This window comes from Dasypus novemcinctus, chromosome 2 (genome assembly GCF_030445035.2).
Source record: "Dasypus novemcinctus isolate mDasNov1 chromosome 2, mDasNov1.1.hap2, whole genome shotgun sequence".
Lineage (NCBI taxonomy): Eukaryota > Metazoa > Chordata > Mammalia > Cingulata > Dasypodidae > Dasypus > Dasypus novemcinctus.
This window is the reverse complement of record NC_080674.1, coordinates 189711916-189856094: the sequence shown is the minus strand read 5'-3', so window position 1 is coordinate 189856094 and position 144179 is coordinate 189711916. Positions and strand designations below refer to the sequence as shown.

The 144179-nt window shown below is 39.3% G+C and overlaps 2 protein-coding genes across 2 annotated transcripts; one reads left to right on the top strand and one right to left on the bottom strand.

Moving 5' to 3' along the window:
• The first annotated feature begins 29771 nt into the window (after window positions 1–29771).
• On the top strand, window positions 29772–114654 carry CNOT6 (CCR4-NOT transcription complex subunit 6). The gene is made up of 13 exons (XM_004456631.5): window positions 29772–29906; window positions 29967–30152; window positions 65758–65871; window positions 82004–82190; window positions 84034–84119; window positions 99220–99324; window positions 99406–99474; window positions 100379–100536; window positions 101717–101871; window positions 102491–102645; window positions 103505–103735; window positions 106309–106511; window positions 110554–114654. The coding sequence occupies exons 1-13, from the start codon at window positions 29810–29812 to the stop codon at window positions 110764–110766; spliced, it is 1959 nt and encodes a 652-aa protein (XP_004456688.2). The 5' UTR covers window positions 29772–29809; the 3' UTR covers window positions 110767–114654.
• A 22598-nt stretch (window positions 114655–137252) lies between these two features.
• Window positions 137253–138696, bottom strand: SCGB3A1 (secretoglobin family 3A member 1). The gene is made up of 3 exons (XM_004458305.4): window positions 138612–138696; window positions 137751–137986; window positions 137253–137384 (listed from the first exon to the last, which is right to left on the bottom strand). The coding sequence occupies exons 1-3, from the start codon at window positions 138664–138666 to the stop codon at window positions 137361–137363; spliced, it is 315 nt and encodes a 104-aa protein (XP_004458362.3). The 5' UTR covers window positions 138667–138696; the 3' UTR covers window positions 137253–137360.
• Window positions 138697–144179: the final 5483 nt, after the last annotated feature.

Here is a 144179-nt window from a genome sequence, read left to right as displayed (position 1 = left end):
GAAAATTACAGACCAATTTCTCTAATAGATATAGATATAAAAATCTTCAACTTAAATACTTGCAAACTGACTCCAAAAGCACATAAAAAGAATTTTACACCATGGTCAAGTAGGCTTTACCTCAGCTATGCAAGGGTGGTTCAACACAAGAAAATAAATTAGTGTAATGAACCACATAATAAATTGAAGAAAAAAATCACAAGATTCTCTCAATTGACAGAGAAAAAGCATTTGACAAAATCCAACATCCTTTCTTGAGAATAATACTTTTAATGATAGGAAGGAAACTTTCTCAACATGACAAAGTGAATATCTGAAAAACCCACATTGTACTCAATGGTGAAAGACTGAAAGCTCCCCTGCTGAGATCAGGAGCAAGGCAAGGATACCCACTGTCACCCCTGTTCTTCAATATTGTGCTAGAGGTTCTAGCTAGAACAATTAGGCAAGATAAAGATATGAAAGGCACCCAAATAGGAAAGGAAGAAATAAAACTTTAGGAATTTACTGATGATATGATCCTATATTTAGAAAACTTTTTAAAGTCCACAACAAAGCTATTAGAACTAAGACGAGTTCAGCAAAGTGGTGGGATACAAGATTAATAAGCAAAATTCAGTAGCATTTCTATATGCTACTGATGAGCAATCCAAGGAGGAAATCAGAAAAAAAAAATCCGTTTATAATAGCAACTAAAAGAATCAAGTATTTAGGAATAAACTTAACCAAGGACATAAAGGACCTAAATTCAGAATTACAAAACCTTGCTAAAAGAAACTGAAGATGACTTAAATAAATGGAAGGACATTCTGTGTTCATGGATTGGAAGATTATATATCATTAAGATGTCAATTCTACTCAAATTTATTTACAGATTCACTGTCATCTCAATAAAAATCCCAACAGCCTTTTTTGAAGAAATGGAAAAGCCAAGTATCAAATTTATTTGGAAGGGTAAGTTTCCCTGAATAACCAAAAACATCTTTAAAAAGTACGGAGTTGGAGGACTCTTGCTTCCTGACTTTAAAGCATATTATTTAGCTACAATGGTAAAAACAGCATGGTACTGGCATAAAGATAGATGGATTGACCAAAGGAACTTAATCGAGAACTTGGTAATAGACCTTCACGGCTATGGTCAAATGATTTTTGGCAAGGCTGTTAAGCCCACCCACCAAGGCCAGAAAGAGTGTCTTCAACAAACAGTGCTACGAGAACTGGATATCTGTATCCAAAGGAAAGAAAGAAGACCCCTACCTCATACTTTATACAAAAATTAACTCAAAATGGATCAAGGACCTAAATATAAGAACTATACCCATAAAATTCCTAGAAGAAAATGTAGGGAAACAACTTCAAGATCTTGTGGTGGGCAGTAGTTTCTTAAGCCTTACACCCAAAGCACAAGCAAGGAAAGAACAATAGATAAATAGGACCTCCTCAAAATTAAACACTTGTTCTTCAAAAGACTTCAGAGAAAATATTTGGAAACCATATACCTGACAAGGGTTATATAACATAATCCATGTTATATAAAGAGATCATACAACTCAATAATAAAAAGACAAGCAACCTAATTTTAAAAATGGGCCAAAGACTTGAATAGACATTTCTCTAGATAAGAAATAAAAATGGTGAAAAAGCACATGATAAAATGCTCAACATCGCTAGTCATTAGGGAAAAGCAGATCAAATCTACAATGAGATACCAGTTCACATCTTATAGAATAGCCATTATTTTTTAAAAAACACAAAACAGAAAACTACAAGTGCTGGAAAGAATGTGGAGAAAAAGGAACACTCCTTCACTGTTGGTGGGAATGTAGAATGAAGCGTCTCTGTGAAAGGTAGTTTGGCAGTACCTCAAGAAGCTGCACATAGAACCGCTGTATGATCTAGCAATCCAGTTACTAGAAATGTATTCAAAAGAACTGAAGACAAGGATGCAAACTATCATTTGCACATTGATGTTCATAGCAGCATTATTCACATTTGCTAAAATATGGAACCAGCCCAAGTGTCCATCAACCAATGAATAGATAAATAAAATGTGGTATATACATACAATGGAATGCTATTCAGCTTTAAGAAGAAATGGAATTGGTATGCATTCGTGAAAACACATTAACCTTGATAATATTATGTTAAGTGAAATAAGCCAGACACAAAACACACGTCAACCTTGAGGATATTATATTAAGTGAAATAAGCCAGACACAAAAGGACAAATATTGTCTGATCTCAATAACATGAACTAAATATGGTGAGTAAACTCATGGAGGTAGACTCTAGAGTATAAGTTACTAGGAAACAGAATGTAGGTTGAGAATGGAAGCTGATCTCAATGCATGTGGAATTTTTAATAAGGTTTATTGTAAAAGTGTGGAAATGACTAAAGTTGATGGTAACACATGATGGGGAATATAACTAACACTGCTGATTTATAAATGAGATTGTGGCTGAAAAGGGTAATCTGTGGACATAAATGTCAATTGAAAGGAAACTAGAGAATAATCTAAGGAATGTATAACCGTGATTTCAGTAGTGGATAAAGATTGTGGTTAATAGTATAAATATAAGAATGTTCTTTTACACAGTGTTAAGAATATGGTGATACGTGGGAAAATTATAACAAATATAAATTACAGATGATAGTTGACAGTAATATTATAAATATTTTTGCAGCAATGGCAAAGAAGATATATCTTCTAAGGGACACCAATATTGTAAGGGGTGTGGGATTTTTCCTTTTGGAGAAATGAAAACGTTCTAAAATTGACTGAGGTGATGAGGGCACAACTCTGATGAAAATGAGAGCCACTGAGTGCACATTTTGAATGGGCTGTACAGAACATGGGACTGTATAACACGGGAATCCAGTGATGGAAGATGGACTGTGGTTAACGGGACAGAAATGAAAATGTTCTCTCGTGAACTATAACATGTATAATACGAATACAAGGTGTTAATAATAATAAGGGGGCTTGGGGGAAAATACACCACATATGGGCAGCAGTTAGTCGTAACATTTGGAAGATGCTCTTTCATAGTTTGTAACAAATGCTTCTCAACAATGTAAGGTGTTAGTGGTGAGTACAGGGGAGCCCTGTATGATGCATGTTTGTTTTGTAAGTTCACAACTTTTATTATATCCTTTTTATTTATATATGTCCATATGTGAATAATATAGTTTAATACATTTTATTAAAAAACGAACAAAAAAAGTAGAAATGATTAAGCTTAGAAAAGAAGGCATGTCAAGAGGCAAGTCAGGCTGAAAGTCAAGCCTCTTGTGCCAAACAGTTAATCAAGTTGTGAATGCAAAGGAAACATTCTTGAAGGACATTATAAATGCTACTCCAGTGAACACACAAATGACAAGAAAGTGAAAGAGCCTTATTGCTGATATCGAGAGAGTTTTAGTGGTCTGGATAGAAGATCAAATAGCCACAGTATTCCCTTAAGGCAAGCCTAATCCAGATAAAATTCCTAACTCCCTTCAATTCTCTGACAGCTGAGAGAGGTAAGGAAGCTGCAGAAGAAAAGTCTGAAGCTAGCAGAGGTTGGCTCATGAGATTTAAGGAAAGAAGCTATCTCCATAACATAAAAGTGCAAGGTAAAATTGCAAGTGCTGATGTAGGAGCTGCAGGTAGTTTTCCAGATGATCTAGCTAAGATTATTGACAAAGGTGGCTATGCTAGACAATGAATTTTCAGTGTGGATGAAACAGCCTTCTATTGAAAGAAGATGCCAGCTAGGATTTTCAAAGCTAGAGAGGAGAAGTCAATGCCTGGTATGAAGTTTCAAAAGACCGGCTGACTCTCTTGTTAGGAACTAATGCAGCTGTTGACTTTAAGTTGAAGCTGATGCTCATTTACCACTCCAAAAATCCTAGGCCCTTAAGAACTATGTTAAATCTACTCTGCCTGTGCTCTATAAATGGAAAATCCAAGTTTGGATGACAGCACATCTGTTTACACCATGGTTTACTGAATATTCTAAGCCCACTGTGGAGACCTACTGCTCAAAAAAAAGATTCCTTTGAAAGTATTACTTCTCATTGACAATGTACCTGGTCACCAAAGAGCTCTGATGGAGATGTACAAGATGATGGTTGTTTTCATGCCTGCTAACACAGCATCCATTCTACAGACCATGAATCAAGGAGTCTTTTTGACTTTCAAGTCTTAAGATTTAATACATTTCTTAAGGTTATAGCTGCCATAGATTGTGATTCCTTGGATAAATCTGGGCAAAGTAAAGTGAAAACTTACTAGAAAGGAATTCACCAGTCTAGATGCCATTAAGAACATTCGAGATTCATGGGAGGAGGTCAAATATCAACGTGAACAGGATTTTGGAAGAAGTTGTTTCCAACCCTCCTGGATGACTTTGAATAATTCAAATATCACTGCACATGTGATGGAAATAGCAAGAGAACTAGAGTTAGAAGTGAAGTCTGAAAATGTGCCTGAATTGCTGCAATAAATCTTGTGATAAAACTGGAAAGGATGAGTTGTTGCTTCTTATGGATGAACAAAGAAAGTGGTTTCTTGAGATAGAATCCATGCCTGGTGAAGATGCTGTGAATATTGTTGAAATGACAAGAGGATTTAGGATATTTTATCAAATTTGCCGATAAAGCTGTAGCAGGGTTTGAGAGGATTGACTCCAATTTTGAAAGAAGTTCTTCTGTGGGTAAAACGCTGTCAAACAGCATTGCGTGCTACAGAGAAATCTTTCATGAAGGGAAGAGTCGATCCATGTGGCCAACTTCAACTGTTATCCTATTTTAAGAATTCCTTTGCTTAAATAATAATTCAATTATAGGTTATTATCATATTTGATGAGAAGCCTTAGGAGGAAAAAAAAAGTATTTTTATGTATTTTTATTTTATTCTTTTCAGATAATAGATTCAGAAATGTTTATTTAATGACCAGACTTAAAAGAATGTAGAGCTCTAGATAGATGGAAAAAGATTCTTCTTTATATTAATTAAATCTACTTGCGCTCTGTCTCTGATTATATTTGGCAGGAAGGAGCAAGGAGCTCCCAGGGATATTCAACTGTTAACTATAAAGTTTTTGTCTAACTTCCTAGAAATGTACCTTTTAATAGCAAAGTATGGGATGACTACAAATCTTATAAAAACATTCTGTGGTGCATGTTTAGATTATATTTGCTATATAAGCAACTGCATTGTAAGTGAGCTCACCTGCCTTGTGTTAGATAACTCATCTGCATTATAAGTCAACTCACAAAAAAAAAAAAAAAAAAAAAAAAAAAGAATTCCTTTGGCACTCGACCTTTGGCAACCACCGCTAGGTAGCAATCATCAATTTCAAGGCAAGACCCTCCACCAGCAAAAAGATTGCAACTTACCAAAGGCTCAGAGGATCGTTAGCATTTTTTTTTCAGCAGTAAAGTATTTTCAAGTAAGGCATATACATATTTTGTATACATAATGCTGTTACACGTTTAATAGAGTACAGTATAGTATAAACATAACTTTGCTATGCACCGGGAAACCAAAAAATTTGCATAACTCACTTTATTGTGGTATTTGCTTTATTGCAGTGGTCTGGAAACAAACCTGCAATATCTTTGAGGATACCTGTCAGGCTTAGTAGCCTGGTGACCTTGGAAAGCCACTTTTAATAAGTAACTCAAGAGAAGTAGGTTTCTCTATAGTGTTACTTATTCTGTTTAAATACACTTATCTATAAAATGGGGATAATAGTAGAACCTAACACACAAGTGTGTGATGAGGATTAAGTGAATCAATGAACGTCAACCCCAGGGGACATTTGGCAATGTCTGGAGATATTTTTGATAGTCATAACTAGGAGGGAGAGGGGAAGGGTGCTACTGCCACCTAGTGTGTGGAGACCAGGAATGCGGCTAAGCATCCCATAATGCACCGCACGGCCTCCCACAACAAATGTCAACGGTGCCAAGGTTGAGAAATACCAAAATAACGTAACATGGCGCATAATCACACTAAATAATTATCAGTTATCTTTTAAAAGCTACAATGAAAATTTGTTTTACAAGTCTCTCATGGAAACTTACTCTTTTTAGATGCTCATGGAACATTGGCCTAAATTGTTTGACTCAGGCAAAGAGAACATCTAAGTAAATGCTAAAAAGTAGAAATTAAGTGGAATTTTTTTATGGTGACGCAATAGTGAGAAATTAACTACAAAAGGAGAGACTCTTCTAGCCCCACCCCAATCCTCTCCCTGTCTATCCAGAATTCCAAAGCCATCCAGAATCATTAAAACTATGTACATAGGGGAGCTGATGTGGCTCAAGCAATGGAGTGCCTGCTTCCTTCATGGGAGGTCCTGGGTTCCATCCCTGGTGCCACCTAAAAAAAAAAATGAACACAAAACAAAGAACAAGGAAACAAAAAACTAACTCAGCGGAGCTAATGTGGCTCTGTGGTTGAGCGCCAGCTTCCCACATATCAGGTCCTGGGTTCAATCTCCAGCCCTGGTACCTTGAAACAAACAAACAAAGAAAAATCTATATGAATATCTCTCTATTTACATAAAGTGAAATACTAAAGTATTTACAAAGTATTATCAATGAGAATATTGCATATTAAAAACCATTGAAGGGAAGCAGATATGGCTCAAGTGATAGAGCTTCTGCCTATCACTGGGTTCAGTCCCTGGGGCCTCCTGGTGAAAAAGAAAAAGAGAAAGCATGCCCGCATGGCAAGCCAGTGCCCACACAAATGATGGCACATCAAAAAGAGAGACAAGGGGAGAGACAAGGTGAAGCACAGCAGAAACCAGGAATGGAGGTGGCTCAACTGACAGGGAAACTCTCTTTCCATCAGAGGTCTCCAGGATCAAATCTTGGTGAATCCTAGAGGAGAGAAAATGAGAAGAGAAGGCAACATAGACAGCAAAAACAGCAGGGCAGAAGGAGGGGAAGGGGGGATGTAAATAAATAAATAAATCTTTAAAAAAATATTGAGTATAGTCAAAGGAAAACTTGGGAAAAATCTTAATTTTATGAAATTTTATAAAATAAAGAAAACTGGAAATAAATGAGCTTAACATTTACTTGTAGAAATACAATTAATAATAAAATAAATGCCAAGAAGGTAGGAGGAAATGGAAAACAAACAAAGAAAAAAACAATATAGAGAATCAACAAACCAAAAATTGGTTCTTTGAAATAAAATTGACAAATCATTAGCTTGCCTAACAAAGAAAAAAAAAAAAAGAAAGAAAGAGGATGAAAAAAACTAAAATTAGAAAAGAGGAATATTACTACTGACTCTGCTGAAATAAAAAGTACTATAAGAGTATACTATGAACAATTGTATGCAAATAAATTAGGTAACCTGGATAAAATGGAAAAATCCTTAGAAATACACAAACTACCTACATTGACTCAAGAAGAAATAGAAGATCTCAAGAAACCAATTCATAGAAAAGAGATTGAATTAGTAATCAAAAATCTCCCAACAGGGAGGTGGCTCAAGCAATTGGGCTCCCATCTACCATATGGGAGGAACTGGGTTTGATTCCCAGGGCCTTCTGGTGAAGACAAGCTGGGCAAGCTGGCCTGCGTGACAAGCTGGTCTGAGCAGAGAGCTGACCCACATGGAGCATTGGCCACGTGGCAAGCTGTCCCAAACAGAGAGCTGGCACAGCAAGATGATGCAACAAGAAGGGACACAGAAGAGAGACAATAACAGACACAGCAGATCAGGGAGCTGAGGTGGCACAAGAGATTGAGCATGCCTCTCTCCCACTTCAGAAAGTCCCAGGATTCGTTCCTGGTGCCACCTAAAGAGAAGACAAGTAGAAACAAAAGAGCGCACAGTGACTAGACACAGAGAGCAGACATTGGGGGGGGGGGGGAGGGGATGTCTATAAATAAGTGAATAAATAAATAAATAAATAAATAAATCCTCCCAACAGAAAAGTCCAGGATCACATGACTTCACAGGGGAATTCTATCAAACATTACAAGGAGACTTAACTCCAATTCTGCTAAAACTCTTCCAAAATATTGAAGAGGAGGGAACATTCTATGAGGCCAAGATCACCCTCATAACAAAGGCAGATAAAGATACCACAAGAAAATAAAATTTCAGACCAGTATCTTTTATGACATAGATGCAAAAATCCTCAAAAAAACACTAGCAAACTTAATCCAATAGCACATCAAAAGAATTATACACCGTGATCAAGTGGAATTTATCCCTACTATGCAAGAATGTTTCAACATGAGAAAAATCAATTACAACACATTAACAGAATGAAGGAAATAAATCACGTCAATTTCATTTGATGCAGAAAAGCACATTTTCTTGATTTAAAAATACCATTTAGAACACTAGGAATGGAAGGAAACTTCTTTGATATGATAAACATGATAAAGGGCATGTATGAAAAGTGCACAGCTAACACTTAGTGAAAGATTGATCTCTTTCCCTCTAAGATCAGTAAGAAGATAAGGATGCCTACTGTCACCACTGTTATTCTGCATTGTACTAGAAATTCTAGCCAGAGCAATTAGGCAAGAAAAAGAAATAAAGGGCACCCAAATTGGAAAGGAAGAAATAAAACTTCCATTTGCAGATGATATGATCCTACATACAGAAAATCCACAATAGAGCTAATAAATGAATTCAGCAAAGTGGCAAGGTACAAGACTAACACCTCCAAATCAGTAGTATTTATTTATACAAGCAATAACCAACCAGAAGAAAAAATCAAGAAAAAAATTCCATTTATTATAGCAACTAAAAGAATGACATATTTAAGAATAAATATAAGCAAGGATATAAAGGACTATACACAGAAAACTACAAAACATCGCTAAAAGAAATAAAGAAGACCTAAATAAATGTAAGGGCATTCCATGTTCATGGATTGGAAGACTAAATATCACCAAGATGTCAATACTACACAAAGCAATTTTAAAAATTGTACCCTTTATTAAACTGTATCAATAAAATTGATTTGTTGAAAAAAAAACCCTTATTAACTGATGGAATCCCATTGAAGTCCAATGTATTAAAAAGAGTTCTTCAAGGATCTTTGGATTAGTTTTCTTTTTTTAAAATATGTTTTTACTTTAAAAAAAAATACTTAGATTACACAAAAATGCTAAACACATAAAAATAAGGGATTCCCATATGCCCCACTCCCCACATCTCCCACCCTTCCCCACATTAACAATTCTTTCATTAGTGTAATACATTCATTGCAATTAATTAACACATTTGCAGCATTGCCACTGAGCATGGATTATAGTTTACATTGTAGTTTACACTCTCTCCCACTCAATTCTGTAGGTTATGGCAGGATATATAATGGCCTGCATCTGTCATTGCAATTTCATTCAGGACAAATACAAGTCCTGAAAATTGCCCCCGTCTTACATTCTTTTTTCCCTCCCCCTCCCTTCAGCACCTCCAGAGGCCACTGTCTCCACACCAGTTATATCATTTCTTCCATTGCTAGAACCACAATAAGTCTGTAGTAGAATACCAGTAAGTCTACTTTAGTCCATATTTTATTCCCCAGTCTTGTGAATTCTGGGATGGTGATGCCCACTCCACCTCTCAATGATTCTATACAGCAGGGGGATGTGACTCTGTTGCTTGCAGTTGTAGACTGTAGTTCCTTGATATGGTGGTTGTTCATCCTCACCTCCTTGTTAATTGTCCTGGGTGAGTCCAATGAACTGGAGAGTAGATGTTGCAACTCTGCTGAGGCTCAGGGCCCAGTTGGCACATAGACAGCCCAAAGATTCAAGTCTTTTAGTCATACACCTACCAATTTCATCACCAACTATAGGTTCAAATAGAAGGGACAGAAGAGGCATGCATAGAGACGTCACAACTGAGTCCAACTCTGTAACACTCAGAGCACAAGCACCAAAGTAGGACCCAATGGCAATGCACCAAATTCTGGATTTATCTGCCATGATCATACGACCTGGGTGTCTCCAGAGCCCTCAGGAGCCCCACTATTTGGGTTAATATCTTCTTTGGCTATCTATGAGATCCTGCTGAGATGAGCATAAGCATTACCTCTGGGATGAGCTCCCAACTCACTTTGAAGTCTCTTAGCCATATAAATTCTTTTTTCTTTACATTTCCCCCCTTTCATTCAAGGTCTTTTTCCAATTGCATTGCTAGTTGGTGCTTGGTAGTAATCCCTCAGTGCCAGGGAGGTTCATCCCTGGGAGTCATGCTCCACACTGGGAGGAATGTACTGCATTTATATGCTGAGTTTGGCTTAGAGAGCAACATGGAGGCTCTCAGAGGGTAACTCTTAACACTCTACAGCACTAGGCTAAGTTGCAATTTCAAGAGCAAAGGCTCATAAGCATAGTCATCAATATTAAGGGCCCATCAATGGACCATCCTTCTTCACTGGTCATTGCCCCTGCACTTGGGGAATTGTTGCTGTTCCATTAGAGAATGTGACAGAGCCCCCAGGATGGGAATTCAATATTCTTTTGGTTATTGTGTGAATCTTCACCCACTGTGACAATGCCCTATGAACATTTGAACTCATTTATATACCTTATATGTATGCCCAGGTGAACTTCCTCCCATGTGTTCCCCATCACTGATACCCCACACCAATGATCCTCCCCTGCCACAGTTGTAATCCTTCTCTGATCCAAAATTTCTTAAAAAATGAAGCCAAGAATATAGCTAAATATAATTAATAGGAAAATGAAATAACAATGATAGGTTTAAACATAAGAAATAAAACACATAATAATTTAGAAAAACTAAAACTAAAATAAAATTTTAAAATTGGGATATTAAAAAATAAGGAAAATATTTCAATTTTTTTATGTTTTGCCTTTCATCACTGTAATATCTGTTGTCTTGCATGTACAGAGACATTTTCTTCCATTTCTTCCCCAGTATCTTACTTTTTTCATTTTGTCTTCAAGATGTTTTAGGTCACAGTAAAGTCATATACAGAGCACAGAATCGCTCATATACCTAACATCCTCCCCCTTTCCCCCTTCCCATATCAATAACCTATTTTTTAAAATTTATTGAAGGATATCCCTCATACATAAACATACACAAACAATAAGTATATAATAATAGTTATGAACTTATAAAACAACATACTAAATAAAGTGCTCTCATACCTCACCCTACTACCAATACCTTGCATTGTCATTAAGCCTTTTTAACCAACGATTAAAGAGCATCCTCAAAACACTACTACTAACTGAAGTATTTTCCCCCAACCCACCCTATTATTATTATTACTTTTATATCATTTATACATAAATATACATACACAATAAGTACATAGTAAAAGTTGTGAACTTACAAAGAAAACATGCATAACATCATACAGGGGTCACATATATCAACCCTCAACCAACATCTTGCAGTGTTGTGAGATATGTTACAAATTAAGAAAGAATATTGTCAAAATATTACTACTAATTATAGCCTTTATATTACATTTGGTATATTTCCCCCCAAAGCACCCTATTATAATTTTTAAATATATTTTTATGACAGAAGTTGTAAACTTACAAAACAATCATGCACATGTGCAGATTTTCCAAACAACACCTCTCTTATCAACACACCACATGATGGTGGAACATTTGTTACAGATTATGGGATAATATCATCTGAAATGTCCATAGCATACATTTGGCACACATTTTCCATATTCCACCATTATCAACACAGTACATCTTTGGCAGAGCTTGAGGATATTTTCCTGTATTTTCTTCTAGAAGCTTTATGGTTCTTGCTTTTATATTTAGGTTTTTTATTAATTTTGAGTTAACTTTTATATATGATGTGAGATAGGGGTCCTCTTTCCATTTGTTGAATTGACTGTTCTGCCCAAGCTGGGTGGGTTTGACAGGCTAGTCAAATATCACTTGACCAGGCGGTGGACTTGGCCCAGTGGTTAGGGCATCCGTCTACCACATGGGAGGTTCACGGTTCAAATCCCGGGCTTCCTTGACCTGTGTGGAGCTGGCCATGTGCAGTGCTGATGCATGCAAGGAGTGCCCTGCTATGCAGGGGTGTCCCCCGCATAAGGGAGCCCCACAGGCAAGGAGTGTGCCTTGTAAGGAGAGCCACCCAGTGAAAGAAAGTGCAGCCTGCCCAGGAATGGTGCCACACACAGGGAGAGCTGACACAAGATGACGCAACAAAAAGAAACACAGATTCCCGTGCCACTGACAAGAACAGAAGTGAACAAAGAAACAAGATGCAGCAAATAGACACAGAGAACAGACAACGGGGAGGGGGAGGAAATAAATAAATAATAAATAAATATTTTTTTTAAAAATCACTTGACCATACACATGAGGGTCTGTTTCTGAATCATCAATTCAGTTCCATTGGTCTATATGTCTCTCTTTATGCCAGTACCATGCTATTTTTACCATGTAGCCAGTCAATATTATTTAGAGTCCAGAAATGAGAGTCCTTCAATTTCACTTTTCTTTTTTACGATGTTTCCGGCTATTCGGTACCCCTTACCCTTTCAAATAAAGTTGATAATCATGTTTTCCATTTATTTTAGAAATGCTGGTGGAATTTTTGTCAGGATTACATTAAATCTGTACATCAATTTATGTAGAACTGACATCTTGGTAATGGTATTTAGTCTTCCACCCTATGAGCATGGAATGTTCTTCCAATTATTTAGGCCTTTTAAAAATTTCTTTTAACAATGAGTTGTAGTTTTCTGAATATAAATGCTTTACATAGTTGGTTAAATTTATTCCTCAATATTTGTGTTTTTTTCTGTCATATTTTATTTTCACCACTCTTGACACGTGTAGTTACTTTTATTGATATAATCTTCATTTCTAGACTCTCTTCGAGCCCTCACTCTCCTTTCTTTTCTTTTCAGACTGTAGCACACCCTTCAGTATTTCCTGCAAAGCCAGTCTCTTGGTTACAAACTCTCAGTTTCTGTTTATCTGTGAATATTCAAAACTCACCCTCATTTTTGAAAGATAATCTTGCCGGATATAAGATTCTTGGCTGGAAGTTTTTTCTTGCAGTATCATAAATATATCATCAATAGCCTTTTCATATGTTGATGGTACATTTGTTATACAAATATTGAAACATAGCCACTAACCATGGTCAATGGTTTACATTAGGGTCTGCACTCTAGACCATACACTTTTATAAAATTTTGATGAAATTCAACATGGCCTGTATCCATCATTGCAAGATAATGCAGAAGACTTCCATTGCCCCTAAATACCCTCTCATCCATCTACCCTATTCCTCCCTCACCTTCCCCTTGGGGCCCACAGCAACCACCAGGCTTCACTCCTTGAAGGACAAGATTCATAGATACTTGCAACAACACTGAGGGTTTGACACACTAGTCTGTCCTCCCCAATTAGGAACTGCCTATGCTCTCAAGAGACACCCACCCCTTTGTCTGAGAACATATTGGGTCTCTCCAGGACAGGAGTCCAATTCCTTCCCACTCATTATGTGGGTCTCCACTCACTGATACAACACACAATGACAAAATGATCACCCGTACATTTTCTAGAAAACTGCCCCAGGTGTGCCCTGTCCCGAATGTCCCCCTATCCAACACCCTTAACCAGTAACCTTTCCTTGTCATATTGCCAAAAGAGCTTTCCCAACATTGTAGTTTCAACCACATATCCACCAATCCCCATTGTTCACCTGCTCCCTCCCCCAACCCTCCCCCCAGGTCCATGGACTGTCCAACCCACCCTCTCCACCCTACCCCCCCCCCGTCAAACTTATACTGCCCAACCCAATAGTATCACTGCACCCCTGTCATATCTCACTGCATGACTACTCACTTTCACCTTGTTAAAGATTTGGGCTGTATGGGCATTGGCTCACAACCTTCTTCTCCCTTTCTATTTCCTGTAAACCTATCTTCCAGACTCAAGCTCTCTCAGTCTGCTTGATTTGCTTAGTTCATATCAGTGAGATCATGTAATATTTGTCCTTCAATGCCTGACTTGCTTCACTCAATATAAGGTCCTCAAGATTCATCCATGTTATCCTGTGTGTTAGTACTGTATTCCTTCTCACAGCTGAGTAATACTCCATTGTAGGTATATACCACATTTTGTTTATCCATTCATCTGTTGATGGACATTTGGGTTGATTCAAGCTTTTGGCAATAATGCATATATCTGTTCATGTCCTTGCTTTCAATTCTTCTGGTTATAGCCCAGCAGTAGAATTGCTGGATCATATGGCAGATCAACAGTTACTTTTTTGAGGAACCACCAAACTGTCCTCCACAATGGCTAGACCATTCTACATTCCCACCAGCAGTGGGTTCCTGCTCCTCCACATCCTCTCCAACACTTGTAGTCCTCTGCTTTTTTTTAATGGTCACCAGTCTAATGGGTGTAAGATGATGATATCTCATTGTAGTTTTGATTTGCATTTCACTATAGCTAGTGATGTCGAACATCTTTTCATGTGCTTTTTAGCCATTCATATTTCTTCTTTGGAGAAGTGTCTGCTCAAATCACTTGCCCATTTTTAAAATGGGTTGTTTGTCTTTTTATTTTTGAGATATAGGATTTCTTTATATATGCTAAATATTAGGCTCCTATTAGATATATGAACACCAAATATTTTCTCCCATTGGGTAGGCTGTCTTTTCACTTTCTTGACAAACCCCTTTGAGGTGCTAAAGGTTTTAATTTTGAAGAGGCCCCATTTATCTATTTTTTCTTTAGCTGCTTGTGCTTTAGGTGTGAAGTTCATGAAACCATTTCCTATTACAAGGTCCTGTAGATGCTTCCCTTCATTATCTTCCAAGATCTTTATGCTTTATGGTCTTGGCTCTTATATTTAGATCTTTGATCCATCCTGAGCTGATTTTTGTATAAGGTGTGAGATGGTGTTCCTCTCTCATTCTTTTGCATTTGGATATCCAGTTCTCCAAGCACCATTTGTTGAAGAGGCCATTCTCTTTCAGTGGAGTGGGCTTGATGGCCTTGTTGAATAGCAGATGACTGTATATGTAAGGATCTATATCAGAAATCTCAATTCAGTTCCATTGGCCAATATGTTTATCCTTGTACCAGTACCATGCAGTTTTGACCACTCTAACTTTGTAGTATGTTTTAAAGTCAGGTAGTGTGATTCCTCCAATTTCATTTTTCTTTTTCAATATGTCTTTGGCTATTCAGGGCCTCTTGCCCTCCCAAATAAATTTCATACTTTTTCCAATTTGGTATAAAATGTTGGGTTGAATTTTATTGGGATTGCCTTAAATCTGTAGATCCATTTGGGTAGGATAGACATCTTAATGATATTTAGTCTTCCTATCCATGAACAGGGAATATTCTTCCATTTATTTAAGTCATCTTTGATTTCTTTTAACAGTGTTGTGTAGTGTTCTGTGTACAAGTCATTTACATCTTTATTTAAATTTAGACCTAGGTATTTGATTCTTTTAGTTGCTATTCTAAATGGGATTTTTTTTCATGATGTCTTCCTCAAATTGCTCATTATTGGTGTACAGAAACACCACTGATTTTTGTGCATTGATACTATAACCTGTACTCTACTGACTTCATTTATAAGCTCTACCAGTTTTGTTGTAGATTTCTCAGGGCTTTCTACATATAGGATCATGTCATCTGCAAATAGTGAAATTTTGACTTCTTCCTTTCCAATTTGGATGCCTTTTATATCTTTTTCTTGCTTAAGTGCTGAAACAAATACTTCTAACACAATGTTAAATAGGAGTGGTGATAGTAGGTATCTTTGTCTTGTTCCCAATCTTAGTGGGAAAGCTTTTAGGATTTTACCATTGTATATGATGTTAGCTGTGGGTTTTTTGTATATACCTTTTATCATGTTGAGGAAATTTCCTTCTATTCCTTTGCAGTCTTTTTATCAGGAAAGGGTGTTATTTTCTCGAATGCTTTTTCTGCATCTATAGAGATGATCATGTGATTTTTTCCTTTTGAAATGTTTATGTGGTATATTACATAAATTGATTTTCTTATGTTGAACCATCCTGCATACCATGGGTGAAACCCTCTTCTTCATGGTATATAATTCATTTGATGTGTTGTTGAATATGATTCGTATTTTCTTGCGGATTTCAGCATCTAGATTCATTAGAGAGATTGGTCTGTAATTTTCCTTTCTTGTGGCATCTTTGTTTGGCTTTGGTATTAGGGTAATGCTGGCATCATATAATGAGTTAGGCAATGTTTCTTCTACCTCTATTTTTGGGAAGAGTTTAAGCAACATTGGTGTTAGTTTTTTCCAGAATGTTTGGTAGAATTCACCTGTAAAGCCATATCATCCTGGGCACTTCTTGACTGGGAGGTTTTTGATGACTAATTCAATCTTGTTACTTGTGATTGGTCTGTTGAGTTCATCGATTTATTTATTTATCATTGTTGGTTGCTTGTGTGTTTCTAGGAATTTGTTCATTTCCTCTAAATCATCCTTCTTGTTAGCATATAATTTTTCAAAGTATCCTCTTATGATACTCTTTTTTTCTGTGGGGTCAGTGGTGATATCCCCTTCTTCATTTCTTATTTTGTGTATTTGTATCTTCTCTCTTTTTTTCCTTGTTAGTCTAGCTAAGGGATTGTCAATTTTATCGATCTTCTCAAAGCACCGGCTTCTCATTTTGTTTTTTTCTAGTGCTTTTTAATTTTCTATTTCATTTAGTTCTGCTCTAATCTTTATTATTTCCTTCTTTCTACTTCCCTTGGGGTTAGTTTGCTGTTCCTTTCCTAATTTCTTTAGGTGTGCAGCTAGATCTTTGATTTTAGTTCTTTCTTCTTTTTTGATATATGCATTTATGACTATGAATTTCCCTCTCAGTACAGCTTTTGCTACATCCCATAGGTTTTGATATGTTGTGCTGTCATTTTCATTCATTTCAACGAGTTACTAATTTCTTTTGTAATTTCCTCCTTGACCCACTGTTTGCCTAAGAGTGGGCTATTTAACTTCCATATATTTGTATCTAATCTGTTTCTCTGGCCCTTACTGATTTCCAGTTTCATTCCATTGTGGTCAGAGAAATTACTTTGTATAGTTTCAATCTTTCTGAATTCATTGAGAGTTGTACTGTGGCCTAGCATGTGGTCTATTTTCAAGAATGATATGTATATGAATATTATTCAGTTATAAAAAGGAATGAAGTCCTGATACCTGCAACAACATGGATGAACCTTTAAAACATCATGTGGAGTGAAATAAGTCAGACACAAAAGGGAAGATATTATATGCTCTCACTAATTTGAAACAATTAGAATAAACAAACTCATAGAGGCAGGAGCTGGAATACAAATTACTGGGGGATAGGGTTGGGATTAGGAATGGGAAGTTAAGGCTTGAAATGTATAAGGTTCCTATCGGGAATGATGGAAATGTTTTGGCAATGGATGGTGATGATGGTAGAACAACATTGTGAACTCAGTTAACAGCACAAAAATATGTAATTGAATATGATTAAAAGGGGGAAATATTAGATTATATATATGGTAATAGAATTAAAATTTTTTTAAAAATCCATGGAACTACACTATACAAACAGCAGGCCCTTGATTGGGTGGTGGTTCCACCAAGCTACTCATGTCATAAAATTGTCTAGAGTTATACATCATGTGTGCACGCATACACCCAAATCAGTGCATGTGCAACTGATAAAATATGAACTAACTCTCTGATTTTTACCAATGTCAATTTCAATTTTCATGTTTTGATATTGTACTATTATGCAAGATGTTAATATTGTAGGAGGCTGGGTGAAGAGTTCATGGGACTTCCCTGTACATTTCTTTTCAATGTCTTGTGAATCTATAATTATTTCAAAACAAAGTTTTAAAAGGGGGTGGAGGTGTAGAAAGGGAATGCCTGATTATGCAAAACGAACAACAAAAATGAAATTTCAAAATCTCAAAAGACTCAGAAATTGGCACCAGCTTCTTTTGGAACTGAGAGTATATAGGAGGCTTAAACAAATAGGATGGGAGAAAATGGTCTGAGAAGAAATTAGACCCTCAGCCCCCCCTCCCCCCACTCTTCCTAGCCAGGTGACTGCCCCTTTCCCACTCTCAAGGGTTCATTCTCTGAAGAGGGTAAAGAGGAGGTTTTCTAGATTTTTAGTCATCTCAGTTCCAAGAACACTGGCAAGTAAAAGGAAGCTGGGAAATTTTGCCTTCATTCGAGACAGAGAGTTATCCTGCAGTCTGGTATGATGTCATCCTTGGCCTCCTAATTGTCCACTTTTACAGTTTTCTTCTCACACATGACAGCACACTCCAAGTAGCCAGCAGGTGCCAATATGGCTTCTTACAGCCCAGTAATCTGTGAACTCAAGACTATCATCTGCCTTCACACATATGATATATAATCAGCAGTAGGAGTAGGACAACCACAGTGAAGAAAGAATCAAACAAGATCTATCTCAGAAAGTGGGAGAGTGGGAGATGCATAACAGCCCTTGACAGTTTGAGATTCTTTTATGAATCCCCAAAAGAGAGATTATGGTTCATTTGTTTTTTAACTAATCCATTCCTGTGGGTGTGAGACCCTTTTGACTGGACGACATAGTGAGGCCTGACTCAGGTTGAGTCTCTGTCCCCTTGTTGTATCTGATCTAAATGGAACCACAGAGAAGGAAAAGAAGCCACCATATTGATCCTGCCATGTGAGAGAGAGGATTGCAGGAAAACAGAGAAGCCCCAAGAGGCTGAGAAAGCTCCTCGAGTCTGGAACCAGCAGAGCATGGAAAGAGGCCCCTGAGGGGTTGGGACCACGGAGCAGTCAAGACTGCGGAGCCCTGCCAAAAGTCTGAGAGCTCACAGCTGAACTCAGGAAGAAAGCAGAGCAGCTGAGACTGAGAGAGGAGGCCCCGAAGGAGACAAGCCCTCTGCCTGGTTGCCCACAGAGGAGCTCAGGGAGATGATAGATTCTGGAGGGGAAGGTAGAGATCTCAGCAGAGATCGGTGGACATCTTTCCTCGCCACATGGCAGGACCCTAAGAAGACATCTCTGCTGATGCCTTGATCTAGACATTTCATGGCCTCAGAACTCTAGGCTTTGACCCCGGATAAATGTCCTTTAAAAGCCAACCCATTTCTGGTACTTTGTATCGGCAGCACATTGTCAAACTAAGACAAATCCCTCCCCATCTGGTTTTCTGGGAATGGTGCAGTCTCCCCTCTCTAGAGGTGGAGTCCCTGTCTGGCATTCATTTGTCCCCTGTCCTTTATACTGTCCCAGCCTTCTGGAAGGTATGTTTCCTTTCATGGTGACATTAGATTTGGGAATTAAAACATCTGTATTCTGTTTGTGCAGATTTGGGAGAGTGGGCATTGCTTTAGGGGTTAAATAATTATGGAATTGTAGGTGATATTCATTGTCTCTTTGACAATATATTTCCCTCTAAAATCTAGTAGGCTTCCAGGTTATTCTCATGCTATTAATTACATGTGAAAATAAGCAGATTCAAAGATCTGTCTGGGTATCGTTTTTAAACTTTAAGACTTGGATCATTTACTTATTTGCCTTGGTGCTTTGCTCATTACCCAGTTTCACAACTTGATGACTTGGAGACCATTTCTGAAAAACATACACTTGGTTTGGAAGGCAACATCCTCAATCCACAGTCTGCTGGCATGCTCGTGGCCTTTGCACGGCAGGGCACCAATCTTATCTCCCGCCAAATCCGCAGCTTCATTCTGGAAAAATTAGCGTAGATTTGGTGTGGTGTCTCTGCTCCACAAAATGCTCAGGACTCAGGCTTCCTCCAGTGCTGTTTCTTATTCCTACATTGTGACCCTCATTCTCATGATCAGGATGGCAACTGCATGCTGTAGGCAGCAGAAGAGAAGAAGGACTAGGGGAAAGGAGGCATCAGTAGATGGGGGCCTCTCGTGGAGAAAGAGATAATAGGTTCCATTTGTTGGGAGAAGAACGCATGTGCATATTTGGTGGCCAGAGGGGTGGACTGTGGCAGAGATATTTACCTGTCCAATAAAATCAATGCTGTCCCTTCCATAGTATAGAGTTGTTGCTGGGAAGAAACACCTTAGACAGAATAGAGTTATTTCCAGTCTTGTGGAAATCTTTCCCAATCTTCTTTGCATTTGGTAGGGACATATGAGTAGTTCTTGCCAATGGCCCATAAGAGGACATGATGTGAGTTACCTCAGGCTGAGATAGTTAAGAAGCAAGTATGCTTTTTCCCTATCTTTTCCCTTTTTGCTCATTGGATACAGAGGGCTCCAAAACCCTGGGGCACGGGTTCTTGACATTTTTTTATATCTCGAATGCTTTGGTGGTTTGGAGCTGTAAGTGCCCTAGAAAAACATATTATTAAATTTAATCCATTCCTGTGGGTGTGAACCCACTATAAGTAGGACTTTTTGATGAGGTGCTTCAGTTAAGGCATGGCCCACCTCAATCAGAATGAGTCTTCATTCTATTATTGGAGCCCTTTATAAACAGAATGAAATTTGGAAGCAAGAAGCTGAAATTCAGTGGAACCCAGAAGAGAAGGGAGAGGCCAGAAGAGGCCGCCATGTGCATGGCCATGTGACTGTGGAGCCAAGGACAAAGGATCACCAGCAGCCAGCCCCAGAATGCCAGTCTTTGGGAAGAAAGCATCACCTTAATGCCACCTTGATTTGGACTTTTTCTTAGACTCAAAACTGTGAGCTAATAAATTCTCATTGTGTAAGTCAACCCATTGTATGGTATTTGCTTGAGCATGCAAGGAAACTAAACCAATCCCACTTGGAAGTCTGGTGAAGCCTGTAAGTCACTGCTCAGCTTTTAGAAATAAAATAAAATACACAGGCTGCGAAGAAAACTGGCCACGTCAAAATAAAGTTATCAAAATAAATATTGTGACAGAATTGTCTACTAAATAAAAAGATCTTGTGGTAGGTCTAATACCAACCACATTTTCAAAGTTGTGAATGAGTGAAAATGATATTCTGAGAGATCCCAATAACAGTGCTAGGATATGAAAATATCTGGGGTTTTAATTGGTGACATTCATAGGTATTGCTGCTACTTCTGAAATTTGTTACCTATATTCAAAATGGAAGGCAATCCAAAATTTCTTCTCACTGAAATTCACAGCCCCAAATGTTATCCACAGATCTCTTGGGGTACATGAGTCCCAGAATTAGAATCCCTGCCCTAGAGAATGACAGAGTTACGAGAAGAAATGGCTAGTTCCCTTAATCTCTGAATAGAAGAAAATGACCTGATAAACAGAAACACCCTCAATGGATTTTTACATAAGCAAGAAATAAATTGTTGCTATGTTAAGCCACAGAAAATTTCTTATCTGTTTACTAGAGCAGCACGCCTGAACCTGAGCCAGTGAATTTTCTTTTCTGCTTAAATTACTTTGAATCAGGTTTCTATTTCTAGAAAAATTGAGAAAGTGACCCCTGAATCACGTTACACATTGGCCTCAATTTGCCGGGCTGCTAAGACAAATACCACCCAATGGGTTGCCTTAAACAATGGGAATTTATTGGTTTACAGTCAGAGAAGTCCCTTGTCAAGTTACTGGTCAGGCTTACCTCCTCCAAGAGGCTGTAGCGTTCTGGGGCTGGCTTGCCACAGTCCTTGGCTTCTTTGGCTTCTGTCTGTCTCCTCTCACGTAGTGACCTCTTCCTCCAGCTGTGCTGACTTCTGGCTTCCGGCTCCTCTCATGTTCCCCTGACTTCTGGTTTCCGGAATCTTCTCTTTATAAGGTCTCTAGTAATATGGATTAAGGCCACCTGATAAAGATTAAGAACATGGCTTGCGGGGGTACAGAATTCCATTTACCACCGTAGTGGAGGATTGCTCCAACTTGGGACGTGCCACCCCAGCCAGCCTGGGCGGAGCCCGTGCCTCCCCCTCTCTGGGGTGCCCACACATCCTTGGCAAACTCCTTAGATTTTTGTCCTCAGCGTCTCTGGGGGCCCCGCTTGGAGTGCTGTACAAATGTCCTGCCCAGGGAGGCTGAGGAACCACCGACTGTGCCATCTGTTCCCTGCCCAGTGCCAAAATGGATGTCCTCGAGGCTCACGCCAACCCTCGGCTTATCCCCGTGGCTTCCCTGGAGACCTGGGGAGTCTGTTTTGGGAAATCTGAAAGGCCTGCCATGAACAAGGGCCAACCTTCCTTCAACTTTTTAAAAGCCCATCTCCACAATCGGCAGCTTTCACATTCCCCTCCAATTACTCCAACATCCCATGTCCCATAAATAAGTAGTAGGGAAATTCAGAATTTAAAAAAAAATTTTTTTTTTTTTTAGCTAGGGTATTATCAGTGACAGTCTCTGCTTATAAGCTTTGGCATTTTTTTGATGACTGAGTGCAGGAATTGCCTTGTTCTCATCAGGAACTCGGAAGGTCCACCCACCACCTTCGTCATCACAGGTGACGGCCGATACGTTCTCCCAGTTGTTCAGGCCAGACGGCTTCGTGCCTGCCTTGACTCTTCTCTTTCTCTCACACCAGATACCCAAACCCTCAGGAAATCCTGAAAAGAGCACAATAAATACACTACAGTCAAAAAAAAAAAAAAAATTCAGGCACACAGGGAAGAAGGTATTTATTGTACTTCTTTTTTTCCCCAGACCAATAATGGTACTTATTGGTTCAAAGGTAGAGGAATTTCATCTGAGATGGTGTCTGGTAACTGAAGCACAAAAATCTTGAGAATTTTATTTGAAATGTAACTAATATACTGTTGAAAAAGAAATTTATCCTGTTTCTACACCTTTTAGACACCTGTATTGAGCCTTGAATCAAACACCACCAAATGCCACCCTATGTCTGGACTTAGTTACGAGTCAGTAAGTGTACTCATCTTCTAAGCATGTGTGGGAGTCTTTTGTTTGTGTGATTTTTTTTTGCCCAAAGGCCAAAGACTTCTAATCAATTTGAATGTTTGCCTTTGGGGAGTGGGGCTGGGGTGAGGACGAGGCATGAGGCTTCCACTGTCTTCTCTGTACCTTTCTGCTTTTTTTAGTTTTATTTATTTTTTAAAACATGACCACAGGAAGCGGACTTGGCCCAGTGGTTAGGGTGTCCGTCTACCACATGGGAGGTCCGCAGTTCAAACCCCAGGCCTCCTTGACCTGTGTGGAGCTGGCCCATGCGCAGTGCTGATGTGTGCAATGAGTGCCCTGCCACGCGGGGTGTCCCCCACGTAGGGAGCCCCATGCACAAGGAGTGCCTCCCGTAAGGAAAGCTGCCCAGCGCAAAAGAAAGTGCAGCCTGCCCAGGAATGGCGCCGCTGACACAAGATGACGCATTCCCACCACTGACAACAACAGAAGCGGACAAAGAAGATGCAGCAAATAGACACAGAGAACATACAACGGGGATGGGGGGAGGGAGGGGAGAGAAATAAATAAATAAATCTTTTTAAAAATAAAAAAATAAAACCATGACCATGGATTATTTTTATAACAATGAAGAAAGGTGGTTTAATCTTAGAAAAAGATAACACCTATTTAAGAAAAGGAATAGATTTGCTGCCTTTCCCCCCCTTTCCTTAATTCTCTATGGCACCTCTTTGGGGAGAGCTCTGTCTCTCACCCCCTAAGGCATAAAGGCACCTTCTGCTCATTCCCAGTCCTGCAAGTGGCAGGAGGATGAGACAGGTGCCTGGAGAAGCAGCCACCAGGGTTTCTGCACATGTGCAGGTTGGACCTCTGCTCCTTTGAGTCATCTACATCCATTCCTCTTTCTTCCAGCAACGACATCCCCAATTTTTCTCCGGGATCCCCTGACTCTTCCTTTGGATGAGGCTGAAGGTGATCTGGTTCCCAGAAGGAGCCTGTGCCTTATTCCCAGCCAGGATATGACATTCCCTGGAACCTGGTGTTTGATTCAGGGATGGAAATGAGGGTTCGGCTGAGGACACTCATTCAGCTGTTGAGGGACGCTCTCTGTTTTTCTGTTGGGCTTGAACCTAGTAGGAGCTGGCAGCCACTTTTCTTCAGTCTGGTGCCTGGAGGTAAGCAGAGCTGAGAGGGGGCTTTAGCCCCCAGATCAAGCCACACCTGACACTGGTGGACTCTTTCTGACATTTTAAAGCTTTTGGAACCAACTCATTTCCTTTTTTCCCCTCCTTAAACCTGTTTGAGTTGAGTTTTCAATCCATTCCAAGCTAATATAGTAAACTCAGAGGCACAGGACAAAAAGGGGAGATATGACTGAGAACTTGAAACTTCATCTATTGTTCTGGGCCTTATCTGAAGAAAACTGTGACCTCAGGCCCAGAGAAGAGGAGACAGAGGGCCAGGGTGTGTCCATGTCCTTGGCACCAGGCAGGGCTGAGGAATTTTGACTGTTAGCCCTTGTCCCTGGACCAGCAATTCTCCTCCCCCAGAGACAAGGCACCGGACTATCAGAGTTGAAGGTCTCCACATGTTTTATGTTCCAGGTTCACCAAGCTACTTCTGAGCATCATTTAACTTCCCACACAGCTTTCCTATTGGGCCGGAATGTGTGGAGCTACCAGCTCAAACATTCTGGTCACACAGTGATTCTGTTTGCCTTGCAAATAAACCTTGGGACCTGCTACATTCAGCAATCTCCTGTGATTGTAGTCCATTCGCTCAACCCTGCCCATCTCTGGGGACTCCTGGCACCTCCAGTTCCTGGCCCATAAAGTTATGGTCTACACCCTACATTGACCCTCCGGTTTGAATTCCAGTGCTCCACGCCATGCTGATCAATAGATTCCACAGCAAAATCAAGGACCACAGCTGCCACCGGGCTGTTTCCCTTCATTATTCAGCCAGCCAGCCCTCCAGTTCTCTTATTGAGCATCAAATTAGAATCATTTTGGTAGCAGGTGACAGAAGCCCGACTCAAACTAAAGTGAAACAAAACAAAACAAAAAACAAACAAAAAAAGAACCTACTGGCTCATGCACATGAGAGAAGTTCTGGGGTAGAACACAGGCTAAAAGGGAAAACTACCAAAATCAGGGCCTTAGGACTGCGACTCAGGGTCAGCAGGACACGTTGTCTTCATCATTTTCTCATCTTTTCATGTGTTGGGGAGAGATGGTGGCTGGATGCCCTGATTCATACTGTCATAGTTTTAGCCCGAGTGGAGCAGCCAGTCTCTTCCAGTATCTACATATCATCCCAGGTTGGTCCTATTTTGGTCACAGGCCCAATTCCCGTAGAGGAAGGGCAAATTCTTTTACCAGAAGGAACTGGGAAAGTCTGCAGGTGGAAAAGACTCCCAAACAACCTCCATAGGAGGGGTGGAGGCAAAAATAAGAGACAGTGGTCCCTGGCCTTGAGCTCACAGCCTGGCAGGGGAGGTGGAGAACCAAAGGCGAACTCTACTGTCTGGTGAGTGATGTGACAAAGGGTTAAAGGGCTGATGAGCCCTCGGAAGAGACTGTGATGAACTCTGCCAGGGAAGCCTTCACAGAGGGAGAATCGGATCTTCCTTTGGAGCAGTTTGATATTGTTTATGAATTCCAAAAATAGATATTGGATTGTGTTTGTAAACTGGCCTGTTCCAGTGGGCATGTTAGATTGTATTAGATTCAGAGGTTTCACTTTTACTTGATTAAATTATGATTAAGGCTATGATTGGGTCACATCAGTAGGACCTCAAGTCCCTGCCCCCTTAGTGGGTGGGGACTCTCAGAGAAAATGACATGGCAGAGGAGAGAGTTGAGTTTTGATGCTGGAGCCCCAGGAAGTAAACACACAGAGAGGCAGATACATGTGAAAAGAGAGAAGGTTCCATTAGACACGACAGAGGAAGAGAGACAACTCCATTAGACAGAGGCCCCAGGAAGAGAGATATGTCTGATAGTCAACATCCGACTTTGTGAAGTGAGCAGAGCAGCTGAGCCTGGAAAGAAACAAGCCCCAGGAAGAGAGACAAGCCTTATACAAGCCTACAGCTGAGATCAGAAGAAGCAGGGACCATGGAGCCTTAGGAGGAAGTCAGAAGGCTGAACCCTCACAGACATCTTGCTTCCACACATGGCACCAGAGTCTGGTGAGGAAGTAACTTTGAATTGGACTCTTTAGGGCCTTGTCACTGTAAGCTTCCACCCCAAATAAATACCCTTTATAAATGCCAACATGTTTCTGGTACTTTGCATCAGCACCCCTTTGACTGACTAATACACCTTTCTTCTGGTGATCACCCCCAACTTTCCTTGAAGAAAGATCCCTTCCCCACCCTCAATACCTCTGGCTTCATGGGTGGAGGCAGGGCAGAGGCCAGGCCATGGATAGCCTGCGCTGGGTCTTTTGCTGGCACTGTGAGGAAAGCAGTCCTCTCTCTAGTCCAGTGGAGAAGCTGGTAGAATCTCAGGCTGCAAGTATTGGTGGCCATCTCTCCTGCCTGCTCAGGAGGCAAGCAGAGGCTAGTGGAGCGCAGGGTGGAGGAATGAGATCAATTCTCGTTGACGTCTTATGATGTCTGAACTTTTCAGTTAGATGACTCCTGAATAAATTACCCCTTTTTGCATAAGGCTATTTGAGTTGGGGTTCTATATCTTGAAACGGAATCTTTGATCTGGATCTGAAAAGGCTAGTAGGCATTTGGTAGGATTCGGCAGAGCCACCGTAAGTATCTGTGATGGTCTGACGTTGTATAGCCCCAGAAAAGTATGTTCTTAAAGTTAATCTATTTCTATGTCTGTGGACCTATTGTAAGTAGGACCATTGGATTAGGTTACTTCAGTTAAGGGTCTTTGGATTACTTTAGTTAAGGAATGGCCCAGCGTGGGTCTTAATCCTCTTATTGGAGTCTTTATAAGAGAATGAAATTCAGACAAAGAGAAAAAGCCATGGCGACAAGAAGTTGAAAGCAACGAAACCCAGAAAAGAAGGGAGAGACCAGAAGATGCCACCATGTGACTTGCCATGTGACAGAGGAGCTCAGGATCGCCAGGAGCCAGTCTTCAGGAAGAGGGTATTCTCTTGATGATGCCTTGCTTTGGATACATACACAGGCTTAGAACTGTTAAGCTGGTAAGCTAATAAACCCCATTGTAAAAGCCAACCCATTTCTCGTATATTTCAGCAGCCTAGCAGAGGAGAACAGTACCCTCTGTGTAAAGCTAGTCTCCTGAGATGGCCCCAAATAAGCCCGCTCTTCCCTGTGTGTGCACACAGCAACTCTGCAGCTTGCATCCTCTCTTTGAGAATCTGGATTAAGCCTGTGACTGCTGTGTTATGACCAACAGGGTAGAGAGGAAGTGGCATTCTTTATGCCTGGCAGCTTCCACATGGAGATTGGCCATGTGAGAAGTCCAGGCGAGCCTGCTGGAGAGTGAGCCCACCCAGAAAGGCTTGCAGGATGAGTCACTACACAGAGAGAGATGCTAGACAACCAGTCCCAGCCACCAACTGATGGACAGACATGAGAGACCCCCAGTGAGATCAGTAGAGGAACTGTCCATCTGAGCCTGAGAATTGTGATATGATAAAATTTTGCAGCTGGATTCCCCTTCTCCCACACCCCATTTGCAAATCACAAATAGCAGCTTCCAGAGGGCAGATGGATTACAAGAGGCACCCCTTCCCCTAGGTGGGAGTCCAGGTTGCTGGAGCACAAAACTCACAGTGGGAAGAGGCCCAGCTGGACGTCGGGCCCTGCTGGCCCCTCAGTCCGGTGATACTTCATTTAGGACATGGGCTGCAAAGTCCAGACCCCACTAGCCCTGGGGATTGGAGGTTGTAGAGGGATGCTTGCAGGTAGCTGGTCAGTCTGCACTTGTTCTTACCAATCCCTTTCTTTACCGGGCTTTTAAGATGCCTGGGGCTGTTATCCAATGTCCTCCTGTACCAGGGACCTAGGCACTCGGTGAGGGGCAGGCAATGACCATCCCAAGGCCATGCTGGGGAGAGGCAAGGACAGAACTCAAATAGCTTTTGCACATCTATCCTCTCCCTGGCCCTCCAGCCCTCTGCTGCCCAGGAAACAGCCTCCCATTCCCTCTAAGCTCAAGCTCAAGACATCTTTCAGTGGTATGTGTACTACAGTTAGTTTCTTTGCACTGTATTTTGTTGTTGGAACTCCAGTTTCACTCTCATTTCTTCAGGATTGATTTTTTCCAGGCAGGAGCCAGTGTGGTCCATCCTTAGTTTGCCATCTAGGTGGGTAGGAAGCTATTTCTTTCCCCTCATATCATGATCGTCAGCATTCCATCTCTAATGGATCATAACTACCTGTTGGGTGATTTTCTTGCTCTCAGATTATGAGCTTACTCAGGGGAGGGTGGGGTCTGATTCACCTCTGTGCCTTGGCAGGGCAGGGCCTCCCTCCACAGCTAAGTCATTCTTGATGCATCATGAATCAGTGCTCAGTCCTTTCTCTGCTCACCTTCAGTCACCGCAGCTCGTCCTGAAAAGGACATCTCCATCTTCTAGCATAGCTGTGGTCAGTGGTCCTCACGATAGGACACCACCACCAAAGCTGTCTATTAATTTACTAAACTGAATTACCACTAATGGGTTGAAATAGTCTGTTCATTTGCGTTTTCTTCATAACTAAGGCAGGAACAATTACGAGACTGTTTGCAATTGAATTTCTTTTCTTTAGGCTGATCTAGATATAGGCTAAGGTCAAAAGTCTTGAGAGCATGTATGTGTTCCCACGTGATCGACATGCTAAGGAAAAGGAAGGTAAGAAATGGAGTTTCATACCCAGTAGAATGATACAGTAGAAGCAACAACAAAACGAAACGGAAAACAAGTGTTGGCGAGAATGTGGAGAAATTGGAACTCTTGTACATTGTTGGTGGGAATGTAAAATGGCGCAGCCCCAATGGAAAAGTTTGGCAGTTTTTCAGAAAGTATAGAATTATCATATGACCTGGCAATCCCACTTGTAGGTATATTCCCAAAAGAGGTGAAAGCAAGGGTTTCAACAGCTATCTACACACAAACGTTCATAGCGGCATTATTCACAATTGCCAAAAGGTGGAGGTATCCAGAGGGCCTATCAATGGAAGAATGGATACACAAAATGTGGTATATACATGCAATGGAATATTAGTCATAAAAAAGAATGAAGTTTTGACACATGCGACATGGAAGAACGTTGAAGGCATCCTGTTGAGGGAAATAAGCCAGACACAAAAGGATACATGTATGTTCTCACCAATATGCAGTAATTAGAATATGCAAATTCACAGTCGGAAATTAGAATACAAGTTACCAGGGGCGAGGGTGGGGGAGTGGGAAACAGGGATTTAATGCATTAATTGGTACATAACTTTGTTTGGGATGATGGTAGCACAACATTGTGAATGTAATTAACACCACTGAACTGTATACTTGAAAAGTGTGGTTAAAATGAGGAGTTTTAGGTTATATATAATACCAGAACAAACATTTTAAAATACCCATTAAAAAAAAAGAGGACCTAAGGGGAAGATGACCAAAAAAGAGGGGAGAGAAGAAATAAAAGTGAGCAGTCCCAGACGAAAAAAGGGCTAGATAAAAACGGAAGAGCGTGACACTGAAGAGTAGAGTAGAAGAGACCCCACGGGAAAGCCGGGAGAGCGGGAACAGCAGAGGCAGGCGGGCCAGAACGGGCGCCGGGCCGGCCCATCGCTCCCCGGTTAGGGGGCGAAGGGGCGGGGCCTGGGAGAGCGGCGCGACTCCCCCGCCGGGCGTCGAATGGTCGCGCCCGGCGGCGGCGGCCAATGGGCAGCCGGGATGTTGGAGCTGCGGCGGCCGTCAGGGCGCTCGCCGGCTGGGGGCTGGGGGGGTGTACGGTGGCCACCGCCATGATGCTTGTTTGCTTTCAATGAAAACGAGGGGGGCGCGGAGGAGGAGGCGTCGGCGTCGGTGGCGGCGGCGTCGGCGGCGCGGAGGCGAAGGCGGCGGCGGGCGCAGCGAGGAGGGCGAGGCCGGGGGCGGAGAGGGCGGGAGGGCGTAAGTGACGGCCAGTCGGGGCGGCTGAGGCGGGCGACTGAAGCGGTGGCGCTCGGCGGGGGAACAAAGAGCGGCGGCAGCGGCTGAGGAGCGGCGGCGGCGGCGCTGCAGCAGCGGGCGGGACTGGTATGGTGGTTCCACAGATAAGACCCCGCTGCACTCACAGGGAGGAGGCGGCGGTAGCAGCGGCGGAGGAAGGCGGCGCACCCCGAGAGGTGAGCGAGACGGGCCCGAGGCCTGGCCGCGGCGCCGCTCCCCGCACCGGCAGCGCACGGACCCCCTGCTCGGTGGTAGCCCCAGGTCCCGAGGCGGAGCGCGCCGGGCTCCGTCGAAAGCAACTTTGGTTCTGTGGGTGGCGGTCCCGCCGCTTGGCTGAGCCGCCTGTTGTCGGGGGGCCCCTCTCGACGCGCCGCAGTCGGGATCCCGCCCCTCCCGGGGCCGCGCCCCCGTGCCGGGTCTGCGGGCTGGGGGCGTTGATTGACGGCGGGGGTGGCGGTCGGGCGGGCACCTCTGTACTCGGAGCCCTTGTCACCCCGGGAAGGCGAATCGGGGTGCCGGCACTCGTGGCCGGGATGGATGGCAACTTTAGAGGAGTGGCTGTGCTCATCGGGGATTGCGCGCCGCGGACTGTGAAACTTCGCCCAACGCGGTCGCCGGTACCGCAAAGCAAGAATCCAACTGTCCCTACCTCCTTTACCCCCACATGTATTAAAAATCACTTCATTCTAACGCACATTTTCATTTGAATGAGGGGCCATTTGCACGGGTAAAGCAGCACTTAGCACTATGAGGAGTCTTCTAAAATGTATGGTATTTCTTACTATCACTTGCTTGAAGCTGTTTTCTTCAGTGATCCGAGTCACCTCTCTCCTTTTTACTTGTAAACACCAATCGTTGTTTTCTTTGGAAACTTTTTTCCGCCTCCACCTCTCCCAAAGGGCTGCTGACTTCACACCTGTGACTTTATTCTCTTTTCTTGAACTGTTACTGCAAATGACAGCATTGCGAGTGGGTCATCTTGCTTGACCTCTTTGGATTGTTATCGCCTTAGCCTGACGTTTAAAACACTTGCTTGAATTTGAGTTCCATTACTTCCCAGTTTTCCAGGTGGATCGGTTCATTATTGTTAGTGCCGAATTTTCTTGCTTGTTTGTGTCTGGGAAGCAGACACAAAAGTAACTTCCCAGAGAGTGGATTATGAATAACTAAAAAAAAAAATGGTGTGTAAAAGGACTTCCTGTTTTTCACCATGCACTTGAAGAAATTACACCCTTATAAAATAGTTTTGAAGACTGTACGAACTAATACATATGGCCATTAACCAAAAGGCTTTGGTGACTCTATTTTTGTAATTGCTATCAGAGAAGTTACTATAGTCTTTTGGCTGTGGTAAATTTTAGACCGAAAATTGCTTAATTCATTTAGATCAGTGATCTCTTCCAGTAGTCTTGCTTTAAATGAAATACTTGAATACCTATTGCTGAGGCAGTTGAGGCCTGAAAAGGTTATAGAGACTTCCCTAGATACTACAGCTAAGAGGAAAAGGACCATGTTTTGTGTGAATATGAGAATGAATGAAATTGTGATGTAATTGCTGGAGGTGTATTCTTTTGGGAGGGAAGGCTTGGGGATTTTTAATGGACCGAAGTTATTTAAGGTAGTTAAGTCTGGTGAGTTGTGGGTGAATTATCTGCTTAATAAAAGATCAAAAAAGAGGACATGACAGAAGTTATAAAATGTTCCTGAGGGACCAAGCAGATCCTCTCTGAAGGTCTGTTCTTGTATAGTTTCCAAAATGTCTTGGTCATTGGTAATGTAACTGAAGGAGCTCCTTTTGAATGCTTATTCTATTTGTAGGTATTTTCAAAAATTTTAAATGCACCTTGGTGGCAGAGTAAGACTACACTTATTGGGAAATTTCAGACTTATCTTTTGTGTAGATAGGAGGTTGGGATGTAACTTGTACAAATTAAGGTGTAATCATTTGCCTACTGTCATAGGTATGAAGAGTTCATAAGTATGCATTTGGTTAATGGTTGTCCATCTTATATCCATGTAGTCCTTCTTAAATGCACTTTAAAGCATAAACCATTTCCATGTCATAACACAACAGGTAAGGAGAGTATACCTTGTATAACTGGATAAACGGTCCATGAGGGCTTGAGGGGATCCAGTGTCTTCAGCACACTTGTAACCCATTCCTGTATTCGAGGTTCACTGGTTCGGGAGCTCAGGTTTAAAGCTCTCACTCTGGAAAAGTCCAAATAGGTTTGGCCAAGAAGATGTATTTTAATGGAGAAAATACTTGGATTTGTGGATATGCAATCCTATTTGTATATTTCTTGTGATTGGAACTTAGTGTATTATCTAGAAAAGAAAGTTTTGATTTTAATTTTCATGTCTTCTAGCTTCCATTCTTTTACTGATATACTTTTCCCTTTAGCTTTATCCACTACTCAACCTTAGGAAGATAGCCATTTTTTTTTTAACAACAAAAGGTAATTAATAAAATATATGTGAAATTACGAAAAGTATAGTTAAAAAAACTATAAATATACTATTCACATAGTCTGTACGCAGTAGAATACAGTGGAATACACTGTCTTTTGTTATTCGAACAAGTAAAGAGAAGGAGGTATTTGAACCCAATATGGTGACTCATTTATGCTGTCTTAACTACCCTTCTCTGGCCTTTATCTCTTCCTCATCAGTTTATATTTTCTTGGTCACTTTAGTTACATATCCAGGAATGGTATAAGCTGGATCCAGTATTAGACACTGAGAATTCAAAGATGAATAATACTTAGTTTCTGCCTTTTAATAGTGTGTATTAGTTCTTAGCTTAATAGCTGAACAGAGCGCTGTGGGAGAAGAAAAAAAGAATGATTAAATTTGTGGAGGGCATGGGAACAGTTTACAGAAAGTAAGACTGAATAGGAGTTTGCCAAACTGGAGAGAGGGGGTAATTTCAAACAAAGGGAACAGTGGGTGTACTGTGGTATCAAGAGTTGGGTTAGGCCAATGCTTAGGTGTTACTGGAGCAGTGGGAGTGGCCTTACATGAGTCTACAAAGGTGTGTCTGGCCTAGATTTTGAAGGACCATGCTTTCCCAAGCTAAAAGTGGAGTTTATACCTTTATCCTATAGCAATGGTGGGAGCAAAAATGTTTTTAGTAGAGGAACCAGGTGATTTAGAGATCGTTTTGGCATCAGTGTGTTGGATAGAGTGGAGACTTTAAATTTAAAAATAAAAAATGACATTTGTGATGTTATGGGGTTGGTGGCTAAATTCTTTTTAACTTGGATAGTGACTGTTGTGTCTGTAGTGGGTTGGAGGGCTCTGCCAGTGTCATTTAAAATCAAAACGTTAATATATTTTGGAGGAGGTTAAAAGTACACAAAGCAATGAAACCTGTAAATGGTATACATGAAAGTTGAGGCAGTGAGAACTTGTCTTCTGAATTAGTTTTAGGCAGACTATAAAGCTTAAGCTGAAAAATTAATCCTCTTTCACCAGAAGTCATAGCCACCAAGCCTTAAGGTTATAAGTATCCTAATGGTCTATTAGGATATGGATTGTAAACATTTTGTGAAATATGGGAGGAAGGCAAAGTTTTTCCCCCAATAAATTATTGGAATTGGAATATTGACAACTTCTTGAAGCCTAAAGAACTGCTCATACAGTTGTTAGTTTATACAGTCAGTTCTGCTATAAAGTAACATGGATTCTAAAAAATTACCATGCTATGCAAAATTGCACAGTAAAAACCACAGGGCTTATGGGAAAAAAGTTGGGGCACAACCCTCAAAAGCTTTGACAGTGACATCTAAAAAATACGTAACTTAATAAAAATGGTAGCACATTTTACATATGTTAAATGGTTAGAAGCATATAAACACTACAATGAATGCAGCCCTTTACCTTGAAAAAGACTTCATTTGCTTGTGGAAGTGGGTATTTAAAGGGTTGCAACTTGTGAGTTATTTTAAAGTGGTGGGAAGAGAGTTATCTGAAATATGGAGAGTTGTAATACCAGGTAGATGTGGATGGGTGTGGATCATAACACTGTCAGCTGAGCTAGCTCGTAGGTGTTTGAGGTGTGTGTGTTCTGTGTACTTTGTGTATTTTAGCACAGCTCAATTCATCTGGGTGTAACTTTATATCTTTTCCTAGTGTTTTTCAGAGGAGAACAAATGGGAAATTCACAATTTGCTTGAATTGTTCCCTAATACCACGTTGGAACACAGTCATATTTTCAAAACAAGCCTATAGCAGAACTGACTGTACTTGGATATAACATTTAAAAGTAGAACTGAAAATCAGTTCCAGAAAAACTTATTGAACACCCATGTTATCAGGCACTGTGTGTGCATGTGATGTCCTTATGGGACTTATGAGTTGTCCTGTTGTCCCAAATGAGTTTATAGTGGTATGGAGAGAAAGACACTGGAACCAACAAAGCATTCCACTCATCGGGTTATCTAATACAAAGCACTTTAGGCTTGCTAAGGAGGGAACAGTAAATTCTGCTTGGCAAACTTGAGGGAGTCATCTCACAGTACTTTGAACTGAGTTTTGAAGCATCAGTAGGGATTTAAGGGAGAAGGAACAGCTCATGCAAAGTAAGTCATATACATAAGTGATGGAGCTTGGAATACAGGGATGTGAGGGACAGGCAGAGTAGCCAGAAACAGCTCGTGAATAGCCCTAATGCTGTTAATTAAAGGATTGGGACTTCTGTCGATTTGCTGGGGATCCATTGAGAGATCAAGTGGAAGAGGGTGCTTTTTAGGGAGGTATAGTAAAAATGTGGAGGCTGGATTAAGGGGATCAAGAAACTGGGGAGAGAGGGTGTATTTAAGTACATGTAAGGGATAATGAAGGCACCAGCAGATGGGATATAAAAGAATAGGATACATTTAAAAGCTGATGAGAATTTGGGAGAAGTAAAGTCAGGCCCCCAATGAGCTATAAAAATAGGAAGTAATTGAGTATGATTCAGAAGTTCTTTAGCTTAGGAAACCGTTGGTATGATTTAATTTAGGAAATAGAGGAAGAACAACAGGTTTGGGCAAGAAAAGTGGAAGTTTGATTTTGGTTCTGCTGACCTTGATGTTCCTGTAGGTTATATAGGTGGAGATGTCTAATGGGTATCTGGATCAGAAAGTAGTGGGTGATTCAGTAAATTTAGTCATTATAGTTGGCCTAGGAAGTTAGGAAAATGGATGAGATCACCTTGGAAGAATGTGTAGAGAAATGTTTTTCAACGTTTTTTGGTGTGGTAAGGTCCCCTTTGAGAATCACTTGAAAATTATGGACCCTGCTGAAGAGAATGCACATATAAAGTGTGAAACTTACTCATGGACCTCGGGTTAATAGGGAGACACATAGAAGAGAGGACCAGAGGAACCCTAAGGAACAGCCACCTTTCATTTCTGATAAGATTGCAGTAAAGTGGTAGAAGTGATAGTAGGAGAATCAGTAGACATAAAATGTCAAGACAGTGCTGAAAAAGAGGGAGTTTTTTTAATGGTGACAAATGGTGCCAAGGTTTAGGGTGGGATAGGGTCTGAAAGTAGTTGATGAGATTTGATAGTTAGGAGAATATAAGCAGAGCAAATTTTTATGGGACCAGGGAAGTAAACTCAGACTTTAGATTGGGCTGGGGAGCAAATGGGAGGTATGAATGAAGGTTATAGACTGTTCTTTGGAAAAGTTTAAACTAGAAGAGGAGTTAAGTTAATAGTTTGAATAGGAGACAAAATCTGGAGAAGGTAGACACCTATGTTGCCCTTCTTTAATTCTGAAATTCAGGAAATAAATTTCTAATATATGTATTTCAAGCTTTTCTGTAATATATTGGTTGAAATGACTGACTTTTTATTTGGTCACATAAAATTGTTTTCTTTAATTTTATGATTTCAAAAACTGTAAAGGAAATTCTTCATTAGAAATGGAGATTATATGATGTAAAATTATATTGTTAGAACCTACAGTCTTCAGTTGCTAGAGGACTAGAATTTGCTTTTCATTCTCACTGTGCTACGTTTATTAGTATGCCATGCTTAATAGCCCAAGGTTCACATAACTATTTTATGCATTTAAATGCAGAACAGTAGCAAGGTAGGAAGCATCAGGCTTAGTCATTTTCTTTCAGATTTATGTTACAAATATGTACCTTATAAAGTAAACATGTGAGGAATGTAGAGACTTAACAAAACAGAAATTAGGCAGTAGGTATTTGTATCCAGAAAGACTATTACTAAGGGGAGGGGATGTAGCTCAAGTGGTTTAGTGCCTGCTTCCCTATGTGCAAGGTCCAAGGCTCTATCCCCAGTACCTCCTAAAAACTAAAACAAAACAGACAGGCACACAAACAAACAAAAAAACAACTCAAGGGAGCCAGTACAGTGGTTGAGTGTCTCCTTCCCAGATATGAGGTCCTGGGTTCAGTCCCCACCCTGGTATCTCAAGAAAAAAGAAAAAAAAAAAAAAGAAGAAGAACAAAGGATTATTACTGATAATTTTTTGGTTACATTTGAGTGGTTGTATATAGATTTTTATTTCGTAGATTTTGAGTGGGAGGACGTGTTGGGAGATAGGTGAAAAAAAGAAACAAGGCATTAGGTGTCCCTGATGATTAAACACCAAACAGAAATAAAGATATGACTTCTTAAAATTAAGGCACCAATTTTATTTACATTCACCTTTTAAGGGGAAAAAGGTTTTCCTTTCATTAGGGTATGTATAGTTCAAAGCCAAGTGGTCCCATCCTGATCAAGATGGCAGAGATGAGAGGCTTCAGGACTCTGCCTCCCCACCGTCACTCCACAATATTTGAACAGCCAGCAAGAATCGGCAGAAACATCTTTCCTAAAGCTCCAGTAAACAGTTAAAGGACTGCAGTAACAGGATGAGCACTGAATCAAGAAAAAGACTACTTTAAAAGCAAAGTGGTAGGATCTCAGCATGCTCTGGCTGATCCCTCACTGGCTTGGCATAGGCCAGTGGGATCCCTGGTATCCATTGTGGGGAGAGCAGAGTAACCCTTATGCACATACTGGGAATGGGTATGCCTGGTGCAACCTGACTGGTGGTGGCTTGAGAAACTTGCCATCCCAGAACTTACCCAGTGTGTGGAAGGCAGCTCCTGCAGAAGGCAGCCTGCTGCACTCTCCTGCAGAAGACTGTTGGAGGGCAGTCAAGTGACTGCCTGGGGCAAGGGTTTTCCAGTAGTAGGATATGCATTGCAGTACCCTGGACCATTTGGAACCTAGGGAGGAGGGGACATTCATATTCCTGTAATTGGGGGAAGGGCCATATGCATATGCCCAACTCAAGAGAATGCATAGAAAGGATCAGGGAATCCCCTGTGCTTTGGCTTGGAGCTGTAAGTAAGATGTGAAAGAAAACAGCACTCTTACAGGTCAATCTGCAAAGACTAGAAAAGGTTTTTTTTTTGGCTTTTTTGTTTGTTTTGTTCCTAGCATTCAGGAAAAGCTCAGTCATAACACTAACTTGTTACAAGCCTAACAAAAACTTCAGAGTCTAACTTCCAGTGATAACACATTAAAATATAAAAATGTCCATTTCAAGAAAAGATTGGAAAACATACAAAGAAACAGGAAGTGATAGTCCAGGCAAAGAAGAAAATTAAAAAATTAGTACGATTAATGATAAGGACTAGACCTGGGGCATACCAGACAAAGACTTTTTAAAAAAAGGAGCCAAAGGAAAACATGGACCAAAAAAACTAAAGGAAATCAGGAATACAGTGGATGAATACAAAGAGAACAATATCCATAGAAAGATGGAAATTATGAAAAGAAACCAAACAAAGCTGAAAACCAGAAATTAAAAATTCCCTAGAGGAGTTCAGCAGTAGCTTGAAGCTTCTAGAAGAAAGAATCCAGTGTGATGAGCAGATGGAAAAAAGAATGAAGAAAAGTGCACAGAGCCTGAGGAATCTGTGGGACACTATCAAGCTTATCAATATATTTACTGTAGAAGTCCAGAAGGAGAAGAGAGAGAGAAAGGGGCAGAAAGAACATGTAAAGAACTAATGGCTGAAAACTTACGAAATTTAACAAAAGACATGACTATTCACATTCGAGATAGTCAACAAACTTCAAACAGGATACACCCAGATAGACTTATGCTGCAGCATATTATAATCAAACCGTCAAGTGCTGAGGATAGAGAATTCTGAAAGCTGCAAGAGGGGAGCAACATACAAGGGAGTTTCAAAAAGATTAAATGCCAATTTCTCTTTGGAAACCATGGAGGTAAAAAAGCAGTGGGATGACATATTTAAAGTGCTGAAAGCAAAAAACTGCTAATCGAGAATTCTATATCCTGCAAAAGTATCTTTCAAAAATGAGGGAGAAATGAAGATAAACAAAAGCTGTGGAGTTTGTCACCATGAAACCAGCCCTACAAGAGATGCTAAAGAAAGTACTGCAGATTGAAAAGAAAAGACAATAGACAATAGATTGAAATTACATGAAGAAATAAAGATCTCTGGTAAGGTTAATGACAGGGGTAAATACAAATGCCAGAACTATTATATCTTTGGTTTGCAATTCCGCTTTTTACTTCCCACAGAATCTAAAAGGCAAGAGCATAAAACGTAATGAGAAATCAGTGGTTTTGGACCCATGATTTATAAATATGTAATTTGATTAATAAAAGTGAGGGGAAAGGAGAGGTATGGGAACATTGCATATACTATTGAAGTTAAGGTGGTATCAAAGCGAACAAGATTGTTAGAGATTTAGGGTGTTAAACTTAAGCCCCGTGGAAACAACAAGAAAATATCAGCAAGTATGCAAGTTTATAGAGGGAGAAATTAGAGAGTTAAGGTTTGCAGGAGTGGGGGTCAGAGGAAATGGGGAGTTAATACAAAATGGGTGTAAGATTTCTATTTGGGGAGATTGGAAATTTTGGTAAAGTCAAGTGGTAAGGATACCACACCATAGTCAATGTGATTAATCCCAGTGAATGGTATGCTTTGGAGTGGTTGAGATGGGAAAGTTTGTTTGTAGCAGTTTGATATTATTTATGAATTCCAAAAACAGATATTGGATTATGTTTGTAAACTGGTCTATTCCTCTGGGCATACTAGATTGTATTAGCTTCAGAGGTTTCACTTTTACTTGATTAAATTATGATTTGGGCTTTCAGCCATGTCAGTAGGATGTCAAGTCCCCTGCCCTCTTGGTGGGTGAGAAAATGACATGGCAGAGAAGAGAGTTGGAGTTTTGATGCTGGAGACCTGGGAAGTAAACACACAGAGGAATAGAGATGGCTCCATAGACGTGGCAGAGACCCTGGGAAGAAAAAGAGCCTGATAGCCTACAGCTGACCTTGTGGAGAGACCAGTGTAGCTGAGCCTGGAGAAATCAAGCCCTGGGGAGAGAGACAAAGCCTATGCCAGCCTATAGCTGAGATAGGAAGAAGCTGGACCCACAGTCTGAAGAGGAAGAGGAAGGCTGAATCCTCACAGAGACTGGCAGCTATCTTGCTCCAACATGTGGCAACAGACTTTGGTGGGAAAACTAACTTATGCTTTATGGCCTAATGATTGTAAGTTTCTACCCCAAATAAATATCCTTTATAAAAGCCAGCAGATTTCTGGTACTTGTGCATTAGCACCCCTTTGGCTGACTAATACAATGTTGTATATATGTTCCCACAATTAATTAAAAAAAGAGCAACTAACAAGACATTGACAAATTCAATAAATCTGCTTAAAAAAAAAGACAGTAAAAATTAAAGGCAATACATGATCTTAGGATCTAACAAGGGAGGAAAGGAAGCTCAAAGGAACATTATTGGGACATAGGAAAAATCTGAAGATAGATTGTAAGCTTCTATCAGTGTTAAACTTTTTGAACTTGATAAACTGCATTTAAGATGTGTAAGTGAATATCCTTGTTTTTAGAAAATGGCAGTAGTCAGATGATTCAAGGAATGTGATGTGTACAACTTACGCTTATGTGTTCAGAAAATGAATTGATAGGTAGATGGATAGAAAGAGGGGTTGATAGATTGCTGGATAATTAGAATGATGTGACAAATGCAGCAAAATGTTAAAATTGATGGATCTGGGGGAGGGGAAGTGTATGTTGGAGTTCTCTGAATGGGGTTTGTATTATTTACGTAACTGTCATGTAAGCTTGAAAGTATTTGAAAATAAAAAGTTTGTAATTATAAAACCAAGGAAGTAAACACTGCAGTATAATAAAGCAATGTCTGATTAAGCGAATGGTGGTGTTTTATACCTATAGCTTCCTTTGTATTGTGATTAGAAATTATGGAAAAAGAAAACTCATTTATTTGGAAATTTTCTTTGCAGTCTACCAAGACTCAAAAGTTTAGGGGTTTTAGTCACAGGAAAAAAAGGTAATACATTTTAAATGCTAATAATGTGTATGGTGCTATGCTTTTCTCATTTAATCCTGTGTATGGTGCTATGCTTTTCTCATTTAATCCTCACACCCAAATTGTGAGGTAGATATTTCCTAATTTATAAATGAGGAAACTGAACCTTAAAGGTGAATGAAATAATATCATTGTGGAGCCAGGATTTCCTGTAGGTCTGTTTGACTCTCTAGTTTGTATCTTCATTGACACTGTACTTCTTTTTCCTCTTAACACATTGACATGGTACTGTGACTTGGAATGGAACTTTGATAAAGATTTGATTAAGAGAGAGACTCAATTGCTGCCCCAAATTTATAGCCACTTGTTAGTGACTTACGTAATAGCACTAACTGGCAGAATCTTAATATTAATGCTTCTTTTTTTTTTTTTTTTTTTTTGGTTATGGATCCAAAATCTCACTAGAGTTCATGTAAGAATGCTGTTCATGCTGGTCAGAATCAGTTTTAAAGCATTTCACTATTTTAGGAAAAGAAAGTAAAAAAATCCACTAGGGAAGCAGATGTGGCTCAAGTGATAGGGCTTCCACTTATCATATAGGAGGACCCAGGTTTGGTGACAAAGAAGAAGAGAGAGCATGTCTTCATGGCGAGCCAGTGCCTGCATGGTGAGCCAGTGCCCGCACAAGTGAGTCACGCAGCAAGATGATGATGCAGCAAAAGAGAGATGAAGGGGAGAGTTGAGGTAAAGCACAATAGAAACTGGGAATTGAGGTGGCGCAGCTGACAGGAAACCTCTTTCCACATCAGAGGTCCCCAGGATCAAATCCTGGTAAATCCTAGAGGAGAAAAAGTGAAAAAGAGAAGACAGACAGAAAGATAGAGAAGACCACACAGCCAGTGGACACAAACAGCAAAAACAGGGTGGGGGAGGGGGAGGGTAAGGGGGGAAAATAAATCAATCTTTTAAAAAAATACATTAGATACCTTAAGACACTAACTATTTAGAATGACAACTATCAGAGATACAGAGAGGATTCTGAAAGCAGCAAGAGAAAAAAGCAAAGCATCACATACAAGAGAAACTCAAGATTAAGTGCTGACATCTCATCAGAAACCATGAGGTGAGAAGAAAGTAGCATGATGTATTTAAGGTGCTGAAAGAGAAAAACTACCAGCAAAGAATTCTGAATCCAGCAAAGCTGTCCTTCAGAAATGAGGGTCAATTCAAGGTCTTCATAGACAAACAAAAACTGATAGAATATGTTACCTAAAGACCAGATTTGCAAGAGATACTAAAGGGAGTGCTGCAGCCTGAAAGGAATAAACAAGGGTGGGAGATTTGGTGAAGAGTTTAGAAATGAAGATTATTAGGAAAGGTAAACTAAAGGATAAAAGACAGACTATAGAATGATATCACAACAGAGAGCCTAAGGACAAAATGAATGAAGTAATTCTTTTACAGTAATAACACTGAATGTTAATGGATGGAACTCCCCAATCAAAAGACATAGACTGATAGAATGGATAAAAAAAATATGACCTGTCTATGTTGTTTACAGGAGACCCACCTCAGACTTAAAGACAACCAGGTTAAAAGCGAAAGGTGGGAGAAAAATATTCCATGCAAATAGCAACCAAAAAAGAGCTGGAGTGGACCAAATAAATATAAAATAACAAAATTATAGTATGTGAACAATAATTAGTGCAACTGGCAAGTTGTTCCTGTGATCAGTATTATACTGTAATTTTTTTTCATACAAAATAAACACTTGCTTTTAATTGAGAACCGGAGAAGAGGTGTATTTTTGGATACTTCATTTTTCTTTAATGCTTTCTTATTTATACTCTTTAAATAGTCTATCTGGATTAATAACGATTTAACATGACTATTGTTGAACAAGATTTTGAGTTCTTCTGCCTCATAAAGTTATGAGTTGGCAAATTATCTGCTGTAATTCATTCCAATAAGATGAATTAATTCATTCCAATAAGATGTGAAGAATTCCCAAATAGGAATTTGATTATCTAGAAAGAATTATGGCCTAAGTGGAATTTAAATAACTAAATCAGTGATTTATTTCATTGTTAGAGATTACTATGTCCAATAGTTAGAGCTGTAATATAAAAATTAGAAGTGTTATAATTTCTAATATATTTGAATTATTATTTACGTTTATAAATGCTTGTGACAGCCAAAAAAAAAAAAGCCATCGATTATACACTTGGGATAGATTGTATGGTATGTGAAATCTCAGTAAAACTGCTTAATAAACAAATGTGCAAGAATAACCAAAAATAGCAGCTACGTACAGCAGTAGAAACAGATTGAGAGGTGAGGACTTTTCTTTTTTTTTATTATTATTACTATTATTGAAATAATGAAAATGCTTTAGTAATAATTGAAGTGATGAATGTTCAACTGTATGATTATACTAAATACCATTGGTTGTACACTTAGGGTAAATTGTATGCTTTATTAATATATCAATAAAATTGATTCATTTTTTTTTAAAGTACATTAGAACCTCCCAAATGATTGTATATATGAATTAGCAGCTAGAATATTCAACAGTTGCCTCAAAAGGCCACAATTCCCACTAGATAGAATGAATCATTACAATCTAGCTACCACTAAGAGTGGGGAACAAATAGATTATGGAAAATCTGGCAAAAGGTAAGAAAGAGAAATGAAAAGATTTATGTTGGCAGCCAGTAATTTGGTGCTGAGTTTGTAAATTTGATAGCTGTTGTTTGTCTCATGCTAAGAGAACAGATTCAGGATTGAGGGCCTCTGTCTTTTTACCTTTTTAGTCTTGGTGAGATTTTACCACAAATCATTGTTTTGCATATAGTGGACACCCATCTTCAGTGATTTGATCTTAAACTATTTGTTTGTCTTAATGTGTTCTTTGGATTTATACTTTTATATTTGATTTAAAATTCAGAAATTACAATTTCTAAGCTAAAGTATTTTGTATACTTTTATAGTTGTATTTCGAGTTGGTTTGTTGGGTTGAACCACATCAAATTGCCATTATTTGACCATTTTTGACCTTCAAAATTGGCAGTTTCATGTGGTTCAACCTAATCGTTGGGCTCTTGCAACATGCCCTGTGCTTCTCTTTGTATTTTATTTTTGTTTATGTATTATTAGGCCCCATATACATGGTTAGAATTGCACATTTAATAGCAGTCTAGTAAAGTGTTAGGGGCTGTCCTTTATGTGCCAGGCACTGGGGATGTGTATGACAGTTTTTGCTTGTTAGAACTTAGTATTGACTACTGTGTCTGCTGTTGAATGTTATATTTTTGAGGAATATTTTACTCTGATGTAAAAATTACTGTTTTTTTAGATTTCCCATTGATTTGAAAATATCGGCTAAACCAGTTTGGACTGAAATTAATTTTTGTTCTATTAGAAAAAAGGATTTAAGAAAATTGAGAGGGTATTGACTACCGAAACTTCCAGTATCTTAAAAATAAGAGTAATATTATTTGCCTTTTGCATTCTCATTCTCATGAATGTACAGTAGAGTTTTCCAGAGGCTAACAGAATGATGTGTGATATCCTATCATATTGAACGCAGAACAGATTGGATAATTCAGCATTCTTCTAGTATAGTCAAATGTTAGAAATTTTTTTTAAAAAGTTAAAAAATTTACTCTTCTAACTAAATTTCATTTTTGAAAGTAGTTTTCATAAAAATATTTATGTAAACGTGATAGGCTTGTTATTTTTTAATGAATTAAGTAAATACTAAAAAATTTCTCAACTTTAATTTCTAATACAGATTGATATTGATAGATGTAACCACATAACCAAAAGTTCTTTGAGGTACTCATTAATTTTTAAGGGTGCAAAAGAGTCTGAAAGCAGTGGAATTTGATATCTCCTGTCTTAGAGCATTAGAGAGAGTTTGAGAGTAGAGAATACAGGTGAGGACGTTAGCCCGGCAAAGATGATACATCTGAGAAGTACACCAGAGGGATCATGTACCCAGCGTAATATTTAGAGAATGAACAAGAGGTCTTGGTTTTGTCATTGATGGGATTCTAGAGAGTTGTTGAAGCAGCCATGTAATGGAAAGCCTGCAGATTTGGTTAAATCCCAGCTTTAGTACTTAGTAAGAGCATGTGACCGTAGGCCAGTTATTTAACCCCTGGTTCTCAGTTAACTTCTCTAAAAAAGGAGGACAGCATCTATCTCATGGATTATGAGAACCAAATCGGGATAATAAAGCTAAATCATTACATAGTAGTTGAAAGCACAGGCTTCTGAGCCAGACTTGTGTTAAAATCATAATTGTGCCACTCTGTATTTCTGAGATTTGGGGTGAGTTACTCATTCTCTGGACCTCAGTTTCTTTATCTATATGAGAATAATAGCATCTACTCATATGTATATTGAGGGATAAGTGGAAGGCAAGTAAAGTGCCTGTACAGTGCCTGATAGGTAGAAAATGCTCAAAAACTGTAAGCTGTTATGTGTTGTGGGTGTGCAACACAGTTTTTTTCCCATTACCCCCATCTGTTTGAGGTTTGCTATTATTTTGTCATAGCTTTTCACTAAGATTAGGTTTATACAGTTTAACTTCTTAGTTTGCCCTCTTGCTTCTTATCTTAACTATCCTAGAACATATATTCTCAGCTCTTGTGGTCACTAAGACCCTTTATCTCTGGTTTCTCAAGATTTCGTCTTCAAGATCAGAAGCCTAGATATTGTTTTTCTTACTCCTGGTAAGATAAACACTGTTCTGCTGCTTCTTTTAGCACATTGTCACCTAATGTTGCTTTTTTACTGATGATGGCAGGCTTCTCCCTTTGAATTCATTAAAACATCCAATGAGTACTTAATATTTGCTAGTCTCTATAGAGATATAAAAATATTTAAAATACCAGCTCAGGAGTACTTATGTTATGTAGGTAAGTGAGGTATTAAAACAATGAGGTGGAATTAATCAATACAATAGAAGTATTTTCAATGTTTAGAATAGCTCAAGGCATGGAACAACAAACCCCTGTGATTGGGAGGGATAGGGAAGAAGGTTGTAAGGGCCTTTTTGAAGGTGGTGATACTTAAGTTGGAGCTTGAAGGATGATAGGGGCCCTTTAGTATCTGGGGGGCATGGGGAGATAGGGCATTTCAGACAGAAGCAACAGCATATGCTAAGGGTGGAAGTTTGTGAGAAGTAAGTGGGAATTAGGAGGAACCAAGGAGACACACAGAGGGGACAAGTCATAAAAATACCTCATATGTTTTTTAAATGAACCTGGGTATCCTCTGTTTAGTTACTTCAATAAATATTTGAGCCTCTTATATATCAGATGGCTGCTTCTCTGGAGTTGCATTAAAAGGTAGAGAGAAGTATTAGGACAAAAGTCTGGTAAAGTGGAGTTTATTGAATTCTGAACTATGGAGTTTGAATTTATTTCTTAAACAGATCTTAAAATAGGGAGGAGTACCATAGAACCATTGTCTTAAACCCAGTATGGGACCAGAATTCATTCAGTTAAAATTTTCAGTTTTTTTTTTTAAGATTTATTTATTTATTTAACTTCCCCCCCTTCCCCGGTTGTCTGTTCTCTGTGTCTATTTGCTGGGTCTTGTTTCTTTGTCCGCTTCTGTTGTCGTCAGCGGCACGGGAAGTGTGGGCGGCGCCATTCCTGGGCAGGCTGCACTTTCTTTCGCGCTGGGCGGCTCTCCTTATGGGGCGTACTCCTTGTGCGTGGGGCTCCCCTAAGAGGGGGACACCCCTGTGTGGCACGGCACTCCTTGCACGCATCAGCACTGCGCGTGGGCCAGCTCCACATGCGTCAAGGAGGCCCGGGGTTTGAACCGCGGACCTCCCATGTGGTAGATGGACGCCCTAACCACTGGGCCAAGTCCGTTTCTCAATTTTCAGTTTTATATTCAGAAATTTCAGTCTATAAAGACTGGCTCCATTTTCTGAAATTTGCAATGCAATTAGAACTCTGTGTTAGGGAGAGTAATTTGAGAATGGTATATAAGCTAGATTGTAATCCTTAAATAGTAATTGTAGGAGACCATTACAATAATTGCAGAAAAAGAAAAAATTAAGTCGTAAATTAGAGTGGTGGCAGTCAAAAGAAGAAAGTGTTATAGTGTGAGCATATGGTCATGAAATGTTTGCTCACTCAGTAGGTTAAGCTCTGAGGTTGTGAATTTCTTATTTACTCTTTTTTATTCCTAGCATCCAGCAGAATATTAGGCACATAGAGGATGCTCAGTAAATATTTGTTAAATGAATAATTCTGTGAAGAAAGTTCCCTTAAGGACTTTTCTGATAAATGTGTTGAATTACTTTTGGATTTATCATCTATGAAAACCTCATTCTGGGTGATGAAGGAAAGAATGTTTAGACCAGTTCATTAGTAGAGTGTGCTAGGCATTACACAATGCTAGGAGATGCAAACTGTTTGGGTAATGGATATTAAAAGTAATAATGTGATAGGTGCTCTTGTAAACATGCAATGTGTAGAGGATAGAGTGATGAACTTGTGCCTTTAACTTGTGACCTGAGTTGACATGAAGCTTGAGTACAGGTTTCGAGGGAAGGTAGGGGGATTAGCATATATTTATAGATTATATCTTAGACGTGGGTTTGCTCAAATTAATTTAGAACTTTATAGAGTGGCATAGGTAAAAGTGGCTGAGGATGTGTGAGAATATAGTTGGCTAAGTCCAGATTGAAAGGACTTTGAAGTTCAGACTTTAGACGAAAGGGCTATCTTAGATTTTTAATAGGAGAGTGACATGAGCAAATGTGTATCAAGAAGATAATCAGTAGCATTGTAGAGATTGGGTTTGATTGGATGCGTAGAGTCCAGAAGTTCAGTTAGAGGTTAATAGTTGAAGTTGAGAAATGAGGAAGGTGTAAATTAACTTTGGTAGCATTGACAATAGAGAAGACAGGTTGTGAGATCCTGAAGAGGTATAAATCAGTAAGATTTATTGGACTGGAAGAAGTACACTGGCAGCAGGTAGCATCACTACTTTTTCAGATATGCCCCAACTCATAGTAACTCTGAGAGGAGCTTGATCAGTAAAAAGAAAAGTTTTTTTCTGCATGAGTTTCTTTCTTCTTCCCTCTCTCACTTTGCTCTGCTCCTCTCCTTTTTCTTCTTTATGTTTGGGAAAGAAGTAAAGCACAAAGAATGAAGAAGGAGAAGATGGTGAGAGCATTTAAAAGTAGAGAGACTTCTTAGATGACCATGTTATCCCTCTTCTATTTTGCTTTTCCTTTCTGAGGAACTCAGATTTTTATCCATTCAGTGCGTTTCTATTACAATTCTTCTTCTTTTTGTTAAAATATCATCACTTTGGCCAGTGGGGATTCCTTTTAGCTGGTATTTGTATTATTTTGACATGACGGTCCCATTAGACTTAGCATTTTGGCACTCTTTCCTGGACTCATTTTATACATTTTCTGCCCCAGACTTGTAATGGGAAATTTTTACAAAGAACATTGCTTTCTTGGTATTACAGATCAAAATTGAGGATTAGGAGTGCTGTTATTCTAGAGATAACATTGCTTCTAGAACACCTAAGTTGAAAATTAGAAACATTAAAAATAGTTATATTTTTAATATAATATATATTTACATATATTACATAATGTATGGTATATAATACATATATAATATAATATATAATGTATATATAATATATATTCTCATCAATTTTAGTATTGGTAATATCAGTAGCCTACTTATTCTTTTCATATGTATGTGGGGATTTTCCACAGTATGATTGTACAGTGTGTACAGTGTACACAAATAACCATGTGTTCTTACTTATGGACATTCAGATTGTTTGCAACTTTTCTGTCACAGACAATGCTGTAATGAATAAATTTTAACAAAAAGTACATGGATTATTTATTTTCTTAATAATTGTGTAAAAATGCCCTTTTGTTTGGTCTTGCATTTAACTAAGTATAGAATTTTTTAAAATTGAGGTAAAATTGACATAAAATGAAATGACCATACATCTATACTTGATTTTTAATTTAATTTAATTTCATTTTGAAAGAAGCTTTAGATTACATAAATGTTACATCGAAAATATAGGGGGATTCCCATATAACGTACTCCCTCCACCTCCCACACTTTTCCCCCTCAACAGTGTCTTTCATGAGTGTGGTATATTTGTTAAAATTGATGAATACATTGAAGCTTTGCTACTAACCAAGATCTTTAGTTTACATTATAGTTTACCTTTGCACTGCAAAATTCCATAGGTTTTGTATAATGGCCTATATCCATCATTGCAATGTCATGTGGGACAATTCCAGTGTCCCCAAAATTCCTCTTGTTACATATATTCTTACCTTACCCTCCCCTCAGAACCCCTAGTAGCCACTGCCTTTATATCAGTGTTACAAGTTCTTCCATTGCCAGAATAATAATAAGTCTGCTTTAGTCCATAGTCCATTCCTCCACTTATTTTGTTCAGTCCTGAGTCTTGAGGATTTTGGGATGGTGATGCCCACTTTGTTTCTGATTGAGGTGGGCTCTGAGTCCATGGGGTAGATGGACCTATCCTTCTTGCAGTTGTAGACACTCTTGTTTTTTTGGGATGGGCGCCAACTATCATCATCCTTTTGTAGTTGTCCCGGGTGAGTCTGAGATTCAGGGCTTAGATGGCATATGAACAAACTGAAGATTTAAGTATCTAGGGCATGTATTTAATGAGTATAGTACTAATTATAGGTTCTAATAAAAAGGGCAAAAGAGCCATGTGTACAGAAATTATAAATATGCCTAACTCTGTTACATTGGAGAGTATTTATTTCAAAGTAAGGCCCACTGATGAGGAACCGAATTGTGAAATTGTCTGCCCTGCCTATAGTGTCTAGATGTCTCTAGGGCCCTCAGAGCCACACTGTTTCAGGCACTGTTTACTGTGGCAATCAATGAGATCCTACTGAGATGTGCGTAAGCATAACCTCTGAAATGACTTCCTGACTCACTTTGAAATCTCTTAGCCATGAAAACTCATTTGTATTTAATATTTCCTCCTTTGGGCAAGGTATTTTTCCAGATGCTTTGCTAGCTAGTATTTGGTAATAATCCCTTCGTGCCAGGGAGGCTCATCCCCAGGAGTCATGGCCCATGCTGGGTGAATAGTAGTGTGTGCATATGCTGAGTTTGGCCTAAAGAAGGGCCACATTTGAGCAACAAGGAGGGTTTCAGGAGGTAACTCTTAGGCAGTATATAATACTAGATTAAGTTTCATTTTCACATAAAAAGGTTCATAAGCACAACCATCAATATCAAAAGGCCTGTGGTAATTGTCTCTAGGCACTGCTGTGTATTGGGGGAATTCTTGCCACTCTATTAAAGAATGTAGCAGGACTTCTCAGGATGGGAATTCACTATTCTTTTGATTATTGTGTGGATCTCCATCCATCCAGATAGCACCCCATGACCATCTGAACATACTCATGTGCCATAGAGGCATGCCTCAGGTACAGCCCTCCCCATACATACCCCCATCACTGACTCCCTGTACCAGTGATCTCCCCATGCCACAGTTGTGACTCTTCTATGATCCAAAACCTCCCCAAAAACAAAGCCAAAAAAAAAATACAAAAAAAGGTTTGAAAATAACAAAATACAAGATTAAAAAGTAAAATTTTTTCATTGTGTCAGTACTATAAGATCTATTAACTTTTACGAATAGTGATAATTTCTTTTGTTATGTTTCCCTAGTGTCTTATTTTTTTTCACTTTTAGCTTCAAAGACGCTTTAGGTTATATAAAAGCCATGTTAAACATAGGAGATTCCCATATACCCAACCTCCTCCCACTCTCCCATATCACTAACATCTCACGAGTATGGTACAGTTGTTAAAATTGATGTACAAATGTTGAAGCTTGCTACTAACCATTGTATTGGTTTACATTATGGTTTGCATTTTGCACCATACACTTTAGAGGTTTTGACAAAATTTATAATAGCCAGGGTCTGTCATTGCAAGATCATGCAGAACAATTCCAATGTCCTAAAAATGCCCTATGTTCCATCTAGTCTATTCTTCCCTACCCCTGCCCTTGGAACCTATGGTAACCACTACGTTTCAGTTTTTGAAAAACAAAGTTCATAGTTACATGCATTATTATTGAGGGCTTGACATTCGGGTCTGTTTTCTTTAACAAGGCACTGCTCATGTCTCGAGAGATCTTGCCCCTCTAACTGAGAACATAGCAGGACTCTTCAGGGTGGGAGTTGAATATTTTCTTGTTTATTGTGTGGGTCTTCACCCACTTAGATGGCACACTATGACAAGATGCACACTTTCATATTCCATAAAAGCTTGCCCCAGGTATGCCCTATCCCCATCTCCCTACCCACAGTGCCCTGCACCAGTAACCCTCCCCTGCCATATTTGCCAAAAGAACATTATAGTTTCAACCACAGACCTACAACCCCCAGAGTTCACCTGTTCCTTCCTCCAGCCCTCCTCCTAGTTCCATGAATAGTCCAACGCTCCCCACCATACTCCCTCTCTTATTCCAGTTTTGTCGAATCCAGTCACATCACTGTACCACTATCACCCCATCCACTGCCCAACCACCCCTTCCACCTTATCATAGGATTTGCCCATAATGAGCATTGGCTTTCTCTACTTTCTGTCTCTTGATAACCTATCTTCCATACTCTAGCTCTGTGAGTCTGCTGAATTTGCTTAAGCCATATCAGTGAGGTCATGTAATAGTTGTCCTTCAGTGACTGGCTTACTTCAGTCAACGTAAGGTCTTCAAGATTCATCCATTTTGTTCCCTATGTTAATACTGCATTCTTTCTTACAGCTGAGTAATATTCCATTGTTTGTATATACCAAATCTGATTACACATTCATCTGTTGATGGACACTTGGGTTGCTTCTAACATTTGGGAATAGTGAATAATGCCGCTATGAATGTTGGCATGCATATATCCATTTGTGCCCCTGCTTTCAGTTCTTCTGGGTATACACCCAAATTGGGATTGTTGGATTATATGGCAGTTCTATAGTTAGCTTCCTGAAGAACCACCAAACTGTTCTCCAATGACTGCACCATTCTGCATTCCCACCAGCAGTGGATGAGGGTTCCCTTTCCTCCACATCCTCTCCAATACTTGTAGTCCTGTTTATATAAGAAATAAAACTAGAAATTAGTATACAACCCAAGACATGGGTTGCAGGCATGCTACAGGATAAGACGCTCACATGGGGCCCTAGTTTATGCCTTTTTAAGACTATACCTCCTCTCCCTCATGTAACAGCTGTTTGCTGTTAGGATTGGGTGCTCCACCTGTTAGCTTTCAGGGGGCCAGTGGTGAGGTCTGTTGTTTGGGAGTTATCTGGGGGCTTCCCCTTGACCCTGGAAAGAGTTCCAACTGGGACCTCATGGCTGGGGTCTGGTGGGGTCTTGCCGGCTTTGGTTTTAGTAGCAGGGGGTTTCCAGGCAGGGTCTCATGGCTGTGTTCTCTGCCAGGTATCAGCTGTGACTTCTCTTCCCTTTTTCTTATACTAATCTGCCTCAACTCACCCCCCCACCCCCAAGAGTTTACACCCTTATTCTTAAGGGCGAGCTGAAGGGCAATGGTCATTCTTGTGTAGCTGCTTCCTGCTATATTTAGGGGGAGTAGGTCCTACCTGACACAGTATAAAACCCTCTGTTTATTCTTTTGAGATTCAGGGAAGATGGGTCCAGTACCATGTTTGGAACTGGATGAAATCCCTGCATGACTCATATCTTGCTCTGGAAGGTGTTGATTTTGGAAAAAATAAACTTAGTTAGAATTTATGATACATGCTCCCACTAAGAGGATAAAGAAGATGGTGGTAAGCAGGCCCAGAAGGGGGGTTGTCCATGACATACTGGACCACTTATTCTCTATCCTTGTAATTGTGTTTTCTTGAGAAAATACTAAGACTATTGAAAAGGAAAGAGGGAAGAGAAGAGGAATAATAATAAAAGAGAAAAGGAACCCTAAAAGAGCCAGGAAAATAAGTAATAAGAGTGTGAAATCATAAAAATACAGAGCAATAAGAAAAAAAGGTAGAATAAAAAATAAAAAACGGTTGCGTAAAAGATCTGAAAGATGAGAGGAAGAAAGAAGCATGAAGACCAAACGAGAAGGTGGAATGATGAAAGAAAAGCAACGGAAGAGGGAAAAATGAAAGAAAGAAAAGGAATAAACTAAGGAGAAAAAATTAGTGGGAGGTGGGGGGGTGGGGAGAGGAAACAAAGAGAAAAAACAACCCAGGGAAAACAGGCTTCCCTTTTAGGCCCTTCGGAACCATCTCACACTGCTGGTGCTCATCAGCCTTCCACAGGTAAGGTATCCGGTTTTAATGAGTAAAATAAAGATAATAAGATAAAAAAAAAAACATCGAGAAACCTAAAACAAAAGAAATCTTAGTCTCTAAGTTACCTCTCATAAAGTGCTGGCCAGGTGCCCGACAACCCAGTAAATCCCTTTCCTGCATCCCTTCTCTTAGGAGGTACCAGGAATTGAACCAGGGACCTAGTATATGTGAGGCAGGCATTTTCTCCACTGAATCATATCCACTCCACAGGTTGGGTAGGCATCTGAAAGCTTATTTGGCTCTCCCTGCCCTGCTTTCTCTCAGGCAATTTGGGCTTCTAACTAGGCAGGGGCTGTCTCTTGACTTCCTTCTCTCCTAGGGCATTTGGTGCGACAGCCTGCATGATTGAATCCTCTCTCCTCCTTGGGGCTGCTTCAGTGCTGGCTGGGATCTTTTTTGAGAGTCAAAGGGGGCTCAGCTTGCCAGACTCACAGAAGGGAAACCACTCTTCTCCCTCAGTCAGACCCTCTCCTTTCCTGGGAGAACGTTGTTTTCCCCACTCAGTTGGCTGCAGTGAGACAGGGCTTTTACCTAGGCCCTTTGCCTTAGGGTGGGTATATGTTCCATTCCTAGCTACAGGGGTGAGTGATTTATGGTTTTCATTTGACCACTTTGTTTCTGTCCCTTTCCTTCCTGGATGATGTGCAGATCCCCAAAGCAGCTCCTTATGTTAGCTCTTTGCCCTTCCTTTGTTGCTTTTGTGAGAGAATTGAGCCCTGCCTACCTACTTGGACACCATCTTTCCAGAAGTCCCTTACGTTTGAATGTTAGTAAATATATATTTACCCATGTAGACACATACCCCAATCAAATTACTGAATATTTCTATTTCTCAGAAAATCCTCTTGTGTTGCTACTATGGGCAACCACAGTTGCCTATATATAAATCTGTATATATGAATTACCACAGATTCATATATATAGAATTTCCTTTGGTCTCTTTCATTCAGTGTAATGTTTCTGACTCTCATATTGTTGTATCAATATCCATTCTTTTTTATTCCTATGTAGTATTCAGTTTTATGGATATATCACAATTTGTTTAACCATTAACTTGATAGACATTTGGGTTGTTTCAATTTTTGACAATTGTGAATAAAGCTATTAATGAGCATTTATATAAATGTCTTTTTCTGGACATATGTTTTTATTCTCTTGGTTAAATTCCTAAGGGGAGATTTGCTGGGGTATGGGGTAGGTATATATTTAAGTTTATAAGCGACTGTCAGTTTTCTAAAGTGGATGGACTATTTTACCCTTCTCAGCAGTGGTGTATAAAAGTTCTTCTACCTGTTGTATATTCTCACCAACACTTGGTGTTGCCAGTCTTTTAAAAAATTTTAAACATGCTAGTGGGTTTTCAGAGTATCTCATTGTGGTTTTAATTTGCTTCTCTTTAATGGCTAATGATGTTGAATACTTTATTACAGTTTCTTTTGTCTCGTCAAGTTTTTGGTGCATTTTCAGGTTGAGTTGTCTTTATTCTAGACTTATAGGACTTTAAATATTCTGAAAAAAAGTCCTTTGTTAAAATATTTTCTACCACTCTGTGACTTAGTTTTTTCGTTTTCTTCACAATGTCTTTAACATACCCAATTTTTTTTTTTTGTAAAGTGTGAGGTCAGGGTTGAAATTCATTTTTTCCCTTGGTGCCTTTGTTGAAATATCAATTGCTATAGACGTGTGTGTGTGTGTTTGTGTGTGTATTTCTGTACTCTACATTCTGTTCTATTAATCTATTTGATTTCCCATTTAATAAAACTGTACTAAGTCTTGAAATCAAGGTCTTCTGACTTTGTCATTCCTTTACTGACCATTTCTGGCTATTTTTATATTTTTTTGATTTTCCATTTCCATTTCAGAATCAATTTAGCAATTTCTATGAAAAGTTTTTTGCGATTTTTGGTTGGGCTTGCGTTTATCAGGCAGTTTGGGAACAATTAAAATGTTAATAATATTGAGTATTCTAATCCATTAACATGGCATATTTCTCCATTTCTTTAGTTCTTTAATTTTTCTCAGTATTTGTAGTTTTAAATAGAGGTCATGCATCTTTTCTTAAGTTTATTTCTAAGTGATATATTTTAATGCTATTTAAATGAAATTAATTTAAAAATTTTCATTTTCCAATTATTTGATGCCATAACAGAAATAATCTGATTTTTGTATATTGACCTTGTATCCTGGGATAATGCTTAATTCATCTATCTAGTAGTAATGTTGTAGATCTGTTAGATTTTACTCTGTAAACATTCATGTTGTCTATGAATGCAGTTTTACTTCTTCCTCTCTAATCTGTATGCCTTTTATTTCTTTTTCTTTATTACACAGACCAGGACTTCTAATACAGTATTGAATAGAAGTGATAAGAACGGGCATGCTTGCTTTATTTCTTTTTTAAGGGGAAAGCTTTTAGCATTTCACCAGTAATTTTGCTGTATACTTGGTGTTTATAAAGTATTCCATGTTTCACTTTTAAGTTACCTGAAGATGTTTCATAGATACCTTTGATCAGATTGGTGGTCTCTCCTATTCCTCTTTTCATAAATGGGTGTTGAATTTGGTTAAGTGCTTTTTTCTATAGCTGTTGAGATGATTGTATGTTTTTTCTGTTTTTGTTTTTGTTAAGTAGGCAAATTATGTTGATTTTACAATATTAATCTAGCTTTGCATTCCTGGGATAGACCCCACACTTGGTCATGATGCATTATCTCTTTTATATATTGCTGCATTTGATATGCTAACATTTTAAGAATTTTTGTTTCTATTTTCTTGAACAATATTGGTGTGTAGTTTTTATTTTCTTATAATATCGTTATCAAGTTTTGATGTTAGGAGTTTTGCTGACCTCGTAAAACAAGGTGAAAAGTTGAATTCATTTTGTTGTTTAATATTCCTTTGTTATTTGTAAAATTTATAACGATATTTCTTCATTCATTACTAATACTGGTAGTTTACATGTTTTCTCTTTATTTCTTCATCAGTCTAGCCAGGGAGTTGGGAGTTTTATTGATCTTTTACAACAACCAACTTAGGCTTTGTTAGTTTTTTTCTATTCATCAGTTTTCTATTTAATTGATTTCTGCTCTCATCTTTCTTTTTTCTTATTTTCTACTTTGTTTCTAATTTTTCTTTTTTTAAGTTTCTTAAGTTGAAATCTAACATTTATTTTAGATCTTTTTCTAATATAAACATTTAAAGCTTTAAATTTTCTTCTGAGTACTCTGCTTTACCTGCATTCTATAAATGTTGATATATTTTCATTATTACCTAATTTGAAATAAATTCTAATTTTACTGTTTTTTTTTTTTTTTAATTTGACTCATGATTATTGATACATGTTTACATTCCAAATATTTGTGAGCTTATTTAGCTGTCTTACTTTTGGAGTTTATTTTCTTTTTTTGATTGTGGGCAGAAAACCTATGTTAGGATTTAAGTGTTTTGAAATCAACTGAGTTTTATTTTATGGTCCAACATACAGTCTAAGATTTATTTTGTGACTCAACGTACGGTCAATGTTGGATGTGCTTTTGCACTTGAAAACAATGTGGGGGAATGGATGTACCTCAAGTGGTTGAGAGTCTGCTTCCCATGTATGAGGTGTCCTGGGTTTACTCTGGTACCTCCTTTAAAAAAAGAAAGTGGGTATTCTGCAATCGTTAGGTGTAGGGTTAAGTGTGAAGTTGTTGAGGTTGATAGTGTTCAAATATTTTTGTCTTTATTGGCTTTTTTGTCTACTTCTTTTAATTACTCAGAGCTATTTAAAATGTCAAATATGATTGTTTGTGGAGTTATCTATTTTTATGTTTTGCTCTGTAAGTTTTTGCTTCATGTAATTCGAAGTACTTCTGATACGGTGAACACATTGAATATTGTGTTTCTGATGAATTTACTTTTTTTTTCATTATGCACTGTCTTTTATCTCTGCTAATACTTCTTTTTCTTCTTTTTCTGATTAATTTAGCCACCAGTTTTCTTCTGTTTGTCCTATCTGTTTTGTTATCCTTTGTTTTTCCTTTCTTCCCTTGGGTTAATCATCTAATCTGGTACCCCATTCCCTTATTGACATTTTTTAGCTATCCAAATATTTTTGTTTTCGTTGTTAGTTTTAAAGTTACAGTTACTTAACTCACCACATCTAAATAGAGCTAATATTGAATTCTTCTTTTACATTAACTATAAAATCTCCCTGTCCTCCTTGTGCTCTTGTCCTTTGTGCTGTTTCATAAACTTTAAAATATATGTTATAATTTTTGCCTTGCACAGATAGTTGTCCTATGATAGAGCTAAAAAGAAGGGAAAAATTGATATTTACATATATATATATATATATATATATATGCAATTTCAGTGTTATTTGTTCCTTCTTGTCGTCTGTTACCATCTGGTTTCATTTCTCTACCCTTAAGAATTACCTTCAGCATTTTTATGGTACAGGTCTGATGGTGATGAATTCTTCTAGCTTTTGGTTATCTAAAAATATCTTTAGACTCACTGTGCCTCTATTTTCACTGGATACAAAATTTGTAGGTACTTTATTTTTAAAAAGTACAGCACATTAAAGGTATCCTTCCAATGTCCCCTGACTTGCATTGCTTCTGTTAAGATTTCAGTGATCATTCTTTCTGTTATTTCCCTATATATATTGTCTTCCATCCCTGTGCGTTCAAGATTTTTTTTTTGTCTTTGGTTTTCAGAAGTTTGATCATTATTTGCCCTAGGTTTTTGTATTTGTCTTGCTTGAGCGTCACTGAGCTTAAGTTTATAGATTTCCTAACCACCTCCCTCCCTTCCTTTCCCCCCTTTTCCCTTACCCCCAGTTTCTTCAATTTTTCTGCCTTGGTCCTTTTTTTTTTTTTTTTTTAATCTTTTTCTGAGACTTCAATTACTGGCTTTTTCCTTAACATTTTTTTCTCATTCTTGAGATTGAATAATTTTGGCCACTTTATCTTCCATTTCTCTCATTCTTTAGTGTCCAATATGCTATTAAGCCCATCCAGGTTTTCTTTCCTTTTTTTTTTTTCCTCCGCCTCCCCTTCCCCATCCTGCTGTTTTTGCTGTGTCCATTCGCTGTGTGATCTTCTGTATCTATTTCTCTTTTTCGTCTTCTCTTCTCTTTCTCCTCTAGGATTTACCGGGATTCGATCCTGGGGACCTCTGATGTGGAGAAAAGTTCCCTTTCAGTTGCACCACCTCAGTTCCTGGTCTCTGCTGTGCTTCACCTTGACTCTCCCCTTTGTCTCTCTTTTGTTTCATCATCATCTTGCTGTGTGACTCACTTGTGCAGGCACTGGCTCACTGCACAGACACTCGGCTTGTTACAAGGCACTTGGCTCATCATGTGGGTACTGGCTTGCCACATGGGCACTGGCTAACCACGCGGACACTCGGCTCACCATGCAGGCACTCATGCAGGCACTCGGCTTATCGTGCCAGCACTGGCTCACTGTGTGGGCACGCACGTGGGCACTCAGGTGGACACTCGGCTTACCACATGGGCACTTGGCTCACAGTGTGGGCACTTGGCTCACAGTGTGGGCATGCAGCTCGCCATGCGCGTACTGACTCACTGTGCAGGCATGCTTTCTCTTCTTTTTGCCAGGAGGCCCCAGAGTTCGAACCTGGGTCCTCCCATATGGTAGGCAGAGGCCTTATCACTTGAGCCACATCCACTTCCCCAGGTTTTCCTTTGATATTGTAATTTTTGGTTCTAGAAATTCTTTTTTAAAAGTTTCTGTTTTGTACTGAGATGCCTCATCTGTTCACTCATTATAATCTTTTCATTAAACCATTCAACAAATTTTAGTAGTTGCTTTAAAATTCTTTTAACTCCAACATCTGGGTCATTTTATGGCCATTTATTGTTTCTGTGGGTCATCATTTGAATAATGGACATTGTGGATGATATTGTAGAAACTCAAGATTATGTTGTCCTCTGGAGAGTGATTTTTGTTCCAGTAGGCAGTTAAAATTACTGATAGGTTGACCTTAGTCTTGCAGCAAATCTTAGTCCCAGTGCTGATAAAGACGTAATATCCTGCCCTTTTAAGTTTCCAAAGGAAAGCCCAAAGATGTTTACCAAGCCCTCTAGCTTTGTAAACTCCATGCATTTGGGCATCAGGAGAAATCTCTGCTCAACTATTTCAGCTTTCTAACTTTTGCTTTCCACAGAACATCTTGGAGTCTCTTCCATGCATGTGCAATTAAGGGGTCATCCAAGGATTTGAGAGAACTTTCTGTGCAGAATTTAGGACATTGTCCGTCTTTCCTGGATTTCTCCTCAGTTTCCAGCTGTTCTAGCAGCACTGAGCTTCATCTTTGATACCTCAAATCAGAGAGCAACTTTCTGCTTGAATTCTAGCTGCCACATACCTCTTTGAGGATGGTCTTTGAGGGATTTGCCATATGGATGAGGATCTTACCCACTGCAGTTCCCTTCTTTCAAGGATCAAATCCTCTCTAGTTTCTTCCTCTTAAGGGAGGACCCTTCAGTCTCTTCAAATAGTTGTTTTTAAGTTTTGTTTGAATTTATAGTTGTCATTTGCAGGAGGATCAATCCAATTCAAGCACTTCTAGCATTAATGGAACTAGAACTCTGTAGAGTTTTAAAGCAATAATTCTTGTTCCCAGAATTATTCCAGCATTTGGTGTTGTAAATGAGAACTTCAATGATGTTGCTGTTTTCTTTATTAGGTACTTAGCCTGTTTTGATCTGTAGGTTCTGTTCTTCCTTTATTTTAGGAAAATTTTATCCATCATGATTTTTTATCCAAGGTGTCATTGATAGTAAAATGCATCATTATTTTATATACCAGAAAGAGGAAAATCTGCAGACTTGATGAAACACGATTGTAAGATGCATCCCTACTTCAGAGACATAAAATGTAAAAATTTGCATTTTAGAAGGAAATATAGTATGTCTTTGGGTAATGGTTTTCCATTCCTTTCCTTTACAGAGACATAGGTTTTACATAGAGTGAACCTTCATTGTCCAACCTCCATAACCCATTTTTATCACTTTTGTAATGGTTTTGTTCCTCAATTTTTAAATTTAAAATATATTTTTGCAAAATATATTACAAATACAGAAGTACACTGGTGAATAATAATAAAATGAAACACCTGTGTATTTACCATGTAGCTACAAAATTGGACACTAATATCTTTAAAATCTCTACTGCTGATAGAGGTATTCACTGGCTTGGATATCATGCTTATCATTTCTTTGCTTTTCTTTTGTTGTACCACAAAAGTGTTTCTCTAAAAATCTGTTTTGCCCGTTTTGTCTTTTGTATTAGTGGGAATCGTATATATAGTCTCTTCTAACTTGCCTTTTTGCCTCAACCTTGTTTTAGAAATTCTTACATTTCATTTTAAGAATACTCATTTTCTCCTCATTAGCTCTGCAGTCATTTTTTTTTTATTTATTTTTTTATCTCAACTTGTCCCATACTTGACTTCTTTATATGTAGGGACTTCATATTATCTGAATATCTCCACACACAAGAAGCACTTGGTTGTGATTTTTTTTCTGTTTCTGTAGTATTTTTCCCCCAAAATGCATTCTTCATGGGCTCTCTGTAGTAGTTGTTTTATATAATTATTATGCTGGGTGTGTGTTAAATTTACTCATGTTACATTGGCTCCTCTGTTAGCTTGCTCTTTTTCCACATATAATGTGGGTGGATTCTTTTGGCATCTGTTTTCTCCTGAGATTGTTTTGAAGGCTATGTGTAGATGGTTTTTCTTGTGCTTGTGGGGGTGAGGGAGAGGCAAAGTTGTGGCACACCTGTTGGCTATGGGCAATTGTGATTGGTGAATTTTAGCTCTGGTTTTTGTAATTTTGTAATTTCATATCTTTTTCCTATGGGGAGAAAGCTGTTTGTTTCCAATTTTGGTTGAGCAGGAGTTTAATTCCTGACAAGAATCAGCCAGAGGCTGTTATCCCCTTTCCTTCAAATCTTTGATGGCAGGCAACTATTTCTACTTCCCTCCTTGCCAGAGGAGGGTTAAAACAGATTTAGTTTAGCAGGGGTTCTTAACCTATTTTGTTCCACTTTGCCAGTCAGGTGAAAACCAAGGAACCCTTCTCAGAATGTAGCAGCAGATTGTTTTATGGCACTCAACTAGTGTTGGACCAGAGAAAGTAAAGATAATAAGTTGATTTTTTTTTCATTTCAAGCTCACAGAACTCCTGAAATCTTTCCACAGACCCTTTGGGGATCCGTGTGCCCCTGGTTAAGAACTACCCTGGGGGTTTTAGTAGGGAACTCTTGGATCTTTGTGAGTATCTTTGATCCAGTTTCTTTCTTTAGTTGTGCTTGTCTTATTTCTGTTCTCTTTTACTTTACATTCTGATAAGTCTCTCACCCCTGCCTTTGAGTCCTGCCCCTACCTTCTTGCCTCACCAAACATACACACACCTTGTTTCTGGAAGTGTGAGGTTGAGACTGCGTGGATTCCTGAAGGTTTCCCTGCCTCTAGATGGTAGTTTTCCGAAGTTTATGGTATGCAGTTAGGCCACCCCTAGTTTAAATGCTCCAGAATAGTCCTTTAATTCATTGTGCTATGGATTGTAATTCTGCTTTTTGTCACTAACTTTCCCAAGATGGTCATAGTTGGTTTGTTGTTAACAACCTTTAAACCATTTCCATAAAGTATTTAAATATGTAAACATTCTTTTAAATAACTATGGTTAGTAATGTCCTCTGTTTCTTCAAGTAAAATAATTATTCTAAGATGATGAAAAACCATTACTCCAAGGCTGCGTCAGGGCTGGGTTTTATGCTGCCAGTAGTGATATCTGGCACTGGATTGGTTAAGTAGGAGATTGACTAGTCAGGTGCTAAATACCTGCTGTTTTTTAAAAATAGTCTTTTGTAATTCTTCTGGAAAGTTTTCAAGTCATTTTTGGAAGCCTTTTATTTCTTTTTGATAGCAGTCTACAGTGACATGCTGTGTTTTTAAGAGATCAAGAACTGCTTGTTGATCAAAGCCTTGGAAAATGTCCTAAATTGTAGGCTATTCCTAATATCCTTTTCTCTGCCTAGTCTTCAGTGCTATGTTTTGCCAGACTCCCAGAAAAATGGATAGGGTTGCTCAGTTGGCAGATGTTCTCCTTCTGCTGCTCCTCAGGAATTTGACTGCTCAGTTTGCTACCATTTCTTTTATACTTTTGCTTTCTTCTTTTTTTAATTGCCTTACTCCCAATCTCAGGGATTTGAGAAAGAGAAAGTACCTCTTCGTTGCTTTGGAATTAAGAGTGAGTTGTCTCCTTAATTTAAAACAACCTATCTTACATTATAAAACAAGAAAGGGAGTAGTTGGCTGCCTAGGCAGAAATCCTGATTCTTTCATGGAATGACCAAGACAGGGTCCAAGGCCTGTTCAAATTCTTTAGTTTAGTAACACTTCTGTCATTTCACCCAGCTGTGATCAAACCCTAGACATTAATTCACACCAGCTTAACTCACATGATATTGGTTAGTCAGACTCCTGAGCTTTCACTGAGAAGTCACATGATAAATAGGACCAAAATACTAATTTCAGGTGGTTGGGGAAATTTCCTATTACATAGTTCTATGAAGATCAGCAGGTAGGTTCGTGAGTAGAAGCTGGTCAGAATAATGGCATTTGGGTGGTCTTACGAGATTTCTTAAGGGATATTAAAGGATATTGCCATTGTGAAGTGGACATGGCTCAACTGATAGAGTGGCCGCCTGTCAAATGGGAGGTCCAGGGTTCAAACCCAGGGTCTCCTGGCCCATGTGGTGAGCTGGCCCCCCCCACGCAGTACTGCCGTGTGCAAGGAGTGCCATGCCATGCCATGCCCCTGTATGGGGGCTCCCCACGTAGGGAGCCCCACATGCAAGGAGTGTGCCCCGCATTGAGCTGCCCCACACAAAAGAAGCACAGCCTGCCCAGGAGTGGCACCACATACAAGGAGAGCTGACACAGCAAGACGACACAACAAAGAGACAGAGTCCCGGTGCCACCAAGAATGCAAGCAGACACAGAAGAACACACAGTGAATGGACACAGAGAGCAGATAACGGGGGTGGGGCGGGTGGGGAGGGGATAAATTAAATCTTTTTTAAAAAAAGGATGTTGTCATCAAGTTCTGGTAGACTTACATGGCATTTGATATTTTTTATGCTAATGCTGATGTATTCAAGACATTCAGAAAGGCCACTTGTTTCGCCAGATTGTCTTCTAGACAGAATGAACAATTCTTTACTGTATAGCTCTCCGTATTAGGCATTTTATGTCAGTCTGAAATCTTCGCAATTGCATTTCTGTACTGAGGACTTTAACATATAAAAGTCAGTAATATTTAACAAAACTTGTTTTGGGTAGGTTCGTTCTTGTGCATATGATTAGTTTCACTGTTGATATTCTTATTTTAAGCAGCTTTAGGATGATTTTTTAGGATTATTAACTTCTGTCCTTTGACTATGATATAAATTAAATATTCAGAGCCCATTTCTATGCTTGAAATGCAGCTCTTCTTTTCATCGGTAGGGAGGCAGCATAATGTAATGAAAGTAACTTTGACTTTTAATCAAGTTTATATTCAAACCTTGACTCTGCTTCTTTCTAAGCTTCTGACACTGGGCAAATTACATAGCCTCTCAAAGCCTCAGTTTTCTATTCATAAAATGGAGCTGATTCCAGCTCTGCAGGAAGAACTAATGGAAAACTGAATCTAGAGAGACAGGAGGAAAACCAAGAGAAAGGTATCCTAGAAGCCAAGTAAAGTAAGTGTTCCTAAGAGGGAACGATCATTTACATCAGATGCTGATCATATGAATATCATTGGATATAGTGATGTGGATGTCACTGTCATTTTTCTTGACTAAGATTTTTGGTGATACATTAAATGTACTTATTCATTGGAATGGATTTAGACTGGGAGGAGAAGAATAGGTTACCGAGAGTATGTAAAACTCTTGAGGGTTTTTTCCTTTTTTCTGTAAAGAGAATGAGGAAAAAGAGCGGTAGCTAGAGGGGAAAATCAGTCAAGACCTTTTTTTTTTTTAATAGGGGAAATAATAACAGTGGATGCATTCTGAGAGTAAAGATCCAGTACGGAGGGAAAAATTGATGTAGGAGAGAAAGAGTTGCTGGAGTAATGTCTTTGAACAGGCAAGATGATGGGGTGGGATTAGGTGCATAGGTGGATTAATACCTAAGAGGGCAGGTCGTGTGTCCATAGTAAAAGAGAGCATAGCTGGATGTGTCTGGGAGTTTGTAGAAAGGCCAGTTCTGATTGTTTCCTATTGTACTGAGGAGATAGAAGTAAGGTCATCAGCTGAGAGGGAAATAAGAGAGGGAGGTGTTAGAGGTTTGTGGAGAGAGGTCATCTGGGAGAAGGGGATAAACTAGGAATTTACAATATTATTTTGGGCAGCATTGAGAGTCTATAGGTTTTTCTTCAGCTATGTTTAGCTGTGTGGGTGTACGGTCTAGGTGGAGAGTTAGATTGAACATGGATTATGGTTTATCCCAACAAATAAGGTCAGATGAAAGCAGGGCAAGGGATTTCACCTAAATATTTCAATATGCAGCTAAAATGAATAAGGACTTCTTAAAAAAAAAATCGTAAGTACAAACAAAATGAACAGCACTTTTTAGATTAATATCTAATATTTAATCCATGTTCAGACTTTCTTGATTCTCAAAAATGTCTTTTTATGATTGATTTGTTCAAATCAGGAACAAGGTCTACACATTGCATTCAATTGCTGTGCCTCTTAAGCCTATCTAATAGCAGTTCCCTTTCACTCTCCTTTTTGCCCTGTTTCATTAATTTGTTGAAGAAACTGGGTCGTTTTTCATATAGAGCTTTCCATATTCTTTACCTGGCTGGCTGTGTCTTGTGGTGTTATTTATTTATTTTAATTAGGCATCCTTTATTTGTTCATGTGAATTTGTTAATTGATGATGCATGAATACTTATAAATAAAAGATGCTTTATTAAAAGATTAGCCTGCATTATTATTTCCTTCCCTTAGAAAGTAAAGTCTTAAAGAATCTTAGTTTTTATAGTCTAGCCATTGATTTCTCCTTTTTCTTTAACTCTGTTATAGAATCTGTGCATTCTTTTGGCATTGTACTGACTGGTTTTACTTTTACTTTTTGTTAATATTTTGTCTCTCCTACCAGAGTTCTAGTCAGGATTTGGCAAACTATAACCTGGAGGTCAAATCCCACCTGCTGCCTGGTGTTTGCAATGTTATTTTTAACATGCTTCTCTATCCCCTTATTTTTTATAAACTGTACCAGATCAGAGGCCTGATTTGATTCAGGCTCAATCCTTTTTTCTTGTTTTTTTTTGGTGGGGGCACACAAGAACTTTGGTAGTATTTTGTACTTCTTGTCATGTCTCGTCGGGAGGCATGTAACATCTGATTGTTCTAGTGATGAATTGATCATTGGGTTCGGGTGTTATGTATAGCCTAATCTAGCCATTTAAAATTTTTAAATTGATTATTTTCACCTAATGGTTTTATTAATCTCTGATGATCATTGCCTAGGTCCATTATTTCATTTGGAGTTGCAAAACTCTGATTTTCTAAGTATATAATTCCTTCTACATTTATTAGCTGAAATTCTATTAAAAAACACATTTTCTCACCTAGTTTCTGCCAGAAAGACGGGTAAAAGCTTGAATCTTTCCCTTTAATTTTCAATTTTTAGGTGACCAGATTTTTATTTTTTTATTACAATTATGAATTCATGTACTTCCTAATGACTCATCTGTAGTCATTCTTATGATGTTCAAATTGTCTTCCTTTTGGCCGTTACGAGTTCTTTCAAGTTCACTCCTATGTCTGTCATAGTCACAACACTTTTATTAGCTCCCCAGACTTATTTTGTATCTTTTCTGTCCCGGACCTATAAACATCCATTTCTCCAAGGAATCCTACCTCTTTTTAGTGGGAAATGGCATTGAGAGTCCATAGTTTTGGCGTCTGCTTCTTAAGAAGTTGTTATTTGATTCCTAAGAATACTGATTGGTTTGTTTTTTTTTTTTCTTAATTCAACAGGCATGCCCAAAGAAAAATACGAGCCCCCTGACCCTCGGAGGATGTACACAATTATGTCCTCTGAGGAAGCAGCAAATGGAAAGAAATCACATTGGGCAGAGCTTGAAATAAGTGGTAAGACATGGAAGCATGAGTTTATGGTATAGAAATTAAGATATGGTAGAAAATTAAGTTTTAAAATTCCAGTTCAGAAAAGAAGTAATGATTATGTTTTACAAATGTTAAATAGGAAGGTTTATTAGAAAGAATATAGTTTGAATCAAAGTTCAAAACTCATTCTTGCTTATTCTGTTAGCATAACTGTCTTCTTTTAAAATGGTGATAATAATATCAAGAATTAAATGAAAATAGCGTGAAAAGCCTAGTGCTCAAAGATTTGTTCTGATATTTAATTCTTTGATTAAGTAGAGTTGAGCTTTTACATTATCAAATTTCCAGTAGGAGAGAAAAAGCCCTGTTCTAGTGAAGGTGTGGGGTAGATTTGTTTCTCTTTATTTTCTGAATAAAAATGCAGTCCCTATCCTTATGAAACTATGATATATTAGAGAGTGAGAAGAAGAAGGGGGTATACAGTATAAATAATAGACCAAATATGACTGCCAAATTTATATGTAAAAGTACTGTACAGGAAAAAAAAAGTACTGTATAGAAAACAGAAAACGAGTAATGATAATAGCACTCCTCCTTTGCCAGCTCACAACTTCTCCTTTGCAGCCATAGTGGAGGTATGTACCCACATGGATCTCTCCTGTTAACCTCTGCCAATTTCTAGAGTGCTGGCCTTAACTAAGAAGAGTACAGTTAAGTAAAGTAAAGTGAAATTTCTCTCTTTCTCTTTTCCTGTCATATTTTACTTTCTGTGTCAGAGGAGTCCAAAGAGATATATGCTCTCTCATTTACTAGTTACCGTCAAAGCACAGGCATTCCTCACTCTCACTTTTCCTTTTAATTTCTGCAGGATTGGTGTTCAATTGTGGTTTTCTGTCCTTTTTTTATGCCTGTATTAACATTTTTTGAATTACAAGTAGGGAAGTTTCCCCTTTCTTAAGTCCTCTGGATAAGCTAGAAGCTTAGGTCAATGAGATTATATTTCTGAAGCTAAGGGGATTCACTTCTCCTTCCCCCTTCCTCTACCTTATGTTAGAAGCTTCTTGGTACTTTTGAGTCAGTGTTCTGCTTACTTTGAACTTCAAGGAGAAATTCTGGATGCAAGATAGGGAGAAAGAGGGAAAGAGTCCTCTGAAGTTACAGTTATTAACAGTTACTGATATTTTAACCTGTTACCCTCATGGAGGACAAACTATTGGTTGAATAGTATGATATAACTGGACCCGGTTTCAATTATCAGCCACCAACAAGAATGTCACTTTATTTTCTTAATCAGTCCATGTCATATAGCTCCTACGTTTATAAATTCTCTGGGCTGAATTCATTTCATGTGAGGACACTTATTTCATGCATGTGTATATGTACATGAATCCTGTGATTTAAAAAATCATGAAAACATACTTTCAATTTGGTTCAAATTCAGACAGCCCTAGGAAACTAATACAAGTGTTTTAGTTAACTTTTCTCTAATTGTATCTGTCACTTCCTTAATGCTGTGCCCTGGTTCTCAAGGGACGTGGGATGATAGAATCAGATTGTCCCGAACTTCCTCATTTGCTTTATCCCATATTCCACACATAACAGTTTCAGAACAGCAATGCTAATAAATACCATCACCAGTATAATTACTGGGAGCAGGTACAAATTTGTTGCATACTATGCCTTTTTCCTCCCCTCCTCCTTCCCCACCCTCCTTTAAAATAGTTGTACCTGTCTACATTGTTGGTGTGTAGCCATTATGTGCCATCAGCTTTCCCATTTAACCCACATTTAGACTTAGTTTTGTAAGTAACTCTGTATTAAATGTCCACCACCAGTTTGTATGTCTGTAGTCATTTTGGTTGTCTGAAACTTGTTCTCTAGATTATTCCTCAGGAAGGGCTCATGGGAACAATATTCCCTCAGTTTTTTGCATGTTGATAACAGTTTGTGCCCTTTGTATTTGCAAGCCACTTTTGCTGCCTGTAAAATTCTTGGCTCACATTCTTTCCTTAAGAATCTTAAATATATTACTCCATTCAAAATTATGTATATACATATTGTAGGTACTTAGGTCTAGCATAAAGCTTTGCTGTAAGTCTCATGACAGTCTAGTTTTCACTCCCTTAAAGCCACTTGTTCTTTTTGCCTACGTTGCCCAAAGGATTTTTTCCCCCTTCAAATCAATAGTTTTATAAGAATGAATTTGATGTTGGTTTTCCTATAATATATAACTATTCTTAGTTACATGGTGTGTGATTTCAATTCATAGTCTGACTATATATGTATTTTTTTAATTTCAGGAAAATTTTCTTTAATTATAATTATTAGTATGTGTTCTGATCCCTTGCTTTGGTTTTATTCACCAGAGGGGTCTTCTCTTTATTACATACTTGGTACATTTCAGATCCTTTTTGAATTTTTGAGTTTAAAACTTCTCTCCTATTTTTCTGAAAGCAGTGTTTTGTGGTTATTCATGATTAAGTTCCTTATAGTTTAGCTTTTCTTTCCTGAATTTTTCTACATTTGATTTATGTTCTTTTATTGTTTCTATCATTTCTTAATATCTTTTAGCTCATTTTCAAAAAGTAGGCAATAGTTTTGATTTGTAGTCTTGTTTGTGATATGCTTTTGTTGTCTGTAGAGAGTTATTCTCATGCTCATGCTCTTTTTTTCTTTTAATAACATCTTTTTACACAATAACTTTTGTGGAATTTTACCTCATTTTTGCTCATTTTTATTTGAATTTAGTTTTTCTGAACTTTTAGAAGGGTTTGATTCAGTATAGTTTTTCAAACTCCAGACCTCCCTCTTCTGTTGTTCACAGCTACTGGAACTTTTTTTTTTTTTTAAAGATTTATTTATTTATTTATTTCTCTCCCCTTCCCTCCCCACCCCGGTTGTCTGGTCTGTGTCTATTTGCTGCGTCTTTTTTGTCCATTTCTGTTGTCAGCGGCACAGGAATCTGTTTCTTTTTGTTGCGTCATCTTGTTGTGTCTGCGGCACCATTCCTGGGCAGGCTGCACTTTCTTTCGCGCTGGGCGGCTCTCCTTATGGGGTGTACTCCTTGCGCGTGGGGCTCCACTACACAGGGGACACCCCTGCATGGTAGGGCACTCCTTGCGCGCATCAGCACTGCGCACGGGCCAGCTCCACACGGGTCAAGGATGCCCAGGGCTTGAACCGCGGACCTCCCATGTGGTAGGCGGATGCCCTAACCACTAGGCCAAGTCCACCGCCTATTGGAACTTGATTTCTGAGGCTTTCTGGTTCTTTTCTCTTTCATTTTTCATCTGGGCTTTCTCTTTCCTTCATCTGTTTTATTCCTGTCCTGCTCAGTTATAATTCCATTACTTGTTCCATGGTTTGTCTCCTGGAATCCTGGCCCATAAGTTTAGAGTTCCTGGGTCCTACAGTGTTCCACCCTTTCAGGCTTACAATGGACATTTCAAACTCACCTGGTTACTGAATTGGGAAACCTGCTCCCAGAACTAATGTTTCCATTGGAGTGGAAACCTGTTGTTGGTTTTTCCTCTTTTTAGTTCCATTAGAAACATTTACATTTAATGTAATTATTGTTATGGTTGTGTTTAAATCTACTGTCTTAAAATTTATTTTCTGTTTATTTCCTCTCTTCTTTGTTGCTTTTTCCTCTTTTCTCCCCTTCTTTTAAATTAGCTGAGTATATTTTTATTCCATTTTATCTCCTTTATTGGCTAAATAGCTATACCTTTTTGTGTAAGTAGTGGTTGCTTTAGGGTTTAGAGAATAAATTTTTAACTTTATACCACTTCCTATACAAGAATCTTATAATAGTATACTTCTATTTCTTCTTTCCTGGCCTTTGTTCTATTGTTGGCATATGTTTTACCCGTACATATGTTATAATTCTCGCAAACCTTGTTGTTTTTTCTTTTAAACAGGCAATAGGAAAAATGTTTTTGTTTACCATTCCTTTGTGTATAGGTTATTTTCCTTCTGACTATAGGACTTCTTTTAATGTTTCTTGTAATGAAGATCTGCTGGTGATAATTTTTCAGGTTATCTGGATGGGTGTTTGCCTTTTTTTTTTATGATTTATTTTATTTACTTCTCTCCCCACCCCCTGCTTGTTTGCTGTCTGCTCTCTCTGTCCATTCTTCTTTGCCTGCTTGTCTCCCTTTGTTGTGTCATCTTGCTGCGCCAGCTCTCCGTGGGTGCAGGCCGTCACCTCTCTGGCACTGGCGAGCCTGCCTTCACAAGGAGGCCCCGGGACGCGAATCTGGGCCTCCCATATGGTAGACGGGAACCCAATCGATTGAGCCACATCCATTTCCCTGCCTTCGTTTTTAAAAAATTTTCATAGGTATAGAATTCTTGATCTTCAGAACTATCTTTGTAGCTCTTTCCTCCTTGGTACTCTGTCCTATGACTTCTAGCCACCTCGGCCTCTCTGAACTCCCATCTTCTCCTTGACTTGTGAAACTACCAGGCTCTGCCAGAGTCCCCTGTCATTATGTTGCGGTCTGGAAATTGTCAAGGTAGTAAGCTGAAATAGTGGAATAGTTGTAAGGGCTCACCTTGTCTGTTTCCAGTCTATCAGTAATCACTCTCCTGTGCTGCCTTATTGTAGAGTGTCTGAAAATCGTTTTATCACATATTTTATCTCATTTCTTAGTAGTTTTTGTTGGGAAGATAGATCTAGTCCCTGATACTGTATCTTGACTCAAAGTATAAATATATCATAGTTATTTTAAAGGCTGAGTGTGATACCGTAGTATTTGAATCTCCTGGGGGTTCTTTCTTGTTCATTCTCCTTCTGGCGTTCAGTCCTTTGGTCTGGTCTTCATATTTTTATTGAATGCTGGAAATTGTATATAAAATGATAGAAATAATTTGATGGTCTAGATGGTAGTCTTTTCCTTAGGAGTGAATTTACTTCTGTGTGTCCAGTCACTTGTGATGGGACAGATGGCCTTAATCCAATTGAAGATTCATATAACTCAAACTTGTTCATTTGTTGTGAGGGCTGGCTTGAGTGCTGGTTTGCCTTTATTCCTTGTTACCATTTGTAGATTCTGACTGAAATCTTGGTGGTTTAATGTGTCTTCCTCCTTGGTGGTTCCTGAACTTCCATCTTGTCTTCCCAGTTCTGTAATACTGCTCAGAGCTCTGCGCAACTTCTCAGCCTCACAGCCTCAGCTTCTGTTCTTTGCCTCTTAGCTACTGCCTGTGATTGCATATCACATCACAGTGGCAGTTTATTCAAAAGGTGATGTGAAGTGTCCTGCTCTACCTCTCTGTGTTTCCTTTCACTCATATCTTTGCTGTTTTTATTGGTTTCCCCTCCCTATTCCACCCGGAGCTTATCTGGTTTATGCTCCCTAGCAGGATGGCTGGTCAGTAATAAACAATTCTGCTGTTACAGAAGCTGAAATCCAGGTGTGTACTAATTTTTTATTGTACCTAAAGAACCCGAAGATATCAAAGAACTCACATGCCACTTTTGTTTTTGTTCATTGTATTGGGCTAGCCTCTGGTTACTTGCTTTTGAGGTACTTCTGCAGCCCAGAGCAACTGTACTTGTTCCAGACACTTAAAATGGCAATGTAGGGCAGAGAAAAATGTACTGACCAGAGCCACAATTCAGGAGGTTTGCAGGACATAAGAGACTTGGGTCTGAATTCCTTGGTAGTAGTAAATGATTTTTGATTCAGGCCACACGTTAGCTTTGGTCTACTTTGTGATATAATTCTGAAGGCTTGAGTTTAGTGAGAAAGTTACCTCAATTCAGAGTTGCTGTTTTTCCACAAAGGGTGATAGGCCATTTCCCTCAAACCCTTTGTATGTCTTCTGGGATTTTTGTTTGTTTGTTTTTTAGAATTATATGTAGCTCCTTTTGGCAGTGGTGGTAAATGTAACTCCAGAGTGAAGTAGCTTTCATTATGTTATCAGCCTGTGTAGCTGCTTATCTCCTAAAGAATCCTGTTGTTTGGTTTATAGAAGTTCTGGGACAGGTAAACAGGTAAGGAAGGAAATCCAAGTTGAAGCAGCAGTTGCTAAATGGCATTTCTGAAATCATTGCTTATTCATTGGGAACCACTCATGTGAATAATTCTTCCATTTATTCTGAAACTTCTGATATGTTAGGTGATGGGAACATTAAAAATTTAGGGAATCTTACAGGCTGTAGGAGGAAACTTCAAACTGGAAAGTAATTATAGAACCTTGTGATAAATATAAAATGTATACTTGAACTATTATCTTTCCTTTGAGAACTCTAAGCAGCCTGCTGGGAGGGATCAGGGTAAGCATCCTAGAATAGCTACTGGTGAGTTGATGTTAATTAGCTAGGGGAAAGTGGGGTTAAAGGCATTTCAGGAAGAGTGGACACATGAGAATATAAAAGTATACGGTGAATCTTCTCATCTCCCCATTCCACCTCCCAGTGTGTACAAATACATGCATACACACAGTTATTAGTTTCTTATGCATCCTTCTGGGAGTTTTCTATGCATATAAACAAGTACAAATCTCTTATTCCACACCTTTTATTTTTAATATGAAAGATAGTGTATTACATATAGACTTATGCGCCATACCTTTTTCACTTAACATTGTATCTTGGAGAAATTTCTAAATATATATGTAGAGAACTACCTTATACTTTCAAGGCTCCACAGTATTTCTATTATGTGTCCTGTAATTTATTTATTTAGTGGCACCTATTGGTGGTCAGTCTGTGACAGAGTGCTGCAGTGAATAACCTTGTAGGTTATTTTACATGTGTTGCTAGTATACCTATAGATAAAATGGTATATACATTTGTAATTTTGACATGATACCTGGTTATTCCTTTTTTTTTTTTTAAGAAAAATAAATTTAGACTTAATTTATCTAGTTAACATCTTTATTGTGATCATATTAGTTTATAAATTAGCATGATTTATCATGTCTTTCTATTTTTTTTCATATCTTTTGTATCCTTCATTCTAATCCACTTCTTACTAGATTATTCCAGTAAGTATTTTACTTTTTGGAACTTATTATAACAAGGTCTTTTATTCCATTATTTTTCTACTTTATTATTACGTAAATGAAAACAATTGCTTTCTCTGTTAATTTTGTTCTGTTATGCTATAACCTTTTTTTATTTCTAACAGTTCTGTTGAGAATTAGAATTTACCCATTTATCACCCAGATATAAGTAACTCATTTAAAGTATGTAATTCACTGGTTTTTATTATATTCATAGTTGGGTAGTCATTGCCACAATTAATTCTGGAACAATTTTATCACCCCCAAAGCAAGACTTATTTCCATTAGCAGTCATTCTCCATTTCCCCCCATCTCCCACTTTTAAGCAACCATTAATCTACTCTTATTGATCTGCCTTTCCTGGACATTTCATTGAAATGGAATCATACAATTTGTCTTTTTTGTCTGGCTTCTTTCACTTGTGTCATATTTTCAAACTTAATCCATATTGTAGCCTGTATGAGTACTTTGGTCCTTTTTATGGCTGAATAATATTCCACCATCTGGATATATCATATTTTGTTTATCCGTTCCTCTGTTGGTGGACAAAATTTTATGGTTTAAGAGCCCAAGTCCTAGAAATGAGACAGGGTTTGATGGTTGTGACAAATTTCTGTCTAGGATTCAATCTTGTTTGTTTCTCAGTTTACTGCTTTTGTGACCATAGTAAACTTCTTCCGATATGTATGCTTTGGAGATGAGAGTGTTTTGAACCAGAATTTTTGTTCTCTCCCATCCGTAATGGGGAAGGAAAGGAGGTGAATTTCTTGCCCAGGAACCTGCTCCATAGTCTCCTATTTACCTGTTAGAGATTAAGGAAATCCCTCTTACTCCCACACCCCAGGCATGGTTCAGAGAGGATGCCAGGCCAGAAGATTATATAGAAAACCTTAGGGAAGCAGACTTGGCCCAGTGGTTAGGTCGTCCATCTACCACATGGGAGGTCCGCGGTTCAAACCCGGGGCCTCCTTGACCCGTGTGGAGCTGGCCCATGCGCAGTGCTGATGCGCACAAGGACTGCCCAGCCACACGGGTGCCCCCACGTAGGGGAGCCCCACTCACAAGGAGTGCGCCCTGTAAGGAGAGCTACCCAGCGCGAAAGAAAGTGCAGCCTGCCCAGGAATGGCACCGCATACATGGAGAGCTGACACAGCAAGATGACTCAACAGAAAGAGACACAGATTCCCGTGCCGCTGATAAGGATAGAAGCGGTCACAGAAGAACACACAGCGAATGCACACAGACAGCAACTTGGGGGGGTGGAGAGGGGAGAAATAAACAAAAAATAAATCTTTAAAAAAAAAAAACAAAAAACAAACCTCAAGGCCAGATCTATAGGAAATACTTCTTGGGTCACTTTTAGCTATAGACCTGCTTCTGTGGCAGAAGACCTCCCAGTGCTCTTTCTCTTTCCAGTCTTGTTATTTCTTCATCCCCTTATGCTTTCTCCATCTGGACATTGGCTGTCTTCCTATTACATGTGCTGTCAATGTGAGAACACTGTGCCCCCACATTTAAAAGCTAAATGCAGTGCAGTATGCTGGAAGGAAATCTGATCTGCTCAAGACCACATGGCGTAGGAAAATACTTTTCTGTCACTGGCATGCAAATGTACATTACCCCACTACCCATGCAGTTATAGAAATCCTGGTTTATTGTCTACAGAAATGTGTCAATTAAAACTTGTCAGCAATGTTGTAGATGTTGACACAGAAGGCCCAATAATATAATTACAGGCTTTAGAATTAGGTGAGAAGTAGTTTTCACCCAACTGTGGTTTACTTGAATGTTTCATATGAGTCAGTATTTACTTAATTGCAAATTAAATTTAAGATGCAAACAAATATGTTTTGATTGACAATTATTGAAGTCACTCTTAAAGAATAATCATTGTGATTCACTATGATCAAAGCACTAATACTGTGTGGATCCTATAAAAGAGGTTCATAGCACTTCTGCTTTTAAATGCTTCCAGGAGGGTTGGGAGACGGATCACACCAAGAAAGTAGCAACAGCAAAGCAGTGGGGATCCTCCAAAGACCAACTCTTCCCATTAGCTCACTTCAGAGTAGGATGCTGAACTTTAAAAAACAATACCTCACATGTCGAGAGGCTTTTGAGCAACCTCAGAAATCTCATGGTGCTAAAGTCCTTGCCTTCTCTTATGGTGACCTCTCTTGGCCCAGCGGTTTGGAGAAGTAGAGTTGTAGATCTGGAGGAATAAAGAGAAGTTATGTGATATACTCACTCACTGTTACTGATTTAATTGGTTATTGATTCAGAACCTGAACAGGCACAAAGAAGCTATGTAGAACTGCAGCAGAGGCTTTGCCTTGACCCATTGGTGCCCTAAGGGAGTTTGCAGTAGCAGGAGTTACTCCATTGGATATGGCCTGATAGATTTGAGAAAATGGCCAAAATCTTGCTGGAAAGGAGGTTTGACAGTTTTCAGGACAGAAGAAACAACACAAGCAAAAGTGCTGGGCAAGAAAGGTGTGGTAACAAAAAGACAGGGACTTGCAGAGAATGGGGCAGAAGAGAAAGGTGTCAGAGATGGTTCTTGGAACTAGATTAATGTTGATATCATTCATTAAGACATGAAAGGAACACTGAAATAAATAGGCTTGGGTAGATGATCACTGAGAATTGATGTTGGACATTTGGAGTGTGAGCCCATCTTTCAGACTTCTGAGTGGAAATGAAAAATAAGCAGCTGTATGTTCAGGTTTGGCACATTCTCTGGCTTTTGTCTCAAAAATGTACCATCCCATCTTCAAAACTGGATGATATTTTTGAGGATGCTGTTTGGGGGCCTGACTCCATCCTCCTGGTGAGGTCTTTCCCCAGGTGACTTCAGGTTGTCATGCAAGTAAACTGCTTTATCAACTCCATCAGTCCTCCAGATGAGCTTTGACGTGTGAATCTAAGGCAAGGCACACCTTATCCTAAGGTGAGACCTGCTACATGTCAAATAGAATTTCAGTTCTATATGTTTATATTGGATGACATCTCTTAATATGAGGCTTTTCATAATGTTATTATTACCCTTCTTACTATAAATGCACATGAAATCATAACCTTGAACTCACTGTTTGAACTCAAAGCAAGATTTCTGTTTAATAACTACAGTTTAGTGTATTTGCAACAACCAGAGTACTGGTATGCCACTAGTTTAGTAACAACTGCAGCCCCTTTTCTCAAGGGTGAAAACTTAAAACTAGTGTATACAGAGTAGACATGTCAAAATAATTCACTTTACATGTAATTCTTTTTCTACATATTTTCTTTATGGGATATGGGGAGAGTGAGAAGATAAGTAGAAATTAGACTATTGATATTAGTTTTATACCTGTTTTGGGGCTTAATGTCTCCCAGATGCCAGATTAATTGTTGAGCTTAGAATTTATTTTCTGTTGTTGATATCAACATAACCAAGTGCCTCCCACTAGATGTATGACCTTTGATCTTAGTCTTTTTGAGTCTTTCTTACCTTTAAAATGAGGGCTTTTGTCTACATTATTTTAGGGTCTCTTTTACCTCTACAATTCAGTGGTTTTGTGCATATCTCTCCTGGGCAGAGAGTTGGAGGCTGCTAAAATGCTGGGGTAAGTAAAAAGTACACAGGCAATTTGCTCAGTACCTGATATTTCGTTAGTTGATCAGTAAATCTCAGTTCCTTTCCCTCACCCTTCCCTTGCTTCTCTCTTTATTGTTGTTGCTATTTTGTATCTCAGGTGTCCTCAGTTGGGTTCATTGGTTTGTTTATTGCATACTAACATTGGTCTAAGTTTGATCCTTTTTCTGTTTTACTTCCATTGTCCCATTTAACTAAAAAACAAAACATAACATTTAAAACCTGCTATGTGTGAAAACTTACCTAAGGTAGAGCCAGTGAGTGATTCAGAGATATCGTGACTATTACATATATACTGGACTCACCATAGCATAGGAGTGTTGCTAAACACACTGTAATGTCTGCTTATTAGGATTTTTAAGAGAATTATTCTTTTAGGTTTCAGTATTATCTGTCTTTTTTATTATAGCCATTCTAGTGGTTGTCAAGTGGTAATTCATTGTGGTTTTGATTTGCATTTCCCTGTTGGCTAATGATCTTGAGCCTATTTCCATGTGCTTACCGACTCTTTGTATATCTTCTTTGGAAATGCTATAACCTTTTGATGATGACAAAATTTTGTTTTGAGTGGCATGGAAAAAGTGAAGAATGTTAATCTTATGTTTCATTTTATGGGTCAATGTATACATGGTTGCCTTGAAATGATAATAATGGTAATAATGAACTCATCTGATTCTGAATTTCTTTGTGGGAAGGTTTTTAAGTACAAATTCACTTTCTGTAATATATATTGATCACTTAAAGTTATCTCTTTTTGAGTGAGTTTTCTAAGAATTTGTCCATTTCATCTAGATTGTTGAATTTATTGGCATATAGTTAGTCATAATATTCCTTTATCTTTTTGTAATTTATTCATTAAGGTATTTACCTGCATTAAAAGTACCCCTTTTTAGTGTATAGTTCTACAGTTTTTTTTTTAATCTGGTTGTGTCATTGTCTTTTTGGTGCATTGCTTTGCTGTGCAGCGGCTTGAGCCTCTCCACTCATGTCTGGGCTGCCTTTTTTTTTGTTGCCAGGAGGTCCCAGGATCAAATTTGGATCTTCCATATGGTAAACGGGAGTGCAATTGCTTGAGCCACAGCTGCTTCCCAGTTCTACAAGTTTTGACAAAACATACCCTTGTGTAGCCACTGCTAAAGTAAATACATACAGTGATTCTTTTGCCCCCAAATAATCCTTGGTGACTTTAGCAAACTCCACACACACAACCTCTGATCTTTTTTCTGTGAATGTAGTTATGTCTTTGCAAGAATGTCAGTATATGAAATTATATGGTAGGCAAGCTTTTGCATTTCATACGTGTTGTTTTTGTATGAAGTTTTTTTTCTCATTCTGAGTAGCATCTACAGTGTATCCATTTCCTTGTTGAAGAACATTTATTTCTAGCAGTTAAATATGAAGCTGCTATAAATATATGTGAACTATTTTTTAATGACCCTATTAATGATCTATTTAATATCTTTAGACTGTGTAGTGATTTCATCTTTTATCCTAGATATTGATAATTTGTATCTTTTCTCTTTTTCTCCTAATCAGTCTTCGTAGATTTGTCATTTTATTCTCCTCAATAAACTAGTTTTTGCTTCCTTGATTTAATTGTTTTTTCTTTTTTCTGTTTCATTGATCTCTGCTCTAAGGTTTACCTCCTTTCTTCTGCTTACCTTGGTTTTAATTTATTCTTTTCTAGTTTAAGATAAAACCTGAGATTGATTTGAGACCTTATTTCTATGCTAGTATAGGTAATTAGTATTATGAATGTCCTTCTAATTTCTGTTTTACCTGCATCCTGCACATTTTGCTGTGTTATATTCTCGTTTTCTTTCAGTTCAATATATTTTCTAAATTTCCTGTTCTATTGCTTCTTTGACCCATGAGTTATAGAGAGGTGAGTTACTAGTTTTTAAATAATCAGGGGATTTTCCAGATATCTTTATGATTTCTAACTTAATTATAGCACAGCTTTGATATGAAAGTGTACTTTTTATTGCTTGAGTCCTTTTAACTTCATTTAAAAGTGTTGAGACTTTGTTTTATGGCCCATCATATGGCTTGTCATGCTAAGTATTTTGTGTGTATTTGAAAAGAATGTTTACTCTGTTCTTGGGTAGCGTATTCTTTAAATGTCAGGTCCAGGTTTGTTGATAGTGTTGTTCTCGTTCTTTAATATCCTTTCTGATTTTCTTTCTACATGTTCTGTCATTTGAGAGAAGGGAGTTTGGAATCTCTCACTATGATTCTGGGTTTGTCTATTTTTCCTTGCCATTCCATCACTTTCACTCAAGTATCTTGATGCTTTTGTATTAGTTACATAAACATTTCAAATTGTTTATTCCTCTTGATAAATTGACCCCTTTGTATTTATGAAATGACTTTCTTTATCCCTGGTAATTTTGATGTGAAAAATACTTTGTCCAATATTACTATAATGACTCCAGCTTTCTTTTGATTATTTTTTGCATAGTTTACATACTTTTAACCTATTTGTTTTATATATGAAGTACATAGGAAGCATGTAATTGGGTCTTGTTTATTTTTTTTAAACTGACAATCTCTGTACCATTCATAATTAACATGATTATTCCTATGGTTGGATTTAAATCCACTCTTTTGCCATTTGTTTTCTATTAATCCCATTTGCTTTTAGTTACTCCCCCCCCCCCTTTTTTTTCTGCCTTGTTTTGGATTGAGTAATTTTTCCCTCGCCTGAGGCAGTTTTTTACATACATGTTCTTATCAGTAGTCGGTTGAAAAATTGGGTGGTATAGTATGTATATCTCCAGAGTTTTATGTCCATTCATCTCTCTCCTCTCTGGTACTCTGCCTTGCAAATTCTAGCCATTTTGACTTCCCTAAACACTTTGCTCTGTCTCATGAACTCATGGGAGATCCCCCTATCTTCTCTTCCTTCTCCAAACACTGTCCAGAAGTAAACTGAACAATTGTGGAACACTACCCCTCTGCCCTGTTGCCCCCCTGCTTGTTTCTCATCTCTCAGATATCATCACTCTCTTACTTGGTGTTCAGTTACTGAAAATTGTTGATTTATATATTTTTGTATGATTTTATAGTTTCAGACAGAATGGTAAATCTAGTTCCTGTTAATTCATCTTGATTGGAAGTAGAAGTTTCAAGATTGATTTTTTTGCCAATAAGAAAATCAGTTTTTTAAGACTGGTATATTCCCATTACTTCTGCTTTTTTCTTTTGCTCTGAAACTAGGTAAAACTGGACAGTTACAAGAATTATGGGAAGCATGCTTGGAAGGACCATAGAAACCATTGGCCATCTCGCCAAACTGTGGCAGTGCTAAAATGCAGATTTAAAGTGGTGTGGAAAGATAGTATCATTTTGTTCTTAGTCTGAATCCTGGGTCTCTACTAATGTGATTACATAGCTATGACTTAATATCTACATGGTTCTGGACAAGAATTTTTACTTGTACTTACACAACACACATTTTGTTTGATTATGTGGTTCTTGATGGAATTATCACTTGGGTCCTTTTTGATTTTAGACCAAATTCTTCTTTTCTGAAGTGTGGTTATGAACAGCTATATTGGAGTTTGACTTTTCCACTTAAGTTTAAATGACTCATGTTCAGAATTTGGATTTATCACTACTGTAAATTATTTGTACTCTTTTTTTTTTTTTTTTAATTTTTTTTTATTGACTTTGTAATAATATTACATTAAAAATATATATGTGAGGTCCCATTCAACCCCACCCCCCCACCCCCCCTCTCCCCCCCCCCCAACAACACTCGTTCCCATCATCCTGACACATCCATTGGATTTGGTAAGTACATCTTTGGGCACCTCTGCACCTCATATACATTGGTTCACATCATGGCCCATACTCTCCTCTATTCCATCATGTAGGCCCTGTGAGGATTTACAATGTCCGGTGATTACCTCTGAAGCACCATCCAGGGCAGCTCCATGTCCCGAAGACGCCTCCACCTCTCATCTCTTCCTGCCTTTCCCCATACCCTTTGTCCATTATGTCCACTTTTCCCAATCCAATGCCACCTCTTCTATGTGGACACTGGTTTGGTTGTGTCCATTGCACCTTTATGTCAAGAGGAGGCTCAGATTCCACCTGGATGCTGGATGCAATCCTCCCATTTTCAGTTGTAATCACTCTAGGCTCCATGGTGTGGTGGTTGTCCTTCTTCACCTCCATCTTAGCTGAGTGTGGTAAGTCCAATAAATCAGATTGTAGGTGCTGGAGTCTGTTGAGGCTCAGGATCTGGCTATCACATTGTCAGTCCAGAGATTCAAATCCCCTAAATATATCTTAAACCCCAACATTAACTGCACCTCCAGCACATTAGCATGAAAGTCTTATGAAGGGAGATCCCATCTGAGTCCAGATTCATCACACATAAACACCATTTCCAAAGAGGGGCCATCTGCCCTGGTAGTTAACCCCATCGGCCATGACCATAACTCCCATGGGTCTCTTTAGCCCTCAAAGGAACCAATATCTGGGGGTTGTATCTGCTTTATCTGTCTCTCTGACTCTGCTCAGTTGTGCATGAGGGCAAACCTTCTGCCAGCCTCCAGACTCTTTTTTAGAAACTCGTAGCCATATAAACTCATTTCTCCTTTCCATTTCCCCCTTACTTTAGGTCAAACAGCATTTTAAAGTCATGGTATTTTATGTAGACATGGATATTCTGCTGATCCGCATTGAACCTTCCGTATAAGGTCATTTTCCAGTTGCATCATCAGTTGGTAGTTGATAGTGGTCCCTCGTTGCCAGGGAGGCTCATCCCCGGGTGTCATGTCCCACGCTGGGGGGAAGGCATTGCATTTACATGCTGAGTTTGGCTTTGAGACTGGCCACATTTGAGTAACATGAAGGCTGACAGAAGGAAATTCCCAGGCACAAAGTTGCTCTAGGCCTTGTTATTATTTTGGGTTTATCAGCTCACAAGCATAGTCATTAGTATCAGGGGCTCACTGTTGAACCCTCACTCCCTCCCGGTCCCCACCACTGTACCTGGGAGACTGTCGCTGCTCCCCTAGGGACCATGACAGAGCACCACTGGCCAGGAACCCAGTACCCCCCCTACTGTAGTTTTTAATTGTTGCCACTATGAGTATATCCAAACATTACCATGCACCCTGGACATATGTTCTGTACAGCTCCCTGTCAGTCATATATCACCTGTCATTGGTATCCCATACCATGTACTCTTTTTTTGATGCCATCTTTGAGGTCATTTTAAAGGATAAATTCTTTCCCATTGTGCTCTTAAAAATAAAAGTGCAATGTAAGCATTGACATATTGCTTTGATTTTTAAAAATCTACTATTTGGAAAGTTTGTACCTTATTTAAAGCAGTGAATTATTTAGAACAGTTAAGGATAACCTATTCTCATAGTTTCTGAGGTGATAGATTATTTCAAGTTGCTTACCAAAACATCTAAATCTTATTTAATCCAGAGACAAAATGTTGGAGAATATTATATAATTCTACCCCTGTTTTTTCTTCTCTTACAGGAAAAGTAAAAACCTTAAGCTCATCATTGTGGTCACTGACTCACTTAACAGCTTTGCATCTGAGTGACAATTCCCTGTCCCGCATTCCTTCAGACATTGCCAAACTTCATAATCTGGTATATCTGGACCTGTCTTCTAATAAAATCCGTAGTTTACCGGCAGAACTCGGAAACATGGTATCACTCAGGTATGCAAATTCAACTTAATATATAACTATATATCCCCTAAAACAAAATAAATATTAATTTTGTTATGAAACGCCATGAATTTGCTGGTATTCGAACAAAAGTAAACAGAACTATATCCTTTAAGATTTTTGGAAAGGTTTCATGTTAACGAACAAATGAAAAGTCAAATAGATTCATTGTCTGGAATTTGTTATATTGGTATGTTTTGTGTAATGTACTTTATTCTGGAACCAAAACTTTTGGACAGAGTAGGGATAAACGATATGCACACACATCTCTGACAGCTACTACTCGTCAGTTTGGTGCTTTTCCTCCATTAAATCCTAGGATTATCTTTTGATCCTTAATATATAGTCCAGTAAAAACCACTGCCAAATTGCTGAAATCTTTTGCCATCCCAGGGCTAGTATGCATAATAGTATTCAAGCCTGGACTTGAAAGAACCTCTAATTTATTGAATTAGGGAACTCTTAAGTGTATAGGACAGAGCATAAGCCTTGGAGTCACGAAGAGTTCAGGTTAGAAACCCAACTTTGCCATTTACTATTGTGTGATTGTGGGCAAGCTTCTGAACCTCCCTAAGCCTGTTTCCTCAATGATACCATACGTACCCAGCAAGGCTGAGTTTAGGGATATTTGAAATAAAGAATAAATAACTTCTGGCACTCTGCCTGACATATTTTGGTGGTTAATAAATGGTGGTTGCTTGTTTTTTATTGCCTCTTTTTTAAGGTAGATGAGATCTAGTCAAGTATAATATAAAACCAAATTCCAGCCATTATGTTAATCTTAATAGGAAATTTTGCTCCCTTTCATATCACCCACCTTTTTTCTTTTGTTCTGCTGGCTTTTTTTGCTGCCTTCTACCATTAGCCACAGTGAAAGGCTTCATGAACATTTCTCTACCACTCTTGTTTGTAGCTACCAGTTCAGTGTTTTGACATTTTTCTAGGCTGAATTATTGAGGAGGTACTACTACCATTTTTCATCCCCTGAACCAAGTTTACTTAACCTCTTTTCCCATGTGATATATTTGGAAATAACAAGGAATCGGTTATTCAGAACTTGTTTTTCTTGTTCATTTTATGGCCTCACCAACCTCTGTTTTGCTCAATAGTAACCAAAGTTCATTTAAACTTCCAAGAACCAGGGATTGTAGGGCTAATGCTCGTTCACACTTAAAGTTCATAAACAGGAAATTGTCAGTATTATAGGTTTGGGTCTTTGTCCCATCCCTGTCTCCCTCTGTCCCTGAAGATTCCTTTGAAATTTGTTCTGTGTAAAAAAATCGTTAAAAGTAATTGTTAGTAGTTAATACAGCTGCTATTCTTTCTAAAGTGAAACTTCGGTAAAGTGGGAGAAAAGCGAATTGTAAACCTAATTGTTTGTAAGAAGCTGCTTTATCATTTTCACTTTCTTAAACATGTGTAGTAGATCCCAGGTGTGCTAGACCAGTACAACTCTACATGTGGTCTGTGGACTGGTGCCAGTTTGTACACTGTGTGCTGCCAGCCTACAGAGAGAGAAGTATAGTGATTGAGAATAATTTTATACCTGTTGAATCTAATTTTTAAAAATTGGGACTTGTAAGTCATGTGTTTTGCTCATTTGATTTTTTTCTAGTAATTTCCTTTTTTCCTGTAGTTAAGAAACTCTTGGTCTGTGGCAGTTTGTTGTTGTGCGGTTGTTTTTTAACCACATATAGTTTGAGAAGTACTGTGCTAGAAAATGGAATATAATATACAATTTTGTCATTTCTTAGGCTATATGCTTAGAAATTATATTGTTGGTTTTAGCTGTTAGTTAATGTCTTCTGACTTGCTGGAATTTTTATATCAACAGGGAACTCCATTTAAATAACAACCTGTTACGAGTTCTACCTTTTGAGCTGGGAAAACTGTTTCAGTTACAGACTTTAGGCCTGAAAGGTATGACTTCCATATTTGTGCTTCTTATGGTATGTATATATGTGTTAAAAGAAACTGTGAGGGAAGTGGATGTGGCTCAGGTGATAGGGCTTCTGCCTACCGTATGGGAGGACCCAGGTTTGATCCCTGCAACCTCTTGGTGAAAAAGAAGAAGAGAAAACGTGCCTGTGTGGTGAGCCAGTGCCCCCACAAATGAGTCATGGCAGCAAGATGATGGCACAACAAAGGAGAGGTGAAGGGAGCAGTCAAGGTGAAGCACAGCAGAGACCAGGAACTGAAGTGGTGCAGCTGACAGGGCACCTCTCTCCACATCAGAGGGCCCTAGTGTCAAATCCCAGTGAATCCTAGAGGAGAAAATGTGAAAGATAAGACAAAAAGAAATAGATTCAGAAGATGACACAGTAAATGGACACAGACAGCAAAAACACCAGTGTGGGTGGGGGTGGGGAAGGAGAAAAAAAAATGAAATAAATCTTAAAAAAAAAGAAACTGTGAAAGAGAGATTGATTTTGCAAGGAGATTTGCAGGCTCACTTTTTGCCAAACTTCTTCGAGATATATCCCAGTGGTTTTCGCTCTTGTCTTTTCAGCTGTAGACTATTAGTCTTTATTCTTTTTTGTTCCTGGCCCAACCTTGCTTTTATGTTCACATTTTTTTAAAATGGAGAATCTCTCAAAGTTCAGATAACAACTACGTAGGAAATTTTTATCTGGATTTGAGCATAATTTTAAAAATTTGATTTAAGAGGACTTGATATAAAGAATTTGGGGGCATATTTGGTCCAGTAAGAACAATTGGGAAGTATTTTGCTTGTTTTTTCAGCCCGGTTATGTCTTGGTTTCCAGACAGCTTTGACAAATACCACAGAATGGGTTGGCTTAAACCATAGGAATTTATTGGCTCGTGGTTTCAGAGTCCAGAAGGCTTGCTACCTTCCAGGGTTGGTTGTGTTTTGGCTGTCTGGGAGACCTCTGGTTCCTTAGCTTTCCCATCACATGGCTGTGTCCTCTCCTTTATCTTTTCAGTTCCTTTGAATTCCAGCTTCTGACTCCTCCCTGTGGCGTTCTTTTTTTTTTTTTTTTTTTTTTTTCATATTCCCGCCCCTCTCCCCCCCCTTTTTTTAAAAAGACCTCCAGTAACAGGATTAAAACTCATCCTGATACATTTGGCCATACCTTAACTAAAAATAGCATCTTCGGAAGTCCTATTTGCAATGGGTTCACACCCACAGGAAAGGACCAAGATTAAGAACACGATTTTACTGGAGCATATAACTCAACCTCCTATAGCCAACATGATTAAAAGTCAAATTTAAACATGTCAGTGCCTATAAATTTGTATCACAAATGATTCTTCATCAGTCTTGGATAGGTGTTTTTAGCTTACTATGTAGTTAATTCCTGGAAAACAGTCACAGGATCAAGTCACCATGAATTGGACTCTTTATTTCTTTAAAATGTAATTATAAAAATGAGGTTTTATTCCTATAAATCTATTTTGAAACATAAAAATAACTATTATTTAGAAAAATAAATTATAAATGTATGTAAAATCACATTCAACGAACATTAGCTGTGTAAATGGCTCTTTGGGAAGTTTTTTTCTTTGTGGGTTGGACTGGCTGCGTTTCTTAAAATAGATGTCAATGAAATGTGAGTTGAAGATGCTTTTTGCTTTATCTCTCTCTGTGGTAGGAGTGGGTCTTTTTTTTTCTTTTCTAATTTAAAATTTAAAGAACAGAAAAATACAAATGTAGCTAAGTATATCCATATACTACCAGAATTAACAAATATTAATATTTTGTCACAGCGTCACTTTTTTAATGCAAAAGAAATAGGACATTACAGCAATTTAAGACCTTCTTTGGTTCTCTTTCAGTCCATTTTTTCATCTCAGAGGAAACTACTGTTTATGTCATTTCGGTTATCTTACAAACCTTTGTTCATATTCATGCCTCTTAAGGACCCACAAACTTTATTTGAAGTTAGGGTCGTTAGTCATAGATTTTCTTACTGAATTAATGTGCATAAAAGCCTCTGTGCAAGTAAATGCGTGGAGAAGGATAGGGAGTCTTTGTGACACCTTCATTTTCAGTGATCCCTTGCTTTTCCATTTCAGAAAGGTCCTTTATTGTTTTATATCTAGGCTTTTTTGTATCTTTCTTGGAAATACAGTTTTGCAAAGACATTTGTTAATTTCGGATACCTATTTGGCCAGCATTACACATCTGTCTGTAATAGCAGTCTTCACCGATTTCACCTTTTTTGGACAAATCCTTTGTTTTTTTCCTGAGCTTTGCTGGTTGCATGTCAACTCTGATGTTGTGTCAGCCATTCTGTCTAAAGCAATTGCATCATCCAGGTTCACTCTGAAAACTTCTGTCAGTTTGCTTTCTTGATAGTGCCTGTTAATTATTCGAAAGAGAGAAAATGTATTTAATAAAGTCATCACTTGGTTCAAAATCATTCCTGTTTGTTATATCATGTATTCACACAGAGGCAAAATGTTTCTACCTCATGAATCTGTTCCTGCCATTTTCTGTAAATGTTGATTGCATAGGGCTAGCTAGCTTAATTTTTTCCACATTTCTCCATGTCCTTTAAAATTGTGCTCATGGTATGAAAGGCAGGACTGTGTCTGAAGATGCTAGTCATTGGTTTTTTTTTTGTTTTTTTTTTTGTTTTTTTGTTTTTTTGTTTTGGTAAACTTTTTACTTTGAGATACGTGGAGAGTCATATGCAGTTGCCAGATGTAATGCAGAGCAATCCTTTGTACCATTTACTTGGCTTCCTTTAAGGATAACATCTTGCAAAACTAAAGTATGGGCTGTTAAGCCCTGTTTTTGTACATATTTGACTCAGCTTAGGTAACTTTAAAAAAAAATTTTTTTTAAGTTAGTAATGTATCACAACCATGATATTGACTTTAATGTGGTTAAGATAAAAATATTTACTAAGCAAGACACCTAAGAACAAATACTACATGGTGTCATTCGCAAGAAAGGTTACAAATAAATTCATAGAGACAGTAGATTAGAGGTTACCCAGGGAAGGGTGAGTGCATATTTGGTGGATAATGGAATTTTTATTAAAAAAAAGAAAAAGAAAATTCCATGACCAAAGATCTCCTCATATCCTTTTTTAGCTACAACTACTTTCTTCTTGCCCTTTACTTGCTCCTTAACTTCTGGTCACCACTAATCTCTTCATTTCTATAGTTTTGTCATTTCAAGTATGTTAGATAAATGGAAATCATATAGTATGTAACTTTTGAGATTGACTTTTTTCATTTAGCATAATGGTCTCATGATTTGTCCACGTTGTAGTGTGTATCAATAGTTCATTTTTTAATGTTGAGTAGTATTCCATGGAATGAATTTATCACAGTTTGTTTAACCGTTCACTGAAGGACATCTGGATTATTGTCAATTTCTGGCTATTACTAGTAAAGTGTCTTTGAACATTCATGTGCAGGTTTTGTTGAACTGAAGTCTTCATATCCCTGGGGTCTATGTCCAGGAGAGCAGTTGCTGTGTCACATGGTAGCTGCATGCTTAGTTTTCTAAGAAACTGCCAAACTGTTTTCCAGTGTGGCCATACAATACTATTTTATACTCCCATCAGCAAAGTATCAGTGATTGACTTTTTCCACATCCACAACAACATTTGGTAGTATCAGCATTTTTAATTTTAGCCATTTTGATCGATGCCTGGGGATATTGCCTTGTGGTTTGAATTTACCTTTCCCTAATGGTTTAAGATGTTGAACATCTTTTTGTGTATTTGTCATCTGAATATCTGTATGTTATCTGTGAAATATCTCATGCCTTTACCCATGTTCTACCTGGGTTCTTTGCTTTTTTACTGTTAAGTTTTGAGAGTTCTTTATATACTTTAGATATAGTCCTTTGTTAGATACATGCTTCATAAATATTTTCTCCCAGCCTGCAACTTGTCTTTTCAGTCTCTTTTGCATGGAAAATTTTTCATTTTGCTGAAGTCAAATTTGTCAGTTTTCCTTTTCAAAGTTTTCTACAGTTTCATGTTTTACCTTTAGGTCTGTGATCCATTGTGTTAATTTTTGGATAAGGTGTAAGGCTTAGGTTGAGATTTTTTGATTCTTTTTTTAACCTATAAATGCCCTAATTGTTCTAGCATCATTTGTTGAAAAAGCTATCCTTTCTCTATTGAATTGTTTTGGCACATTAATCAAAAATTAGGCAGGTATATCTGTATTGATCTGTTTTGTGTTTTTTTAAAGAAGGTACCAGAGACTGAACCCAGGACCTTTTGCATGGGAGGCAGGCACTCACCCACTGAGTTACATCGACTCCCCAGTGAGGGTTGGTTTTTTTCATTTCTTTGTTTTTAGGAGGTATTGGGGATTGAACCTGGGACCATCTTCACGGGAAGCAGTTGCTCAACCACTTGAGCTACATCTGTTTCCCTGGGTCTGTTTTAAGTTTGACTGCTCTGGTCCATTGATCTCTGTGTCTCCCCATCCACCTGTATCACAGTCTTGAGTACTGTGCTTCTTTAATAAGTCTAGAACTAGGGTTGACCTATTCCTCCTACTTTATTCCTTTTTAAGATAATTTTAACTATTCTAGTTCCTTGCCCTTTCCATATAAACTTCAGAATAATCTTGTCTGTATCTGCAAATATATTGCTCGAGTTTTATTCAAAATTATATTAAGGACATTGCAAAGACAGATACAGGGCATTATATATCCTGCCATAACGTACAGAAAAACAAAAAAAATTCAATGTAAACTATAATCCATGCTGTGTGGCAGTGCTTCAAAATGTGCTCATTAGTTGCGATGAATGTACCACACTAATGAAAGAAATTCCTAATGTGGGAAAAGTGAGAGGTGTGGGGACTGGGGCATATGGGAATCCCCTGTTTTTTTTTTTAATATAACATATTATATAATCTTTGTATCTTTTAAAAATAAATAAAAATATATTTTTAAAAAATTGTATTAAGCCTGTCATCAATTTGGGGAGAATTGACCCGTATACTATGTGGTATCTTCCGATCTATGAACACCATATGGCTCTCCATTTATTTAGATCTTCTTTGATTTCTCGTGAGTGTTTTGTAGTTCTTAGATTATGAGTCCTGTACATTGTTAGATTTACACCTGTCTTCCTGTTTTTCTTGAGCAGTTGTAAATGATATTGTATTTTTTTGTATTTACCTTATAATCATCTATGGATTTTGTATGTTTATCTAATATCCTGCAACCTTGTTGAATGAACTTGTTTTTTTTTATTTCTTTGCTTAGAAATGTAGCAGTTCATGTCATCAATAAATAAGGGCAGTTTTATTTCTTCCTTTCCGATCTATATGCCTATTATTTCCTTTTCTTACTTCCTTGTGGTAGCTAGAATTTCCACTATTATGTTGACATAAAGAATGATGAAGACAGATATCCTTGTCTTGTTCCCATTCATAGAAAACATCATTCAGTTATTCATCTTGGATATAATATTAGCAATGCATTGTTGTAGACAGTTTTATCAATTTAAGGAAGTTCCCCTCTTCCTTTTTTTCTGAGTTTTTGTCATGAATGAGCATTATTTTTTGTCAATTCCTTTTTTTTTTTTAAGATTTATTACACTTGCTATCTGTTCTTCTGTGTCCATTCGCTGCATGTTGTTCTGTGTCTGCTTGTCTTCTCGTCTTTTCTTTAGTAGATACCTGGAACCCATCCTGGGATCTTCTGACTTGGGAGAAAGGTACTCAATCACTTGAGCCACCGCACCTCCCTGGTTTGTTGTGTTTCTCATTGTCTTTTCCTCTGTGTCTCTTTTTTGTTGTGTCAGATTGCTGTGTGGGCCAGCTAGCCTTCACCAGGAGGCTCCAGGAACCGAACCTGGGACCTCCCATATGGTAGACAGGAGCCCAATTGCTTGAGCCACATCCGCTTCCCTGTCAACTGCTTTTTCTGCCTTAATTGACGTGATTGTGATTTTCCTTCTTTATCCTTTTAATGTGGTGGATTATTATGATTTTTTAAAGTGAATCAGTCTTGCATTCTTGGAATTAACCCACTTAAACCCACTTGGTCCTGGTGTATAATTCTTTTTGTAGACTGCTAGATTCCATTTGCTAATATTTTCTTAAGGATTTTTGGCTCTGTATTTGTGAGAGATATTTGTAGTTTTCTTTTTTGTACTTTCTATCTGGTTTTGGTATCAGGGTAATATATTAGCTTCTTAAAATGAATTGGGAGAAGTGGACGTGGCTCAAGTGATACAGCTTCCATCTGCTGCATGAGAGGACCTGGGTTCAATCTCTGGGGCCTCCTTGTGAGAGAGGAGAGAAAGTGTGCCTTCGTGGTGAGCCAGCTCCCGCCTGGTGAGCCGAGTGCCCATGTGGTGAACCAAGTGCCCACACAGCGAGCTGGTACCCACGTGAGTGCCCGCGTGGCGAGCTGAGTGCCTATGTAGTGAGCCAAATGCCGAATACCTGCGTGGCAAGCCGAATGCCCATGTGAGTGCCCGTGCAGTGAGCTGAGTGCCTGTGTGGTAAGCCAGTACCTGTGCAGCGAGCCGGTGCCTGTGTGGCGAGCCACGTGCCTGCGTAGCAAGCTGAGTGCCCGCACAAGTGAGTCACACAGCAAGATGATGACACAACAAAAGAGAGACAAAGGAGAGAGTCAAGGTAAAGCTCAGCAGAGACCAGGAACTGAGGTGGTGCAATTGACAGGGAACCTCTTTCCACATCAGAGGTCCCTAGAATTGAAACCTAGTGAATCCTAGAGGAGTTAGATGAGAAGAGAAGACAGAAAGAGAAATAGATACAGAAGATGACACAGTGAATGGACATAGACAGCAAAAACAGCAGAATGGGGGAGGGAGAGGGAAAAAATGAATTGGAAGGTGTTCTTCATCTTCTATTTTCTAGAAGAGATTGTGTAGTATTAATTCTTTTTTTAAAAAAAAGATTTATTTTTCTCCCCCTGACCCCTGTTGTTTGTGCTCGCTATCTGCTCTTTTTGTCTATTTGTTGTGTGCTCTCTGTGTCTACTCATTTTCTTATAGGAGGCACCAGGACCTTCCACGTGGGAGGGAGACGCCCAATCACTTGGTCCACATCTGCTCCATGCTTGTTGTATCTCTCGTTGTCTCTCCTTGTTGTGTCATCTTGTGTCAGCTTGCCGTGCTAGCCCGTTGCACCAGCCTATTGCATCAGCTTGCTGTCTTGCTCTCTGTCTTGCTTGTCTTCTTTAGGAAAGGTACTGGGAACCAAACCCGGGACTTCCCATGTGGGTGGGAGGCCTCCAGTGCTTGAGCTACATCTGCCCTCCCCACCACCATTCTTCTTTAAATGTTTGGTGGGATTCTCAAATGAAGCCATCTAGGCCTAAAGATTGTTTTTTGGTAATTTAAATATTAAGTTGATTTCCTTAGTAGTTATTAAGCTATTCAGATTACTTATTTCATGTTGAGTGAGTTGTGGTTTGTAGTTTTCAAAGCAGTGGTCCAAGAGTTGTTCATAGTAATCCATTATTATCCTTTTGATATTTGCAGGGTCTATAATGATATCCCATTTCATTCCTGATGTTGGTGATTTGTGCCTTCTCTCTTTTTCTGTCAGTTTTATGGATCTTCCCAAAGAATCTGTTCTTTGTTTATTGATCTTCTCTATTCTTTTTCTGTTTTCAGTTTCATTGCTTTCTGCTCTTATCTTTAATAATTTCTGCCTTCTGCTTGCTTTGGGCTTCTTTTGCTCTTTTTTTCCTAGGTTGTTGACTTTTTTTTTTTAATCCCCTGTCAGACTTTTCCTCTTTTCTAATGCATGAGTTTAGTGCATTAGAAAAATACCCCTTTCAGCTCAGCCCTCCTTTAAGTGTGTCCCACACATTCTGATGTTTTATTTTTATTTACATTCAGCTCAGTGCATTTAAAAAATTTCCTTTGAGACCTCTTTGACTCATGGGTTATTTAGAAGTATGTATAGTTTTCCAAGTTTTTTTGTTGTCTGTCATTGATTTCTAGTTTGATTCCATTATGGTGGAATGATTTGCTCTGTATGATTTCAGTATTTCAAACTCGTTGAAGTTGGTTTTATAGCCCAGGATATGATCTATTTTAGTGTATGTTACTTGGGCATTGAACAAGAATGTATATACTGAAGTTATTGGGTGGAGTGTTCTATAAACGCCTATTAGATCCTGTGTATTAATCTAATGTCTATTAGGTAGATGGTGTTACTGAGTTCTATATACTTGCTGATTTTCTGGGTTTTTTTTCAGTCAATTTTTGAGAGAGGGGTGTTGATGTCTCCAACTATAATTGAATTTATCTATATTGCCTTTCAGTTCTATCAGGTTTTGCTTCAAATATTTTGCATTTCTTTTTGGTGGATATACATTTAGGATTGCTGTGTCTTCTTGAGGAATTGACCTTTTAATATAATCTTGCTCTCTGTCTCTGGTTATTTTATTTGCTCTAAAGTCTATTTTATCTAATATTAATATAGCTGCTCCTGCTTTCCTCTCATTGTTTGCATGATACATCTTTTTCCATCCTTTTACTTTCAACCTGTCTGTATCGTTATAGGTGAAGTAAATTTCTTGTACATAGTTTTAAATTCACTCTGCCAATCTATGCCTTTTAACTGGTGTAATTCGACCACTTGCATATTAATGTAACTTAAAGATATGTTAGGGTTTAAACCTGCCATTCAATTTTTTTTCCCTGTTTGTTCTCCGTTTTTTAACTGCCAGAGATGGTTTAGCAAACTCAAGAGGAAAAGGAAAACCTATTATATTTGCCCATATGTTTTTGCTTATAGTGTTCTTTTTTTCTTCCTTCCTGATATACCAGGGTCCTTTTTTTATTGTTTCCATTCCGTTGGGAGAACTTCCTCCAGCAATTCTTTTAGGGTAGGTTTGCTGGCAACATATTTTCTTAGTGTTCCTTCATCTGAAAATGTCTTTCTTTCCCTTTCATTCTGAAGGATGTTTTCTGGGTTCACAATTCTTTTCTTTCAAGGTTCACAGTTCTTTTCTTTCTGCACTTGGGAACATTTCTGATGAGAAATTCACTCTCATTTGAATTGTTTTTCCTTTATAGGTAAGGTGTCATTTCTCTTTCATTGCATTCAAGATTTGTTTCTTTGTTTTTAGAAGTTTAATTATGATAATATATTGGCATGTATTCCTTTGATGTCTATCCCGTTTGGGGTTAGTTCCAATACTTGGAATGTATAAGTTTATGTTTTTCTTTGGCCAAATTTGGGGCATTTTCCGCCCTGCCCTCCTTTTCCCTTTCTTCCAGGACTCTGATGGCACAAATGTTAGATCTTTTGCTATAGTTCCACAGGTCCCCAAGGCTCTTCATTTTCTTTTAGTCTAGTATAGCAGTTTGACATAGTTATGAATTCTAAAAATAGATATTTAGATTATATTTGTAAACTGGTCTGTACCTGGGCATGATTAAATTATGATTAGGGCTTTGATTGGGCCACGTCAGTAGGGTATTGAGTCCCCACCCCTTGTGGGTGGGAACTCACAGATAAAAGGCGTGGCAAAGGACAGAGTTGGAGCTTTTTAATGCTGGGGATTTTGATGTTGGAGGTTTGATTTGAAGTTTGATGCTGGAGTCTTGAGTCCCAGGAAGTAAGTACACAGAGGAAAGAGAAGTAAGCCCCAGGAAGAGAGGACCTGAGCCAGGAGAAGAACACAGGAGAAGAATAGAGACAGCTCCTTAGACACAGCAGAGACCCTGGGAAGAGAGACAGAGCCATTTGCCTGATAGTCTACAGCTGAACTTGTGGAGAAAACAGGACCTGAGCCCAGAGAGAGAAGTAAGACCTGGGAAGAGAGGAACCCAGGAATCCTGAACCCTCGCAGATGTTGGCAGCCATCTTGCTCCAACATGGGGAAGTAGACTTTGGTGAGGGAAGTAACTTACGCATTATGGCCTGGTATCTGTAAGCTCCTACCCCAAACAATTACCCTTTTTGAAAACCAACCAATTTCTGGTATTTTGCATCACCACCCCTTTGGCTGACTAATACATCTAGTTTCTCTCTGCTGTTCAGATTAGGTAATTTTCTATTGTTTTATTTTCTGGTTCACTGATTCTGCCCCCTCCGTTTTGCTGTTGATCCCATCCACTGAGCTTTTTATATCATTATTTTATTTTTCAATTCTAAAATTTCCATTTGATTCATCTTCATTTAGTGAGATGTTCTTTGTTGAGAGTCTTCCTGTTTTATTTTATTTTTCCATTTACTTCAAGCATGATTGTAATTTTTTGCTGATGCATTTTTAGCATTGGCTACTTTAAAATCTTTGTTAGATAATTTTAACATTTCTGTCATCTTGGTGTTGGCATCTGTTGTTACATTTTTCATTCATTTAGAAATCTCCCTGGTTGTTGGTATGACGAGCTTTTCCAATTGAAACTTGGACAGTTTTGCATTATTTGTGAGACTCTGGATCCTATTTAAACCTTCTCTTTTACCTAGCTTTCTCTAGACATCACTCTGGCAGGGGATGTGGGAGCATTACCTCCTTCCTGCCACATGGTGATAGAAGTCCAGGCTACCCTCAACCTCTGTTAGCACCTAAGGTAGGGCTTCCTACTGCGACATTGGGTGATAGTTTTGGCTCTGTTTGTGGTATCCACAATCCACACTGGGGGTGGCCTCATTACCTATGGATGATGGCAAAAGTCCTGACTTACCTCTGGGCATCCTCTGACACCACCCCAGAAGGGAGTTGGAGGAGGTACCTCATTACTGGTGAGGGGATTGGAAGTCCATACTCCTCTTGTAGTCTCCTCTGACACCTGGGTGAAGTGTGGGGGGACTTTACCACTGCCTGGCAGGGATGAAATCTTGGCTACCTACTTGGCCTTCTCTGATACCACCTCAGCAGGGACTTTGGGGTACCTTGTTACCTCCTTAGCCTTTGCTGGCATGGGTGAAAATGGGGCCACAGTTTTTTCTTTGGTGGTTGGGTAGAGTTAGAGCATTTACTGAATAAAAGTGTTGTCTTGCTAAGCTGCCTTTTCCTGGTCCTTTGGCTTTCGTTGGAATTCTTTCTGTACCCACTGGTGTTTCCATTTTGCTGGCTTCTTCAGCTCCAAGTGTGGGATATAAGAAACAAAAAGAAAATCCAGGGAACTTAATCCCTGTGTCAATCAGCAGACCCCGAGGTCTCTAGCTGGTCTCTTTCTTTTCTCCAACTTTCAGTCTTCTTCTGTTTGTTTTGTACATAATGTCCAGAGGTTTTAGTTGTGCTTGGTGGGAAGTATAGGGAAAAGTATGTCTACTCTGTCTCTCATTTGCCTTTGCTCCTTATTTCTAAAGACGCCATATCATGTTTTAATTCCAGATTTTGTTGTCGGTGGTGGTGTTAACTTTACTCTACAGGGAAGCAGACTTGGCCCAATGGATAGGGCGTCCACCTACCACGTAGGAGGTCTGCGGTTCAAACCCCGGGCCTCCTTGACCCATGTGGAGCTGGCCCATGCATAGTGCTGATGTGTGCAAGAAGTGCCGTGCCACGCAGGGGCATAAGGGAGCCCCACACACAAGAAGTGTGCACCGTAAGGAGAGCTGCCCAGTGCAAAGGAAAGTGCAGCCTGCCCAGAAATGGAGCCGCACACACGGAGAGCTGACACAACAAGATGACGCAACAAAAAGAAACAGAGATTCCTGGTGCCACTGATAAGGATAGAAGCAGTCACAGAAGAACACACAGCTAATGGGCACAGGGAGCAGACAACTGCGGGGAGGGGCGGGAGAGAAATAAATAAAAAAAATAAATCTTTAAACAAAAAACAAAAAACTTTATGTATATTTTCTTTTTCTAGGCATTATAGGACAGATTAATTTTAAAATTAAAGAAATTCCAAAAAAGCAAATAAGTGCTGGGAAAAAAAACATAAAAGTAAGGAAATTATCCCATTTACAATAGCATCTAAAATAATAGAATAATTATGAATAAATCTAAGTAAGGATACAAAAGACAAGTATACCAAAACCACAAAACACTGCTGAAAGAAATTGAAGAAGACCTAAATGAAAGGCAAGACATCCCAAGTTCATGGATTGGAAGAGTTAACATTGTTAATATGTCATCACTACTTTAAGCAATATATAATTTCAATGCAATCCCTTTTAAAATTCCAGCAGCCATTTTTGCAGAAATGGAAAACCCAACCTTAATTCAAATGGAACCCTAAATAGCGAAACAATCTTGAAAAAAGAACAGTGTTGGCGAACTCAAAGAAACTTTCCAATTTCATATTGTATTACAAAGTGATAGTAATCAAATCATTGTGATACTGGCACAAAGACAAATAGATCAGTGGAACAGAATTGAAAGTCCAGTAATAGACCCACACATCTATGGCCAATTGATTTTTGCAGAGGGGGCTAAGTGGAGAAGAAAGGTCTCTTTAAAAAATAGTATTGGGAAAACTAGATATTCAAATGCAGGAGATTGAAGTTTGGCTCCTTTTTCACACTGTATATCAAAGTCAACTCAAAATGGATCAAGGACCTAAATAGAAGAACTAAAACTATAAAACTCTTAGAAGATAACATAGAGGCAAATTTTTATGACCTGGGATTCGGCAGTGGATTCTTAGATATCGCACCAAAAGTATAAGCAACAGAAGAAGCAATAGATAAATATGAGTTCATCAAAATTAAAAACTTTTGTGCACCAAAGGAAATTATCAAGAAAGTGAGAAAAGATAGCCTACCAAATGAGAGAAAATAGTTTCAAACTGTGTATCAGATAAGTGTTAATAGCCAGTATATATAAAAAACACCTACAACTCAACAACAGAGAGATAAACAGCACAATTTAAAAATTGGCAATGGACTTAAATAGGCATTTCTCCTAAGAAAGATACATAACATGGCCAATGAACACATGAAAAGATGCTCAACATTATTAGCCAGTAGAGAAATGCAAATTAAAACCACAACAAGCTCCCACTTCACACCCCCAGGATGGTTGTTATTAAAAGAATGGAAAATGTCAAGTGTTGGAGAGGATATGTAGAAATCTGAACTCTAGTGCATTGTTGGTGGGAATGAAAAAAGGATACAGCCACTGTGAAAAGCAGTAAGACAGTTCCTCAAAAAACTAAATATAGACCTATCATTTGACCTGGCAGTCCCACTTCTAAGTATATAACAAAAGAGAGTGAAAACAGAATTGCAAACAGATACTCATACACCACATTGCAGCTTTGTTCATAGTAGCCAAAAGCTGGAAACAACCCAGAAGCCCATCACCAAATGAATTGGGTAACAAAATGTGGTAAATACACACAGTGGGATATTATTCTTCTATAAGAAAAAATGAAAAAATGAAATTATGTGACGTACTGCAACATGGAAGAATTTTGAAAACATACTCAACGAAACAAGTCACAAAAGAGATGACTAGAAATTAGCAAATTCACAGATGTGGAGAGCAGATTAGAGACTTGGGGAAGAGGAGAGGGGAGAGGGCAAGAAGGTTTAAAGAAAAAGTAAGTTGATATTTGTGTTGGGAGGAGGTTTTATTTATAAAGGAAGATCTAAATGTAAAGGAATGATAGTATTGTAATCTTTCTTCCTCAAAGACATAGTTTCTACTGATTTGAATACACTTGTATCCTTGTGATTCTTAGAATCCTCCTATCTTTAAAATTGAAAGACGTCTTAAAGGTCAACTAATTTAGTTATTCTTCCCTTCTCTGAACCAGCATCTTTGAAGAATACTCCATTATCTCATATGGCAGGGCATTTCATTTTAAGTTGTTATAATGTTTACCAACCTCTTCTATTCTGAGAGGGCCCTTCCTATTTAGAGTGTTGGTCCTCATTCTGCCATTTGAGTCTAGTTTTCACAAGAGAATGGGGGCAAAACTTTTTTTTTCCTGGACAATCCATGATCATTCTTATATTTCATATCTTTTCACTTTTCCTCATTGGCATGATTAACATCTTTCACAATATAGCTGCCTTTGTCAATCTGTCAATCTGTAATCATTCTTAGTGGGTTTGTGACACCCAGAACCAGGTGCACCACTTCCATGGACAGGGGCTTTCCTGTTCTGAATACCATACTGTTATTTCTCATATATGCCTAAGAAATCCCTTTGACAAAATTGGAGACTACTGCTGTAGATATATGTGTAAATTACTGAATTTACAGATGGCTTAAACCCCTGGGATTTTTACCTCACCCTTAGCGAGTTAACTCTTAAACCAAGTCTTTCCCTTTTGATACTTTGCTCCCCCTCGTTTTGCACTCACTGTCTACTCTCTATGTCCATTTGCTATGTGCGCTCTGTGTCTGCTCGTCTTTTCTTTAGGAAGCACTGGGAACCAAATGTGGGACCTCCCATGTGGAAGAGAGATGCTCTATTGCTTGATCCACCTCAGCTCCCTGCTTTGTTGTGTCTCTCATTGTTTTTCCTCTTTGTATCTCCTTGTTTGCATCATCTTGATGCATCAGCTCACTGCACCTGCCCATCACACCAGCTTGCTGTCTTGCTCATCTTCTGCAGGAGGCACTGGGAACCAAACCCAAGACCTCCTATGCGATAGACGGGAGCTGAATCGCTTGAGCCACATTCGCTTGCCCGGTAGTGTTTTTAAAAATCTAATTGCCAGGCTACAGTTGTCAAGGATGTTTTCTTACTAGCTTTGTTGCAGTTTTGCATTTTGATTGGTTCATTGTACTGGTTGTCATTTTTATCATCTCTAATCCTTTCTGCTTCTCCCCACCTCTTCTCCCAAATCCAGTTTCACTTGCTTTTGATCATCAGTTATACCATCTGTTATTGAAAGTGTTAATTAGGCAGGGCCAAATACAGAGCACTGCTGGAGATTGGCATCAGTTCATTAATAATCATTCTTTGGATTCTTCTGTGGAATAAGTGATAAATCATTTTTATTCTTCACATCAGTAATTGCAAAAATAATGTTTTATATAAATTAGTATGGTACTAGCAACCATTTACATTGTTATAACTGATCTGATGATTTTGATAAGTTTCTGAGTTCAGAAATATTTTAGTACTTGTCTCTTTTATTTAGTACTTACCTCTTTTAAAAATATTTCCAGGAAATCCACTTACCCAGGATATTTTGAACCTCTATCAGGAACCAGATGGAACAAGAAGGCTACTGAACTATTTGCTTGATAATTTGGCAGGTACTGCAAAACGAAGTAAGTGGTCATCTGTTTAAACTCTTTTATTGGGAAGACATATAAGAATATTGCTTAATTTTGTGCTTTATATTCAACTAGTTTCAACAGAACAGCCACCCCCAAGGTCTTGGATTATGTTACAAGAACCAGACAGAACGAGGCCAACTGGTTGGTAGCCTTATTTTTTCACTCTTACTTTACTTGGTCTTTATAAACATGAGAGATTGTAGAAAGACTTAATTCTTGCTCACCTGGTGTCTGTGTATAGTATGCTATAGAGCAGTGCTTCTCAACAAGGGGTGATTCATCCCCCAGGGTAAATTTGGCTATGTCTGGAGGTATTTTGGGTTATCACAACTGTGGGGTGGTTGCTGCTGGCTTCTAGTGAGTAGAGGCCGGGGATGCTGCCAGTTCAGGAGACAGTCCCGACCACAAAAAATGGTCTCACTCAAAATGTCAGTAGAGTACCACTGTTGCTTGTAATAAATACATCAGAATCTTTCTGTATTGGAAGTTTCCAAATCCTAGCATGAATCCACCACATTCCTACTATATCTGACAACATGAAATTTTGAACTAATGATCTCTAATCTTTTTTAAACTTTTAATTGCATAAAAATAGTCTGGGAGATTTTATGGTATTTATAACGGGATTTGGTCTATGATACCCTTTTGCATGAATTAACAGGTGTTGCTTTATAGACAAAAACCTAGATTCTACTGTAAAGGAAACAGCCTGTCAATGTCAAGTTCCATATTCTCCATTACCAGTTGATAGGGTGGTAGAATGGTAGAGGGAGGGATGAGGAGCCTTGGTCTTAGAGGCTGAAGTTATCAAAATCTTAGTGTTTTAGCTTCCAGCGTTTCTGTATGAAAATTTCTTAACATATTTCTTCTTCCTTTGTTCTCTGACTTTAGCTGTATCACCCAGCTGGCTTATAGTAGCTTATCAGTGACTATTACTAAATGAATAAAGTCAAATTTAGCATTTAAATGAAAACTATTAGCTGAAATTAATTATGTCTTTTTTTCCTGCCACGTGTGTGAATAAGTAAAGTTATCTTTCCTACAGCCTTATTTTCTGTCATGTGCTATAATGTTCTTTGTGATAAATATGCGACCCGGCAGTTATACGGCTACTGTCCATCATGGGCACTAAATTGGGACTACAGGAAAAAGGCCATTATTCAAGAAATCTTGAGCTGCAATGCTGATATCATAAGTCTTCAGGTAAGTCATACAGAAGACTTTTTGTTTAAATTGTGCAAATTCCCCCAGCATTAGTAAAGCAAGGAACAAACTTGGAATGAATATATTATCCTAACATGTTTGAAGTCCTGCTGTTAGCAGTTCTTAAAATATTGACCTTTTCTGTCTAGTGATCCTGAGAACATCCTACTTGCTTTGCTTTGTTAGCACAGTGCTGCCAGATTAAGCAAATGGATTAAGCTGGGTTTTAAGCATTTACTCTGATTGCTAAACAGTCACTTTTTCTACTCTAATGTACCTTCACACTATAGTTTTAATTGGATGGCAAGGTTACTGAAATTATTGCATTGTCAAGGTGTAATTTAACTTTACCACCAGTGTTACTAGAATAATTAGGGCATGGTGGAAAGAGCGTTGAACCTGGTACTCACTAACTTTGGGTTCTTAGTCCAATTCTTACTAACCCATGTGACTGGGCAAGTCACTTTCTCCCTATGGGCCTAATATTATGATTTGTGAAGTTCCATCTGCCTCAAAGATTTTTGTTCCACACCAGTTCTAAAAGGAAAATATGTGTGAATAGGATTATATATCTTTCTGTTCCTTTATTCCTAAACAACAAAGAATTGACCTTGACAGATGGTGCCTGTAAGGTGACAATAGGTGTTCCAATTGGTTTCAGATAAATTACATTGAAAAGATGTTACGTTTTTTATTCTGTGCATCTGCCCTTTGAAATTATTTTAAGCTTTTAAATACAGAGGAATAGGGGAAACGGACTTTGGCCCAGTGGTTAGGGCGTCCGTCTACCACATGGGAGGCCCGCGGTTCAAGCCCCGGGCCTGCTTGACCCGTGTGGAGCTGGCCCATGCGCAGTGCTGATGCGCGCAAGGAGTGCCGTGCCACACAGGGGTGTCCCCCGCGTAGGGGAGCCCCACGCGCAAGGAGTGCACCCGAAAGGAGAGCCGCCCAGCGCGAAGGAGGGAGCAGCCTGCCTAGGAATGGCGCCGCCCACACTTCCCGTGCCGCTGACGACAACAGAAGCGGACAAAGAAACAAGATGCAGCAAAAAGACACAGAAAACAGACAACCGGGGGAGGGGAGGGGAATTAAAAAAATAAAAATAAATCTTTAAAAAAAAAAAAATACAGAGGAATAATTTTTATCTAACGAAATAACTTCGCTGTTTATAATTTTTCAGGAGGTTGAAACGGAGCAGTATTACAATTTTTTTCTGGTAGAACTGAAAGAACGCGGTTATAATGGATTCTTTAGTCCCAAGTCTAGAGCTAGAACAATGTCAGAACAAGAAAGAAAACATGTTGATGGCTGTGCAATATTCTTCAGGACAGAAAAGTAAGTCATTTTATTTTTGAAAAAGAAAATTTTCTCGGTATTTGCAGTGTTAGAACCAAGGATGTGGCTGTTAGTTGGCAAATAAAATGAGGCACTATGTTATTATTCAGGAAAACAACACCATCGACTTAGGGTATTTGTTTTGTTTCTGTTTTGTGTTTTTGGGGGGGATGTGTTTTTTTTAACAAATAATCTTGTTTTTGAGACATCTTCAAAGTACTGTTGTTTCTTCAGGTGTTTAGGGTTTCATTCCAGTTGTTAATTGAAACACCATGTAGTTAACATTCCCTCTAGGATGGTAGAGGGATTCTTAAACTGATATTTTGGAAAAGAATTGCTTAAAAATTACAGGATGGAATATTTCAACATGAAACCTACAAAGAAGATGAATGCTTTATCTTAAGTTGTAAAGGTACTTCAAAATATTATTTATGTCAGTGACAAACTGAGAACAACTTTTAAGTGGAGACGGGAAGCTAGGTGTTAAGTATGTGGAGGATTTGCCATAATGCAATTTAAGTGCCATCATATCTGTTAAGGACATTTGGGGAAACTACATTTCCCACATCTTGGTATTCCCAATTCTATGTTTGTGTGTGTGTTTTTGTTTTTGTTTTAGATTTACTTTGGTTCAGAAACACACTGTTGAATTTAATCAGCTAGCAATGGCAAATTCAGAAGGGTCTGAAGCTATGCTGAACAGAGTCATGACAAAAGATAACATTGGAGTTGCAGTACTGCTAGAACTTCGAAAGGAATTGATTGAAGTGTCATGTGAGTGACCCTTTCACGTCTGTGAAATTGACTTCCAAAATTTAAATGTTCTGAGCTGACATCTTTGAAAAGAGTAGAAAACAAAAAATTCTTTATGTATTAATGATCTTGTCTAACACCTGAAGAAACTCAGTGAGAATTTAAATCTTGTCTAAAATGTCATATTCCTTTTTCTCCACCACAAAGTCAGGATGAAAAAACATTGCCCAGAAAAGTATTCTAAATCTTAAAAGGGCTAAAGTCAAAAAAACATTTTGGTTTGCCCCCAAGAATGTTGAAGTAAATATTAGTTAAAATAACTGCTCAGAGATAAGAACTAACTCCATGTACTTACATAATTGCTTGTCAGTAAGAATATTCTGTAAGCTAACTTCTTTTCCTGACCTACTTACAGTCATTTTAAAGGTCTTGAGTTTTAGATAAATGGACCATTTATTTCAAATTACAAGTGTATGTAAAGTAACGATTTTGCTGAGAACCTAAACTTTTATCATTTGAAGAACAATTGGAACTGGGGATATTAAATCTGAAAGGATAGAAAAGATAAGAGAGAGAGAGTGCTTAATGGCTATCTTAAAAAAGAGGGTGTAGAATTTTTTTGTGTGAGGCTCAGTTTAGGACATCTGAGCTAAGACTAGAAGTTTCAAGTGAATGCCCTATGCCGAAAACGTTCAACCAGAGGTTTGGCTGTCTTATTTATCAAGTTTGTGGTAGGGTAGATTCTGTCATCAGGGGGGAAATTTTTAGGTCCTTGTCTATTCTGAGATTGAGATCACTTGCTTTCACATACTCTAAGAATATATGGGCTGATGGGTGGGTTTTTGTTTTGTTTGTTTGCTTTCTTTTTATCTAATTATAGCTGGAAAGCCGCATCTTGGAACAGAAAAACAGCTTATTCTTGTGGCTAATGCACATATGCATTGGGACCCTGAATACTCTGATGTGAAGTTGGTACAAACTATGATGTTCCTCTCAGAAGTAAAGAACATTATTGATAAAGCCTCTCGAAGCCTCAAATCCAATGCCTTGGGAGAACTTGGAACTATTCCACTTGTGTTATGTGCAGATCTTAATTCTTTGCCAGACTCTGGTAAGAAAAGAATGCCTTTTGTATTGATTACTTTATCACCTTAACTTGTTTTTGTAATGTATTGTTTCTGATAATTCCAATTGTAGTCACGGTGAAAATTCAATTTGTAATAGACTCTAAAGTGGAGGAAGGACATTAACCATCTTTGGTCCACATGTAGGTGATGACTTGAAACAGGTCATTGAAGAACATAGACTTGTGTTTTATTATCCCCAAGTCATTTGTAATCGAGTCTCTGCGAAAAAATTATTAGGGCAGTTCCTTTGGTATTCCAGCATGTTGTAATAAAATCACATTGTAAATATTGCCATATTTAATAGGATCTCAAATTTTCTTTTGGTGGATTTGATTAGAAAAATAAACCTCCAATGAAAATTGAGACCCCTTTATTTACACAGCTCAGACAAGTGATTTTAACAACACCAAAAATGAACAGAGGATCTGGATTTTGTTTAAGTAGAAGACTACCTACAGCGTCTGGTTCCTGAGTACTTTTCCAACATCATTAGTGCATAGTCATTAATGACCTTGTTGTTAGTACATGATTAAATCATAGCCCTTGTAATATCAAATTCAGTATTCTCAACTCCTCATTTATACTCTCATACACACAAGAGCGCTTTCCTTCTACTTTTATGCATGCCCATGCACCTGTCCCACTGACACACTTTGGGGTGGTTTAATTATCACATCATTGCCGTCACCATAGATATGAGACATTAAGAAGGTAGAAACTCTGTTAAAATTCTTCTCCAGGGAAAGTAAAGGTATCTCAGATCCTGTAATTCTTTAATCCATCTCATGAGGCTATTTTGGGATCATTGCTCCTGAAGCAATTGAAGGTTATTCTCTGGCCAGAGCTCACCAACATATCTGAGGGGCAAGAAAAGTAGTCACATAGTCGCTGTCTTAAGACCCATTTCTGATTACTACCAAGTAACAGCTGATGATGTAACTAGAAAATGACCTTGAATAAAAGGGTCAACTCGGACCAGCAGAATATCTCAATGTACATATAATACCAGGAGTTAAAAATGCATTTTGACCTGAATAAAAGGGGGACATGGAAAGGACAAATGAGTTTATATGGCTATGAGTCTCCAAAAAGAGCCGGGAGGTTATCAGAGGGGTTCCCCTTATGCACACCTGAGCAGAGTCCCAGAGACAGATAAAGTAGATACAACCCCAGGTATTGGTTCTGCTGAGGGCTACAGAGACCCACAGGTTCCATGGTCATGGCAGATGGAGTTCAGTGCCATCTCAGTAGGCCCTACTTTGGAGTTTGTGTTTCTGTGCGATGGAGCTGGACTTAGATGTGATCTTTGTCCACAAGTCTCTCCTTTTACTTTTACCAGAACTGTAGTTGGTGCTGGGGTTTAATGTATACCCAAGGGACCTGAATCTGTGAACTGACCATGTGGTAACCAGGCCCTGAGCCTCAATAGACTTGCAATTCCTACACTCTGGTTTATTGGACTTACCCCACTCAGCTAACATGGAGGTGAAGAAGGTCAACCACCACACCAGGGAGCCAAGAGTGCCTACAACTGCAAGCAGAATTGCATCCAGCATCCATGTGGAATCTAAGCCCCCTCTTGATATAGATGTGAGGTAGACATAACCATCCCAGGGTCCACAGGATGAAGGAATAGAGTATGGATTAAAGTGGACTTACTGATATTCTATCTGGAACTACTGTGATTAGTAATCGAAGAAAATGTGGCATTGGTGTGGAGAAAGTGGCCATAGTGGCTGCTGGGGTAGGGAGTGGGAGGAAGAGATGATGTGGGGGCGTTTTCGGGACTTGGAGTTGTCCTGGGTGGTGCTGCAGGGACAGTTACTGGACATTGTATGTCCTCCCATGGCCCACTGGATGGAACGTGGGAGAGTGTGGGCTATGGTGTGAACCATTGACCATTAGGTGCAGCGGTGCTCAGAGATGTATTCACCAAGTGCAATCAATGTCTCATGATGATGGAGGAGGTTGTTGTTATGAGGGGAGGAGTGGGGTGAGGGGGGTGGGGGGTATATGGGGACTTCATATTTTTTAAATGTAACATTAAAAAAATACAGACAAAAAAAAAGACCCATTTCTGTATTAAAAATTTTAGTCTCTTAGTTAACACATGGAGAAATGTTCATTCTTGGTAACTAATTCATTGAAAGTTAAAGTGTGTTTGTAGTGCCCATCATGTTACTCTTTTTGAAAATTTGAAGCAACTTAAATTTTTAAAAATAAGGGAACTAGTTTAGCAAATGTCATCTACCAGCCCAGCTGTATTATGTAACCATTAAAAAATAATCATTGGAAAGACACAAATAACATGTGATATAGTATTAAATAAAGAAAAAAGAATTGTATAAGATACTCAGTACTCTATGATTAAAAATGGATTTAGACAAGTACTGGCAAATGTAAAATAGAAAATGCAACATTTTAGAAAGTAGGGGGGAGTCTGTGTGGCTTAAAACTGTTAATTTACTATTGCATGGTCTTTTTTAGTTACATTTTGTATACTGTATGTATATTCTACACAGACTTTGATAATAAAGTATAATTATCTTCATTATAGGTGTTGTAGAATATTTGAGCACTGGTGGAGTAGAAACAAATCATAAAGACTTTAAGGAGCTGAGATATAATGAAAGTCTTACAAACTTCAGCTGTAATGGGAAAAATGGAACAACCAATGGAAGGATCACTCATGGTTTCAAGTTAAAGAGTGCCTATGAGAATGGCCTGATGCCTTACACAAATTATACATTTGATTTCAAGGTAAGTTTTGAGATTTACATGTTTTTATTTTATTTTTTAATTTATTGATGTAGATCATACATAAACATACATAAACAATAAGTGTATAGTAATAGTTGTAAACTTCCAAAACAAACATACATAACATCATACAGGGCTTTCATACCTCACCCTACCACTAATACCTTGCATTGTTATAAAACATTTTTAACTAATGATGAAAGAGCATCCTCAAAATATTACTACTAACCAAAATATTTTTCCCCCAACTCATCCTATTATTATTTTTATATCATTTATACATGAAAATACATAAACAGTAAGTGTATAGTAAAAGTTGTGAACTTACAAAGCAAATATGCATATCATACAGGGGTCCCACACATATATTTTTATGACAGAAGTTGTAAACTTAGAGAACAACCATGCACATGAGCAGAATTCCCATATAACACCCTCTATGAACACATCACACCATGGTACAACATTTGTTACAGATTCGAGATAATACCATCAGATTATTATCAGATCCATAGTGTATACTTGGCATACTTTTTCTCTACTCCCCTATTATCAACACAGTACATCTTTGGCATAGATGCATGAATATTACATTATTACTGTTAACCACAGTCCATAGGTCACTCCAGTTGTGTTTTTTCCATGCTTCTCCACATTCCCACCACCCTGCAGTAGTGAAGTACATCTGCTGTAGCTCACAAAGGACGTTGTTGCATCTGCACCACAGTTCTCATCCACTTCTAGGTTTGAGATTTATATGCTTTAAAACCTCCATTTTACTAGAGAATCTTGTACCTTCATCTTAATATTCTGTTAAAATAGGGATATATATATTCAGACTAGAATAAGCTTGAATTAGTTGGTAACAATATTCTTTTATTATCCTTCTGTAGAATTCCACATCATTGGTGTCTTACCCTTACTTTATTAGAATAATTTCCAGGTGACAATATCAGGTCAAATAATGGTATTAATTCCCGAGTTTAACTTTTACTATTTTTTAAAACAATTGTTTCTTATGTGCTCATTATTATCAGCTGAATATGCAGTACCATAATATCGAATTTGGTGTCAGTTAGGGTGAGGTATCAGCTCATATTTTAACTTCACTGAAATTGTATTCCTTTGAGTACCATATGTATTTTATATTAGCCATTTTTAAATGTATCTAAAATGTATTTTATACTTACATGCCTTTTTGCACAATTAACTGTTAACAGTGTACAGCCTTTGGTTCATAACTCATCATTTTTATATCAGTGACTGTTTGGACTGTGTTACTTTCCTTGTATTTAGCTGTTCTTTTTAGCCACTTTTTGTATGTCTATTCTCTTAAAGGCCAATTTTTAAAATTCTAGACTCCTGATAAAATAATCATTTGGATCAGATTATATAGTAGAGCATAAAAAAGAGGTTAAGTGGAGTCTTAAGTACTCAGGTAGAGTACTTAAGTACTCTGTAGAGCAGAGAGTTGATGACCTCTGTTTGTCCCTCTAGTACCCCTTTCTACAGTCATGCTCAGAGAGTTGAGGTTGGGGCTGCTGAGTGAGTAATGGCCAGGGAAGTGAGATGGTACCATACCAACAATAAGTTGGTAACAGTCTTGCAAATGGAACTTAAAGGAGCAAGGACCCACTTGAAAATTGTGATATCAGAGGAGAAAAACCAACCTAAAATAAACTTTTATTGTCACATGTATAAAATGTGAAGTTAATTGGTCTTCACTCTACTTCCCCATATTCACCTTAGGTCATTGGAAAGGATAGTCCAGTAGCATAAGATTGCTTAATTCTCTTCACTAGCATAATTTTTCTCTGAAATTGTTTTATCAGTTGCAGTGAAAACTAATGTTATGAGGTAATTGAAAACTGAGATGTCACATTTTTAAGGTCAGTGTAAGTTTTACCTTCTAGATCTCTCATCTTCATGTAGTACCAAAGCTAAAGTCCTCTTCATGCCTATCACTGTGAGGTTGGAGTGTGTAAAGATGGGTATGACACGGCTCCCTTAAAGGAACTTACTCTCTGTTCTGAAGACTGGCCTGTAAACAGGCTATGGCAGCCTGATGTGACATAGGGTGTCACAGGAATATGTCACACAGACACCTGCTATGCAGAGGTCATGGAGCCCTTCTTATAAGAAGGGAGGCTTAAATTGAATCTTGAAGAAATTAGGTGAAGAATTGGTAAGAAAATGTTTCTGATAGAGAGTACATTTGGTAAGAAAATGTTTCTGATAGAGAGTACAAGCACCTTATGCAAAAGAGTATGAAGAATTGCAGGAGGTGTAACGTTGAAGTTTCACATGGAGTTGTGGAGAGGTTTGACTGGGGCCAAATGGAAGAGCCTCTGTGGAGTTGAGCGGTTAGAACTTTATCCTAAGGCACTGGAGAGAGTTTGATATTAGCGCCTCCGGAGAACTGATTGGAGGGGCAAGTCAAGTCGAAGGGCTGTTTGAGTTGACTAGGCAGTAAGTGATAATAGTTGGAACTAAGATAGTATCAGTAGACTTGTAGAAGGGTGGACCAATTCAAAAGATATTTAAGAGGTCAGTGATTAAAAGAATTTTGTGATTGATTTGATGTTGGAGCATTGAAAAAGAAAGAGGAAAGAATCATAGATTCTGCCGTTTTTCTATTTTGGGCAGATTTTGTTCTCACAGATAAGAGTTATTGGAGAAAGAACAAGTTTGGGCAGGGAAGATAGTACATTTTTAGACAAATTGAGTTTGGAAGTCTCTGTGAAACAACTAAGTGGGGGATGTCCTAAAAAATACAGATAAACAGATTTGAACCGGGGAGACAGACAAGGACTGAAGATAGAGATTTAGAAGTTGATAGTATTAATTGGTTCTTCCTTTTGGAGGGGAAAGTGGTTTAGAGACCCGTTGGAGAAAGTGATGAAAATTGTGGAATTTTTCTCATTTGACTTGGGAGGATTCACAGCTCTAGAGCTAGTACTTTGCACGCTGGTAACGCAAACGTACAGAGTTGAAGAGGGGCTGGAATGGATCCTGGAGAAAGCTAGCATTTAAGTGATAGGAATATCAAGAGTGAGGGGGGAAACCAGGATAGTGTAGAAGGGAAAAGGAACCAGTGCTAAGCTTTAGGAAGATATTGGTGAGAGCTGGGAGATGAGGCAGTAAGGACAGCATTTAGACTTCTCTTCCAAGCAGATGGATTGAAGAGGAGGAAAGGATAGTGACCAAAGAGTAGGGGAGAGGAAGGGTTATTTTTCTTTTGTTCCTGTTGCTGGTAAAGGAAAAGGAAGAAGACACTTGAGTGTGCTTAAATGCTTTTGGCCAAGAGCATGGAGAGGAGAGGCTGACGTTCCAGAAGGGCCAGCCAGCACCTGTCACTGTGAGCCGGGTGCCATGCCTGGTGCTGAGGAGACGAGGGGTAGATGGAGGAATATCCCTACCCTACAGGAGCTTATGCACTGGCAAACGTATCTATAATTACACCTTGGGATAGGCATTATTGAGGGAAGAGAGTCGGATGTGACGAGAGGGAAGTTAGGTGAATGGAAGGCAGGATTCAGGAAAATCTTTGGAAAGTGAACCTGAGACTTGAAGGTTTGGAATTAGCCAGATCACAAGTAGAAGGTGGTGTTCCAAACAGAGGGAAGAGCATTTGTAAATGGAGGCCCTAGGGCGAGAAAGAACTTAACACCTTCAGGGAATTTTCACACACATATACACAGAAGGGGGTGAATGGCAACAAGGTAGAGCACAGGAAAGTGGCACAAATTAAGTTAGGAAAGAGAAGCAGAGGCCATATGATGAAAGGTCTTTTAGGTCTCATTAAATATTTTGAAAAGTTCCAAACAAGAAATTGGCTAAATGATATCATCTCTCCCTTAAACTTCCTTTACTTTTATTGAATTCAACTTTTAGTTGCAATCATTTGATTTACAAGAGAATAAGCTTTCTGTTTTGCTTTTTTGTTTTGTTTTGTTTCCCAAACATGACCATAGGGATCTGTCTTGAAAGCTTTCAGTGATATCTTATGTGGATGCCTTGTCTCTTTTTTTCTGTTTTCCAGGGTATAATTGACTACATCTTCTATTCTAAACCTCAGCTGAACACTTTAGGCATCCTGGGGCCTCTGGACCACCATTGGCTGGTTGAGAACAATATCAGCGGCTGCCCACACCCACTCATCCCCTCTGACCACTTCTCCCTTTTTGCACAACTGGAGCTCTTACTGCCTTTCCTGCCCCAAGTTAATGGCATTCACCTTCCTGGCAGGAGGTAGTCAAGTACCTTCAAGGACAACCTCAATTTTGTTTGTAAACTCGTAAAAATCTGAATATAGGGGAGTGAGGTATGGCCACTAGGGATTTTTTTTTCTGATGATGATTTGAATTTTCAATCCAGTTATTTGATAAGGATATAATATAAAAGCCAGGTGCTAGCAACAGACAAATTCTGAGCCCAATATGCTTTATATACTGTTAGACAGGGATTGGTGTGTTTGCACCTATCTTTAATTTGTTACAAGTAATTTTCCTGTTTCTTCTATCCAATATAATGTTTTCATGCCTTGAAATAGGAAAATGTTTGAACAGCATATTCTTTTTTGCACAGAAATCTGTAGCACTACTTTTTTGAGGCCAGTAGTAACATCCAGAGACCATTCTTCCATACTTTACTCCCTCCTTTTTCAGACTTGTTTGTAAAATAAAGAATTTGAATTTAGCCTTTATGATTGTATATGATCCACAGAAGACCTGATTTATGAAATTTTGTACTAAAAAATCAAATTTGGAAATGATTGTATTGTAAACTAAGGCTAAATTTTTTTTTAAACCTGTTTCATGTGTTATAAAGGCCAGCTTGTAAAAGAAGTTGCAACAGACTTTCTCTGCTAATGATTTGCACTGTTAGGGTTTTTGTTAGCCCTTTTGTACTACTTTATTTTTAAATTGAGAACATTGCTTTTTAAATCTAAATCTGTTTAAACCTTAGGACATTTTCTCTGACCAGAGGCAACTTATGCATGAATTGCTGAATTTTTATGAAAACTATCTACCAGGACAGATAAGCTGAGCAGTGAATGATCTGTAGGCATTTATTGACTGAATGTAATGGATGTTATATGTACATTCTGATATTTTTAAACCTTTAACTTTTTTTAAGTTAAGAAAAACTACAGCTGCTTAGGTACAGCTTCTTTACCTTCTTTTTGAGATACTTCCTGTCCTATCTCCACTGTGCCTGCCTAAATTTGTTCTCACCAAGCACTGCCTGTGCATGCAGAGAAAATCTGTGCATCCTCTTTTATATTTTTTAAATACTGTTTAACATTTGTGAGAATTTTATGAAAATGCTTTTGTATGAGCTGTGGCTTTTTTTCCATTGTGAAGCATTGAATATCACATTTTGGAACATGTTCAGAGGGTGGGTCCCTGGGTCTTTGCTCACCAGATTCAAGCACTGCTTCTTGGTGTCATTGCACAGTGCTGTTCATCACCCAGAATTACTACTATCATGTGAATTCTTTTTGTTTTCCATGTATTCCTTAGTCTCTATGTGTGTGGTGATATTTTTTTTTAAGCATTCCTTTTTTTTTATTTAAGTGATTTTCCGTTTATGAAGCAGTATAAATTAGATGCAGTGGGTCCCTAAGACAATTCTTCAGATCATTTTTAAAGTGACTAAGTCATTTTAATATGTCATCCAAGATAAAGTTATATTGTACCATACCCTGTGTTTTTCCCATAGTGCCATTAGTAGATTAAAGATGTAAAGCCAGCTTTAACTTTACAAGGTTACTTGTATACATCTTCTGTTCTCATTCATTTTTCTCTCAAAAAATCAAATTATTTCAGAGAGAGCTTAGTCTAACTGCTTTTGTTTCAACTGCAGGCAGGAGAGCAAAAGGACACCATGTGAGCATTAAGAAAAAATTGTTGAATGTTATTAACAATTTTTATACAGAAAATGAGTCATTTTGGATAATGACCTAAAATTTTATGAAAATGTTCAGCACGTAAATGTGCTTACTATTCTGTTTTTAAGAGAAAATAAAATTACATACTGTTTAAAATTCAAAGATTCTTTTTTTTTTTTTTTTTTTTAAACTCTCCAGAGGGCTTTTGATCTTGACTCTTTGTCTGGGACCTGGTTTTCCCTTTGAGGTTTTTTTTTTAGAGTTTGTTGTGATGTGTGTGTGTGTTTAATTTTTTTTATTATTTTGTTTAAGTTGTGCTGACACCAAACACGTCCTGTTTATAATCAGTACATTGGAAAGCTGGTGTTATTGATGTAGAACCAATGCATAGCTTTTTTGTGGGTTTTTTTGTTTGTTTTTAAAGTGTGTATAAAAGGTGTGTTTACTCATTTTTCCTAAACACTGTGTTGGTAACGTGCATCATGACAATTCCCAGTGAGGGTGAGCTGGAGCAGGTTGGACTGATCAGACAAAGGAAGCTACTCTTCCTATGATCTGCATTATGTAATAACAGGTCCAGAAAGCTTTATGGAAGGGGAGGGGGAGAAGCACTTACTCATTTTGTATTTGTTAATTGGAGGGTGGTATTATTTTCATAGATGCTGGAACTAGAGTGCACTTGTTAGATGCTAAAGGTTTGAGCTTTACAAAAAATGTTTTCATCTGTCTTTGTTATTGTCTACAATGTATTTGAAATTTGGGGGCAGAATAGTAAGATATAATGGCCTGTTATGTCTTGAAAATATTTGTTCTTGCCTCTTCCAGGCACACTGCATTTTGTGGGTCAGTTTAAACAGCTTCTCCACCTTATTTAGATAGTAATAAGTTGAACCAAGAGTATAGATTTACAACTGTAACCTTCAAGAGAGAAAGAAGTATTTTAGGTTTAAGGAATAAATAGTCACACCAAAACAGACCACAATACTTTTGTTAAGCAAGGTTTAGTCTTTACATATTTTCTGTCCTGAGTAATTTCCAAGAATCCATACTTCCTAAAATGCAATAAAAACTGTATGTTTTCATAGTGCAGATTTCTTTCAAAAATTCTGTAATAAGTCTAATATAAAGGTGGTATTTCCGTTTTGTAATTTCAGTATTCTTGCTGGATTAACCCATCTTTTGAATGTTCTACAGAAAATTTGGATGCGTTTTCCATTTTAAAGATCAGAAATTTGGAGACATTGAATTTCTGTTGTAAATCTCTTGAAGTACATACAGTCTGCCATATTAGTGGTGATTATTTTTGCTTTGAGACTTTAAATAATGGTCATCAAAATTAATTTATGGCACAATTTAAAGTTGTAGAAACAAATTGTTGAGTACAGCTTTAATAGTCCCAGAAGATAAGGCCAAGAATATCTCCACGAAAAGTTTTTGTTTTTAATTTAATTTGATTTGATGACAACCAGGAAAACTCATTTTTGGTTAGCACTTTGAGACCTAAGGATATTATTAAATTGGGTGCAATGCACTTCTAAATGTTGAAATCAAAATTTCACAGCTCTTCTAAGATTCAGGTATTCAATTAGAAATTCAAGTTTTAATGTTCCACTCTTTAATATTTAATATTTAAATCCATGGAACCAGTGTCCATGGGCACTTTTAAGGTTTTGGGGTCATGTCATATAAGGACAGAAACCAACCCTAGGCAGAACAATCTTAGCAGTCTCTTCTTTGAATGAAACAATCAGAATATCCCGTAAAAAATGTCACAGGTAACTCAGAACACCTGTAGCGAGGGTTTCTTCTCCCCCCCACATAAACAGTATTTTAAAGATGTTCACTTTGCTCTTCTTTTTGGTTACATAAATTTTTAATAACTCAAATGTCTTGGTATGTTGGAGTAGTGTCTAAAATAGAGTATTTAGTCTTTATTCACAGTCCATTATATTGTGTAATGCACTGGACTAACTCTTGTTTACCATTCATGTAACAAAACCCAACGCATTATCTGCACTAAGCTCAAAGATTGTTGCATTTGCCTAGGCAGCTCTTTGATATAGGGGTAGTGGGAAACTGAGGATGTACAATATGAACTGGTGGTAACAAGGGCTTTTACTGTTCTCTTCAGTGGAATCTTCTTGGTCAAATTGTAACTAGCTAGTATTATATTTATATACAGGGTCTCTTTTCTTTACCAATGTATTTTCCTACTCATAGCCAACCAATAAATTCAATATCTGTTTCAAATATTTTTACAGTGTAATTTCTATAGCTGCAGTACTGCGCTTGGAGAAAAATAAGTGTTAATGAGCAGACCACATATTTAAAATTCCAAGGCATCTGGGACAGGGTTGTGATATGGGGAAATTGTCTCAACTTATGTATTTCCTCACTGGCTGTGTTACTCTATATAACATCATATCTTTGCCAAAGTTAGAGTTGATATTCACACAACTAACTGGTAGTCTTTTTGCATTTAGGATTTTTTTGTTTTTTTTCACCATATACCTCGTACTTACAAGAAATGGACACTCATTCCTCCCATCTTTTGGAAGGAAGTTGACATTTTAAAGAAATGCTTTTTTTTTTTTTTTTTAATTTTACTTATTTTTAAAAATTACATTAAAAAAATATGAGGTCCCAATCAACCCCACCGCCCCCACCCCCCACTCCCCCCACAGCAACACTCTCTCCCATCATCGTGACACATCCATTGCACCCGGTAAGTACATCTCTGAACATCACTGCACCCCGTAGTCAGTGGTCCACATCATAGCCCACACTCTCCCACGTTCCATCCAGTGGGCCCTGGGGGGATCTACAATGTCCCATAATTGTCCGTGAAGCACCAGCCAGGACAACTCCACGTCCCGAAAACGCCTCCACATCTCATCTCTTCCTCCCATTCCCCAAACCCAGCAGCCACCATGGCTACCCTTCCCACACCCATTCCACATTTTCTCTGGACATTGGATTGGTTGTGTCCATTGCACATGTATGTCAAGTGGGGGCTTAGATTCCACGTGGATACTAGATGCACTCCTCCTGCTTTCAGACACTCTAGGTTCCATGGTGTGGAGGTTGACCTTCTTCAACTCCATGTTAGCTGAGTGGGGTAAGTCCAATAAATCAAAGTGTAGGAGCTGAAGTCTGTTGAGGCTCTGGGCCTGGGTGTCTTATTATCAGTCCAGGGATTCAAATCCCCTAAATATATCTTAAACCCCAGCACCAACTACAATTCCAATAAAGTAGCATGCAAGTCTTGTGAGAAGAGATCCCCTCTGAGTCCAATTCCATCATGCAGAAACACCAGCTCCAAAGAAGGGCCATCTGCCATGGCAGTGAACCCCATCTGCCATGACCATAGAACCTGTGGGTCTCTTTATGGGGTTGTATCTACTTTATCTGTCTCTTAGACTCTGCTCAGTTGTGCATAAGGGCATTCCTTCTGACAACCTCCAGACTCTTTTTTAGAGATTCATAGCCTTATAATCTCATTTCTGCTTTCCATTTCCCCCTTACATTAGGTCAAACAGCATTTTGAAGTCATGTTATTATATGTAGACAGGGATATTCTGCTGATCCGTATTGAACCTTTAATTCAAGGTCATTTTCTAGTTACATCTTCAGCTGGTATGTGGTAGTGATCCCTCGGTGCCAGGGAGGCTCATCCCTGGGTGTCATGTCCCACGCTGGGGGGAATGCACTGCATCTACATGCTGAGTTTGGCTGTGAGAGTGGCCACATTTGAGTAACATGAAGGCTGTCAGGAGGAAACTCCCAGGCACAGTGCTACTCTAGGCCTTGTTCTTATTGCAGGTGTATAGGCTCAAAAGCATAGCCATTAGTATCAGGAGCCCACTGTTGGGCCCTCCTTCCTTCCTGGTTCTTGCCGTTGCACCTGGGGGACTGCCGCTGCTCCCCCAGGGTCCATGACAGTGACCCCCCGGCCAGGGGCCCAGTAAACCCCCAGCTGTTGTTTTTAATTGTTTCCACTATGAGTGTATCTAGACATTACTATATACCCTGGGCATATGCCCTGTATAACTCCCTGTCAGCCATATATATCCTGTCAATAACATCCTATATCAGTATTCCTCCGCTGCCATTGTTGAACCACTCTGTGATCCAATACTTCCTGTAAAGTGGATCCCAACATAATGTCAGCTTCACAAGAGTCTTAGATCACCGAAATTCATATATACAATATACAGTACTTCCCCAGATCCACCATAAAACCTTTTCCCTTCCACAGCGATAATCTTTTAGCTTATTCATATCATATTTCCTGAAACTGATGTACAGATTCCAAGACAATAGCTTTCAAACAAGGTGACATCTGTGCTTACTATGTGGGCCATACTTTAGGTTGTACAGTTTTCTAGATTTTTTAGTTATCCTATGTTTTGCCTTATTGTTTACATTATTAGTCTGTCGTCCCCTGTATGTTTTTGGTGTAATATTACATGTTTTATATTCATCCTCGTGTACTCTCACAGAACTCCTCTCTTGCCCCCATATTTACCTTGGTTCCATCCATTCCACATCCATTTTCCCCTCCCCTTGGGGCCCACAACGCCAGCCAATCTCCATTTCCCAAGAAGCCATGTCCAGAGATACTTGCAGCAGTATTCAGGACCTGACTTTCTCAACTGCCCTAATGCCCTGGGAGCCGCCCTTTCTCACGAGAGATACAGTTCTCTCTATTTGACGGCATTAGTCTTCCCCAGGATGTGGGTCCACCTCAACTCTCACTTCTTGGGTCTCTTCCCAATGGTACAACCCACCTTGGCAAAATGAGCCTTCAGCTATTCTCCTGGAGTCCATCCCGCATCAGACCATACCCCCAGAGCATCCTAAACAGGTAACCCTCCTACTTATACTTTTATACGATTTTCTCAACATTTTGTTCTCAATGAACACCTGACACTCTCCCATGTTCGTATGTTGCCCCCCCTCCCCCCAATTTTTGGACAATATTACCCTTCTTCCCATCCCCAGCCCCCCTCAAACCCACAAAGCCCCACCCGAAGGCAACCCCTTGCCCCCATTTTGTCCCTTCTTTGTGCTCATACTTACCACCAGCTCATCACAGATTCCACCCCTGCAGACGTTAACTCACATCCTTCCTCCACCCCCCGATTTCCTGTAAGCCTCTTTTCCAGACTCTAGCTCTCTGAGGCAGCTTGCTTATATCATATCATTGAGGTCATGTAGTATTTGTCCTTCAATGCCTGGGTTGCTTCACTCAACATAAGATTCTCAAGGTTCATCCATGTTATCACGTGTGATTGTAGTGTATTTGTTCTTACAGGCGAGTAGTATTCCATTGTATGTATATACCACATTTTATTGATCTACTCGTCTGTTGATGGACATTTGGATTGATTCCAACTTTTGGTGATAGTGAACAATGCTGCTATGAACATTGGTGTACATATATCTGTTTGTGTCCTTGTTTTCAGTTCTGATGGGTATATACCCAGCAGTGGTATTGCTGGGTCATATGGCAAATCTATGGTTAGTTTTTTGAGAAACCGCCAAACTGTCCTCCAGAATGGTTGGATCCTTCTGCATTCCCACCAGCAGTGGATGAGTGTTCCCCTTTCTTCACATCCTTTCCAGCATTTGTATTCTTCTGTTTTTTTCATAGCTGCCAAATCTTATGGTAGTAAGATGGTATCTCATTGTAGTTTTGATTTGCATTTCCCTGATAGCTAGAGATTTGGAGCATTTTTTCATGTGCTTTTTAGCCATTTGTATTTCTTCTTTGGAGAAGTGTCTGTTTAAATCTTTTTCCCATTTTTTGAATGGGTTGTTTATCTTTTTGTTTTCGAGATATATGAGTTCTTTATATATGCAAGTTATAAGTCTCTTATCAGATATATGGTTGCCAAATATTTTCTCCCATTGTGTGGGTTCCCTTTTTACTTTCTTGACAAACTCCTTTGAGGTGCAGAAGGCTTTAATTTTGAGGAAGTACCATTTATCTATTTGTTCTTTTGCTACTCGTGCTTTTGGTGTGATATTCATGAAGCCATTTCCTATTACAAGGTCCTGTAGATGTTTCCCTACACTGCTTTCCAAGATCTTTATGGTCTTGGCTCTTATATTTAGGTCTTTGATCCATCTTGAGTTGATCTTTGTATAAGGTGTGAGATGGTAATCCTCTTTCATTCTTCTACATATGGCTATCCAGTTCTCCAGGCACCATTTGTTGAATAGGCCATTCTCTCCCAGTTGAGAGGGTTTGGTGGCTTTATCGAATATTATATGGCTATATACATGAGGTTCTATATCAGAACTTTCAATTCGATTCCATTGGTCTGTGTGTCTCTCCTTATGCCAATACCATGCTGTTTTCACTACTGTAGCTTTGTAGTATGTTTTGAAGTCAGGAAGTGTGATTCCTCCTATTTCGTTTTTCTTTTTCAATATGTCTTTGGCTATTCGGGGCCTCTTTCCTTTCCAAATAAATTTCATAGTTAGTTTTTCTAGTTCCTTAAAGAAGGCTGTGTTGATTTTTATTGGGATTGCATAAGAAATGCTTTTAATACAGTAGCAAAACACTGTGCTGGTGGGGTTAGACTAATTCATTAAATGTTTTACTTGTTACATGTGTATTTTGCCGTATATATTAAAATGTGTGACTTCCCAGTGGTTAAGATATTGAGGAAAAACATTGTTTTTTACAAACTACTTCTATAACAAATAAATGTAAGTTTTTATGGAGATGCTGGAAGAAATCATTTGCATTTAAAATCAGGAGATGATTTAGATAAACTGAATGCTCAGATGTCCAGTTTTAAAGTAGGCATTTTCTACCCAATCCTTAATATATAATTTTACCTCTAGGAGTCTTACTCCTCCTAATTGCCACCAAAAAAAAAAAAACAGTATAAAAGAGTTAATGAAATATGCCCATGTTACTTTATGAACTTCAGTTAATGTTCTTTAAAGGAACAAATACTTAAAGAGACAGACCTGCAATATATTTAGAATAAAGTTTCTGGGTAACCATGTTTAATATACTGAGAATTCTTTTTGAGGTATTACTTTTTTATTATGGTTTATATTTATTTTAAAATAGGTCTTCAAAAATACTAAAAAATAAAGACTTATGTATGTTATATATTAGAAGAATCTTATTGAAATAGCTTTGGAGAATTTTATGAATTTTGAGAAATATTTATATAAGTGAATATACCTCGAATAATAATGCAAAATGTTTTAAGTAGATTGTTCCCCAAATGATAGTAACCAAATATGCTGCTAGATTACGAGATGACTGGAAAACCTATTGTAGCAGCTTGTTTCTTTCTTTTTTAAGCAATATTCATTGTTTTTAATCTAATGAATAAATGTTGGTTTTCTCAGTTTCTTTGAACTGCAAACTTCAAATCACTTGAATCTATCCAGAAGCTATGAAATTTTTTTGGGCCTGTCACAACAAACTTTGCTTATTCTATCCCTGAGACCTGAGGTGGGTTTCAGTCTAACAGCAAAAACAAGTCCAAGCCGCCGCCAGATCCTCAAAAGAACTGTTTAAAGGCTTCTGACTAAATGCCCTGTGGATTTTGCTGTCTCCCTTTCATGGCAATCCTGCTAGCAATACATCATTTTCTAACTTAATTTTTTCTTTTTTTAAAGGAGGTCCCAGGGATTGAACCTGGGACCTCATACATGGGAAGCAGGCACTCAGCCACTGAGCTATACCCACATCCCAAACTTTATTTAATTTTTGAAAACCTGGCTCACAAAATACAAATAAAGTGAAATGATGATGTGACCAAATTCAGAAGAAATCTCTGCAAAAAGGAAAACTTGCTTTCTCTCTAAGATTCCTACAGAGGGTGTTTGATTCTCATGGCAATGATGGGGATGGAGAGAGTGTTCAACACACTGAGCTTTAGTTGATGAGTTACCAGAACCTTCTCCCCTCCCCATTAACCACATGGCACGTGCTAGTGGTGACTGAAGGACTATCAGGCATGGGTCCATTGTGGTGACTTATGCTTACATCACTTCTTGGATGCCATATTGATCAGTACACGTTTAGAATTTTCTCATCAGACCCTGCACTTAATTTGGAAGTAACGATGTGTCAGACCTAGCCTCGCCTTCAAGTTGCTCACTGGTTATTATGATCCAATACAGTAAGTGCTCAAGAGATACCAGTTGTGGAGGGGAGCAACTTACTCCATGATCCATAAAATCTAAAATCAGACCTTTCAGCTGGATTTTGAAGGACTAAGAATTTGTTTCCTTATGAATAAATAAGGAATCGCACTGAAGGCCTTTATAAAATGTGTGAAGCTGTGCGTGTGAATGGGCTTAGAACACGGTTTTGGCTCACGGGTGGGGAGTACACTCGTGAGCGCCAGGATCTGATGGGCAAAGTCGGGGCGTTCTGAACCTTGAAACACATGCTGAAATTCAAACTTCACCCTGTAGGTGGTGGTAGAGAGCCGTACGATGTTTTACATAGGCATTGAGCAAGGTGGAAGATGGTTAAAAGAATAAGCCTAATTGGCATGGTCCAACTGCAAAAGGATAAACTGAGAAGAACTTGGAGGGCAATGAGGATGGAAAGGAAGGGAAATTTGAAATGGCTAGGGAACAGAATAAGAACTTTGGTTCCTTTCTCAGCCACATAGGTGAAGAGACGGATAAGTGAGTTTTGAATAAAGCTGCTTGAATGATTCCATCTTTAGTCCCTTTATGTACTGTTTTCATTAGGCAAACCCTGTGTCCTATTATCTTCACTCCCAAGACACTTTTTTCCCTTTACTATCCTGACAAAAAAAAATTTTAGTCAAGGAATTTTGTTTCTCAAGTTGCATCTTTGTTCCATTAATGGTTTAAGTGTAAAAGACTTACCTTTCAGAGGTTACCAGTAAGACCACCCATTAGAAGATACTTTAATAGAACAAGACACAAGAGCCGAAAGTATATAAGAATTCTAAATCCAGTCAAATTTCCACTTGTACAAGGGATTAGACCTGAGCTGTCCAATACAGTAGCTTCTAGCCACATGGGACTTCTTAGTGCTTGAAATGTGACTGGTGAGGCTATAGAAATGTAAAATCCTTCTCCACTAAACAATTTACTATTTGGTAGGAACATATTTCACTTTTCAGGTGATAATGGAACAATTGCATTGCATGCCGATATTACACATAAACCACCTGCCGGATCAAAGAACTGATTCCCTTCTAATGATGTTTTGTTACTCAGCAAAGTAACACTGTAAGACACCAAGAGTTTTAGTCAGACACCATTAGTTACAGTGGTACCTATGTAAATCATAATTGGTTATTATACTGAAATACTTCCGTTGTAATAAAATTAAATTACCTTTCTAGTTTAAAAAAGACAACATTTTAAAAATTGGTTCTTATTTTTTTTAAATATTTATTTATTATTATTATTATTTTAATTATATTAAAAAATATATATGAGGTCCCATTCAACCCCACTGCCCCCGCCCCCCACTCCCCCCACAGCAACACTCTCTCCCATCATCGTGATACATCCATTGCACCTGGTAAGTTCATCTCTGAGCATCACTGCACCCCATAGTCAACGGTCCACATCATAGCCCAGACTCTCTCACGTTCCATCCAGTGGGCCCTGGGGGGATCTACAGCGTCCCGTAATTGTCCGTGAAGCACTATCCAGGACAACTCCACGTCCCGAAAACGCCTCCACATCTCATCTCTTCCTCCCGTTCCCCACACCCAGCAGCCCCCATGGCTACCGTTCCCACACCCATTCCACATTTTCTCTGTGGACATTGGATTGGTTGTGTCCATTGCACACCTATGTCAAGTGAGGGCTTAGATTCCACATGGGTACTGGATGCACTCTTCCCGCTTCTAGTTGTAGACACTCTAGGCTTCATGTTGTGGTGGTTGACCTTCTTCAACTCCATGTTAGCTGAGTGGAGTAAGTCCAATAAGTCAAAGTGTAGGAGCTGAAGTCTGTTGAGGCTCTGGGCCTGGGTGTCATATTATCAGTCCAGAGATTCAAATCCCCTACATATATCTTAAACTCAGCACCAACTACAATTTCAATAAAGTAGCATGCAAGTCTTGTGAAAAGAGATCCCCTCTGAGTCCATTTCCATCACGCAGAAACACCAGCTCCAAAGAAGGGCCATCTGTCATGGCAGTGAACCCCTTCTGCCATGACCATAGAACCCGTGGGTCTCTTTATCCTTCAAAAGAACCAATACCTGGGGTTGTATCTACCTTATCTGTCTCTTAGACTCTGTTCAGTTGTACATAGGGGTATTCCTTCTGACAACCTCCAGACTCTTTTTTGGAGACTCACAGCCTTATAATCTCATTTCTTCTTTCCATTTCCCCCTTACATTAGGTCAAACCGCTTCCCGAAGTCATGTTATTATATGTAGACAGGTATATTCTGCTGTTCCGCATTGAATCTTTAATTCAAGGTCATTTTCTAGTTGCTTCTTCAGCTGGTATGTGGTAGTGATCCCTCGGTGCCAGGGAGGCTCATCCCCGGGTGTCGTGTCCCACGCTGGGGGGAATGCATCACATCTACACACTGAGTTTGGCTGTGAGAGTGGCCACATTTGAGTAACATGAAGGCTGTCAGGAGGAAACCCCCAGGCACAATGCTACTCTAGGCCTTGTTCTTATTGCAGGTGCATAGGCTCAAAAGTGTAGCCATTAGTATCAAGAGCCCACTGTTGGGCCCTCCTTCCTTCCTGGTTCTTGCCGTTGGACCTGGAGGATTGCCGCTGCTCTCCCAGGGCCCACAACAGTGACCCCCCGGCCAGGAGCCCAGTACCCCCCCAGCTGTTGTTTTTAATTGTTTCCACTATGAGTATATATAGACATTACCATATACCCTGGGCATATGCCCTGTATAACTCCCTGTCAACCATATATATCCTGTCAATAACATCCCATATCAGTATTCCTCCGCTGCCATTGTTGAACCACTCTGTGATCCAAAACTTCCCGTAAAGTGAATCCCAACATAATGTCAGCTTCAGAAGAGTCTTAGATCACCAAAATTCATATATACAATATACAGTATTTCCCCAGATCCACCATAAAACCTTTTCCCTTCCACAGCAATAATCTTTTAACTTATTCATATCATATTTCCTGAAACTGATGTACAGTTTCCGAAACTATAGTTTTCAAACAAGGTAACATTTGTGCTTACTATGTGGTCCATACTTTAGGTTGTACAGTTTTCTAAAATTTTTAGTTATCCTATGTTTTGTCTTATGGTTTTCATTATTAGTCTGTCGTCCCCTATGTGTTTTTGGTGTAATATTAGCTGTTTTATATTCATCCTCGTGTACTCTCACATAACTCCTCTTTTGCCCCCTTATTTACCTTTGTTCTATCCATTGCACGTCCATTTTCCCCTCCCCTTAGGGCCCACAACGCCTGCCAATCTAATGCCCTGGGAGCCGTCCTTTCTCACGAGAGATACAGTTCTCTCTATTCGACGGCATTAGTCTTCCCCAGGATATGGGTCCACCCCACCCAATGGTAGAACCCACCTTGGCAAAATGAGCCTTCAGCTATTCCCTCCGGAGTCCGTCCCACATCAGACCATACCCCCTGAGCGTCCTAACCAGGTGACCCTCCTACTTATACTTTGATACGTTTTACTCAACATTTAGTTCTCAACGAACTTCTGGCACTCTCCCATGTTTGTATGTTGCCCCTCCCTCCCACCTATTTCTTGGACCATATTACCCCTCTTCCCATCCCCAGCCCCCCTCAAACCCAGAAAACCCCACCCGAAGGTAACCCCTTGCCCCCATTTTGTCCCTTCTTTGTGCTCGTACTTACCCCCAGCTCATCACAGATTCCACCCCTACAGACATTAACTCACATCCTTCCTCCACCCCCCATTTTCCTGTAAGCCACTTTTCCAGACTCTAGCTCTCTGAGGCAGTTAACTTATTTCATATCATTGAGGTCATATAGTATTTGTCCTTCAATGCCTGGGTTGCTTCACTTAACATAAGATTCTCAAGGTTCATCCATGTTATCACGTGCGATTGTAGTGTATTGGTTCTTACAGCTGAGTAGTATTCCATTGTGTGTATATACCATATTTTATTGATCCACTCATCTGTTGATGGACTTTTGGATTGATTCCAACTTTTGGCGATGGTGAACAATGCTGCTATGAACATTGGTGTACATATTTCGGTTTGTGTCCTTGTTTTCAGATCTGATGGGTATATACCCAGCAGTGGTATTGCTGGGTCATATGGCAAATCTATGGATAATTTTTTGAGAAACTGCCAAACTGTCCTCCAGAATGGTTGGATCCTTCTGCATTCCCACCAGCAATGGATGAGTGTTCCCCTTTCTTCACATCCTCTCCAGCATTTGTATTCTACTGTTTTTTTCATGGCTGCCAATCTTATGGGAGTAAGATGGTATCTCATTGTAGTTTTGATTTGCATTTCCCTGATAGCTAGGGATTTGGAGCATTTTTTCATGTGCTTTTTAGCCATTTGTATTTCTTCTTTGGAGAAGTGTCTGTTTAAATCTTTTTCCCATTTTTTAAATGGGTTGTTTATCTTTTTGTTTTCGAGATATATGAGTTCTTTATATATGCAAGTTATAAGTCTCTTATCAGATATATGGTTGCCAAATATTTTCTCCCATTGTGTGGGTTCCCTTTTTACTTTCTTGACAAACTCCTTTGAGGTGCAGAAGGCTTTAATTTTGAGGTAGTCCCATTTATCTATTTGTTCTTTTGCTGCTCGTGCTTTTGGTGTGATATTCATGAAGCCATTTCCTATTACAAGGTCCTGAAGATGTTTCCCTACACTGCTTTCTAAGGTCTTTATGGTCTTGGCTCTTATATTTAGGTCTTTGATCCATCTTGAGTTGATCTTTGTATAAGGTGTGAGATGGTAATCCTCTTTCATTCTTCTACATATGGCTATCCACTTCTCCAGGCACCATTTGTTGAATAGGCCATTCTCTCCCAGTTGAGAGGGTTTGGTGGCTTTATCGAATATTATATGGTTATATACATGAGGTTCTATATCTGAACTTTCAATTCGATTCCATTGGTCCATGTGTCTCTCCTTATGCCAGTACCATGCTGTTTTCACTACTGTAGTTTGTAGTATGTTTTGAAGTCAGGAAGTGTGATTCCTCCTATTTCGTTTTTCTTTTTCAATATGTCTTTGGCTATTCGGGGCCTCTTTTTATTCCAAATAAATTTCATAGTTAGTTTTTCTAGTTCCTTAAAGAAGGCTGTGTTGATTTTTATTGGGATTGCATTGAATGTGTAGATCAGTTTTGGTAGGATAGACATCTTAATAATATTCAGTCTTCCTATCCATGAACAGGGAATATTCTTCCATTTATTTAGGTCTTCTTTGATTTCCTTGAACAATCTTGTATAGTTCTCGATGTATAAGTTTTTTACCTCTTTAGTTAAATTTATTCCTAAGTATTTGATTTTTTTATTTACTATTGTGAATGGTATTTGTTTCTTGATTTCCTCCTGATCTTGCTCATTATTGGTGTACAGAAATGCTACTGATTTTTGCGCATTGATCTTATAACCTGCGACTTTGCTAAACTCATTTATGAGTTCTAGGAGCTTTGTTGAAGATCTCTCAGGGTTTTCTATATATAGGATCATGTCATCTGCAAATAATGAAATTTTGACTTCTTCCCTTCCAATTTGAATGCCTTTTATATCTGGTTCTTGTCTCAGTGCTCGAGCCAGTACTTCCAAGACAATGTTAAATAGGAGCGGAGACAATGGGCATCCTTGTCTTGTTCCTGATTTTAGAGGGAAGGATTTCAGGATTTCGCCATTGTAAACAATGTTGGCTTTAGGTTTTTCATATATACTCTTTATCATGTTCAAAAAGTTTCCTTGTATTCCGATCTTTTGGAGTGTTTTTATCAGGAAGGGGTGCTGTATTTTGTCAAATGCCTTTTCTGCATCTATAGATATAATCATGTGGTTTTTTTCTCTCAATCTGTTTATATGGTGTATTACATTGATTGATTTTCTTATGTTGACCCATCCTTGCATACCTGGGATAAATCCCACTTGGTCATGGTGTATAATTCGTTTAATGTGTTGTTGAATACGATTAGCAAGTATTTTGTTAAGTATTTTTGCGTCTAGGTTCATTAGAGAAATTGGTCTGTAATTTTCCTTTCTTGTGGTGTCTTTGTTTGGCTTTGGTACTAGGGTAATGTTGGCATCATAGAAGGAATTAGGCAGTGTTCCTTCTGTTTCGATTTTTTGGAATAGTTTCAACAGGATTGGTGTTAGTTCTTTCCGGAATGTTTTGTAGAATTCACCTGTGAAGCCGTCTGGCCCTGGGCTCTTCTTAGTTGGGAGATTTTTAATGACTGATTCTATCTCTTTGCTTGTGATTGGTTTGTTAAGATCATCAATTTCTTCTTTGGTCAGTATGGGCTGCTTATGTATTTCTAGGAATTTGTCCATTTCCTCTAAATTATCATTTTTGTTGGAATATAGTTTTTCAAAGTATCCTCTTATGATAGTCTTTATTTCTGTGGGGTCAGTGGTGATATCACCTTTCTCATTTCTTATTTTGTGTATTTGCATCTTTTCTCTTTTTTTCTTTGTTAGTCTCGCTAAAGGTTTGTCAATTTTGTTGATCTTCTCAAAAAACCAGCTCTTGGTCTTGTTTATTTTTTCAAGTGCTTTCTTATTTTCTATTTCATTTAGTTCTGCTCTTATCTTTGTTATTTCCTTCCTTCTTCTTCCTGTTGGGTTACTTTGTTGTTGTTTTTCTAATTCCTTCAAATGTGCAGTTAATTCTTCAATTTCTGCTCTTTCTTCTTTTTTGATATATGAATTTATGGCTATAAATTTCCCTCTCAGTACCGCTTTTGCTGCATCCCATAAATTTTGGTATGTTGTGTTATCATTATCATTTGTTTCAAGGTAGTCATTGATTTCTTTTGAGATTTCCTCTTTGACCCACTGTTATTCTAAGAGTGTGCTGTTTAATTTCCAAATTGTCATGTGAAGTCTGGGTCTCTGTCCCTTGCAAATTTCCAGCTTCACTCCACTGTGGTCAGAGATATTGTTTTGTATGATTTCGATCTTTCTGAATTCATTAAGCCTTTCTTTGTGGCCTAGCATATGGTCAATCTTGGAGAATGTTCCATGTGCGCTTGAGAAAAATGTATATCCTGCTGTGTTTGGGTGTAATGATCTATATATGTCTATTAGATCCAGCTCTTCTAATATACTGTTCAAATGTTTTGTTTCTTTAGTGATTCTCTTTTGAGATGTTCTGTCCAGAGTTGATAGTGGTGTATTAAAATCCCCCACTATAATTGTAGATGCATCTATTCTTTCACTTAGTTTTTCCAGCGTTTGCCTCACATATTTAGAGGCGCCCTTGTTAGGAGCATAAATATTTATGATTGTTCGATCTTCTTGACAAATTGTCCCTTTCACTAAAATATAGTATCCTTCTTTGTCTCTCACAATTGTTTCGCATTTAAAGTCTATTTTGTCTGATATTAATATAGCTACTCCTGCCTTTTTTTGGTTGTTGTTTGCTTGTATGATTGTTTTCCAGCCATTCACTTTCAACCTCCATGAGTCTCTGGGTCTAAGATGTGTCTCTTGTAGGCAGCATATAGATGGGTCATATTTCCTTATCCAGTGTCCCAGTCTGAATCTTTTGATAGGTGAGTTTAATCCATTGACATTCAGTGTTATTACGTTTAGAGAGTTATTTATGGTAGCCATATTTTGGTTGGATTTGTGTTTGTTATATTTTGTTTGTATTATTTTATTTTCCACTTCTATTTTTGTCTTTCTTGTTGCTTTTACACTCTCCTCCATCTCTGACTGTCCTGTTTTTTCCTTTCTTCCTGCAGAATTCCCTTAAGAATTTCTTGAAGGGGAGGTTTCTTGTTGATATACTCTTTCAGTTTCTGTTTATCTGTGAATATTTTGAACTCTCCATCATTTCTGAATGCTAGTTTAGCTGGATAGAGTATTCTTGTTTGGAGATTTTTTTCCTTTAGTACCTTGACTATATCATACCACTGCCTTCTTGCCTCCATCGTTTCAGATGAGAAATCAGCACTTAATCTTATGGAGTTTCCCTTGTATGTGATGGTTTTCTTTTCTCTTGCTGCTTTTAGAATTTTTTCTTTGTCTTGAGCATTGGATAATTTGACAAGTATATGTCTTGGGGTGGGCCTGTTGGGGTTTATGACCAGTGGAGTGCGCTGTGCTTCTTGGATGTGTACATCTGTCTCTTTCAGTAGATTTGGGAAGTTTTCATTCATTATTTCCTGCAACACTCCTTCTGACCCCTTTCCCTTCTCTTCTCCTTCTGGAATGCCTATAATACGTATGTTTGAGCATTTTGCGTTATCATTCAGGTCCCTAAGTCCTATCTGGATTTTTTCTACCTTTTTATTGACCACTTCTACTATCTGTTTGATTTCCAATGCACTGTCTTCCACATCACTAATTCTCTGCTCTGCCTCTTCTAGTCTGCTGATATTTGCTGCAAGTGTATTTTTGATTTCTTGAATTGTGGTGTTCATTTCCATCATATCTGTTATTTTTTTGCGCATGTCTGCAATTTCCCCTCCAAGTGTTGTCTTCACGCTGTTAACCTCTTTCATTACTTCATCAAATTTGTCGGTGATAAATGTTCTGAGATCTTTCATTGCTTGTGCGAAGTCCTGCCCCCCTTCCTGATTTTCAGTTTGTTGATTGGATTCAGCCATGTTTTCCTGATTACTGGTTTGGTTTGTAGATTTTTGTTGCTGTCTTGTCAACATTTTTTCTTGACGGGTTTAATCAGTTCCTTAGCTTCTTTGTCTAGTCTTGGAGATTAATTAGCTGTTGTTTTTGCGTAAGTGTTATATCTTCTCTTTGTCACTTTGTTCTTCTTATTCCAATTTCTTATTGCTAGTTAAGCTCACTTTAAAGGAAAGTATTAGTGCTGGGGAAAGTCAATTGTGTAAGGAAGGAAAAAGTGTGAAGTAGTATTGGTGATATATGTTTACAAAGCAACAATATGAGTTCTGGGAGGATGGAGGTTAGATCATGTAAATTGTGTAGAGTTATAGTAGTAGGAAAGTACCTATAATGAGGTAGACGACTGAATATGGGAGGAATGTGGTACGTACTAAGAGGCTATTGTTTTTGTGAGAGAGGGAAAGAGAAAAGAAAGGTAATAGTTTCAGGGACGAATACCAGATGGAAAACGAAACAAAGGTATTAGAAATTAAGAGTTAGACACTTTGTGGATCAAAGAAAGGGAGATGGAATATAGGAGAGATAGCAGATGGTGGAGGATATCAAGTTGTAGGGGAAAGGGGATAGTGTAGATAGGCTAAATCTATTCACAGAGAAATGAGGCAGTGGAGGGTGAGGAAACCCAGCAAATGTGAGGTATTTCCTGTAGGACCTATTGTATTGTTAAGGTAAAATAGTATAAGAAGAATATTGGGGACAAGAAAGAGAGGATTGAAAAAAAATAAAATAAAGAACAACAACAACAACAACAACAACAGAAAAAAAAAAAAAAAAAAAACAAAGAACAGAAACCCCGCCGCCAGGCTCGGCTGGGCTCAGCTGGGCTCCGGTCCCCCGCCCGCCGCCTGCCGCGGCTCGGCTGGGCTCGGCTTCCCCTCCCGCCGCGGCTCGGCTGGGCTCGGCTGGGCTCGGCTTTCGGCGCGGCTGGGCGCGGCTGGGCTCGGCCGAGCTCAGCTGGGCCCGGCCCCCCCCGCCCGCCGCGGCTCAGCCGGGCTCGGCCGGACTCGGCTTCCCCGCCCACCGCCCGCCGCCGCGGCGCAGCGCGGCTCAGCTCTCCCGCCCGCCGCCTGCCGCGGCACGGCTAGGCTAGGCTGGGCTCGGCTCCTTCGCCCGCCGCCCGCCGTGGCACAGCGCGGCTCGGTTCTCCCGCCTGCCACCCGCCGCGGTGCTAGCTGCCTCAGCTCCGCCTACCCAAGGAGGGAGTCCTCCACACGTAGCTGGGATCTCCGTGTATATTTCACAGATGGATCCTCTCTGTTACCTTCCCTCCAAATCGATGTCCAGACACCTCCGGACCAGGAAAAATCCCGAAACAGCCGGTCCCAAAGAGTTTCCGACGCCTCCCAGCCGATTCCCCCCAGGAGCTAGTAACCGGGAAGTTCACTCAGCCGCCATCTTGCCTCCCCCTCCTGAAAAGTCCCAAATTATATCTTATAGACCAGTCCTTTCCGTTACCTTCCCACCAAATCGATGTCCAGACACTTCCTGCCCTGAAAAAATCCTGAAAAAGCCTGGTCCCAGAGAACCTCCAGCGGTGCCCAGCTGCCTCTTCCCAGGAGAGACGGCAAGGCAAGCTCACTCAGCCACCATCTTGCCGGAAGTCCAAAATTGGTTCTTATGATGCACATCTAACTGGAGATACAGAGCTAGTACCACAAACCAGAATAGTAAAGACTAGAAGATAGATCACAGATTTCACAATGAAAGACAATTGTAATTTGCTCCAAAGAGCAAAAGGAAAATAACCGTTTGCTGTGTAAAAAAATTTGAGGAAAATAGTGAACGCTATGGAGTTGTTTTCAGCAAATACAGATTGAATTTAGTAAGTTCCCTGTTAACAATTTAGTGAAAAAAAAAACATTGGATTTAAAATATTACACTAGGAAATATTCCTTTAATCCCAAAGAAAGCAGTAAAGGTGGAACAGAACTATAGTAACAAAAAATTGAGACAAAACAAAAAGTAAAATGGCAGGCATAAATCCAATTGTATTAATAACAATTGTGAATGTACTAACCCAATCAAAAGGAAGGGATGATCAGACTTGATCATTAAAATAAGATCCAACTGTATGCTGTCCATAGACAATACACTTTAGGTTCAAAGATAAAAATAGGTTGAAAGTAGAGGTTGGAAAAACAGGCAGAGAGAAACCAGAAGAGAGCTGAAGTAACAAAATATGTTACTAGAGATAAGGGGGGGTATTTTATAATAACACCAAACAACAGAGCCCCAAAATACATGAAGCAAATACAAAAATTGAAGGGAGAAATCAACAATAATAGTTAAGACTTCAATGCACCACTATTAAACGTGGATAGAACTAGGCAGAAGACACTGGAGTTGGTGAAGGCAGGGAGAAGGAAAAAGAGGTATGATATGGGGGCATTTTCAGGACTTGGAGTTGTCCTCAATGATACTGCAGGGACAGATGCAGGACATTATATATCCTGCCATAACCCACTGAATGGACTGGGAGAGAGTGTAAACTACATTGTAAACTATAATCCATGCTGTATAGCAGTGCTCATCAAATGCAACGAATATACCACACTAATGAAGGAAGTCGATGTGGGGGGTGTGGGGAGTGGGATATATGGCAACCTCTTATATTTTTTAATGCAACATTTTGTGTGATCTATGTATCTTTTTTAAAAAAAGATGAAAAACTAGGCAGCAGATCAACAATAAAGCATTTAGACCTAATGGGCAGCTATAGAACCCAACAACCCCAGAATACGCATTTTGCTGAACTGTACGTGCAAAATTCTCCAGGATAGACCATATAGGTAGGCCATAAAACAAACCTCAAAAAACTCAAAAGGACTGAAGTCATACAAAGTATCCTCTGATCACATTGGAGTGAAATTAGAAAGAACAGAAAGAAATGTGAGAAATCTATAAATATGTGAAGATTAACACACTCCTAAATAGCTAATGGGTCAAAAAGAACTAGGGAAATTAGAAAACACTTTGAGATAAAAGGCATAAGGTATCAGACTTTATAGAATGTAGCAAAAGCAGAGTTTAGAAGGAAATTTATAGCAGTAAACAACTACATTAAAAAAGAAAACATCTCAAACCAATAACTGTTCACTTAAGACACTGGATAAAGAAGATAAAGCAAGCAGAAGGAAGAAAACAAAGATTAGGGTGAAAATTAATGAAGCGGAGGATTAAAATAATAGAGAAAATCAATGAAACAAAAAGTTGGTTCTTTGAAAATGCTAACAAAATTGACAAATCATTAGGCAAGATAGGAAAAAAGACTCAAAACTTAAATCAGAAGTAAAAGGGGCTATTACTACCTACCTTAAAGAATAAAAAGGATTATTTGGTAATACTGTGAACATTTGTATGCTAATAAATTGTATAACAGATGGAATGGGCAAATTCCAGGAAGCACAAAACTGACAGAAGATGGGAAATAAGAATAGACCTATAATAAATAATAGATTGAATTAGTAATTTAAAAACTACCCACAAAGAAAAGTTCTGATTCAGGTGGCTTCACTGGCAAATTCTACCAAATATTAAAAGAAAAATTACCAATTTTTCATAAACTCTTCCAAAAAGTAGATGTGGGAATACTTACCAACTCATTCTATGAAGCAAGTATTACCCTGACTTCAAATGAGACAAGGGCCTCCCAAGAAAAGAAAATTACAGTCCAATATCTCTTATGAACATATACACAAAAATTCTCAACCAAATACTAACAAAATTGAATCCAGTATTGGAGAAAAATGATTATACACCATGACAAGCTGGGTTTGTCCAGGAATGTTGACTTACCATGTAAAAAATCAGTCAACCTAATACACCATATGAGTAGCATAAAGGATAAAAAGCATGTCATTATCTCATTGAATTTTTAAAATGGACAGATTCTACACTATTTGATGAAAAAAAAGAGCAACAAACTAGGAATACAAGGGAACTTCCTCATCCTGATAAAAGTCACATATGAAAGTTCCACAGCTAACATCAGATTTAATGGTCAAGGATTAAACAGTTTCCTCTTAAGTCAGAAGTAAGACTAGGATATCCACTCTTGCCACTTCTATTCAACATTGAACGGGAGGATCTAGCCAAGGCAACTGGGCAAAGAAAAGGTATAAATGGCCTCCTGATTGGAAAGAAGCAAAACTGTCTATTTTCAGATGACATGATCTTTTATGCCTAATATCTTAGGGAATCCAGGGAAAAAATAAACTATTAGAGCTAATAAATGAGTTCAGTAAAATCACAGGATACAAGATCAATATATAAAAATCAAGTTTATTTCTCTACACTAGCAATGAACAGTTGAAATGAAGACAATTCCATTTATGCTAGCATCTCAAAGAATACAATGTTAGGAATAAGTTCAACAAAAGAATTGCAAGACCTGCACACTGAAAGCCATGATACCATCATTGAAAGAAATGAAAGACCTGAAAAGATGGAAAGACATTCCCTGTTTATGGCTTTGAAGACTTAACACTGTTAAGATGGCAGGACTCTCTAATTGATCTACAAATTAATTCAACATGAGCTGAGCCCTATCAAAATCCCAGCTGAGGGAGCAGGTATAGCTCAGTGGTTGAGCACCTGCTTCTATGTATGAAATCCCAGCTGAGGGAGCAGGTATAGCTCAGTGGTTGAGCACCTGCTTCTATGTATGAAATCCCAGCTGAGGGAGCAGGTATAGCTCAGTGGTTGAGCACCTGCTTCTATGTATGAAATCCCAGCTGAGGGAGCAGGTATAGCTCAGTGGTTGAGCACCTGCTTCTATGTATGAAATCCCAGCTGAGGGAGCAGGTATAGCTCAGTGGTTGAGCACCTGCTTCTATGTATGAAATCCCAGCTGAGGGAGCAGGTATAGCTCAGTGGTTGAGCACCTGCTTCTATGTATGAAATCCCAGATTCAATCCCAAGTACCTCCAAGAAAGAAAGAAAGAAAATCCCAGCTGACTTCTTCTGCAGAAATTGATAAGTTGATCCTAAATGCAAGTGACCCAGAAAAGCTAAAACTATCATGAAAAAGAAAACAGTTGGAGGATTTCCAAATTTCAAAACTTACTGAAAGCTACAGAAATCAAGACAGTGTGGAACTGGCATAAGGAGAGAAATCACAATCAAAGGAATAGAATTGATAGTCCAAAAATATCTTATGTTCAAATGATTTTCAACAAAGGTGCCAAGACCGAATGAGGGTAACAATAATCTGTTCAGCAAATGGTGCTAGGACCACTAGATTTCCACATGCAAAATACGGAATTTAGATTTTTACCTCACACCGAAGACAAAAATTAACACAAAATAAATCAAAGACCTAAATGTAAGAACCAAAGCTATCAAACTATAAGACGAAAACATCATCGTATATCTTCGAGGCCTTGGGTTAGATGGTGGTTTCTAAGATAAGATACCAAACGCACATGTAACAAAAGAAATTTAGATAAATTAAACTTCATCAAAATTTGAAATGTTTGTGCTTCAAAGGACAATTTTTTTTCAGTTTATAAAAATAAACAACATACTGGATATGGAAGGATATAGCTCACTAGATGAAACGTGTATTTTAACATTGTAAGTCAAAACAAGTGTATAGAAGTGAAAAAAACGTATTTTACTCAATATGTGAAACTAAGCAACATACCATATTAACAGCTCTCTAGGTGAACCTTGTGTGCAGAAATTTTATTGTGGATGGTAGAGCAATGGAACAGCATTTAAAGGAGCAGTGGAAGCAGCAGCTTGGAGGTGATGCCCTGTGGAAACGGGGACATCTCTGGGCCACAGTAACATGCCCAATCAGCAAGCATTCTGTGGTGCTCTGGGGGAATTAAGGAAGCAGGGCTGATGAGAGCGAGGAGGCGCTCTGCGACGCAATGATAGAGGCCTCCGATAATCCCATGTGGCGCTCTGGTGCTATTCAGACTCTTCAGATTTGCGTCACATTGAGGCAAGGAAGTCAAGGCTTCCATTTGTCCAGACGGCCCCTGGGGTGGGGGTGTGACCTTGGGTAAGGTGGGTTCTTGTGACTGAGGGAATTCCCAATAAGTAACTCAGGTGATTGTTACCAGCAGCGAATACTCCCAATGAGTACCCCACGCTGAAGGGGGAATCTGGGCAAAAGGCTACAGCATCCACTGCAGTTCTCCCTTTGCAATGCCTGGTTCCACTTCCTTCGTATCAAAGGCTTGGAGGCCAGCTCCTCCAGGATTATGGCTCATCTCTTGTCTTGGGGAATTGGCAGGTGGGAGAAGGGTAGGCATTGCAAATGGCCTTGTACTTGGTCTCAGTTTTCCAGGTTGCTATGACAAATCCTACACAATAGATTGGTTTAAACTGCAGAAATATAGTGTCTCATGGTTTTGAGATTAGAAGTCCAACACTGATACATCAGCCAGGCGTTGCTCTCTCCCCGAAATCTGTAACATTCTGGTGCTGGCTGCTGGTGATCCTTGGGGTTCCTTGACCTGCATCCCAGCATCACATAACAGGACTAAGTCCTTTCCTTTTTCTTTTTGGTTCTGTTGACTTCCCCCTTATGGCTCTTTCCTGTGGATTTTTCTGCCTGAATTTCTTCTGCTCATAAACGTCTCCAGTAACCCAGATCAAGGCCCACTCTTCATCATCTGGGTCACACCTTAACTAAAATAACATCTTTAAGAGGTCCTATTAAAATGGGTTCACACCCACAGGGACATGGGTTAAGATGCACAGTCTAAATTGGAATACAAAATTCAACCTATCACAGGGGTTCGATGGACACGCGTGGTCTCCCTCTTTTAGTGGAGCCCTCAGCTTTCTGCAGTGTTTTCCTGGAGAGACGACACCAGTGGAGGGTGACACTGTCTCAGGGCCATGTTAGGATGGGCTCCCTGGTCTACTGCCATCGAGTCCAGCCATCTCAAATAGCATAGCATGTTCCCCTAGCAATTCACTTGAGCAGTTTAATCCTGTGCATTGAGGAACTGATACCAGATACTCTACAAAGACCCTGCATGTCTAGTGGTGAGAGACGCCGACCTGGGGCGAAGGGGAGAGGTCATGTCAGGTGTGTACCCCTGCTGTCTTCTTCAGGGACACGAAATGATTCATCTCTGCATTGGTTCTAATGTCCCTACCCAGAGCTCTCCACCGAGAGTCATAACCCTCCAGCATCTTGGGGCCAACATGCTGATATTGGGATATAAACTTTATCTGGATTCAGGTGGCCTCTCCCTATTCTAGTTTGCATGGGCCCTCATCCAAATGACTTGATTTTATAAAATTCCTCCACTATCCTGGAGAAAATAGGAACAGAAATGGCAGGACCAAATTTTAATGTAGAAGAGCTGAGAATAGACTCAGTCTGTCCACCTTGTGTGAGTAGTAAGTTGCGGGGAGTCTTTCCCAGGAAGTGTGAAGCAGGTGCCTGCTTTTCTTAAGGTGTAGTTTATCAGTAACGCAGGAGTTTGCAGGGAGGTTTCCCCAGAAGTGGACGTCAGTGCCGTGGCGCTATGGGCACCTGCCCACCCACATTGGGGAAAAGCCCAGAAACGGTGAACTCTCCGTAAGCTGTCTCAAGGCCACGAAGTCGTTCTCACAAACCCAACAGAAACCACTGAGAGAGCAATCACACCCCTCAGTCCTGCCACCTTCCAGGGAAGACCTCGAAGTCGAGGAGGGAAAGAGACAAATGTTCAAGTCTTAGCCACATGTGACTATTCGTTTGGATAATTCTTGCCAGTCTTTAAGGATCCGAAAACTCCCAGAGCATAGCAGGAAAGGGGAAAAAAGTAAGATTTCCCATTTAGTTTTCAGACCCGGTCTAACTCCTCCCGCTGCCCCATCCCTGTCACCTTTCATCGCCGGGGCCCTGCCACCTGCTCAGCGGCAGATGTCCCACCCACATACCCACTCGCCCCCCTAACCTCGGGGCTGGCGCACAGTCTCTCCGCTGCCCCAGGTCGAGCCCCTGTTCCTTCGGCACTGCTCCTCACAGCAGGGAGAGAAACAGAGCCCGCTGTGCAGGGAGAAAACACCAAGCCCAAAGCTGCTTTTCAACCAGGTTTATTGAGATGGGGCAGGGGAGGGAAGGGCGTGGCTGTCCGGTCTGGGCGGCAGGAAGGCAGCTTCTTGTCCCCAGGCACGTCCACTCCAGCCTGGCCTCAACCAAAGAGCGTCAGGGCCCCCTGGAAAGGAGAGGCCAAGTTGAGTGTGGCCTCCACGGTGCCCGTGGGAGGGCGGGATGCTGAGCCCTGCTCGGGGCTGGGAGCGCGAGCTGGGACGACGTGGTGGAGGGCACCTCCGTCAGGTCGACCAGCGGCTCCCCCTTGCAGGTGCATCCCCGCTCCAGCCCCTCCTGGCCGCCCTCCAGTTCACAAAGGCTGAAGTCATCTGAGGAAACCGAGCCCACGAGAGCTGTGGCCCGACAGGACCCGGAAACAGGTCCCTGCGCGAGGGGGCGGGGATGCCTCTGGTTGGGTTCTGAGGGGTAGGGGGTGCCCACCCTTAGGGGGACAGCAGGGGTGCCCCCCCCCCCAGGATGCCTGAGGTACCAGCAGCATCTTCACGGCCCCCACGGCCTCGGGACCCAGCTCGGCCACACACTTCCTGGACCCCTCCACCAGGCGGTCCACGGGGATACCGAGGCTGGCCAGCATGAGCTTCAGGGGGTTGGCGTAGTTGAGGAAGGGGCTGGCCCCCGCGCCCGCCACGGCTTCCCGGCCAGGCGCCACGGCAGCCACGGGCTGGGCCGCAGGCTTGGCCACCGAGTTCACGAAGAAAGCAGCGGCTGCAAGACACCAGCAGGAAGGCACCTGAGCGCACCTGCTGAGCACCTGCCTGCTCCAGGAGGCGGCCAGGGGACAGACGGAGCCTGCCGGGCGCCCCGCCCGCTCCCCGCGCCCGCGCGCCGGTGACGGTCATGTGCTGCCGAGGACGGGGCCGGGGGGCAGGGTGAGGAGACCCAGCCTTGAGGACAGACAGCCACAAGTGGCCCAGAAAGAAGACAGCCGAAGAGAGGCACAGAGAAGGCAGGCTGGAGGGGGCGGAAAGTGAGAGGTGAGAGGTCCAGGGGGGCTTCTCAGAGGAGGGGGCGCCTGAACTGAGCCTGGAAGGAGGAGGAGGCAGCCACCAGGCTGGGAAGAGACGGGGCTCGCAGCAACTGCAGAGGCCCGGGGCGGGCAGGGGCGCGAGAGGAGGCCGGAGGCCCCGAGGCCACAGCGGGGGCAGCTCCTCCTCGCAGGATGGAGAGGCCCGGGAGGGGGCAGGTGGGCGGGGGGCCGGGGACAGGATGCACGGCGCTGGGGGTGAGTGGAGGGCCGCCTGCGTGCAGGCGCAGGGCCGGCGGGGGGTGGGCTCAGGAGGCGCTGACCCCGACGCCCAAGCCCCGGGGCGAGGGGTGCCAGGGCCCTCACCGTAACCGCCGAGAAGGCTCGCGCACAGCACAAAGACGGGGCCAGGGAGCTTCATGGTGCGCCCGGCTCTCGAGGACGCAGGGGTTCGCCTGGGAAGCTTCTGGGAGCTGGGCCCCGGTGCTTCATATATACCCTGTGCCCCGGCCCCCCGCGGGGGGCGGAGGCCGCACCCCGTTGCCCTGAGAAATGCGCTGTTTGCTCAGCCAAGGGTCAGAGCTTCCCCCAACTTCCTGCTGCGGCCAGTGGGCCCTGGGAAGCTGGCGCCCTGGACCCCGCCCGGGTCTCGGGGGACGCTTCCTCTTGGCAGGACCCGAGGGCCGCGTGCGCGCCCCGGGAGCAGGAACAAAGGCTGTGGTTTGTCTCCGTCAGGGCCCACCTTCCCAGGGCTTTCTGTTCCGGCCTCGCGGCAGGAGAGCAGGCTTGCTGGGAAGAGGCTCCCCACACAGGTGGGGTGGGCTTGAGTCCAGGGCCCAGGTCCCAGGGCCGGGAGCCTGCAGAACCCACTGCGGATCCCAGTCCTGCCTCCGGCGGAGCTGGGGACTCCGATCCCAGACTGGGATTGTCACGCACCGGGGCAGCCGAGGTGCTGGCCGCTTCCGAGAGGAGACCCCAGGTAGCTCCCAGGTGAGCAGGCCTCACCTGAGCCGCCATCCCTGCTTGTACCGCAGGCTCCCAAAAGTGAGCAGAAGGATTCTCTTGGCCCTTGGCCCTCACCTGGGAAAGTTTTCCATCTGAGAAATCACTCTGGATGCTGGTGGATGGTCCCCGGTATATCCCAAAGCTTCTCTAGAAGCGCTCAAGCGTCTTCTGTCTATAGGAGCTTGGCAGACGGAGAGCAAAACCTGTGGGTGCTCACGGAACAGGCTCATGGGCCGGGAAGATTTGACTTCCCACCGTGCGCCCTGGATTACCTCTTCCTTGATTTACAAGCACGTCTTGACATTTGCAACATGGTTTGGGTCACCAGTCACCCACAAACTGCTGTGGCTGTATCCCCAAACCCAGACTGTAGCTGTGACTCGAGGTCTGTGATTGATTTAAGTTCTCTGGCCCTTGGCTTGTTAATAGTCATGATAATAACTTGTTTTATTTTTTTTTAAAGATTAATTCCTTATACTATATCTCTCCTGTTCTGTTTGGAGGATTTTTGCATTATAAACACTGAGTACGGCATGTAATTTTTGTTGGTCATGTTAGCCATTTCTCCAAGAAGATGTGCAAATGTCCGGCAAGCACATGGAAAGATACTCCATATCATTATCCATTAGAAAAATATAAATCAAAAGCATAGTGAAATGCCACTTCATACTCACTGTGATGGTAACAGTAAAAAACATGGACAATAACAAGTTTTGGCAAGAATGTGGAGAAATTGAAACCCTCATGCATTGCTGGCAGGAAATGTAAAATGGTGCAGCCACTTTTTTGAGGTCTGGCAGATCCTCAAAAAATTAAACAAAGTCACCATATGACACAGCAATTCCATTCCTAGGTGTGTACCCAAGAGAAGTAAAAACATGTTCATACAAAAAGTTATAGAAGAATGGAAGGATTATTCTTAATAGCCTAAAGTGTAAACAACCCAAATGTCCATCAAATGGACAAAGAACATGTGACACCCATACAATGGAATATTATTGACACATAAAAGGAAATAAAGTACCGATACATGCTACACGTGGATGAACCTCGAAAACATCCTAAATGAAAGAAGCCTGTCTCAGAAGGCCACATACGGTTTGATTCCATGTGTATATGAGATGTCCAGAATTGACAAACCCTTAGAGACAGAAGGTTGACTAGCGGTTGCCATGGTTTGAGGTTGGGAAAGGGATATACTGGGATGCTGAGTGATTGCTAATGGACTTTCGTTTCTATTTGAAGTGATGAAAATGAAATTAGAGTGCAATGATTGTTTCCCAAGGCCATGTATCTACAAAAACCTCTGGACTGTGGAATTTACAAAGGTGAATTGTATGGTCTAAGAATTATCTCACTAAAAATATATTAATTAAATACCTACAATACACTAGTATGGTTTCTTCTGGAACTTGATTCATTTGCTCAGGAATATGATTTTGAGATGCATTCATGTGAATGCCTGCCACTGTATTGGCTAGAGTTTATTCTTTGCATTATACACTACAGTAAGATATTGCATAGTATGACAACTCCAAAATATATTTATCCATTCTTCTGTGAAAGTATCTTTGAGTTGTTTCTAGTTTTATTTATTTTCCCCTCCTACAAACCATTCTGCTTGGAACATTCTGAAGGGTGTCTTTTGATGCAGGTGTGTGAGAGCATTTGTGGACTGTTAACCTCAGAGTTAGAACTGCTGGGTGGTAGGAGATGCATGCATGCAACTTTACCAGATATGCTTCAGCCTTTCCAAAGTGTATTTGTTCCAGTTTATGCCCTCCCCATCAGTTGATGAGATTTTTCCATTGCTCCACAACTTTGCCAAAGCTTGTTTTGTCAGACTTTTTCATTTTCGACCATAGTATTTCATTGTGATTTCCACTCAATTGATATTTACCTGATTTATAAAAGGCATTGTATTAGTCAGGGTTCTCTAGGGAAGCAGAATCAACAAGAGGTATCTGTCAATAGTATGCGATTGTATAAGAGTCTCTCACGCAGCCGCCGTGGGGATGCACAAGTCCAGGTTCCGCAGGCAGGCTGCAGCCAGGGGCTGCAACGAAAGTCCAGTGAAGATTCTTGACGAGTTCTGGGAGACGCTGGCTGTCCAAAGATGAGCTGGGAAATTCTCTCTCAATGCTGCAATCACTTCCCCTTCTAAGGCATTCAACTGATTGGGTTAAGAATCACTCATTGCTGATGGCAATCTCCCTGACTGATGTAATTATAACCAGCTATCTGTGATTTACCACTGCAGTGAAGTCAATGGTGACTAAAGTCCATGAATGCCCTTGTTTTACAGTTAGCCCAGTGCTCGATTGACCAAACAACTGCGCACAGTTACCTGGCTGAGTTGACACAATAGCCTAACCATCACGGGCATCTTTTCAGATTTTTGCTACTTCAGGTTCCTCTTCTGAGATTATTCTGTCAATTGGAGATTTTGTCCCTTTTCATATTGATTCATAGAAATTCTTTACATATTCTGGATACTTAACCTTTTCAGTTATGTGTCTTGCATATATCCTTTCAGTTGCCTTTGAATCTTTGTGTATATATTTGCATTTTGTAATTTTCCTAACATACTGAAGTATAGAGAACAATATAATGGACCCAATTTACTCATTATCCAGTTTCCATGATCAGTACATGTTGGCCTCCGCTGCGGCACTGCAGGCGGGTCACTGCAGGCGAGTCGCTGCCGGGGATCGGGCCTACGCCACGGCCTGACCGGGGCGGCAGCGGGCGGCTCAAGGCTTGGTGGGGACGCGCGGTTCGATGGAGGAAAAACCACGGAGACGAGGTCTATGCGCAGGTCTGATTTTATTCGGGAAGTACATGGGGTTTTATAGTGTCATGGAGGCGGGGAGGTTGTGGGAGGGGCATGTCCGCGGGGCAGCTGAGGATTGGCTGCAGAGGCAAGGGCGGACCTGCGGTTTATGACGTAAGCCATTGATGGCAGAGGGGGTTGTTTCCGAGGTTGTGCCGGGGCGGATACGGGATGAGGGCGGTTGAAATGAGGCGGGGAGAACAGCGATCGGCTGGGAGGGGGAAGATAACAGTGGCTGGGAAGAGGGGCGGAGGGAGGCAGCAGCACAAACTGCTGCTGAGAAGGGCCATAATACAGGGAGGTTACGAGGAACAGGCGGGCAAAGTGTAAGGAAGCGAAAGGCAGGGTGGGAGCAGGGGACAAGTACATGGTACATCTTGTGTTAAAAAGACACCCCATCTTTTACCCACACTCTGTGTTATTTTGAAGCAAATTACACACCAAATCATTTCATTTTTAAATATTTCAGTATATGTTTCAAAATATGCTTCGTGATTTTAAAAAAATAAGAGCATAATATTCTCTCTCCTAAAATACTAACATCATCAAACAACTAATCAATGTTCACATTTCCCAAGCTGTCTTCAAAAATTTACATTTTGTTTGAATCAAGATCCAACTGAGGCCTATATATTGCAATTCATTGATATGTTCCTTATGTATTTTTGTGATCTACAGGTTCACTCCTCATTTCCTTTTGTGCCCTTTGTGTCTGTGTATGTGCATGTCAGGGTGAGGGGAGAGATTAGGAAACTGAGCTGCTTGTCCTATAGAGTTTCTCTAAGTCTGGTTTTGCTTGTTGCATCCCCATTGTGACACTTACCATATTAATTCTGTCCTCTGTGTTTGCTATCACTTGATAGATGGTTCTAGAAGCTTGATCAAGTACAAGTTTGAGACCAGACTTCTTGAAAGTTGGTGTTCTCTGATTCCATCCTGGGGTGTATATTATCCGGTTGTCTGGTTTGCTCTCTTTTTTGTGGTATAGCCACATTCCTACATCTGTTAACCCATTACTTGTTGCAAGTTTGTGGAACTTTCATTCTATCAATCCTTCTTCATTTGTCTTTTATAAAAGCAAATTCCCCCTTATGAACTATTTGTTCCATTGAATTGTAGATTTTATAAGAAAGGCATATTCCTGGTTATTTCCTTTCTTTATCAGTTTTCAAAATTAGGGGTTGGTTTCCTTGTGTCCTCCAAAGTTCAAAAAAAAGCCTTACCTGTACCAAGAACTTATGAATTTATGTGTATTTGATGAGTTTCCTACCTCTGCAGCTCTAACTCTCATTGAGAATCAAATTGACCCATCTTTGGTCAAGGGATTTTATTCAAATTGACTCCTGTGTATTTTGGACACAACAGTAGTAGTCTTCAGTAGCTTCTTTATGTTCAGATATGACAAAATGTTTCAGGTTTGTCATATACACTTCCTGCTCCAGACAAGTAATCATCCATTTCTGTAAAGATCTCTGGTTCCTTGTGCTGGAAAATGGTATCTAGAGACAAGAATCTAGATGTGAGGATTCTCATTGATACTGGGTTGACCAGATCCTAGGTCATTTATTTGCTGCCCTAAAGTTAAAACATCAGGCATTTATCATTATACTTACAAATCAACATTTGGTCCATTGGACTTTGCTTAAATTTAGTCATCTTACAATCAGCATCTCTTTTCCATTTTTTTTCTTTGAAATTTTCACAAAACATGGTGAATAGCCCCAGTATAGCAATGCCACCAACAAGAAAAACTTATGATTGCCCTTGCAGATTTTGTCTTTGGGATATACTCTTCACCCGTGGGAAATAGAGTCTAATGACTGTATTTTCAACTACTTGGAATTGTTCTTCTCTCTGGTTATAGGTAGCCATTTAAAAACAGTTAACCCTCATATTGTTTCTTACACACACACACACACAGCAAATAGTTGGGTTCCAAGGAATCAGACTCTGAGACAGAGATTAGTGTGCAGAAACTTTATTGTGGATGATAGCACAACGGATTAGCCTTTTAAATGGAAGCAGTAGGTTGGAGGCGATGCCCTGTGGTTAAGGGGATATCTTCCCAGCCACATAGTGATCTACAATCAACAACC

Bases quoted from the DNA above. Each gene is read 5' to 3' on its own strand.
- CNOT6 (XM_004456631.5), top strand. From the start codon at position 29,810: ATGAAAACGAGGGGGGCGCGGAGGAGGAGGCGTCGGCGTCGGTGGCGG. The intron at 84,120-99,219 runs GTATGACTTCCA...AAATATTTCCAG, and splicing joins ACAGACTTTAGGCCTGAAAG to GAAATCCACTTACCCAGGAT. The intron at 101,872-102,490 runs GTAAGTCATTTT...TTTTTGTTTTAG, and splicing joins ATATTCTTCAGGACAGAAAA to ATTTACTTTGGTTCAGAAAC.
- SCGB3A1 (XM_004458305.4), bottom strand. From the start codon at position 138,666: ATGAAGCTCCCTGGCCCCGTCTTTGTGCTGTGCGCGAGCCTTCTCGGC. The intron at 137,987-138,611 runs GTGAGGGCCCTG...GGTGTCTTGCAG, and splicing joins GAGCCTTCTCGGCGGTTACG to CCGCTGCTTTCTTCGTGAAC. The intron at 137,385-137,750 runs GTACCTCAGGCA...TCTCCTTTCCAG, and splicing joins GGGCCGTGAAGATGCTGCTG to GGGGCCCTGACGCTCTTTGG.